The 144,179-nt window shown below is 31.3% G+C and overlaps 3 protein-coding genes and 1 long non-coding RNA gene across 13 annotated transcripts; 1 reads left to right on the forward strand and 3 right to left on the reverse strand.

Moving 5' to 3' along the window:
• Window positions 1-11,304: 11,304 nt before the first annotated feature.
• Window positions 11,305-52,154, reverse strand: gcl (germ cell-less). 2 transcript variants are annotated; one of them, XR_013018473.1, is made up of 15 exons: window positions 51,799-52,154; window positions 41,448-41,571; window positions 38,292-38,388; window positions 36,698-36,795; window positions 36,371-36,417; window positions 29,510-29,647; window positions 27,951-28,035; window positions 26,656-26,743; window positions 24,212-24,340; window positions 22,973-23,042; window positions 22,048-22,123; window positions 19,799-19,860; window positions 18,073-18,250; window positions 16,559-16,754; window positions 11,305-12,544 (listed from the first exon to the last, which is right to left on the reverse strand). XR_013018473.1 is itself a non-coding variant. In XM_076471023.1 (14 exons), exons 1-14 carry the CDS (start codon window positions 51,948-51,950, stop codon window positions 16,623-16,625), a joined length of 1,476 nt encoding a protein of 491 aa, XP_076327138.1. In that variant the 5' UTR covers window positions 51,951-52,153; the 3' UTR covers window positions 11,305-16,622. The 2 variants fall into 2 exon arrangements, 1 of the variants encoding a protein (XP_076327138.1); XM_076471023.1 differs by having other exon boundaries at window positions 11,305-16,754; window positions 51,799-52,153.
• Window positions 52,155-61,559: 9,405 nt separating this feature from the next.
• Window positions 61,560-92,450, forward strand: LOC143234009 (uncharacterized). Of its 8 annotated transcripts, none has more exons than XM_076471003.1 (8): window positions 61,560-61,661; window positions 66,414-67,196; window positions 70,942-71,090; window positions 75,516-75,689; window positions 78,601-78,636; window positions 83,808-83,903; window positions 87,967-88,084; window positions 89,613-92,450. In XM_076471003.1, exons 2-8 carry the CDS (start codon window positions 66,470-66,472, stop codon window positions 90,017-90,019), a joined length of 1,707 nt encoding a protein of 568 aa, XP_076327118.1. In that variant the 5' UTR covers window positions 61,560-61,661; window positions 66,414-66,469; the 3' UTR covers window positions 90,020-92,450. The 8 variants fall into 8 exon arrangements, with proteins under 8 accessions (XP_076327118.1, XP_076327115.1, XP_076327121.1 ...); XM_076471000.1 differs by lacking the exon at window positions 61,560-61,661 and adding an exon at window positions 61,799-61,937; XM_076471006.1 differs by lacking the exon at window positions 61,560-61,661 and adding an exon at window positions 61,799-61,928.
• Window positions 89,962-97,945, reverse strand: LOC143234011 (uncharacterized). Its single transcript, XR_013018471.1, has 3 exons — window positions 97,710-97,945; window positions 95,033-95,136; window positions 89,962-94,905 (listed from the first exon to the last, which is right to left on the reverse strand). It is a non-coding gene; the product is annotated as an uncharacterized LOC143234011 (long non-coding RNA).
• A 7,130-nt stretch (window positions 97,946-105,075) lies between these two features.
• On the reverse strand, window positions 105,076-134,800 carry LOC143234020 (uncharacterized). Of its 2 annotated transcripts, XM_076471024.1 has the most exons (11): window positions 134,479-134,797; window positions 124,937-125,052; window positions 122,922-123,041; window positions 119,390-119,476; window positions 116,300-116,363; window positions 115,714-115,776; window positions 114,065-114,105; window positions 109,255-109,341; window positions 108,334-108,419; window positions 107,126-107,235; window positions 105,076-105,312 (listed from the first exon to the last, which is right to left on the reverse strand). In XM_076471024.1, the coding sequence occupies exons 1-11, from the start codon at window positions 134,657-134,659 to the stop codon at window positions 105,281-105,283; spliced, it is 987 nt and encodes a 328-aa protein (XP_076327139.1). In that variant the 5' UTR covers window positions 134,660-134,797; the 3' UTR covers window positions 105,076-105,280. The 2 variants fall into 2 exon arrangements, with proteins under 2 accessions (XP_076327139.1, XP_076327140.1); XM_076471025.1 differs by lacking the exon at window positions 109,255-109,341 and having other exon boundaries at window positions 134,479-134,800.
• Between the last annotated feature and the right edge of the window lie 9,379 nt (window positions 134,801-144,179).

Below are 144,179 nucleotides of genomic sequence, written 5' to 3' on the forward strand. Positions count from 1 at the left end.
TATGTATGTATGTATGATTTAAACAAATGCTTTACATACCTGTGTACGTATGTATGATTTAAACAAATGCTTTACGTACCTATGTATGTATGTATGATTTAAACAAATGCTTTACATACCCATGTATGTATGAGTTAAACAAATGCTTTACATACCTATGTATGTATTATTTAAACAAATGCTTTACATACCTAAGTATGTATGATTTAAACAAATGCTTTACATACCTATGTATGTATGCATGATTTAAACAAATGCTTTACATACCTAAGTATGTATGATTTAAACAAATGCTTTACATACCTATGTATGTATGCATGATTTAAACAAACGCTTTACATACCTATGTATGTATTATTTAAACAAATGCTTTACATACCTAAGTATGTATGATTTAAACAAATGCTTTACATACCTATGTATGTATGCATGATTTACACAAATGCTTTACATACCTGTGTACGTATGTGTGATTTAAACAAATGCTTTACATAGCTATGTATGTATGTATGATTTAAACAAATGCTTTACATACCTGTGTACATATGTATGATTTAAACAAATGCTTTACATACCTGTGTACGTATGTATGATTTAAACAAATGCTTTACATACCCATGTATGTATGATTTAAACAAATGCTTTACATACCTATGTAGATATGTATGATTTACTCAAATGCTTTACATACCTGTGTACGTATGTGTGATTTAAACAAATGCTTTACATACTTATGCATGTATGCATGATTTAAACAAATGCTTTACATACCTATGTATGTATGTATGATTTAAACAAATGCTTTACATACCTATGTATGTATGTATGATTTAAACAAATGCTTTACATACATATGTATGTATGATTTAAACAAATGCTTTACATAGCTATGTATGTATGTATGATTTAAGCAAATGCTTTACATACCTATGTACGTATGTGTGATTTAAACAAATGCTTTACATACCTGTGTACGTATGTATGATTTAAACAAATGCTTTACATAGCTATGTATGTATGTATGATTTAAACAAATGCTTTACATACCTGTGTACGTATGTGTGATTTAAACAAATGCTTTACATACCTATGTATGTATGTATGATTTAAACAAATGCTTTACATACCTGTGTACGTATGTGTGATTTAAACAAATGCTTTACATAGCTATGTATGTATGTATGATTTAAACAAATGCTTTACCTAAGTATCATTTATTTATTATTTATGTATCATCATATGACGATGACTGTAATATTGAAGTTCATCCTATAACTGCCAAATCTCATCGAGATAATGCTGGCCACAGATGATGACATATTTTTACCTAACAGTCACTACAGAAAATGGTGAAAAGAGACTCATCCAATCACGTAACACTTCTAATCGTTATCTCTTCACATTTTCCACTCTACACACCAGTGAAACCACAAGTTTGTATTTTGGATAAGAAGTTTCTAGACTCATCTGCCTTAGGACTGTTTTTGTACATTTCTTTTGGTTGATTGGGTTAGAGACAATCAAAACTTGATAAATAGTGAAGGGATTACACAAATGAAATATGTCTGGTGCTCTAAAAATGTCTATCACGTCGTTTCTTTTCTTGATTACTCAGTATCCATGTCTTTCTTGAATTCCAACCACTTATGTTGATGAAATAACGACACGAGTGTTTGAATATCCGGTAAAAGAAACAGTTCTTGGTAACAGTATTCCTAATATGCAGGTAACTAGAATCCTTCTTCGTCACAGTTGCTCAACGGTGAATATCAAGGTTTATGAGGCTGTAAATAGGTTTCAATACCCGCTGCGAGACGAACACAGATAGCACATTGTGTAGCTTTGTGCTTAACACCGACGAAACCGTAAAACTATCATTTCTCTTAGCAGTGAGAGATATCTTCGTTCTTACACATTTTCTTATAGACTAATCAGGATGTAACTATGCCTTTCATTATAAGGCTCAGGCAATCGCTTACATATCATGTAATCAATATATTCTTAATACATTATTTTGTCAGCGTTTAGAAAACATGATCTTATTACTTCTTAATTTTGTTGTTTTTATTAATTGCTACATGTAATAATCATAACAATGGTGTACCTAGTTGTCCACTTGAAGCATGGGGAATAATCAAGGAATTTCTAAATTCGATTTAATATTGCGAAAAATGACAGTGAGATGTTTATCGGGCTAAGTCAGTTGCAGTAAAGTATTCAAAACCTTAACAAGTTTCTCTCTAACTTATACAGACTAAAATCCATATCATACTGTTGTAAGTAGTACTGTATGGTGTAGTTTTACAGTGCCATCTATATGCAGTCCTAAATATTAATACTGATATATTTCACGGCCTTTTAGGTTTAAAAAAAGTGATTTTCCGAATCTTGTTTTTTTTTCGGGCACTATAAAAAAATGAAAATTAAATTTCTTGCATCATAAATAAAAAAATCAACATGAAAGCAAATAAAAAATAGCTCCAATAACAGAAGGAATGAATTGAAATATGTTACAATCATTACGTTTAGAATGCATAGAAACAGAAATATCAGTATCTGTATTTTGAATTTCGCGCAAAGCTACACGAGGGCTATCTGCGATAGCCGTCCCTACTTTAGCAGTGTAAGACTAAAGGGAAGGCAGTTAGTCATCACCACCCACCGCAAACTTTTAGACTACTCTTTTACCAACGAATAGTGGGATTGACCGTCACATTATAACGTCCCCACGGCTGAAAGGGCGAACACGTTTGGTGTGACGGGGATTCGAACCCGCGATTCTCAGATTACGAGTCAAGCGCCTTAACCATCTACCCATGCCGGGCCGAACATAACGGAAAGCAGAATAATTTAACAAACAAAACAAAATCGTTCATACCGAATGGCCCCGGTATGGCCAGGTATTTTAAGACATTTGACTCGTAATTAAAGGTCACGGTTTCGAATGCCCGTTGCACCAAACATTGTTCGTTCTTTTAGCAGTGGGGCGTTATAATGCAACGGTCAATCCCACTATTAGTTGGTAAAAGAGTAGCCCAAGAGTTGGCGGTGAGTGATGATAACTAGCTGCCTTCCCTCTAGCCTTACACTGCTAAATTAGGGATGGCTAGCGCAGATAGTCCTCGTGTAGCTTTGCGCGAAATTCAAAACAAGCCAAACCTTATTGATCATCGTTTCAGACTTTGATAACTGCGTCCATGCGGGTATTATTGTTATTTTTTTGCGATTAAATAACCTCAAGCAATATCAAAAAAGCAATTTCAGTTTGTCAACCAATAATTCATTAATTCTGCAATTTAATGTCATCATATAATTATACAACATGTAGAAGTGAAGATGACGTCAAAAATAATAAATATAAACTCTCCAACACGGATGTAACTAGCCTTGAGGACCATAAGATTGTTTTTTGACCTCCGTCACTCACTCACAACACTAGAGTCGTAGAAAAAGTCACCAAAACGTCGTTCTGGTACGTTATGGAACATTTTTGATAATAAATGAAAATAAGTTTCAAAGCAAACTACGTTCAAAATTCGTCATCCACATATAAAAATATGTCGACGAATACCGCCATCGCAGCGCCGCCTCGTTCTTGAACGTTGTGTCAGCAAAGTCACTTTGCAAAAGCATAAAACGGAATGATACAATAGATAATTTTGTGATTTATACAGTTTCTACAGATGTTATTCCATTCGTATTTCCCTTTACGCTCAATCAAAACCGAATGTGAAAGCGAAAAATAAATAAACAATCATATTGTTTTAAATGAACTAATACACGCCATTCGTGAAGCAAACACTAATTAGACACTGCATATTCTTCCCTTTTTTGCTTTGTTACATCCTAAGTTCATTTTGTTAATATCATTTATACACAGCTACAGAACCGTATGATCAGACTACAGTAGTAACAATGGACAAAAATATAGAAAAGATGTCTTCCTAACAGAAGCTATAATTTTTCATTGTTACTAATTGTAAAATAGTTTTTAGGTTTAGTTCCAATGTCGTTAATTTATTTTCTTAATTTTTCGTTTCGGTCGTTTTCTTTTCAGTTTCTAATAACTAAAGCAAACACTGGTAGAATACGTTGTTTTTTAGTTAAAGTTTAACTGTTGTTAAAATAATTTAAAAGATTCTAACACTTTTTTAACTCTGAGCATTTCTCACATATATATATAATTTGAAATTAAAGTTCGAAACTTTGGTTGCTATGAAGCTCCTCAAAAAACAATTTCTGGCTTTCTCTGGAAAGTCAAATTGTAAATAATCGACACATTATTAAAACATCATTAAAAATATTTCTATTAATAAAAAAAATAAAATAAACTGATGTGAATTCACCCTGAATTTCTTGTAGGTAAATATGTAAGGTCGAACAAAATGTTCTCTAAAAGAGTAATGTCCAAAATCGGTTAAGTTATTTTTATATAAAAACTTACTAGTTGTTCAAAATAGTAGGTATCTATAACCATACCTAATAATTAAACGTAAAATTATAGGTCTAAGTTTCTATGAATTACAGAAATTACTAAAATACTTCTTGTTATGTATTAGAAATTAATGTGATACTGTTTTATTAATATAATTAACATTTTATTAAATAACTTCTTAGACAAAAGCCAATGGCTGATTGTTAATGAAGCATTGCCACAAATAGTCCATTATATCTTATTTTTAAGCTAGTTTAAATAAAGATTTTTTTTTTTTGATAATCCTCCTGGTGGGTTTCACAAGACCTCTATGTTTCTAGAATCATGCAAAATATGTTCTTATTCATATTTTTCATGAAAACATACAGAAATAATACAGTTGACAGTTATGGTTACAGGAACAGAAGAATAGAAACAGAGATGTTGGGAATGTACAGATGCGTCGCTAGGTGCTTAAAGATTCGTGGCTCAGTCTCAAAGGCTCGGAAATGTTCGGCGTTTCAATATGATATGTATCATGATTTTTTGTTCTGATTCTTCAAGACGCTAACAGAAGATAGGGGCATTGACCCCACGTGCCATTGCCTAGCGACGCCTGTGAAGATGCTACAGCTGTGAATAAAGGGAATCGATAATATATATATATATAGAGAGAGAGAGAGAAAGCAAAGAAGGTAACAGAACGAGATTGGTGAACCAAGCCAGATAATTACGATATTTTGTTTAGTTTGGTTATTTTTAATTTCGCGCAGAGCTACATAAAGGCTATCTGCGCTAGCCGTCCCTAATTTTGCAGTGTAAGACTAGATGGAAGGCAACTTGTCATCACCACCCACCGTCAACTCTTGGGCTGCTCCTTTACCAACGAATAGTGGGATAGATTGTGACATTATAAAGCCCCCACGGCTGAAAGGGCGAGCACATTGGTGCGCCGGAGATGCGAATCCGCGACCGTCAGATTGTGAGTCGAACGCCTTAACCCGCCTGGCCATGCTGGGCTTTTAAATAAATAAAGCCTTATATAAATAAACAGCACAAAAAACTAGTTCTGGAAGAAATGTTTCTAAAAGATAAATGACTGATCCTGCGATTTATCAATTTTGGTAACAAAGATAAATAATTTAATGGTGAAGGGATAATGCGTGAAAAGTACAACTTTTCAAAATATATGTGAATACACATTCTTTTACTAATTAAAAAAATCTCTTACTGAAGGTGAAAAACATCAATAATATTGGTCTGAAAATATATTAAGTTGTTTACAACTTATACAGTAACTCGTATTTATTATGAAATAAGATATAATATTTTATTTAACCTACAATATGATTTGTATTTTTCTGTGTGTTCAAAGAATGTGTTGTAGATATGACAATAAACAGACTAAATAATAAATATAGTCAAAACGTTAACATAAAATCTTGATTTACTGCGACGTGAAAGCAAGAATTGCAGACGACAGTCAACCACCACAACTTCTGCCACACCAAGGCTTTGTAACCACATCCTGACAAACATTTCGAATCCCTAAGACAAAATATCATGTTATTTTCGTTTTTCTAACATTTTAATATCTTTTTCTAGATGTGATTAGTTAATAATTTAGAAGTTATAAAAAATCTTCATTCGACTAGTATTTTAACTGGAGATTCTTGCTTGAGACAATCTACTGAATTAATTTGAACGCTACCAACAGAGGGTCGAGCGCTACCGGCAAGGGTAGCATTACAAACAGAGAGAGGGTTATACGTATATACATATGTAACCTATTTTGCATACGCAATTTGAATTTTAAATGTAAATAACACAATAATCATTTTCGCGGTGAGTGAGTTTGGTTAGTCTCCCGCTGGTACAGCGGTAAGTCTACGGATTTACAAAGCTAAAATCAGGGGTTCATTTCCCCTTGGTGAACACAGTAGACAACCGAGTGTGGCTTTGCTATAAGAAAACACGCACAAGTTTGATTAGAAAAAGAATTCTCGAAGTTCGCTCACGAAAAAAATTATTTCATATTATTATTTGCTCAAACATATATACGAGAATTTCTTGTCATAAAAGTTAACAATGTGATTTATCTTAATTTTTAAAATAAGATTTGGAGCAATTCATATCCATTTTATTACCTTGAGAGAAATTTCCATTTTACTTGTTTGTTAGTTCGCCAATTCTTAGGCTACTCTTTTACCAACGAATAGTGGCATTGATCGTACGTTATAACGCCCTGCATGTTTAGTGTGGCAGGGATTCGAATCTGCGACCCTCGGATCACGAGTCGAGCACCATAACCACCTGGTCCTCCACGTATTTGGTTTCTAAATGTAAACGAATATAAACTTGTAGCACAGGGAGTTCTATACGTGTTAGTCAGTCTGTAATATTATGCCTATATATCGTGCGTGTGCGTGTTGTTTGTCCAACCATGGTTACTAATCGAATAAAAGTGATTGTTGTAGTGCATCGTTTTTTCGTAAATTGTTGGATTTTTCATTTTGATTAAAATAAATTTCACACATATTGAATTTTTAAAACCAAATAGAAATAATCATATTTTATTAACATATTTAAAAAAAACTTATCCTTTTTACTCTATAGTGTTAGATGAAAGAAAAAGATTGGTACTCTTACATTTTGAAAAGCGATCTACGATCTGATGTTTCTTCCCTACATTCGAATTTAGCAAATAATTGTTTTTCTAAAAAAAATAATTCTATAGGAAATAAAAATAAAGTGCAAACAACATAACAGTAGCTCTAGAAAGTTCATGTGTTTTAATAAAATGTTTCTGCAAAATTAAAACATACATACACAACGACAGATGTACACTATTTATCAGAACCCCTACTGAAATGAATAAGTTTTTGATTAGTGACGCATGTAGATGCTCAAGGCCAAGTGAAACCAAGCCCACAAGTAAATTATCACTCATCACCTGTAGCCACTAGCAAATGTATAAAGGTATTCTTTAATAATAATAAATTAATATTATAATGTAAGCTTACAGAGTTCACACGCAAAAATCTTGGAATTTGATGCCTAGTGATGGATGGAGTGGTGATAGCCTACTGTGTAGCTTTATGATAAAACAAATACACAAACTATTAGAATGGCATCATCAGTTTCTAAATGTACGAGATTACATAAAATCTGTAGTAGACTTTTTGCAAGTTTAAATGATAATTCATATCATGAAACGTCTAGGAACAAAGGGGAAATTGAATATTATCTTTTTTAGTAGAAAAGATGTTGTTATGAAGCCATGGTACTAGATTAAAATATACTATGTAACTTACTCCAGACATGGAAAACTGCTGTTCCACAATGCGTTCTCTAACGGATTTACTGTTATACATTTATTTTAATATCTGTGTTTGTTTCAGTTTGATGCATACAACGTATATTGCAAAATGCGTATTGGGAAAGTCCCACCTGTTCTCTAAATATGTAGATATTCTCGAGCATAAGAATCAACAATGTACGATGTTTGTGAAATACTAGTAATTACCAGTATTGTTGGACTAACTGAATCTTCGAGAATCTCACCTAATGAATACAAAAGGTAGCCATCGTAACAATGCGAGGAGACAGAAGAGAATATGGTTGGGTCGCTACAGTGAGTGTACTATTAGCCTCGGAAGCTATAATTGTGATTAACGTTTATCAATAGGAAAACTAGAGAATTTGACCACAAATGTTTAGAGATTTCGAACATTATAAACCGCTAAACTTAAGAGAACTAACTCAGACGTTAACATTTCTACGATTCCATTAGATGTCTATCTTCCTCTGTGAAAAGTAAGCTTGTAATCCACGTTAGGCCAAACAAGAATAGAGCTACCTAACATTCCCTTCAAGTGAGATATACCTGTGTATCAAAATAAAATTATATCGCTCGTCGTGGACCTAGACAGTCGGTAAAATATTCAGTTCCAGACCAGATAAAAGACTGATTATTGTTTGTTTGTAAAACTTTTGTATATAAATCATTATTTGTAATGACTACTTGTAATAATTATTATAAATTCTATTGTTGTTTGTCTATTAAAATAAACTTATGTTAAGAAGGAATAGTGTGTGTATCAATCTTGTTAGCTAATAACATAACTTTTATACATACTAACATTCAATTAACTTCTAACTTAAAATTTCCGGCTAATTGAATTTGTAATATTTAACGTTCATAACATAACAAATCGGAGACTCGACCGAGATAAGTTGTAATTCGTAAAGGTTCTCAAATTAAATTAGATACTGTGTACAATTTCTTTATCTTAATGTTTGAAAAGTCTAAAACTTAGCCAAGGTTGATTACATATATATGTATTAGTTTGTTATAACTTAAAAAAGCAAACAGAAACAAAATAAATTAAACAGAAAACGCTCAGTAATTGAAAATATCCCAGGTTACAAACTATAATGTGGGATTATAAAATGCACCCTAAGTTTTGGAGGTGATTGAAAAAGTAGGACCTGCATTGCGGTGGGAATTCATCGTTTGTCAGTCTTAACCTACATTCGCCAGTCTCACATAAGAAATAAAAGAGTAGCAATAGATATAGAAATTAGGAGAGCGAGATGTGGGTGCTTAAACCCACAACGTCCCACATCTATACCACCCTTCACTGCCTGCAGACAGCTGTGGGAAGGTGACTGTTCTTCAAAGTAACGAAGAAAAAATAATTGAAATAAAACTAAGGATAAGAACAAGAAAATAAGATGCATACCATCTTGGATAAGCAAGTTGAAAACATACCTCTTGAAGTTAGTATTCCAGCCCCAGTATGGTTGAAAGGCACTGACAGCACAGCAAACGAACTATAACAGCATGAACCATCTCAACCAGCTATCCAAACAATATAATGCGTTTTACAGTTTCTGTGATTGTAGTAAAAAAAAACAACAGATGTTACCTGGAAGCTAAATGTGAAACAGAATGGTGAAGGAAATGAAAGTGGTAGAAGTAAAGCTGCAAGTTGAACTATTTGTATTTTACTAGCCAACTCGAAAAATAATAGTTACCAAGCACTTAAGACACCATTAATAAGAACAAGATGTTGACAAAGAGAAATACTTTAATTTTTTTAAGTTACTAATTGTTTCGTATTATAATGATTTATATACAAAAGTTTTAGAAATTACAAACAATACTGAGTCTTCTACCTGGTCTGGAACTGAATATTTTATTCATGGTTCACGATAAGACAATTAATTCTAAGTTGATATTGTTACATTTCACTTAGAAGTTAGTTATTCTTGGCTGGCCTCATGCAGTTCACAAGATGAAGCTTACCTTTTTCCAAAAAAGGTATCTAACATACTCGTAGAATATTAATGTCCGAAGTTAACTCACTGAAATTAAATGGTCTATAATGTTCAAAATTTATAAACGTTTCTGTTAAAGCATCTATAGTTTTCTGACTGATAAACGTCAACCACAGTTATAACTTCCAAGTTTTATGGTATGCTAATTGTAGCTAAACCAACAAAATTATCTCTTGGCGCGTCGATTTATAAATATTTAGGGGGAGGTTCTCGAAAGTTCATTTGGAAACAATATTAGAAGATACGCTTGTGCTTTCGTAAAACACATATTGTTGATTCTTACACTCAAGAATCTTTTACAAATTTAGAGTGTGTTTTCTTATAGCTAAGCAGCACCGGGCTGTCTGCTGTGTCCAACGACTAGAATCAAACCCTTAATTTTAGCTTTATAGGTCCATATACTTATCGCTGTCTCAACGGAGGACAAATTTTGAGAATAAGTGAGACTTTAGTAATACACATTTAAAAATATGTTATATGCGTTTTTAAATATATATTTAACTTACACAAATGTCTTTATTAAAGTTAATATTTATTAATAAACCCGTTACATTAAGAACCGCGTGTTTAGCCATAAGGTGTGAACAGTGGCGATTTTTGAAGTGAAATTATCACATATTTTATTGTAATATCAGAAAAGGGAGAATAATTTGTCTTGTCAAACTGTGTTTTGAAGTAATTGAACCAAACTGTGTGGACTTTGATGAAAAAAAAGAATTATTTAAAGCTCTAGATACAACAGTGATACCCATCAGTGTAACAAACATTTATATATCTGTAACTTGTTGTTAAGAAATATTTTATTTTAAAACAAGTGGCTTTTGCTATTTATTTGCTGATTGTTGAAATTTATTGCCAACAAGTTACAGACACCCACTGTAAAAGAAACTAACCAATAATTTTTTTTTGGGGGGAATTCGCACAAAGCTACTCGAGGGCTATCTGTGCTAGCCGTCCCTAATTTAGCAGTGTAAGACTAGAGGGAAGGCAGCTAGTCATCACCACCCACTCTTGAGCTACTATTTTACCAACGAATACTGGGATTTACCATACATTATAACGCCCCTACGGTTGAAAGGGCGAGCTTGTTTGGCGCGACGGGAATGCGAACTCGCGACCGTCAAATTACGAGTCGCACGCCTTAACACACTTGGCCATGCCGGGCCATAACCAATAAATAAACAAACAAAAACTAACAAAGCATTTGACTCTGTTGAGATCACAGTGAAGTTTAGATCTCAAACTGGTTAAATAATAAATGAAAGGCAATTTAAAAGTATTTTCTTCAAACAAGTCAAATTCTTGACATTTTAATATTTCAAAAATTGTGGGGAGGAACAAGGACAAGTTTTGTTGAAAATGTTTATTAATAGACATGCATAAACTATTTCAAAAGATAGTTAATTTTGTTTGCAAAATGGTAAAATCAAAATTATAGAATTTACAAAACATGGAGGTGCTATATAAACAAGTAACGAAGAATTCGTTCTAAATAATTGAACTTAGCTATGGTGTATATTTGTACAAGTAGAATACAATTCGTATAATATGAAACATAGGTACTTTTATTATCTTATAAAAACATTAAACTCCACATGTAATCTAAAACTTATATTAGTGAGAATACTAAAGAAATTATGACTTTCTTTTATCTCAAATATTATTTGAATGTACACAAAAAATACTTGAATAACATGTGTGTGGGTCCAAGCTCATGTTCATGAAACACACTAACTTCAAACCATTAAGTACCTTCATAAAGCCATTTTCAATGAGCTTCAAATACAAAGTTCTATCTCATAAAAATAAATACAAACATTTCTGAAAACCTTAAGATTGACCACAATGTGACAACTACATTTCTTAAAACAAATAATCATATTAGCTTGTTAATACTTACCATACAAACACCATATCTTTATTACGGTCAAATGCACAAGCATTTACAATATTTTTCATTCACATTTAGAACACAAGAATGCACTCAAAACTCATCTGATTATACTAGGCATGACTGATAACATTTTAAATAAGTTTTTCTTTACTTTGTTGGTAAAATCAATATGATATCTTTTATAATAACATCAAAAACATTAAACTAAATAAATACAAATCAATCTACTAACTAAATAAATCCCCAAGATCTTAAACACTTCATATTTGTATTACACTTCACATATTCAGGTAAACTGTAATAATTTAGAACCAGAATAATATTTTAAAATCAGTTTAAAATAATACCTTAAGTATATTGTCCTCTGCATTAAATTAATAGCTAAAATAGCTTGATAAACTAAGATTATTTTAATATCTTTTTTTATAGAGTACATTTTGTTTTTGTCCAAGTTTTAAGATATCTTATACTTCTGTAACTAGATCAAAGTAATTTTCTTAATTTATTTCAGACTTAGTTTCACTCAGACTCCTACAAATTTTACTCAATTAATGATCTACCATTTCTATTTACTTTAAAATAACTATTACATTCCATTTCAAAAACTTTAACAGCACTGTTTATATTAATTACATCAAACAGGTTTTATTCCATTTTGTTTTCTTTACACAAACTGATATACCATATACTGAAATAAACAGCATTCTGACTGTTCTCAGCCTTACTAAGGTACGCGCTTGCACTGTATTAAAAAATTATCAAATAAAACATCTGTCCCAAAATTATAAAGATTCAGTGAATTAAAGATGTTAAAAATGCTATTTTAGAAAGTTCTAGGTAGCAGAAGATAACACAGAACAGCTTTCTTGAGAGTTACAGATACTCACACAAACCTAAAGAAAAAGAAATTGTTGAACAGTGCACAAATTACAACACAAAATAAAAATAACCTTTATAAATATTAAACACTAACTTTTGTACTTTCTTAAATATACATTCTTCTTCTGTTTAATGTGTCTATAACCTTCTACCACATGGGTTGTCAAAGAGCTATACTTACTAATCACCAAACAAATTTACTTGTAAAATAATTAAGGAACAGTCAATAAAGATTCAAGTATAGTTTATCATGACTTTCCAAATACATTCCTTATAATTAGATATGCAAAGTAGAAAGATTATAATACTTCAAGCTAAATTATCATTTAAAACTACCTAAACCAAATAATTTAAGGTTTTAAAACTTATGCATGGACAAGAATAAATAAAGAATAATAACAAATATAAACAAAGAATAATTAATCATTAAATAAAAAAATAGTTTATTTTGTGACTTCACTGAAAGAAATCAATTGGTTTGACACAATAATATAATACTATGATAATAATAAGTTGTCTGACATGAGAAAAAGTATTCAAGAGCACACCACAAAAGGTCATAAGAATATGCTAGAACATACGTGGACAAGGATAAATACACCATACAAATTAAATTATTGGGCAATGTTTCATGCAACAGCCTTTGTTTGTTCTAAAGCTGTAACAGGAATTTGGTACTGTAACAACATATGCATTAGAGAGAGAATTTGCAGGTAACTATGTTTTATTGAACACAAGTAAAGTTACCTCAATTACTTCAGGATAAGTTATGTATTTAAAGGACCTCAAAGTTGTGACTAGAAGGCTATAGAATACAATTGTTTCTACTACTAGCCCTGATAAAGTTATAATGACAAAACAATGACTGAAATGAATTTTTTTTTTATTATTATTTGGAGAACCTCATTTCCAAAATGTCTAAATTCCCTAGTATTTACTGCAAATTTTGAAAAAAGAAAATATTTTCATCAGTTTCATCTGGCATGAACCTTAAGATGTATTTAGTTTCACAATGATAGGAAGACCTGAACTGTCAAAAGAATGCGAGAACAATGGACTTTTAGACCTTTAACTACACAATATAACTACTAGCCCTGATAAAGTTATAATGACAAAACAATGACTGAAATGAATTTTTTTTTTATTATTATTATTTGGAGAACCTCATTTCCAAAATGTCCCTAGTATTTACTGCAAATTTTGAAAAAAGAAAATATTTTCATCAGTTTCATCTGGCATGAACCTTAAGATGTATTTAGTTTCACAATGATAGGAAGACCTGAACTGTCAAAAGAATGCGAGAACAATGGACTTTTAGACCTTTAACTACACAATATAACAAAATTTTTAATTTTCTTGTTCCTGGGTAGAAAGTGTTATTTTCCAATTGCTTATGCCTAAAGCAAATGGAAAAAGACCTATTTTTCTCTTCAAACTTTGCTTTTGTGACCTGGAAGCATATAACAAAAATATGATAGGAGACTATACTGGGGGCTGATACATGAAAGTGATTTAAATAACAGTCGCAAATCTCGAAAAACTACTCGCTTCTAAACATTTTTGTATAGCTTTTGTATAAATACATGTAAATTTTCATTCATATGTTGTTTTATCCAGACTTTATGTCAATGAAAATGTACAAATTTGCCCATTTTTACACAGAAAATATGATAATTTCTCAATTTCATTATCCAGATCACAAAAACAAAGTTTGAAGGGAATAATGGTCATTTTCTGTTCTTTTACAACATAAGCAATTAAGAAATAACACATACTATCCACAAACAAATGTTGGATTACATAGTGTTATGTAATTGTCGTATATGTAGCTTTGTTTCTCCAACAAAAATACAATAGAGCAATAGTTGCAATATAAACTAAAATTTAAGATTTGGAATTCTCTAGCAAGTAACAACCTTATGACATGTATGTTCATGCTCATGGATGTTGCCCAAAGAAACTTTATAAACCTACTTCAACATGTACATCTTCTTATATGACATGGTACATATATATAATACTTCAAGTCAGTATATCTTCTATGTCTAGTGATTAACATATTTTAATGATAACCAAACTTACAAGTTAGAATGTAAAACATGGAATGAATTTTGCTGAATTAGAGGAAAAAGCATTAGCAAAGTTGACACTCTCTTCACAAAACTATAAAAATCTGTCCTAAACCTAATTTGTTTCTTTTTTAAATTTTAAAAAATGCTGGATGATAGCTTCTCTCTCACACACAATAATTTTTCTCTTTGGAAGAATAGTAGTTACGTTTTTGATACTTTAAAGAGTAAATTCATTTGAAGATTACAAGTTTGTTTAGTGAACAATAATGAATGTAATGCTTATCATTAAAACCAATTTTCAAATATCAACAATAATAAATACTTTAATTACAAATTAAGTTACCAACAAATGGAAGGATCATGGCACCAACTAAATGATGTTTGCATTTAGGTCAATTGCTCTGATACAATCTATAGTTATAACGAACATATGAAGTAAACCATATATTCAACTTCTCATAAACAATGTTATAAACATATGTGTCAAGCTGTTACAGGCTTCAGGTTTCTTACCAGGAACTGTACCACTTGGGGCAAATCAGCCTTTGTGTTTTAAAATATCAAATAAAATAAACCACTGGAATCTACTAAACATCTTAAATGTGTGAAATGAAATGCAAATAACAGCAAATAGTAATGTCTACTTATGAAATAATAAATCCAGAAAACTGAAAATTTGTTTTCTTTGTTGTTAAGCACAAAGCAAAACAATGAGCTACCTGTGATATGCCAACCAAGGGTATCAAAACCCAATTTTTAGCATTAAGAGCTTTCATACTTAACACTGAGTTACTGGGAGCTAAAAACCTAAAAAAATGCACAGATTTTGAAAAAATTGAACTTAGTTTTAAACTAACATAATTCATAATCAAAACTTATTTTTATTTGCAATAAAATGTTTAGTTACAATACTTCCAAAGTATTCTAAACTGCAGTACTTATGATAATTCAAACTTGTCAGGGTTTCGAAGTGCAAGCATCAGCAATTCCCACCCACTTTATCTGTAGAGTCTGGAGTTACTATGTATAGTAATGTCATAAGGCAAGAATTTAATAGGGTTAAGGCTTAACCTTGTTCTTGTATGCTTGTGTTTCAAAGCAAACTAATGTTTCAAAATTACAAGCAGTTCTTAATTTATTATACCATACTACAGTTGTAAATTCTCAAATACACCGTTTCAGCTACAAAGCAGCATCAATACTAATACTGCTAAATCTCATGACTCTTGTTCATGCAAGATAACACAGAATCAGGTGTTAAACAAAGATTACAAATTTTCTTCTATCCATGTTTTCTTTTTCTTTTATATGCAGTTGGTATAAACCTACTCACTAAAATATAATGGAAAGTTATATAACTTTTAATATAATGAATACTTCTAATTCTTTATGAACAGGATGAGGTTTCTCTAGAAAAGTCAAACCAAATTCTTTTTATTCACTTTTTTGTTAAAGAACATTAACTAACCATGCTTATTTTGACATATTTTTGGTACGTTTACCCAAATATGTGGGAACACAAAACTACAGAAACAATCTTTTTGCCACTCATGTTAAGTTGCTTTAAGTGATGTTACAAAAACAGATTAGTTTAGAAAATCAACTTAAGACAAAAGTGCAAAACCCTGTAACTTGAGCACATTTGAAAGGTCGACTTTTCTTCATTGGGAGCAAACTGAAGATAAGAACATTTTCAGGTTGCTCCTGATGAAAAACTGTCAACCTTTCAAGTGTCCAGAACTTTGTATTTTTGGTTTTACCATAGAATGCTGCACTATATTTTTCTAATTATATTTCAATATCCAAATCTAAAGTTTCATTCATTTTTATTGTTTTTATAATGAATAGTAAGGATATTTTACAAATAGTACAGTAATATGTTTATTAATTTTTATATGCAAGGCTTAAAACAATGCATTTTTTTTAAAGTATGAATTTTACAAAAAGGATTATCACTTGGTCAATAAAAGCTGCTTCATGTGATTGAAATTCACTTTAATCCCTAAGTGGATGTGATGTGTCATGACATGGCTGGAGATTGACCACTGTCCACTCCTGGCTTACTGAAATGAAGTGGTGTTGTCACCAGAAAGCTGGCACTAACAAACAAAGGAAACTTGGCTTCTCTATCTAAACTCAGCACTTTAACTTCCTGTTTCAAAAATCACATACAGAAAAGAAGTACAATTGAGTTAGTCTTCATTTCATATTAACATCCAATATATACTATTTGGTGTTAAATTAATATATTAACTCCTGTTTAATAATACTTACAAAAACTATATGTCATTCTCAGAGTACTATATAATTACATAAATGATCCATGTTAGTATCCAGTTTTAAACATAAAAGTATTATCTTTCTATGCTAACAAAGTGCCATCAATATATAATCACAAATAATTAAAAAAATTCCTTTACTAATATTCTACATTTCAGCATGTACTCTATTCAAAGTTTAAAACATCTAACATTATAGTATACTTTAACAACTTCAGAAAAGAACATTTGGTAAATCATTTGGCAATAATGATTTACTTTCACCTTCATATTGTGTAGCTTACACTTTAAAGTTTATTTCTAAATTCAAGTTACTAATTGAAAATTGAGTCAAAAGAATTTTTTTTTTACACAGATTCTTATCCAATTCATGCATTTTGTCAAAAAAAAAGAGCATATTTTTTAAATCTTTTTAATTTCAGATACAGAAATACTGTAGGGGAATTTTTATTAAGTATGTAAAAAAAATGTAGAACTTAGTTATTATTTAAGTTTATAATTGGTAATATGTTGTCATCACAGAGAACACTGCTAGAAAATTGTTAACACTATTACAATGATATTTCCAAATTTTGTCTGGAATAAGCACACCTCCTGATTATACAGACCCTTCTCTGGAATTAAAATTATTTGTAGAAAAAACATTCTCTAATCAGTTTGTCTTGTCAAATTCTTTTTCCTTAGTGATTTTAATAAGAAAGTCAAGATGAAAAAGTTTTTCTTTTATTTACTAACAGAGTTTTTAAGAATACAACTTCAGAAAAGTAATGTCCAATTTGTGTTTTACTTAAAATTTTTCCTTAAACATACACTGAATGGATGCAATTTTACAAAAGAGCATATGAACTGAAAAAAGCATAATATTGTGTGTCAAGTATGTTGATGGTAAATTAGATGTGAAATACAAACCAAACAAAGTTTTAGACCAATAATCATGAGGAAGTGGGAGAAACCTTTGATTTAATAAAGAAATCAATGTACTGAGATATGTTTATAAATTCATATGACAGTTACGAAGCAAAAATGAATCTTAAACTAAATTTTATTCATAAAATATGCATGTTGAACAAGATCATATGTGCCTCCTTAAAATTTTCAACCTCTAGTCATATTTAATTTAGGTTCAACCACGGCTGACCACAGCAAGATCACTATTTCCATGAACAAATACTAAACCAACTGTATTCTTGCCTCTTTCTTCCCAAGGGATACATTTTTTAGGCCTGTAGTTGTGCTGTAGATTTGTTGTCCCTGCTCATCTTGAGAAAATACTGTTAGTTTGTACATAAGGTGACGTTTATTTGGTTGAGATGCAGAATGAAGATGGTGTGGGTCACTATTATGTTGATTACGCTTAAACCGGAGAGACCTGCAATATGTATTACAAATAAACTTAAGATAATAAAACACATTACAGTTTAGTCAGTTAACAACTTTGGGAAGTACAATCTAATAAGGTAATTTTAAACAAAATATTGAATCTGAGAATACCTAAAATATTTATTTAGGATACACCAGGCAATAAAACAAGCTAAAATTAAGAGTATCAAACATATCTAAGTTTAATGAGAGTATTTAGCATAAGAAAAAGAAAACTCATTAACAGTACAAAAATGACAACACATACTGAAACACATTTTATAACAAAAAGAAATGAAATTATATTATTTGAAGAGTAACTCAAATGTCTATTAAAGCATTATAAACAAAATTTTGTATAAATGTATTTAATTTTTAATTATATTTTAACATTTTCTTCACACAGTGGTAAATTGATACCCTTAATTACTAACAATTTGAATAAAGTGCAATACAAGTGTAGTTCTGTACCATTCAAAATCAAAGGAATCTATTTGTAACACTTTCATATTGCAAAATACAAGTTCAGAATTCTTTATTAATTGTTCTTTGTGTATTTACACAATTAATGGAAGAGAAAACAGTATGAAAACAATAATTCATATATAAAAATTGCGCAAACTGAATGCGATAGATGATTTTAATTTTTTCCAAATCTACTTCTAAATAGCTTTTTTTTTTAAAAACAAATCAATATACTTATTCATCTATATAAAACCATAAACATACACCAAATAAATAACCTAATGGATGTCATTACATAAAAGACGTTGAAATCATTACGACGTTTGGTTTTAGATTTACAGCAGAGATAATTTTAAAATACAAATAGTAAACTTATTAAATGTATTTTTATATACACTTTTTTGTTTTTGTCCTCTATTAGTACTGAACCTCTGATTAACTAGAAATAATTGCAAACAAACCTTTTACAATACTGTTCACAATAGATGACATTAAGTAATCACATAATATTAAATGAGTGTTGACCAACTTATAGTGTTGTATAACAGAATAAAACATCATAAATGTCAAAAATAATTCAGAAATGATTTATAAATACAGCTGCTTTGCATTATGCAATTTTATTCTTTCTATTTTTTACTCCTGTTCATTTCATTCTAGTTAATAGACTAAAAATAACTTAAATTTGTTTGGAATCAATATTTTGACATAACACTGTAAAAAAGTCTAAATACGGTCTAAAAAGCATTATAACAATTACACTGTTACATTACAATGAAAACATTTCACTACATTTAAATGTAGTGAACACACATCAAGACATGTATGTAGAGCATGATATCAATTAGTTTCAATTTTGATTTAACAGAAATCCATTACAATGTCAGTAATTCTTAGCTTCTTTTTTTAGCATAAACATACAACAAAAATATGCAAAGAAAGAAGCTTTTAACCAAACTTTAATTTCTCCCCCTTTTGTAACCTCTTGTCTGCAGTAAACATGCAAATAAATTTTAAAATTTAAAAAGCAAAACTTAGTGAATTAAAAATAAGGTTATATCTTCTCTTTGTAAAAACAAAATATTGTTTATACCTGCCAATGTAACTAACAACAATGTCCAGTCCAAAGTTAAAGCCAGTCCATCGCCAGATATGCTGAAAAAAAATCCAAACAATTATAATTTATTTTATAAAAAAGGAGAAAAAATATCTATAGCACTAGATAGTAATGACTCCATTTTATTTGAAATAATTTGTTGTTTGCCCATATAGTAACCACGTAATTTAAAATATAATTATTAATTAACTAAAAGAACATTCATTATAAAAGGTAAAAATATCTGCTAGTGTAATACATCTATCAAATGCAAGTTTACGATTCATTAACACCATAAAAAGTATTGTGATTGTTTATTATTACAGCTGATTTGGACTGAAGAAATTAAAGAAATATCTGAAATAAAATGTAGTTTCACCTCACACAAGAACATAGCTGTAATTAGCCTGGAGTTCCTTTCCATAGCAAAAACATTAAATGAAAGACCATAACAAATATTAAGTTCATTATTTAATGGTTTACTCAGTCATATTAGAAGCATATGTAGTGTTAGAAACAAATATCTGTGGGATCATAGATTTATTTCAGTACAATGTTTTGTCTCTAACACTGAGACATAATTATGTACAACATTCAAATTACAAATAAAGCCAATCAAATAACTGTGTTTATGGCAAATAGCTCTATTTGATTTTAATGTATATAACTTAATAAAAAATGAAGATATCTTGACATTTTCATTATGTAAGATCTTAATTACTTGAATTTTAGTGCTTTCTTTTGTTGGAGCTTTTCTCTGTATTCTAGCCAATAATTTTACATTTTAAAATTTGTTTTCTGCCCATTTTTAATCATACATTCATTCATATTTGACTCTAGTTTTCATGTTTCTTGTACAGTTACTATTTTCCTGTTTGTTTTATACATGGTACCTTTATCATATTTTTCATTATTACATAACTTTGATAGAAAAACTTATTATTAGATCATAGTTAAAATTTGCTTTCAGTTTTTATGTTCAATTTGTGTTTTTTAAATTCATTTGTAACACAAGCTAATTAATTTTTCACTAACAATACCCAAAATTAAATTGATTCATTACTACAGAAACCAATATTAAAAGTTTCCTACTGATGTTACCATAATAATTACAAATATAGTAATGTCACAGTGTATAAAATAGTATATCAGACTGCAAGATGTTACATATAGGAGAACAAATAAAAACTAGCTACAAAGAATATTAAACAATAATGAGAGACAAATGTAAAGGAACATATCACTGAGAAACAGTTCTAAAATTGTAAAAGTATTGTACAAATGGGACAAAATACTGGAGCACTAAAAATCAAAGAATTAGGACCTAGTAATAAAGTCACCATAACACCTGAATCTTCATTCCATTCATATTAATTTATTTAAACTAAAAAACAGATGAAATTGGTATTATCATAAACACTTGTTTGATTGGAAGTATTTGTAATTTATATGTTTTATTTAATCAGGTCTCATTATTAAAGATAAAATAAAATTGATATAAGCAAATGACCCCATAAGCAGCTGGTTCAAAAGCTTTATATATTTGATAGTTAAGTGGGTATTTAAAAAGTAAGTAGTGATACAGTAGTAATTTTATTGATGTAGTATTTAGAAATGTTAAAAAAAACATACCTATTGCAATTGTGTGTGTGTTCTTATAGCACAGCCACGTCAGGCTATCAACTGAGCCCACCATGAGAAATCGAACCCCTGATTTTAGTGTTGTAAATGTGTAAACTTACCGCTATACTAGCAGGGGAGGGCTTCAACTGTGAGTTTTACATCTTTTAAGTTAAGTTTATTACCAGTCTATATTAGTTTTGAAATTTTACAACTATAAAATTATGTTGCTAATCATGTTGATAAGTGTCATTTCTATAAAATACAGGACTAAAATCACTTCAGAAGCCATTCTGTAAAATGAATTGTCAAAGAAATTTAGAATTTTTACTTCTAAAATGTAAACATCAATGCCTTAATGTTATCAGTTTTAAAATAACAAAAGTAGACATAGTATCTAGTTTTACCTATTTAGAAGTAACCAGCTTTTATAGTTCTTGAAATCATTTACAGAGATCATATTCGATGTGAACTGTTATTAGCAACCCATTCTACAAAACATACCTTCCAGACGAATAATACCAAATTTAAACAAACATCTGAAAATAGATTCTCTAAAGATGAAAATGATATTTTATTGATAATAATTATTAATAAAACCAACTTCATTAATATTTCCATCATACCTGTCCTTCTGCCACAAGAATGCGTCCACATCTTAAACACTGGCTATTAAATTCATCCTCCGATAACTGTTTGGGTCTAAAAAATATATAGTATAAAACTCTTAAAATACTGAAACAAAACATCTTACTGAAGTATAAAATATGTTAAAATTGTACATGAAATGAATTTCTGAACAGAGAAAACACTTTGTAAATTATACAAAACTATTTTTTCTTTTAAATTAATAACAGTACTTAACCCTTAAACAGCAGCCATTATCAATTAATGCTACTACCTACAACATTCCTGCTGTTTAAGGGTAAAAAAAAAAATCAGATATAATGTTTCATAATACAAAAGAAAAGATCCTAACAGCAACATGGACATCAAGTCTCCTTATAACAATACTTTAAGAAAAGTTAATTGGCAAATTCAAATTTGCTCTTAAATATACTTTTTACCAATGATTTTTGGTAACTGTAGTCATTTCTTATATTTTTCTGTACTTAACAAACTTGAAACACCAAACAAAGATATAGAATATTACATAATATATTTTCATATTAAACAAAAAATACCAATATAAAAACTAAGCTTATTTCATCAGATTCACTGCAAATGTTTAAAAATTGTATAAACATGATTGTATTACATGTGTAAGTGCTGAAAAGCTGAGATAACTATAATTACTTGTTAAAAGTGGTTTAATAAAAAATTTGTAATTGTTCAAAGTGTTTTCATACATATTTAAATCACACATTTCTTTAATGTGGAATTATTATAAATATTTTTCTAGATTGACTTAAAAACTTGTATCTTTAGAGAGAGAATTTGAAGAATTATGCATTGATAAATTATTACAAAAATGGTCATTTACAAACATAAAATTAAGTTAGTCATTCTTAAAGGTTTAAGTTTTCACATGTGCAGAACACTAAACCTTACCCTCTGTCTACTCCCTGATCAATACGTAACATTTGATACCACTGGTTTTTGAACACTGGATAAAACCACTCTGAAATATTTTATGAAATAATACTTACAAAGAAAAATACATTTAAGGATCAATCAATAATGAAACAAATTACGTTAAAATTTTTACATTTCAGCAAAACAGATACATCTTCAAAATTAAAATTATTCTTCATTAAAGAAAAAAAATAACAAAAAATCCTTTTAAACCATATTTGCCCATCAAATGACTTACACTCAAAACTTTGTTTTTATCTATTTAATATAATTTTTCATCAAATTCATCAAAATCATGGATTCATATCTCCGTACTAACTATTGCTTCTGAAAGAAATGTCTTTATAAGGAAACACACACATCTAAAACAACCCATTATGAGAAACATGACTTAACTGGAAAGGTCAGACATATTAGTAATGGTCTACTAAATAATAAGAATTTAAACAAGGTAAAAATATATATTTATAACATGGCTTATCATTTGGAAATAGTGAGAAATTAGAAAAATGAAAATATGTTATAACTTTACCAATTAAACATTTTTCATTATTCTCCACACAACTTAGAGAAACAAAACTATTAAAAATTACCATTTTGTTCTGTACAATAAAAATGAAAAAAATATTGAAAATTGCATATGAAAACATATCAAAAAGTTCCAAAGAAAAGTTTAAATGTGTAAGTGATTTACCAGAAGTTAAAGTTAATGCCAGCCTTAGCATATGTTGAAATACCCCTCCAGATTTACATTCAGGATTAACTTCCTGAAAATATAATTATACATTAAAAATGATATTACACTATCATCAAGTATAATTCATGGTCTTTTAATTATCTGAAATTTCAGGTTTTTGACAGAATGATAATCATTCAGTAAATGTGTTAATTTTAAAATACCACATCTTCCCATATATGTGGTTCTATATGGAAATGAGATTTGACAATTTTTTCAATGTTTGTCCCCAGAGTGTCATTTCAATACTAGACCAAATGTTGGAATATGTTGTACAATTTCAAATAATAGAATGTTAGAACAGCATTTTATTGTGAACATAATTATGTAAAGTGAGAAAAACAATTCAACAACTCGCTTTGTTTAAAATAAATTACATCTATTTTTTGCACTAATTTATTTACTTGGGATAACGTGCAACAAAATCTTGTATCTAATTACCTCACTTTCATGACATTAACAGAACAGAAAGTACCTACCAATTGGCACAATATGATCAGCTTCTAATAATTCCACATCTAAATGGTGGTTCACCAGATGCTGCAAACGGAGAGCTTTAAAAGGAGGAAGATACTGACTCCCTCGTTTAGTATCTAGGAAGTACCTGTCTGTTAAATACAAAATAAATCATACAATTTTTCACAAATAGAATATAAAAAAAAAAAAACTGAAGTGATTTGGAAAAGAAACATCTGACAAATGAACATGTTTTATGGTTAAGCCAGACTGACATTTTCCTCCAACAGTTTTTAAGTCCAGTTTGGATGACACTTTCCAAAATTTCATTACAGTTGAATCTCATATAGAATGTTTTTTGTTGCATGTGTCCACTTTTTTTTTTTTAATTTCAAGAAATAAGTCAATAACAGCTTTAAATACTACCAAAATGAAAAATGTAAAACAGATCCATGATAAAATTTAAAAAATAATAGGAGCTCATTTTATAACATTGTTTTCCTAAACACTCTTCTTTAATATAGAAATAGTCTTTTTTTCCCATTTTAATATACATTAATTTTGTAAATTATTATTATTATCAATGAAATTAGTTTTTCAATAAAGATTCTAAAATTGTTGTAAAGTTAATTTAATGAAAAATTTCAAACTGGGTCTTCCTTGTGGAGAAAAATTGTAATAATTAAAAAAAAAAGTGAATTTATCTGCTGAAGAATCCAAACATATACTATAAATGGAATTGTTATGTGAACAAAGAAATCACAAGTACTTTGTATGAAATTTATTGCAGACAAATTTGCATTTATTTATTTTTTCCTTACATATGAGCAAAAGGGATCAAAACATTGCCATATGGAAAAGTGACTTATCACAGAGAAAGCTGAGTCTTTGAGAAAGAAAATGAAACATTAGGATGGAAGTCAAAGAAAGAAAGAGAGAGATAGGCTTGTTCATTATGTTATGAGGAAAGATTCAGTGAGAAAAAGCCAGGAACAGACCGGAAATACAGAAGTGCATCAAACTGCTCAACATGATTCAGTTAGAAGTCAGGAGCAATTTCATCATGGAAAAGCACACCACCCAGCTCACCAAGATACTGACCAAACAGAGTAGTGTTGCTACTAGTACATCATATCTATATAATAATATGCTTGTTCATATGTCTGTTGTGGAAGTCATGTGTGCACACATGCATATTCACATAGTAAGGTGCATTATCATAGCAAACAAAAACTGCAAATTACAATAAGCACCAGATGCTATAAAACACTTAACTTTATGTTTATGTATAATTGCCATAGATATAAATACATGTAGGTTATAAATTTTAGCCTGACATGTTGTCAAAAGCTAAGGTATTTTCATCAATCTTACTATAAGATAGCAGCCATGACCCATAAAACATTTGCAGTAGTGTTTATGCCCTTCATTTTAATTTCTATCATCTATCATTTCCTTACACATCTTAAAATATGCTTTCTTCCAAGCATAAGGTGCTAAAACGACAAATCCTGGTCTACTTGAAAACATTTTACACCCTTAGTCAATCAAACACAAGTAGATGTACTTTATTTGGTAAAACTACACACACATAACTTTATTTAATAAGACTACAAGTAGAATAATGACATGTACAACAGCATACAGATCATGAAACAATTATGAGCATTCAGTTTATAACACAGTTTTAAACGTTCAAACAAAGAAATTCACAAAACAGAGAATAAAACCCATAGTAAAGAAAAATGTAGCTAAAACATGTTTATGGCAGTCTATGAAATGAATTGAAGTTAAGTTATTGCAAAATTGTAATGAAGGCAAACTTAGCTGAATATGCAGAAATATCTGAATGCATGTTCTTACAGTGATAAGTAAATGTTTTTTAAATGAACTGCTCATGTTTATTTGAGACCTATTTCAGTTAAGAAAGTCCATAAACATTTTATATTGTGTAACACTTTTTTTTTTAGAATATTACATGTGGATTAACCATTGTTTGTCCAAAATACTGTGTAAATTGAAAAAAGCAGAAGCTGAAATTGAAGCCAGTCTTCACATCATGACAATTATATTGTTCCATCACATAGCATACTTACTGCATTAAAAAAATTGACTAATCAAAGAACATGGAAGGTGATTTTGAATGGAAAAGCCAGTATGCAATATGGACTCCTCACACAAAGGCAAAATACTCAACATTTTTGCTATAACATTAAAGATTTTACACAACAAACGTAGAGCATTTTAATAATTATTGCTGCCATGAAATTGAAATGTTTTCTTCTAAAAGCAGAAGCTGAAATTGAAGCCAGTCTTCACATCATGACAATTACATGATTAAAATCCTTCAGGTACAGGTTAATTTTGATAATGTAAGAACATTTATCTTTTCATTTTATTCTAAATAGCAACACAAAATAAAAAGCTACCTTAATTTCTGTCAATGTTATTATTCACAATGTGTTACCTGAATGACTCTGAAAGAACTTGTGAGCTTCTAAGACACATTCTTTCAGATCACCTTCCCAGATGATATTTTCGTGAAGAAAAGTCCACTACAGGAAGAAATTTCAAGAAAATAACATTGAGGATTGAAATATATTACAACACTCAACAAACAACATTGTATAATATGCACTTAAAACTATATGTAAAAGGGAATCAACAGTCATACAAAAGGCACTTTTTTGTGTTCCAAGATCGTTTGTATCATTCAAGAGCCTGAAGAACAAATGCTGTTTAAGATATAAATATAAAATAGCCATTGCCAAGTGATTACTACTTTATAAATTTAAAAGTGATCATGCCATCTACTTACCTTCTAATTTTCTAACCCTTCTTCCCAATTTAAGATGAAATTAATTTTACTTTGCTTCGTTATTTATTTGGTTTCTCTAATATTTGTAGTTGTCACATTATTTTGGTTCAACTTAATATGACTGCTAGAAATATTAGAGAAACCAAAGAAATAATGAGGCACAATAAAACCACTTTAATCTTAAACTAGGATGAAGGGTTTATTTGTTTGCACAAAGCTACACAATGAGGTATCTGTGTTCTTCCCACCACAGAAACTGAAACATAGTTTCTAGTATTGTAAGTCCACAACTATACCACTGTGCCACTTAGAAGCTGGATGAAGGGTTAGAAAATCAGAAAGTAGATGGCGTGAGCATTTTTAAATATTTAAACTACCTACCTTCGAACTAAAGTTATTTTAAGCAGGATTAAAATAAATTAATCTAAAAGGTTTTAGATATACTCAAACATGTCATTTGAAAGGGTCTGACCTCTTGAGTCCAAAATTGTAATTAAATCTCAAATCAGTCAATTCTAAAATGACAGAGCTAAAAATTTGTACTTGAGAAACTCTGAGCCATTCTATGAATTGTTATGCAGTGGTTAAAAAAACAGTACAGTTACATGTGTTACTTCATTCATTACACAAGTAAAAATGCAAATTTCAAGGTAATAGATCTCAAAAATTATCAATTTAATGATCTGACACAAATTATACATTCCCATAAGTGTCTAAATATATCAATTATTAAAATGGACAAAACAGAAAACATTAAACTTCAAATATAAACTGTGTTTACATAAATATTTTCCAATGAAAGACCAATATATAAAATAGAAAGAAAATAGTTGATTTATAGAAACATACTATTTTCTTCATTTCTGTTTTTTTATGATTTCAGGAATCAGAGAGTTTAAGTTAAAGTAACCATGATTTTCAGTGAAAATAACTGTTGTACTTACAGTTTTCAGTAAGATATAAACAGAGAATTCTGTCTGCATCACTACAAGATCAGGTGAAGCTACCAGTTCTTCCATTAAAGAACAGCTAAAATGAAATGTTAGCACAGCTTTCAAAATAGTATTTCTATGACCATCAAAAACATTTAAAATGAGCTGATTTAATTCATAACATCGTGAATATAAAACAACAAATAAGTTCAAATTTAAACAATCACAGCCAGCATCTGGATTGTATAGCATATAATACAAGAATTTAAAAATTAAGTGAAATAACAAACAAGTAACAGAGGTAACAGAATTTAACTGGTTAACAAATTAAATATCAAACAAGATAATTTACATTTCAAAATTTACCTTTTAAGCAAGGTTTTACTGATTTTATGATTCCTATATCAAATTGTTTTTATTCTTTACACTAATATAAGCTTTAGAACTTAATTTTTAGGATTTAGCTTAATCTATAACAAATAAGTATCGACAATTATTTTTAAGACATCATAATACAAGAATACTCAAATTTTCTTACACAAGCCTTACAGGTAAATTTCTCCTTTAGAGAATCATAGAAAAAAAACAAGGAGCTTTAACTTAAAAAATAATTAAATCACTAGGATCAACTTTTTAATTGGCTAGTTATGTCTTTTACAGTATTTTTAAGCATATTGCTATAAAGAAAGACCAATATAATCAGAAAAGAGTTTATATGAAAAATTATCATCAGAAAAAAATCATAAAAAGGCATATTTTTTCCTAAAAACAATAAAAATGTCCAAAACTCTCTCTTTTTTAAAAATTATTTAAAAGTTCTCATCAATAATTAGTCTTAAATATATTATTAACCAGTTGCCATTAATTGAACTATGATATAGTTTATTTTGTTAACAGCAAAGCAATTTAACATATCTACTGTCATCCCTAATTCTGAAATATCAATTATAGAGTAGAAAACCAGTTAGCAAGACCCACTGCCAACTCTAGGGATACTATTTTACCATGGAATAGTGGCAATGTAACATCCCACAGCTGAAATGGTAAGCATGTTCAGTGGCAAAAAATGCAACAGTAAAGTGTTTATGTAAACAATCACCTTACTGAAAATAAAGGAATATTATGCACATACATATTTTCACTATTATTATTTTACTAATCTTTAAAAGTTATACAACTACCTGTAAACCACAGAGAAACATTTACCATACTCCCTATCAATAATAGTAAATTAATACTAACTTATAAAGGTTTGTTTTTAGGCTTGTGGATTTGATACACTTGTACTGATAAAATCTGTTGTATTCATAAGCCAGTCAAGTTGAGAAATCAGAAAACATTTCCTACTCAAAATTGGTAAGGTACTTTTTAAACATAAACAATACAAATGTTGTGTGTGTTTTTTAAGATTTTAAGTTATTCCACAATTTGCAATGTCACTGTGTTTATTTTTGTTTGTGCTGTTTTTACTTTTTATGAAAATAAGACTATTGATAACTGCTGGCTTATTCTGTTTCTAATTTGGATACTCATATTAGGGTTACTATAAACAGAGTTATTTCTGTACTCACTTAATTTGTTGAAGATGATGAGTACTTTCTTGAACAGAAGACATTAGGTTTCTGAGAAGCCATCCCTTCGTCTTCTCTTGAACAGAAGCAAGACCATATTGAAGAGCAGCTTCATGGTATTTTAATACAGAGTGAATACTGTGAAAGGATAGAATTATACTCACTAGTTAGAAACTTTGTATAAGAGCCCATATACATAAAAATATAAAGACCTAAACTGTTATTCTAATTATCCCACAAATATAAGACTTATCCTAGTTGTTCTCAAACTACATATGTTATTTCCTTAACTGACAATAATCAACATATACAATATAGTGTATATAAATATACCATTTGTTTATCTTCTTTTTGTATTATTATATTTATTACAAATTCAGTTTTTGTTCTGAGTACATACTAGTTTCACATATCACATAGTCAAGAAACTCATTAAGTTGGTCAAGTTACTTCATTCCAGGAAAAACATAATTTAACAATGGTTGTTTGGATGATATATAGAGGTTATACATCTCCATCTATGTTGTAATGACAATGCCAACCATGTAAATATGTTATGTTGCTCATACTAAAGACAAGATTTCTTGTGAAACAGGAAAGCTTACACTTAAACAGTCTGGTCTGTGGTTTTAACATAAATGGTTGAACAAGAATAGCCAATAAAATTATATCAAATTATCTAGTGTCAATTAAACTAAGTACACACAAGTTTACTTTTAATAAACATTATACATTTTGTTTTACACATTGTATCCAATCTCATTACTTCACTCTACATTAACCCAACAAGAGATTTAGTACTACTCCAAAACTGATATCTTGGGCAAATCTCCTGTTATGTACTGAATTTAAACAAACAAAGTTTTACCTGCATTTCCATAATATCACATTTCAAGTACATGCAGTCACTTCCCAATTTTACTGTTTACAGCATTATACATTCTTAAGTTCTGGTATCAACTGGTGGGTGTATGCATAAGGAGAAAATAATATTTTCCATGTAATACCAGTTACGTCACAACCATTCCTAATATCACTGTTTACAGCATTATACATTCTTAAGTTCTGGTATCAACTGGTGGGTGTATGCATAAGGAGAAAATAATATTTTCCATGTAATACCAGTTACGTCACAACCATTCCTAATATCACTGTTTACAGCACTATACATTCTTAAATTCTGGTATCAACTGGTGGGTGTATGCATAAGGAGAAAATAATATTTTTCATGTAATACCAGTTACAAGTTACATCACAACTGGTCATAATTTCCTCTCACACCATCACTAATAAGTGGACATTTGAGCAGATGCTGTTATGAAGAAATGCTAAATAAAAAAATTTTAATAAGATAACTTTAATTTCAATTGTTAACTTCTATAATAAATCATGCTCTTTCCTCCATAAATAACTAAAATATTACATCAACTAAATCTTGTTGAGACATGACATGAGAACACTAACACTCAACATGAAATTTTACTGAATAGTATCACCTCAAGAAGTAGCAATTCCACTGTAACAAAAATACTTGAAAAACAATGTTACTAGAACATAGCTACTAAAATAGATATTATTCCATTGTACTTGAGGAAAGGCTTAATTAAAACATACAAAAGCTTTAAAGATTTGTTGTCAGCAAATATATGTTGGGAAAACAGAAAACGTGTTTAAGGATAAATTTACATAAATCTCATGTTAAAAATGCATAATCCACAATTCAGTGTCCGTATACCAGTAACGCTATCTTACAAGTATTTCTATTGCAGTGGATCGTTACTTCTTGAGGTGAAACTATTTAGTAAAATTTAATTAAACACATAAATGAATTGTGGAATTAATTAATTAATTGTGTGGGAAAATATCTTTAAAAGAGCTCCTTTCTCCAAATTTTTCCATTCTGATATTTTTTGCAAAAAGATATTTTGTAAAAATTATATTAATAAATTTAAAAGCATATTAAATGTAACATAGTTTACACACAGAGGAAGCTTAAACATATATATATATATAAAGCTTTAAAGCACAACAAAATGTAGCAACTTCCAGATTGTTAAGTAGGTCTTGTTAAAATATCCTAGATGATATGAAACCAGCATTTATGCTTTTATGTATTTTTTTTATGTTTTAAATTAACAGTAATAAAGATTTTTCAAAACATTCCTATGTTATTTCATTTTTATTAATAACTTCTATAAGCAATATATATTTGATCTCGTGTGGGTGTGTTTTTGGGTGTCCCAAAAAATGTCATGCATTATAATGTTACTTAGAAAAGTACAAAACCTATCGATTACCATATAATGAATGCAATTACTTAGAAACTAATGATGAATTTTATGTTCCCATAATCCCTTTTCAACCACATATTAAACATAGGCTACACATTAACTGATAACAGCCTACATTTGGATTATCATATTGTTCATCACTTCTGGAATGTTTGTAATGAGGTGTTTCAAATCTCCTGAAGGGTATTAACCCTTGAGCTTATTAACAGTCCAAAGTATTGACATAAATTCTATCACTTAGAAGAACATAAAAAGAAATCTGAATGTGACAAACCAGGTGAATATTGGGGCCATTTCACATCCTCATAGAGAAATTAGTCACTGCTAACCAGGTTAACTATTATCAAATAATTGTGAAATCTTATCTTCCCAAACTGTGCAAATAGATTTGGTGAATAAAATAAGGTATCTGCTTGAGAACACAGTGATTCCAGCAGGATAGACCAGCTCCTCACACAACCAAGGAAACAAGGTGTTACCTTCATAAAAAATTCTCAGACCAACTTATTTCTCTTTATGAGGATGTTGAAGAGCTTCCATACTCACCTGATATGCCACTCTTAGACATCTTTAATGGGATTATCTAAAAAACAGAACTTATGCTAACCACAAACCTTAAATGTTATAATTTTCCTATAATGAAAAGGTATTTTCAATAGTTACTTACCTCCACTCACATGAATATCTATTCTCATTCAGAACTCGACTATAGAAAAAATTATGCATGCCACAAGCCTTTATCCCCACTCAATTGAAACTGATCAATTATAATGCATCTGTCAGACAAATCATCATGTAAAAACCTTCCACCAATAAGACTGCAACATACTCTCATGATGCATGTGACTTCTTCTGTTCTATTCTACCAAACTATCACTTCAAGGTTTGGCAGAAGATAAAAGCACTAGTTTTCAATGGAGAGGAAGGGTGGGAAGTGTGAGCAAGTGTAAGTACTTATCAAAAATGCACTTTTAGTACAGGAAAATCTTTAACTTCCAATATGGTACTTTACCTCACTCACATAGAGAGCTAGAATCCTATTTAAATAGGTGGAAGGATTGGTTGAGAGAAAGAAAGAAGCATCCAAAGGACACTCCCTAAGATGAAACAGTCAGATTCTAAGATCTGATGTGGGGGACCACACCACTTCTGAATCAGGTATACTCTGCCCATCACAGAAAGATGTCACACATGAGCAGAAAACAGAGGAGTAATCCAAGTGAGAGAAAAACTAAGATCAGATAGTGCTCCAAATCATGTATTTATGAAACTCTTATTCCAGAAAATGTAAAACTGGGAAAAATAAAAGGATGTGTCTGAGACGTAGAGTGGCTAAGGTGCAACACACTGTATACAGCAAGTCAAATATATACAAAACCCATGCTGCTAAAAACCAACATCCACATGGAAGTAGGGCTTGGATCGTTCCATCAATAAGTCAAGTACAATAAATAATTCAGCTACTGAGTCCCATCAGCCATGTGCAGGTAGTAAAGAGAATCATACCTCCTGGAGGATGATTACAATCCAAAATTCAGTCCACCAGGAACCTGACACCCATGTGGAGACAGGAAAGAGGATCATACTAGTAGTAAATCAACTATAATCCACCACCCAGTCATCTGGTGGGGGTAGGAAAGAGGATCATGACATTTTCACCTCAAGTTCATGAAGCCAGAAAGAAGCAAAATCCCTAAACCCATGAATGGTGTGCACGTTAATATAGGAAACTGATAGATCAACCCAGAAATTTAACATTTGGCATTGAAAAGACATATGCATAATGTAAGCCACATCCCTCACAATGAAATTGACCAAGGTTGTCATAAGCACAGCAATATCCTCAGAATAATAAGCATTAAAAGATAGGAAATGGGGAAGAACTATAATAATCTTCAAATACCTCCACTATGACCCAAGATATAAATAAAATACAAAGAGTATAACTGAGCAAGGAATATAAACATCTGTAATACCTGTCTGAAGACTTATGTTGATTAGTTTAACTCTAAATTCAAAACCCAGCCACTGAGAAATAACATCAATATGGGAGTAGAATGAGGAATTCCAACTGAAGAGGTGAACTAAAATTTTGTGACTCACTCTCATTTATATTTGTTTCATATTGGAGGATATTGTATCATCTACACTAGCAGCACACCACCTCCCTATTCTCAACTAACTTATTTTATAATCATTTCTATATTTAGTTTGTATTTTGTATTTCATTAACCCATTCGGGAGGATACCTTCATAGTTCACCACATCAGTAGCTTGATAATGGTAAAGACTCTTAAACTCTACTAGAAGAAAAACAAGGAATAAAATGTTGTAGAGAGCCCACAGGAATGACAACACTGAGACAATGTATTGGGTGATCAGGAAAACCCCTGATCTAACAGCCAAGTGAGGAAATCTGAATTACAAGCAACAGTGGATTGATCAGAGTAAAATCCTGGACCCAAAATCCAATGGCAGAAAATGTTCCATTTGTACAGAGAAATTTTCATGAAGGAAGGGCAAATGAAACAAGCCAAAAACAAGCTAACCATCAGGACTAGATGAAAACCAAGCATGAAGACAGATGACAAAGGGTCAGGTAAAGTGCCAGTATTCAATAGTGATGAAAAAGAGCTGTAATCTGAGGAAAGGATAACAGAGGAGGAAGTTGAAACTGGAAAAACTATGAAAACCACAGTTGAGATGGCTAGTAATGATCAGAATAACTGAAGACACAGTAGCAATGATGATTAAAATTGCTTAGAGAATAAGGAGAAAATAAAGATAGACATATTTGTTGGTCCAATCCTGGCTGAAAGCATCAACAGCCAGAGCAATAAAATGAGGGACCAGAGACCAGAACAGAGGCAATTTATGGTTGAGGGACACAGGAAAAGCTACTGGAGAACTTCACAGAGGTTTGTTTGTGTTTCACTGAGTGAACTACAAAATTAGTTAGCTATGGATACTGTAATTAAAATGGTCACTTCCACTTCACACTCTAAAACACTTCTGAACAAGTTATATAATATTAATTTGATGTTTCCAAAGTACAGAAAAAATAGAGGCATTAATACTACATCTGACAAATTAGCAACATCAGTGACAGTTCCCTCAAAAACAGACATAACTGCCTTTGTAAAAACTGGTATCCTGCATCAAGAATATTTTGAGCCACAAAAAGAAATACCTACACATGCAAGGATTGGTTTTTTTTTTAATTTTGATCAAAACTATATGAGGGATATCTGCACTAGCCATCCCTAATTTAGTTGTGCAAGACCAGAGGGAAGGCAATTAGTCAGCACCACCCACTGCGAACTCTTGGGCTACTCTTTCAGCAATGAATAGTTGGACTGACTGCCACATTATAACATCCCCATGGCTGAAAGGGCGAGCATGTTTGGTGTAACGGGGATTCAAACCAGTAACCCTTGGATTACGAGTCAAATGCCTTAACCACCTAGCCATTCTGGACCCATATGCAAGTAACACCACTCAAATGACCAAAACATTCATGTGCATTTCTTTTGGATTTTATCAGATAACATTATCAAATAGTTCCAGATAAGAGATATATTAATGAAGAACTTCATCTCAAAACAAATGCGCTGCTATCAAACAAAATGAATGAGATATTTCAAGCATAAAAATCAATGTCATTAATTCCCTTCTGCAAACAGTAAAGATTTGGGAATTGCCAGCTACATTGCAGAGAAGTGTGACATATTGAAAACTAAGAAAAATTATGATTTAATAACAGAAATACTCACTGGGAAGAATTTAAAGGAAAGTACAGCAGCCATTCATTACCAAAGTCTACTGAAGCAAGTTTGTTTTTTTTTATAAATATTTTTTTCTACTTAAATCATGATTTGTTTAACTTTTACATATTCATATAGGATTGAACTATAATAAGAGTTACTGCCTTACAGTAAGACTGGTTAAATTCCCTACATAATTTCTGTATGAAAACATTTAAAATAAAAGGAACAAACAAATACCATTTAGTAACACTTTTCATGGCCTATAAGCTTTTGAGGTTATCATTCCAAAGCCTCATTGCTTTCCTGTATAAAATGCAACCCTATTAGAATTTTCTTCCTCTTTAGAAAAATAGCAAACAAATCATTGGTTACTCATGATGATGAGAAACACACTTTATGTTAAAATGCATCTCAGGACAGCTGGCATGCATATTAACACTTTTACAAAAATAAAGCAGAGAACAACGTTTCGACCTGAAAATGACCTAAGAAAGTTGAAACATTGTTCTCTGCTTTATTTTGGTAAAAGTGTTAATACTCATACCAGCTGTCCTGAGATACAAATTATTGATTATATTCAAGGTGCATATAAATGGAGAATAAAATAACTTTTACTTGCACTAAAATTTATTATCACTGTAGTTCTACTTAATACATTCTATTCTTTGTGTAGAAATGTTCTTACTGATATGAGCTTCAGATTTATTATTTTTTATTCCAATTTTACCACAAACGTGATTATGATCACATGAAGCACATCTAATGGTATTTTAACCATAAATAAATATATCTTATCTACTCACTTGATGGTTTCTGCCATAATCTCAGTACACTGTTGTATAAGACTACCCTATAAAAAAAAATACACACATATATATACACACACACATACATTTTCAAGCCAAAACAAAACACATTAAAATTAGACAAAACATGCTGAATTTTTTTTTAAAAGATCCTAGAGTACAAACTACAATGTGGGATTTATGTAACAGCATAAACAAAAAACAGAAATGCTCAATATTTTTATTAATTTAAACAAATGACCAGTTGCCCTCAATATTATACAAGCAAATACATTTCTTTTTCTGTTGAATTTTTATCAAGCTTAAATTATTAAAACAACTCACCAACTGAAACAGTGTAGCAGCTGCCACAACTGGAATAACTTCAACTGGTTCAATAACAATTTCATCTTGGTAGAATGATCCAAAAACAATTTGCAAGGCTATAAAAAATTTATTTGTCTTACACTGTTTTATTAAATGAATGTAGAAATAAATGAATCATCCTATGTATGAAAGACATTACTTTCCATTTACTACATAATGCCAACTAACTTAAACTCAAAAAAATAACTTACGTAATTCAATATATGTCAATTAATGGAACCCATAATGTGATTCTAAAATCAAGACAGACAGAGAGCATGAAGATATAAATTTGATGGTATTTGGTTAATTTATATAAAATAGTTTTAACATTGAATTGTTATTAACCTTTACAGAACAATCTTCTTTGTGAATAAATGTATACGGAAAGCTCAATACAGACAATTTATGTATTGTGGTATTTGATTTCTTTTATCACCATCATCCAAAATTCAGCATGCCTTCTGAATTCATTAACAATTCCAGGACTTCTGGATAAATGCTTTCTAGATTTCTAATGAGCCAATAAATTTCTTGTAGGTGAATATGATAAGTGTGCAACAAAAGCATGTTGGGTGTCAGGGGGGGAAATCTTTTTCTGTTAAATATGAAATGAGAATGATGTATATTTGTTTCAGTCTGAAAATGTTTATTTTTATAACCAAGTTTTCAAAATGCAATCTGTTGTGCTCTTTAAGTTTAATTTTTATAGTTTATTTCATTTTGGCCTCTAACTTACTTATGTCTAAATTAAAAGTGGGTTCTTTTATGGAACTTAAAGAACAGTATGAAATATTTTGCTTTCTGCCTGAAAGTTTTATTTCTTTAAAACTACATGTATAATTTGAGACTATACGATGCAATCTTACCTTCTCCATAAAATCAACAGTTATAGTGATTCTTTTTCTTTTCTTATTTCAAATTTTTATCCCAATATTTAAATCTGAATTTATTTAATGTTATAGTAATTGAGTAAGAATTGTTCTTATTTCAAGTTATATAGTTCATTTCACACTTGTTGGATTCCTTTGCTAAACAATGATTTTGATTTTGCTATTAAGATTAGAAACTTCTTTTTGTATTAGCTTAATTACACATAAATTAGTCCCATCATGTTTAGTTTGTTTAATTTATTACAGTGAACAAAGGAAGACTTATTTGGTCAGACCTAGATCTACTTTATTTTATTATATATTTATGATATAATGGCATACTAGGTGCTCTCTTTTAATAATTATAAACAAGTTTTTATTCTACTGTACTCAGTCACTGAATATTTCTGTTTCTCAAACAATTTATGCATTTTAGTACTAAATATAATTTGGCAGAGTAATTTTCAAAACAGGAATGTTACAGTATGACACAATACCTGTAGTGTTCTATAATAGGTAATACCATACAATGTTTTATATTTTAGGTTTGGCAACTTTGTCAACATAAATGTAGTGTAATTTGTTTTCCAAGAAAGAAATTATACATAATAAAGGGAGTAGAGGTTTTTAATATTATTACTAATTGTACAAGTCTTTTCATAATTCAAAACTAAAGCAAAATGAATAATACTCTCACTTACCATCAATGGTAATATTAGGATCTTCAATGCCAACACTAATAATTCCTTCCTCAGCTTCTCTCCATGAACCACCAAACATACTGGAGAAATAGGGAGACTGAAATATATGCATCAGTGTTTCATAAAATAATACACATCTCAAAATTCAAGTGCATTAAATGTTACATATAAATAATGATAATATTTTGTTTAGATTAACATTTAATAAATGTTTAACAAAACAAAATCATGTTTTAGATTGTGAAGGATATATTTAGAACTCCATAAACCTGAGCAGATGCCATGAGCACTCAGCTGAAATCCCAATTTATGCATCTGAAGGTGACAGCATCTAATAACATTTATGTCTCTTTGGTTGAAAACTAAACCAAACAAAGTTATTATCCACCTTATATAAACAGATTGGAAGTTCTATGAAGCACTGTTGTTTGTTCTCAAAAAATTCCAGATAAAAAAGATGTGTTTGAGACCATTTTTTTTTTCAGGTCTTGCTTGTGAAGTCTATCAATTTGTTTACATCAACTGTAAAACAAAGATGATGAGTGGAAAGAAGCCACCGAAACATTTTACTGCTGAGCAAACAAGTTCAATTAGTTTCATGAAGAAGAAAGTAATGACGATGGTGATTCCGATTCTGAATTTGATTTTTGAAGAAACTTAAGTGATGAAAATGACTCATAACAATCATCAAGACCCAGTTCCAGTGCTTCTCAATGAGCTGATTAAAGGGGATCATTGTCCCAAGTAGGAACCAGTAGTACAAAAAGGCCAAAAAAATCAAGCCCAGCTAGACTTGATCTGCCTCTTAGATCTATTTCCATTACCAGAGCCAGAGATAAGGAATGGGATAAAGTGAATCTGCAAGATAGGTCAGCCACAAGTAATGATTCTGAGATTTTGCTCAAGAACAGGCATTGTCATGATGTACACACTGACATCATTGATAACACCCTTCAGCTTTTTAAGAACTCAGTTTACTGAATATGTAAGTAATACTCTCATTGCTGTTATCAACAAAAATGTCAAAGCACAAACTGCAATGAAAACATCTGCTCAGAAATGGTCAAGGTATTTCAACCGGACACTTTTTACTCACCATGAGCTTCTAAAGTTTGTCGAGATGACATCAGTGAGAATAGACAAATGACATAGTATTGAGACTAATTCACCACCCATCAGTCTCTGTACATACCATTCTATCATCAAATGTTCAAAAGAAAGAGCTTTGAGGCTCTTTATTAAACAATACTTCACTTGGGTACCTCTGGTACTGAAGGGGAAAAAAATAAGAATATTAAAATTCTCTAAAAGTTATGATAATAACTACTTGGAAATCATGAAATTAATTCCAGCAGATTGCACAAACAATTATGGTTTCAAAAAGATTACTGCCCACTTCTGCCCTAGATTAGATTAGATTTATTACCAATTAAACCAGTAATGTTCATTCTAGTGTTTCGTGTAAAGCGGGCTGGTCTTTTGAACAATGAACAAAATTCATCATTCAAGTTTTAAGGTTTTTACATTTTTTGTGCTCACCAATCAGTCACTAGAAAGATTCTCAGTTACAAACGGATTGGCATTGACGTTATAAGTAGCTAGATTCAACGTATCTTAAAATCCAAAACTCTTGAATTGGAATTCTTAAGTAAAACTAAAGTTATATGGCCTTTAAGTCATTTCTAAGTTTAAATAGTAGGAGCTGTATGGCATGTATGAAAAGACAGAAGGGACAGTTAGAAGTCAGATTAACAACAGAGAAGGAGAGCACAGAAAAAATGGAAACATGACTTTATATGTCAGAAATTGCTCAAGGCATTCAACACATTAGATTCACCACAATCACCAACAGTACCTAAGAAAGAAGTGTATAAAATACACTGTACAACTCAGCCAGCAGATTAAGTAATAGCCTTAATGATTACAATATGAAGTACAATTTGATTATATGTAAGCGTAGCATTGGGTTTAACAACTAGTTTTGTTCAAGCTGATTTTGTAATTTGTCATTCTCTTGAGATAACACCTGGTCCATCCATAGAAATGTATGGCTATAATTCTGTACGTCATGCAACAATGTTAAAAGCTGTGTTCTCAAGTAGTAGGTCAAGAGAATCCTCGAGGTTACAAACTCCCTTAAGTTTGAATGAGATTGACCATTTGGGTAGCTCTAATCACTGGATAAATCTGATATTGCCTTCAGAAGATGCCACAGCAGCAAAGAAACTAAAACCATCTACTTCAAAGATTATCACCTAACCAGAACATCAGAACCTAAGACACCTGTTCATCAAATGGAACTTCATACTGATGTTCTATTGCTTTTTTTAATAGCAAACTTTTTTTACTTAATTTGTATTAAACAACAATCTGTAGAATGAATGTGATAAGATCGATACATTATGTTTCTAAATAGATTAAAAGAATATTATGGATCAGCACAAAATGATAACAGGTTATAAGAATCAAAATAAATATAGAATTGGTGACATTTGAGACATTTGTAATAAAAAGCCCTTCATTATTAAAAACATTCTTGAGAATTATTTTTATACCTTATCTGCTCCCTTCAATTTTCAATAAATCATATCTACATTTGTCAACTTAAGTTCCATCTGAATTATTTCACACATAAAAAATCCCATTGAAAGAAAAAAGGTCTATGTTGTTCTAAGTAAACAGGCTAAAAACACAAATCATTAAGGTTGTCAGCAAAAGATATGAAGGCTTTCTTTATGCTGAGCATTTTAAATCATTTGCCACTGTACTTTAACAAGTTTGTGCATTTGATAAGGAAGTCCAACACCTTTGACTTACAAAGGTGTTTCTCAACTGATCAATTGTCTGTCAGTAAGCGAGATAAATCCTGCAACAAAACAGACAAGGCTGTCTCATATCAAGCCTACTTCATTTTTCAATATTTATCTCATATTTAAGTAAATTTGGTGAACGGCCAAAACGATAATAGATATGGTAGTAATATGCCAAATGGTGGACAATTTTTAATCCTTTGTAAGTATTCTGTTGCTGTTGGTTTTGTGCATTTGTATATGTTTCTGGTGGCCTGAGTTTTAAAAAGCTAACTTTCTGATTATTATATGTATCTACACTTATATAAAAAATATATTGTCTATCACCACAAACATGCAAGCTTACCTGGCAGAGATACACCTTATGAAGTTTCCATTCTCTCCCCAATGCCATTATAGTTACATCACTATTAAGGCCTTCTTGAAACAAAGTTTTGTAGATGTACTGTGATGTAGTCATAAGTTTTCTTCTGTAAAAAATTAATGATCATAAATTCCTCCTGTATGAATATTTTCTCTAATGTAAGTACATTACAAGTAGTCTGTGAAAGGAATATTTACACAAGCTCCATATTGGTGATTTATATTAGTTATGAAAGTTTGAACAATGAAAAACTATAAAATGTACACAAAATGACAATCTACAAATTGTAAGAAAATAGATATGAATAAGTTAGTATGACCAAGTACAACAAGTAACATTCATAGCCTATATTTTCTATATTTTTAGAGTTAAAATCAATTTGAAACAGGTTATTACTTTAGGAAATAGTTGTTCAGTCACTTCCATTCTGTCAAAAACCATATAGCTTTTAGTTATTGATGCATTAACTCTCCTATCTTCCATGTGACTAACTGTGACAGTACCAAGAAAAAATTGTATAAGCCTTACTCTACTGCCAGAGGCCAGATTTATTCCTTTGCAGCCATGATAAATAATATTTAGCACCTGGTTGTAGACAGGTGAGTGAGAATATTTTTCAGAGGTAAAGGTCCATTTCAAATTCACTTTGATTCAGAAAATATCAAATTCAAATAATGTGGACTTACTTCTGTACTACTGTAAGCTAGAATACCCACGCTAAGATGGAAGAGAGAACTAAAGAAGGTCATAACAAAAGAAAACCAGCTCCAGGACAGGAACAAGTAACTTACCTATACTATAACTTAGAGTGCTTGAACAGAATCCAGATCCAAAGTCATACACATTGGACTGTATTCATCTTCAAAAATATGGAGGATACCAGAAATGCCGAAACTCAGAATATAAAGCACTTTTCTTGTTAGAGTACCTTTCATTTTAGACATTCTTTATTTAAAAATATAGAGGAGCAGGGCAATATAAATATAGAATATACTTAGGTTGTAAAGCACATTCTTAGATGTATTTCCATATGTTGGTTCAGAACACAGTGTTGTCTTGTACTTGTTTCTTATACCTCAAAATATTATGTAAGTACACATACATAGATGTTGGAAAAGATACCCTCAGGGTCAATATTATTTGTCTTGGATTTTGACTAGAGGAATACATCTACACATGGTCAATTGTCACATGAGAAAGAGAGAGATTATGAAAATTTTTGTTAAGTTAATGAGTTTACATGTTACAGACTCTACCACAATGTTGTCTAGAATGGGCTAACATTTGAGTCACTCTGAAAGAGAATTCAACTTCACTGACAAAAGACAGAATAACATCTATTCATGCAGCTATAGACATTGTGTAAAAACAGATGTCCAGGGCTGGAGTTGGAAGTTTTCATGGTGGTAACAGGATCAGTTCCAAATAACAAGAAAAAAGAGCAACAAAGCAAAACAAAGGTTGTGAGAATGAATATTGTCCTGAATGATTATGTCACCATGTATGAGCCAACACAGTATCATGATTCATAAAGGGGAAGAAACTCTTAAAAAGCCACTGTGAACATTTCCAATGAGTTGAAGAAGCAAGATCACTGAGATGGCCACAATTTTCATAAAAGTGCATTTCCCTTTTGGAAAATGGGGGTGCACTAGAAGTTGTAAACTCTGAATTCAACCAAAGTAGAAGAAACTCAGAATACACACATTTATGTATATGTGTTAACCAAATAGGCAACAAAATTATCAAATTTAAAGAATACACTATTATTTCAAGAGGAAAGGTTTTGATCTAGCTCAAAACTTTATCCTCTTCAAATAAAAAAAAAATTGCAAATTGTATAACCTATTCTTTAATAATGAATCTGTAGTCCAATTCCACTGAGAAGCCAGATCTCATTAAAGGTTGTACATATAAGCATAATGCAAGTGAATAACTTAGTGAAATAAAATCATATAAGAAGTCTTTAGCAATATAAATACAGCTAAAGTAAGCACACGCATAAAACACCAAGGCTTGAAGTGCCATAAGAAGCAACTGAGGAATCTTCTGAGCTATAATGATTCAAAATCCCAGATTGATCAAATAACGAGTAGCACTAACTGAGATTCAGCTTTGTGAATGATTCACTTAAAAGATGTATCTAATTCAGTGTATGCTAGAGACTGAGTAAACAGACCAAGTCAATTGTTTGTATAAAATAGGAAGTTGATGTCAAGGCTTAAAATGTTAGAATAAAAAGAGAGGCAAATGATTCACAATCTTCCTCACAATGGTAAAAACACAGAAAGCAGTAAGTTGGATGATTGATCAGGATATGAAGATAAGCATCCTGGATATCCATCTTTCCAATGAAATGTTCATAACATTTGAAAATAAAAAATCTTCAAAGTCAACACAAAATTTTTAAAAATATGTGGGAGTGAAAATGTGGAAAAAGACTGCTGAATGATTTCAACAGTTTGTAAAAAAGTCCACTGTTTCTGATCCAAAACTTGTAGGCACAGGATCAGAAAAAAGTAGAAAAAATACTGGGAGAAGAGAAAGAAGAAGACAATGACAATGTAGGCAAAAGGAAAAGGGAAATGATGAATGTCTTAAAGCCAAGAGTCTCACAGACGAGAAAAAGATCATAGACAATCCTCTACAGTTTGAATTTATGATACATCAGGAACTAAAGAAAATCATTTAGCAATTCAAAACGAACAATCAAACTTGCTTCTTTGCTTGGCAACCAAAAAGGTGCAAAAGAAAGGAGTAGAAAACTGAAAACTGTAAAATATCAAAAAAAAAAAAGGCAAGTTTGGGGGACAATCACTGCCTGTTCAACTTCTAAAAGGGAGATGACAACCATAAAAAAAAATGAATCTAGAACCTAAATCAGCATCTTCTGGCATGATTCTCCTAAACATGAACCTAAATCAGGTGAAATTCCTTCAAAAAAGAAAAATACAATAAAGAAGCCTGTTGATAACAAACTAAATCTGTGAGAGTTGTAGACAATGAAGAAAGCATTTTTTAACTAGAAAACTAATCCTGATTAAAAATGCCAGGTCAATAAGAATAGCTAATAGCTGTGATGAAAAAGAAACTCTTAGAAGAAGGAAAAATCATAGCATGATGGAGTGAAAACTGGTGATCAGACAAGAAAAAAGATCTTGTGAAAGATATTCCACACCCAAGAAGAATTTGTTGGGAATGATTTGTTGTAGCAGATGATCCTACTAAAAGACCAACCACATGAAGAACATGAAAAATGCTTACATCCTGCTGTATTCTGAAAACATCAAAAGTAACACAAATATCAAGAGAGGGGAAAAGATGCTAAAAGTCAAGAACAGAAACAACTACCTTAATACTAGCATCCTCAGGTATATCAGAAACCTGATCAAAATATAAAATACTTGTTGTAGTAAAAACAATTCTACAAAACTGATAAAACAAGTTTTAAAAAAATCATTTAATGAAATATATTACAACTGAAAGTCAACATGGATTCATCTTGCTTTAGGAATCTGTTACCTATTTATGGGGATGTTACTTATCCAGATAAGGGAAATAGCATACACTTAGTATATGTAAAAGTTCTAAAAGTTTGCAATATGGTAGAACATAAAATATTAGATAAGACAGTTTTGTTTCTTTTGCTTTATTGCTTTTATAAATACTAGCTAGCTGCCTTCCCTCTTGTCCAGCCATTCAAAATTAGGGGTAGTAAGCACAGAAAACCCATTTGCAGCTTTGTGTATACTAACAGAATTACTTGCCATCTGAGTAAGTATAACTGCTAGTTCCTTAGGATTTCTATTAGATCTGTGGTCTCTTCCGAGATTGTCCGACAATTATGCAGCAATATACAAACACTTGACATTCAATAATGCTCACCATCCATGAGAAAAAGAATTTTATTGTGATTTTTGTTTAAAAATCAGCTATCATCACAGTATTACACCACATAGTAGATTTTGTTGAAGCATTTCTTTGTAGATGCAGTTATCAATAAAAGTGCCTTGCTTTTCTCTTACAACACTCATATTTTCACTAAGTGGAAACAAATAATTTTTCTTATTTTGTTTTTTGTTTGTTTTATATTTGAAACTTACCCTTTTTAGTATTTTTTTTTCCTTTTTCTTTGTAATTCTTATTAGTTAAATCTAAATATAACACTTTTGTGGAGATTTCAGTCATTTTCTTTATTGATCAGCTATAAAAATAATGCCTGGTTATAAAATATTACCCAGTTATGACTGGTGATGATAAGTGTGGTAGTTTCCAAGATCTGTGTTTTGGATGTATATATCATAAACTCCATTATAATAAGACAGTGTTTATATATCTTGTGGAGTTTTGATTTCTTTTGACTTGGTGCTTTTATAAATATGGTGTTTCTATACTTTGTGACAATTATTTTTTTCAAAGAGAAACTATATTTCCACATTTGAAATCTTGACCTTGAGTTTTGAACTTTTAACCACTAAATCAACAGGGTTCTTTCTCAGCACCAAGGGAAGTAATTTGTGTAATTTAATTAAAAATCTAATGTTTACAACTCTAAGTTATTTTGTAACTTTGCTTATTGAAATGGTGAATTTGAGCTTTTAACACCAGAATCAATAATACTCTTTGCACAGAAGGTAGAAAAACAGATAAGACACAACATTGCTAATATCCTCCCCAAAATCTTTTCAGCTGAAAAGATGTGAGGATGTTACTTATATAGACAAGGAAAAGTGTGTATACTTTAAGTGTAATTAAATGTTCTAAAATGTTTGAGAGATTGTACAACATGAGAGATTAGATAATAAAATTACATCTGTAACAGTTACAAAAATACCAATTAATTGGATTATAGGATTGTTGGGTGTCAGAAAGATAAAGGTTTTCACTGTTGAAGTCCAAACAAAACAAGGGTCAGTGCTTGTACTTTTGCTCTTTATGCTTGTTAATGATATTTATCAGTACACAAATACTAAATTAGCAAAGTTTTTTTGATGACATTTACTATTGAATAGTTCTAGCTGTGATGAGCATAATGAGTAATGGACGTATATTAATATACCATAAGTTTACACCTTCTTGTAGTATTACAATACTTATTCTGAATTAACTCTTTGTTTTGAACATGTGCAGATTTCACATGACAAATGGCTTAGAACACCATTAAGATAATCTTGTTTGAAGATAATTTTGTTACTTCTTTGGATAATGCCTGTTAACACATGGAGAGAACATTACTTGATATATGACATGCTGTACAAGTGTGTCTTCAGTAGTGTCCTACAACCATTCTTCATGTTATATCTAGAGATTATGGCCCCACCTGTGTTGTAACAAGTATGACCAGTCACATGGGTAAATGTAAGGTTTCTCACAAACTAAAGAATGTTGTATTTAAACAATCTAGTGCACAGTTTCAATTTGTGCAGAGAAGAGCCAGTAAAATTGATTGTTCCACATAAATAAACAGCAAGTACACAAAATGTTCTTACTTCACTACAAAAATAAAACTTGTGTGCTTTCTTTCACACTTTTTTATCCAGTCTCTCTATTTCATTTTACATCAATTATACCAGTGAGAGATCTAATATTATTCTGTAAGCAATATCTTGATTGAATCTCATCATTTAGCAAATCTAGTTCAAGTAAAGTTAATTCAATTTCATTATATCAAATGTCTCAAACCAATTGGTACAGTTATGTCAGAAAGTGTTTGTACCCGAGTTGTGAGTAGTTTTTCCTCATAACTTAAAAAGTATTATGATTAGGATAATAAAAATATAGTATATTATAAATATTATATTAACACACATCTACATAAGTTTTTTATGTAAATTGAACAACACATAAACTGTTTATAAACAAATAACCAAACATAGGAGGGGCAGAAAGTGTTTGTGCATCTACTTTAATGGCCAGTTGTGTAGCCTTTCAGGTGAATTACTTGGTGCAATATCTCCTCATAGCCCTCTGTGATTGTTTGACAGTACTCAACTGGTATTTTCTTCCATTCTTCTTTACAGAAGGCCTCCAACTCTTGCAAGTTTTTCAGATGATGCTGATGAATCCTGGTCTTCAACTCATGCCAAACGTTTTCAATTGGGTTGAGATCGAGTGACTGCAATGGCCGCTCCAGAACGCTTATATGGTTCCTCTGCAACCAGGATTGCACATACTCGATGTGTGCTTAGGGTCATTGTCGGGTAGAAGATCCAACGATGCCCAATACTCAAGTTTCAAGGATCATTCTTGATATAAGTGCCTAATATATCAAAGTACTCTTCTTTTTTCATAGTTACGTTGACGTGGTGAAGGCTGCCTACACCAGAAAAGCTGAAAGAACCTCATAGCATGATCAAGCCACCTCCATGTTTAACTGTAGGGATGGTGTTCTTTGGAAGATGCGTGCGTTCCCCCTTCTTACAGAAAATATAGCGAACATCATTGTGGCCGAAAAACTTGATTTTAGTCTCATCTGACCAAAGAATACTCTTCCAATAGGTAAAGGGTTTATCTACATGTTTTCTTGCATATCTCAATCATGCTTCTAAATGAACAGGTTTTAAATATGGAGTTTGACAAGGACGGCATGCTTTGAACCCAGAAGAGCGTAACATGTTCATAACTGTAGAGGTGCTTACCTCAAGCCCAGTTTCCCTTCTGTTTCTGTATGTCATTACGTGTTAAATGAGGGTTCCTACTAACTTCTCTGAGAACCTTCCTCTTGGTTCTCCCTGGAATTTTGGTGGGGCATCTGGAATGAGGAAGGTTAGTAGTTGATCCTGTAAGCTTAAACTTGGCAATTATGCTTTGAACAGTAGATTTTGGCACATTAAGTTGTGTAGAAATATTGGAAAGAGACACACAAGACTTGTATTTTATAATAATTCAGTTTTTTAAATCACTGGACAGTTGTTTCCTGTTCACCATGATGACCAAGCAGACAATGACAGAGACGGTGCCAAATTGCCGGAAGTACATTTTATGCTGGCTAAATTCCAATAATTATGAAGCCAGTGTCTAGTTCTGGAATGGTATAATGCAGTTTATTCGCTAAACTAAACAAAATTTTTACGGGAATATCAGATTTTTCACACATTCTGAACTGTACGAACACTTTCTGATCCTCCTATTTTTGGTTGTTCATAAACAGTTTATTTGTCATTTAATTTACATAAAATTTATGCAGATGTGTGTTAGTATAATATTTATAATATATTATACTTCTATTAGCCTACTCATGATACTTTTAAGTTATGAGCAAAAACCACTCTGGACGCAGAGATACGAACACTTTCTGTTGTAACTGTAAATATTTGGCAAATGGCCTTGAATTATAATTTGTGTAAGGTAATGCAAATATATTATCATATTTTGATCACACATTAACAGTCACATGACCAGGCCCATCTTTAAGCTAGTCCCCTATTTGCTTTTTATTGATATATAATATTTGTATGAATAGAGTATGCCTAACCATTTTTTTTTTTTTTAGTTAACTAGGTATTAAGCTTAAATCCATCCCAGAATTTTAGACTGTATTTATAGACACATCAATAACTCAAAGAAAAAAGGTAGTTATATCTATGCAAATCACTTGTTAGGCCTCACTTGAAATATTGTGTACAGTTTTGATCTCTTTATCTAACAAAATATTTTCAAGTACTCGAAAGGGTTCAGAGGAAGGTTAGTATAAGATTACACTACAGGGATAGGTTTTTCTTTGGCAAAAGGTTATGAGGTGATATCCTTAGAGCTTATAAAATTATCCAGGTGGATTAACAGGTCAAAGGCCTCTTGTTTATTTGTAATATGTTTCAAAGATAAGAGGACACACGTTTAAAGCAGAGAAAAGACAAGCTACTCTTCAGTTAAGATAATTTTATTCTTCTAACAGAATAAGCTGCTGTCAGTAGTAATAGAGGCCAGCACTTGATAGCAATTGAAGAAGAGAAACAATGACTTCCTGAAAACTAAAAGATAGGTTTTTAATTTTTACTTTTTCCAAGAGTTGATGCACAAAGAGAGCCTTTAGGATCAAAATGTTCCTTTGCAGCCCTTAGATTACATTATACTATAACAAGAATAAATGTACAAAGTCATAATCTAATTACAGATAAATAATATAAACAATAAAACAAAAGTAAAATGACTTTCAACTCTATAAACTTAATGCAAAACATTTTAACTACTTTTATCAATAAGTTTATCAAATGCAGTTTTAAGAGATAAAACAATCAGCAAAATTACACAGTCTGGAAATCTTATTTCAAAATTTAATAACTTTCAAGAAATAGTAACTGAACAAAAAAAAAACAAGTTTTACAAATCTATTACTTGTGGTGTCTAACATAATGCATACTATTACATTAAAATTAATATTCTTACACAAAATATTTACAACTGATGTCAAAGCATGTGCCTCTCAAGTACAGTACAACTACTACTTCTTGTTGATTTGTCATGTTACGTTTTCATAAATATCCTTCCCAAGCTCAGGGAATACTCTCTCAACTAGACTCAAGGGCTTAAAATTACTTTAAAACAGTGTTTCTCAAATTTTTTCAATACCAGGGATTAGTTCACTGCCTCCCTAACCTATTTCAGACTGCTAAAATATATGTACAATATAAAAGTTTTATAACTTACATTTAACTGTTCTAACAATTTTTGTTTCAGTGAAATTCCATGAACCAGCAAGGTATTTTTAAATAACCATCACTTGTCCCTGGAATGGATGTTGAGAAACTGCTTTATACTTACAGACTTCTCTTCTTAATGGTGAAATGTGGGATGTTTTCAATATTTGTATCATAAATGATGGGTGACTTTAACAATTGGGCTAAAACTTCAGCATGAAATAGAATAATATAAAAATATTAAGACTGATAAGTCTCAGACTATTTCAAAACTTTGCACTGCACTGCTTACCTAAGTTTAGATTCATCTGAAGTTTTCATATCTTTGCACATAATAATTCAGAGTCTTTTGTATAAAGTTTTTTCTAAATAAACTTAACTATTTAAATGATTCTTTCAGCTGGGTTTTACATAATTCATTATTGTTTTGTTTTCTTAACAAACCAGGTATTAAACATAAAATCATACTCCAACCTTCAAGTCAAATGTTATTACTTTCAGAAGTATATAAAAACATTGACCATTCCATAAATTACCAGAATTTACATGGAATTGGGTCTTAATGCCATAGTATAAGAAATAGTAATTGCCAGATAAGCAAACTCCAACCACTTTTATGTTAAAGCAATTACTAATTCTTAACAATGTAGAATGACAAAAATTAACATTAAAAATAGACCTTTATATTGCAAACTTAAATAATTTGTGCATGATTTATGAAGACTTAATTTGAAAATATAAATTAAATTATATTGATTCCATCATGCAACACATAACACCAGAGTACAGAGTTTGAATACATTAAGTCCCCCAGTGGGACAGTGGTAACTCTTCACATTTAAAATGCCAAAACCAGGGGTTTTATTCCCCTTGGTAGACATAACAGATAGCTCAGTATGGCTTTGTTATAAGAAAATACACACAAACATTATGTTAAAATAATTTTGGAGCAACACTAAATTGTTACAGTCCATACTAGAATGTACTTTATCTGACAACCATGCACCTAAACAATAGTACTATAATGTAGTTTCCACTGCAAAAGGCTTTATTGTAAGACTGTTATGTCCTTAATACACCATTCCTTTCTGCATGCTTTCAAATAATCCATTTAAAGTACATGAATTATGGTTTACAAGTGACTGTTTAAACAGTCAGATGGTAAAGAAATCCATATACAGCACAGCATCTTTATACAGAATAACATCTTTACAATATTGGTGTATGAAAAACGTGTTACAGGATGGTTTGTTACATATCATTCCCAAAAGTGGTCAATTTTGAAAACACCAAACTACCAAAGAAACGCTAAGCAATGTCAAAATCAAGTAGTTCTGATACATTCTATTTAATCGTGACTTTATATCAGTGTCCTATTCCTTATTTATCTACATATCCAAAATTGTTTGAATAAAACGTGCTGAGCCCTCTATACAATCAAAGAATTTTTGCTTAACTTCAAAACCCCAAATACTTTAAAACAGGAGGAACGTTTCGGTTTCGGCTATAATCAAGATAAGGCCACTGTACTACAGTGTTGTATTACTGTAAATGTTGAACCCCACAATAAATGGTAGAGACACTGCGTGATACTTTCTTCACTTTCAAATTTCCCGAATATTAAGTTAGAGATAAATTATACTTACAGCAAGGGTCACTGTCGAAGCAACAAATAATCATAAATTTATATCGCATACCTTTTGGGCGTGTGCATGGTTTTATCATATTCATCGTCTGAATCTGACAAACTACTGGAAGACTCCACCCGTTTTCTCTTCCAACGTTGATTCAATTTCAAACCCATCCAACTTGAACTATTGTCCAAAATATAACTTAGCGAATTTCCCATGCTTACGTTATCAAAATAAAACAAGTTACTTTGTTACGTAAATTCGTTGGCACTCATTGCGTCTCCAAATCACAGTACTATTTACAAATTTGTTTATAAGTAAACGTCATAATCACATTGCACTTCCTCAAATTAGACCAGACCAATACCGAATAACGATGCAATAACAGTTCCCGAACTATAACTTTGTCAGCTAAAATACAATTTGTATTTAAATTTATAATTAAAGTAACTCTAATAAACAATTATTTTTGTCTGTTGCAAAGGCGTTTTCATGAACATTTCAAACACAAGATTTAATTTTTAATATTTTTTAATTTAAGTTTTTATTTGAAATTAATAATTCATTTATTTTGTACTAACTGATTAGTTATCTAGTGAAAGAACTAAATATGAATTTCTTTTATCATAGTTCCACAGATAAATAGTAAAGTTTTGCAGTATGGTAAAATATCATTGGCAAATATTAATATTGCTTTTTAATACTGTTCATATTAATCAATGTCCAAGAAGAGCTATTTTTCCAAAATTCCTCACAAAGCTATACAAAATTTATTTACAGTTAGTCATTCCTACTTTTGAACTCATAGGCTTTACTAAAAGGGGCTAAACAATAGCACCCGCTACTTCTCTTGAGTAATGCAAAATGTAGAGCAAAGTATTTGCCAAAGATATGCGAACAATAAGCCTTTGGATTCACATTTATGGCATTTATATTTCTAGGTCTACACACACCGAAAACTACTTTGCATGCGATCCATGTCATTTACTAAATTTAATATATGATGTTATGGCATGTAAGTACCAGTACCATATAAGTTACTCTGCTGCAGTATATACTTAATATTATGCCATTTTAAATTTTTTTTTCTAAAATTCGGTTTTGTTATACATGTATATGAATGAATCCACTTGATGACGTGTACTAAATCAACTTTAGTTATAGAAAGGCTGCATAACAGTCATAGCCAGCTTTGATGTTGAATCTCTCTATGCTAATAAATGAATATTCCTCTTAATAAGCAAAAACAAAAGATATTATTGTCACTAAATCAGACGTATTATCATTTTGATTACCGATTATTTTTTTTTACTTCTGAAATATTTAAAATTCTCGAGGCTACATGATGTTTCTTGGGATCGTTGTATGGATAATATTGTATCTTACATTACCTAGTATATGGCTCTACAACTGTCGTGTGTATCAGAGTTACTATCGAATCGTGAGAACAGTTTAGATAATTGAAAATAAATAATTTACTACAGCGAGAGCAAGAACTCGCAGAAGAAGCTTTGACATATTTTTAGTCTTAAACTTACCATCATTTTCAATCTTCTGATCATATGTTTGTGTTTGGTTTGAATTTCGCGCAAAGCTACACAAAGGCTATCTGCGCTAGTCGTCCCGAATTTAGAAATGTAAGACAAGAGGGAATGCAGCTAGTCATCACTACCCAGCGCCAACTCTTGGGCTACTCTTTTACCAACGAATAGTGAGATTGACCGTCAAATTATAACGCCCCCCACGGCTGAAAGGGCGAGCATGTTTTGTGTGACGTGAATTCGAACCCTCGACCCTCGTATTACGGGTCGAGTGCCTTAACCACCTGGCCATACCGGGCCATATGTCTGTGTACTCTTCTTAAGCGCCAGAGTTGGTAGACCGGGTAGCAGGCGGACCAACATTTTGTTACACTAACTATAGATCTTCGGATTTACAACGCTAAAACCAGAGGTTCGAATCTCCTCGATGGACACAGCGGATAGCCTGATGTGGCTCTGATATGAGAAAAATACACTAATTATAGTGTAACTTCAACTTACACTTTAAATATCGCTTTTAGGTAAATAGTCAGTATGTGTAAAAAAGTATAACAACGCATTTAAAATCACTTGTGTAATCTACAAATCACTAATAAATCATTTGTGTACTCTGTGTCAGTGTTTTAATCAAAGCAATTTTGTATCCTGATCTTATAAACTTTGAAGTCTCTAAAGCAAACTTTATTATATATCTAGTAACTTACAGCTGCTTCAAGTGTAGAATGACTTGAGGAAAAATCAAGTAATATCATACATAGTTTCCTCACGTGACTCTTCGTTTCAAGGATGAACTTAGCACAGATGTATTTTATCTCTGCAATTACAATATAGTAGAGAACATATTATGTGGAATGACATATAGGTGTAGCAATTTGTAGTGTATGAATGAAACAGACAACACTTGTGTTGAAACTGATCTAAAAAATAAATACCTTATTTAAAATACACAAAAGAATAGCCACTTGTACAGATAAGAAAACACTAATTTATTATGATATCTTAGTTTTGTAAATAAACTGAACTCACGTGATCAGCAAAAACATGGAAAAGGTAAAAATTAAAATACAGATAAAATATCAATAGTATGTCTTAGCCCCCCTCTAGTACAGCGGTAAGTCGACGGACTCATAACGCTAAAATCCGGGGTTCGATTCCCCTCGGTGGGCTTAGCAGATAGCTCGGTGTGGCTTTGTTATAAGAAAAACACACAGACTCCTTCAAGAAAAAAGGAATCTACTATTACTGCTAGCAGAAAAAGATATACTTAAAACATTATTAACTGGGGAAATTTTTCTCAATAGCCAGCTAATCAGAAAAGGAAATCACAAGAATCTGGGGAAATCTCTTTTCCGAGTCAGTGGACTAAGCTATCATAAAATAAACTAGTCTAATTTAACCAGAATCAAGTTGCTGTCACTCTACAGTCACATACATCAATCAAGCCCAGTCTCTATGCTCCACCAGAATTTCATTCACTGTCTTGTTGTAAACTATCTCGTGATGCTTTATCATGTAGTTTTCATAACATTTTATATGCACCAGTCAATCTGGACCTTATCCATTTCAAATATCCCTGCAGAAATTGTGGAATGTCTTTGCTTAGTCGTGGATCAAACATAACATCTACAGGCAACAATATTTCGCAATCAGTCATTAAGAGAATAACAAATACATTGTTGTTTTGTTACTCTGTACGTAGATATACACTACGCATTGTTTTAGGGTTATGATTTTTACCAATAAATTTGCATGGCACTCCCATGTTACCCATATTTATTCCTGACACAACTTAACTTAGAGTACTAAAGTTTACCCACTGATCCATATAGATTGCTCCAGTTGACTTAAAGTGCTGGTTCTAAAAGATCCTTTAGTTCCTGTATTGTATGTTTGTTGGGGAAGGGGATCCTTTAGCAAATACATACTATTATAAAAATATTCAGTATTTATGTGAGTAATGATCTGAAGGTAGGAGTCTTTTCCTAAAATGTTTGGGAACACAAGATCTAAATTATGAGGTCCACTACTTAGTAAAATAACTTATGAGTGATAATTAATGGATATTTCCTGGATTAATTCGTAGAAAATTTGATAATGACTGTTAAATGTTTCTGGGAGGTGTCCATTGATATCAAAGTTATTCACTGTAATGAAGACCCTACAATTTACAACTCTCTGACTGAGTTTACTCAGGTGAGAACGGCTAAATCTTTTAGGCCGCGACATACACACATTGCAAAACTTATACTATCTTTCAACATCTTGACTGTAATCTTGTTAAAAGAGTCCATCCAATCTGATTAACTGTACTCACTTACCTGCATTGCATTATAACCTAATAAAGACAAATGATGGGCTAAATATTGGTAACAAAATTGTTTTTTGTTGTTGTTTTTTAATCGTATATTACTTTAAACTAGGAATTATTTGCTTCTTACCGTTTTTGGCTGTATCCATCATGAGTAACTAAATTTAATTTTTAACATTTTAAGCCCACGGACTTTGAACCTGCTGAGGCGCTGTTTTTTGTAATTCTTTTCACAGCTTTGTTAATTATTTTCTTTATTATATTTTAGTTTTCAGTGCTGACTGAACGATGTAAACTATTTTCAGTAAAGACAACATACTTCAGATAAATTTTGTTGTTGTTTTTTAATTCTACCTGATGTTTCGGCTTATGACTTTTCTAAAGATTTTTGAAGTCACAGGTCACAAAATTTATTTTAAAAAACAGTAACCAAAAACAATTCAAAAATACATAAACATAATAAAAAGGTGCATGGTGGTACGTACTAAAGTGTTGTTGAATAAATTAAAGTCGTTAATCTTAAAATTGAATGTTGAAAGACAAACAATAAATAAAATATTTAAAAAATCTTACATTATATAAAAATAGTTTTATAGGTACCAGATGTTTTATATCTTTTAACGGAATGGCGTTTTGATTAAATCAGAAGTGATTCTTTAAATTTATTTCCAGGAAAGTTGTCAAAACTCTCTCAAAATTGGATCCATTAAAGTGTTTCGTTGATAAAATGTTCAGCTGTGCCTTCTTTGTTGTCAATATTTACAAGATCATGAACGTATTTTTGAAACATTTATATGTTGGATAACTGATTCACCAATGTATTTGACTAAATACTGTTTTCGTACCGATTCATAGAAGATGTTCCTAAATGTGAAGGATTTCTCTAAGCCATTAGGAAAGCACTTTTTAGATTTGTATGGATTGTTGTTATTGAAGGTTAAACTAGTAAATACATCTTATACTTTTTTACTGGGTTTTTATTATGTGAATATTCAAACCATATCTTTTAATCTTGCTGAAGATGAGTAATTACTCGCTTATCCATGAAACAGTGTTTTGATATTGTGGTTTCTTTCCTTGTTGCCGTCACTTGTTAAAATATTGTGATTAAAACTGGAACGTCCTAACAATGTAAGTATGTGAATAGCCATTGAGCAAAAGTAGCTTTTGAAGTTTTGTCCTTTCGTATGTCTTATCTTCCATAGTGTTACAAAATTTTCCACTTTTACTAACTTGACCCATAATGACACCTTGCTTGACAGCTGATAAATGATGCGAATTATATTGTAAAATAATGGGTTTAACACATGGTTTGTAACATATGGTAGTAATATTGTTCGCTGTTTTTCAATAGTGACCAGGGTATCAAGAAAGGGTACAAACTTCTGAACATTATCAGAACGAGTAAGTGTGATCCTTATCGTTGAATAATTCAACGAATTCGAAAACAAAAGGGAGTTTATGATACCATATATCGAAAATATCGTCAGTATACCTGTACCACCAAAATGTGTCAAAATTATTTTGAAAATTCCAGTGAGTAAGAGCTGATAATTCAAATAAATACATAAAAACAGAGGTCAAAATGGCAGCAATACTGTCGCCCATAGTGATGCCTTAAGCTTGTTTAGAGAGATCTGAACTGAATTTAACGTAACTATTGTTGAGAATAAACCTGAGAGAATTTTCAATGAGGGGTATCGCCGATAACTAAAAGAGTAGTTTTAATTAACTAAGCAGTTGAGTAGGTGTCTGTGATTTATTGGCAATGAATGTCAACCATAAATGGACAGCACACAATCCACTTATTTTTAAATTACTTATTCCAAAGAAATCAAACGTACGTACAAAAATTGGTTATCAAATTTGTATCTAAAGCTTTAAATAATCCTCTTTTTGTGTTAAACGTCCACAGAGGCTAGTTCAGTTACATTGGAACACAACTGACAAGACTAATTATTTTTCTCTACTCTGTTTATTACCACACAATTTGTAATAGATTAATTTATGTTATTCCGTAAGTTAAAATAATTGTCTTCTTTTCATCAACACAGGTGAATTCAATTAGTTTAGAACACTATTTGACAAGACAAATTATTCTTCTTTATTCCTGTTGAACTGTGAAACTTATTTGAAATATTGCATATCATGGCTTAACTAACAATCATAAGTCTAACTTCATTTTCACTAATTTGGCATTTTCTGACTTAATTTCTTTGGAAGTTTTCCATCACTGTTAAACTGCCAATAACTCAGTTTATATCTCTCAATTAGCTCTCACTTAACTTGCTTACTTCACTTTCTATTTGTATCTACATGTATTTATAACACGTGAAAAAAAATCTAGAAATATCTAGCCTTCTAGTGACAACGATATTACACACAGGTTATTAAATTTTGCTGATACTGCATGAGAGTTATCATAATTTGAATGCGAAAGTTTAGAGTATACCCTCAGTAGCACAGCAGCAAGTCTGTGGACTTGTACTGCCAGAAACCGAGTTTTGACACCCTTGGTAGGCGGAGCACAGATAGCCCTATCTGTAACTTCGTGCTTAATAACAAATAACAACAGCTTCAAGTAACATGACGTCAACAATATTACGAAAGCCCAGTACAACAATTAAACTGCATATATGACGCACGACTCGTATAGAGTTACCTAACGAAACTTGTCACAACTATCGCTTTTAGAATAATTAGTTTTTAACACTTGTTATGAAAATCTGAATAATCATTGAATATCAGCTCACTAAACGTACTGAATAATAGCTTTTAACCTAAGTAGTACTGTATATCCAACAACGGGGTTCGTTCACTCGCGGTGAACACAGCTGATAACCTCATGTGGTTTTGTTCTAAATCAAAGATATAACTTCATTTTGAGTTTACTAACTGATTTTAAGTATTTCTTTATTACAAATTACAGCTTTTACAGTGGAAGAATATTTGTAAAACACCAGAATGATTGCACCAGTGTTATAAACATGAACATGTTTTAAAATTATTCTTTGTTATTGTAAAATATAAATACGTAAATCAGTTATTACACACTTTTTAATTTAATAATACTTAGAAGGATGTATGAAAAATGTCTTAAACAGGAGGAATTAACAAGAAACTAAAATAAATTACAATCATTATGTTTAGGAAAAATCGAAACAGAATTATTAGTACCTGTGTTTTAAATTTCACGCAAACATACAACAGAAGTGCTATTCGTGCTAGTTATCCCTAATTTAGTAGTGTAAGACTAGACAGAACACAGCTGGTAATTCCTACCTACCACCAACTCAAAGGCTACTGTTTTATAAACGTACAGTGAGATTTACCTCTTCATTATTATGACCCCAAGGCTTAAAAGGCGAGCATGTTTTGTGTGACGGAGATTCTAAATCTGCAGTTCTGATATTATACAAGTGTCCTAACAAACCTGGCCATATCAGAACAGGTTATTAAAATTTGCTGATACTGCATGAGGGTTATCATAATTTGAATTATAAGTATAATTTGGATGGGAATACTCTTAACAGTGTCAAAGAGAAAAAAATAATTTTGACGTAATAATTGACCAATCTGTTAAGTCATCCAAGCAGTGTGTTGTTGCTAGGACAAATAGGATTTTACGTTGTATCTAAAGAAATATTGAATACAAGTCTAGAAAGATTGTAACTTCATGTATAGATCACTGGTTAGAACACATTTGGGATATCGTGTTCAATCTTGGACTTCTTTGGATTTTGCACAAAGGCACATGAGAGCTATCTGCGTCAGCTGTCCCTAATTTAACGGTTTAAGATTAAAGGGAAGGCAGTTAGTCATCACCACCCATTGCCAACTCTTGGGCTACTATTTTACCAAAGAATGGTGGGATTGACCGTAAATTATAATGCTCCTACGGCTGATAGGGCGACCATGTTTGGTGTGACTAGGAATCGAAACCATGACCCTCAGATTACGAGTCGAGTGCCCTAATTACCTGGCCTTGCTGGGCCCCTTACCTTAGGAAAGATATTGTATTGTTGGAGTGGGTTCAGAGGAGAGTTACCCAAATTGTATTTGGGAAAAGAAGTTGTCATCTGAGGAGAGATTAAGATCCTTAAAATTGTTTTCTTTTTTTTTTAAAAAAAAGAAGAGTTAGAAGAGATGTGATTGAAGTGTTTAAGATTGTAAAAGAAATTGATAATGTTGATGCATCAACATTGTTGATACTTAATGGCAAGAATTATAGAACTAGGGGACATAAATATAGATTTATTTTAGCTGAAACAATTTTATTTTTGAAATAGGGCGGTTGGCCTATGCAATGGGTTACATTCCGATGTTACGGAAACCATAAATTTGAGTGAGTTTAAAAGAAAGCTTTATATATATATGAATGATGAGAGCTAGTTTTAAATAATTTTATTTAGTTTGGTTTAGAAGATGGGGAAGCCAAGATAAACCAATAGGACCCTTGTTGTCTTTAAACATTATATTATGGTAAAATATACTCTTCAAAAAAAGAAACGCAAAAGGCAAAATTTGAAACATATTGTTAACAAGTTTATTCTGGGTAGTTCTGTATGACATGTGTGAAACTTTGCACATTCACTGCTGAACATCCAAAGTCTGCAAAGGTGAAGTCCACGCTCACTAGGTGAAGTTTAACGTCACTCAACGTCAATAACGAGTATGCCCCCCGTGAGCATCAATAACTGCTTGGCATCTCCTGCCCATGGAAGCGATGAGATGACGAATCACATCCTGTGGAATGGCTGTCCACTCAGCCTGCAAAGCTGCTGCAAGCTGAGGTAGAGTCTAAGGTTGAGGTTGTCGCCGTCGCAGACGTCGGTCCAACTCGTCCCAAAGATGTTCGATGGGGTTTAAATCTGGTGATCTGGAGGGCCAGGGAAGAACGTTGATGTTGTGGTGTCTCAAGAAGACAGTGGTGAGTCGGGCTGTGTGAGGACGGGCGTTGTCATGTTGAAAAACGTCGTTGACGTTCGCCATGATGGGTTGCACATGGGCCTAAGAATCTCGTAGACGGTTGCGTACGGTCTGATCGGAAATCCTACGTAGCCCTGGTATGGTTGAGGCAGTAGACGTCACAGTGGTGGTCCTATCCCGAAGGTGACGTAACTGGATGTTGCGATCTTGTGCGGGCGTGGTCACATGAGGTCTGCCAGATCGTGGACGGTCACGAGTTGATCCATGTTGTTTGTGACGATTCCATAGCCTTGCGATGGTGCTTGGGTGGACATTCACAGCTCTGGCAACATCTGATCGAGATTCGCCTGCTTCCAAGCGACCAATGGCGTTGTTGCATTGTGCTTCAGACAGTCTTGGCGTAACTGTATTGCGTGTCGGTGGCTTAACACTGAGCTATGGAAACCGAGAACCCGTCACTTTTATAGGGATTTTGCACATGTTGCACTTGCAGAACATGCAGATCTCTCAAACAAATTTATTGGACACGCATGCGTTTTGGCGAAAACTCCGATGTTTTCCTCCGTTTTCAAAGTGCAGAACTTTTGTTGTCATTTAGATCTGACAATCAGTGCCTTAACACGTGTAACATCACATACTCTGAGCTTGTAACGTTATTACATATATTTCTCTTAAAATAACAAAAATATCCCTTTTGCGTTTCTTGTTTTGAAGAGTATATTACTGACGATTTTCTGTCATTATATTTTCAAGATATAAATGCAGTTTTATCTTTTTGTGAAATTTAAACAATGAACCTAACTCGTAATAATTTCATGCTCCGATATCTTCCTTGTACTAATATTTTTATTATATCATACATATGTTATACCGGTAATAACATGATTAGTTTATGAGTTTATAATACAACTTTGCTGATACTAATGCTAAATATGTCGTAATGAAAACGTAGTATATATTTAACTTGTATATTTTGGCTGAAATATATTTTAGTGTTAAAATTGCTCGTGGTAAGCATTTTGTTGAGTACTTGTATTTTATATTTTATTATTTGATATTGCTTTTCATATTTTCATCCATGTGCCGGGCTATATTTGGCAAATACATAATTTTAACTTACGTTTCACAACAGTGATAAATTACGGTGTTTGGTAATGTATTAGTGTTTAACATGTATAATAAATATGTAAATAAATAGTAAATATGTTTAATTTTATTTTTAATTACTAAACAATAAAGGTTTAAATCATTCATTTATTTTACACGATTCATTACGTTCTTTATGTTAATGGTTAAGACGGACAAAGCTGCATCATTTTTTTTTTAACTTATGGTCATTGGGCTATAGAGTTCGAAGTTTAGAGTGACGTCACTACAAACTAAACTTATTCTATTTAAGTGTTTCTGAAATATAAAGCGTGGCCCGCGTAAGTGAAATAGTTAAAATTGTTTGTTGTGGTAGGAAGTTGGGACTTTGCATATAATTTATTTCTTACAATTTGAAGTACATATGTGTTATTATTATGGTATGTAGGCCTACGTACAGTAGTCACCTCACCACGTGCTCATTTTCTATGTTCTATTAAGTTTTTGTACTAGCTTTATGTTAGTGTTACTGTTAGTAAGGTAATATTGGGATGTACTTGAGTATATGTAGGAAAATAAGCTACGTTTAAGATTTCACATAACAGATGAGTACATCTACTATTAGTAACTAATCTAGTAAGCAGTATTAGTGTTAAAGTATTAGTCTTAGTACTAGTATTAAAAAAATATTTTAATACTAATTATTACCTTTACTTTTTGAGAATTAAGAGAGTTATATCTGATTTTATCTTCAATGAGTGGGTCTCTAGCTCATATTATTGTACAATAAAATTAGGTTTACAATTTAAATATTTAAAAATCGGAGGGAAAATTGAGTGAGTAATTTACCACGAAAAAAACGTTCTTAGGGAAAAGTCGTCTATTCCTTTGTGAAAAAAATAAATAAATACAAATATTCCAATGGATTAAAAGGTCAAAGTAAAAAAAAGTATTTGTAAATATTTCTAGTACAGTGGAATATACTTGAGTTTAAATTATCATAAAGTTCACTGAAGTTATTAGTAAGGCTCAAAGAGATTACTAAAGTAATACAGTGTAAGAATGTTATTTATTGGTTTATGGTATTTATAAGTTATCCAGTTGAATAATTTAAGGAAGCAGTAGGGACAGGGAAACAGTGATTTATTCAAGTGATAAAAAATTTAGAATTATACTCTTTCTAGCCATATTTAGTGTTTTAAATCTTTGAGACATTTAAAGAACTTACAGTCACCACCTTCTATGTTGCACACTACGGGGAGTTTGTTCTGTAATATCTGTTTTCTAAAAGTTCAGTTGTACCTCAAATTATGCAATGTCCAAACACCACATAGTCTTTTGTGTCGCTTGAAATATACAAAATGATGGCAGAAATAATGAACATTTTTCATATGTAAACAGTAACAAACATTTAATGCTTGAACATTTTGAAATGTACATTTTCTGTCTTCAGCAAGTTGTATTGAATAGGGCAGAAAAGGAATAATTACAATAAGCAGTTTCATAGTAAAATCACAAATTTTAATAATTAAAACATTTTATCCACAAGTGTAACTACAAATGATATATAAATCACCTTTCAAAATACAAAATTTATTCAGATCTAAAACCTATTACCTATCCTTGTATGTTCCAAAATTGTATATAAATATATATACATGTGGTGCCAGTAATGCCACTTAATTAGTGTAACTGTATACCAGTTACACCTATGAGTCTGCAAAGATATGGAAGTATCAAGTGGAACTGGTAGAAATTATCATGTCTGTTGGACTCTATCATCTGCATACATAGTTAAAAACATCAACCATCCTGTCTTGAATACAAATTTTAAAGTCATCTCACCTAAGTCATCCAGTATTGAACTTTTAATTAAAGAAAGTTTATCTACTACAAATGAACTTCCAACTTTAAATAACTCATATTTGCTGCAATTGTGTTCTTGATACTTCTATAATTTTGTAGTATTAGGCTGCTTATCCATTGTTTAATTGGTTGCCTTTTAATTTCTTTTTATTTTTTATTTTAATTACTTTTTATGAAATGTTTAAACCTTAAATATTCATACCTAATAACATACCTTGTTCATTATATCTTGCTGAAGATGGAATATGTAGTTAAAATGTTTATGAATAAAATGTTTGTTACTGTATACACACCTGTTGAATGTTCATTGTTTTGTTTTTTATCATTAAACTTTTATTTTTGTCAATTGAATCTGTTGCTTGTTGAAATCCATCTCTGACTTTCAGAAATTTGTTAAGAAATTAAAATAGTCATTATACATACAAGGCATGTGAAGGATTGCATCATTCTTCAGTTTATATTTAATGGTATTACAGTAGTTGAACAACTCACTCGTGGAGAAAGAAAAATAGCATATCTTGCAATATTTGAAATGGCATGTAATTTTTTTATCACTGATAAAAACAAAACTAAGTAACAGTCAAAATACTTTTTGTCTTGATGAAAGTTTGAAGAGTTAAGTGTAAAGAAGTAGAGAAATTCCATAATGAGAATTGTGTCCATACAAGATACTTGACATTCCACTTCATTAGTCACCATAACCTGAAAAGATTTATGAAATATAAACTGTGTGTGGGGGAGGTGTTTGGGTTTTTGTAATCTTGTGAAATTCTCCATAGAGAGCGTATTGTTAACTGCAAGTTCTATTTGGTGATGTAAGAAAATGTTGAAAAAGGAATTAGAACATGTTTAATTCAGAGATCTGTGGCTTACCTGTACTGCACAATTCAGTCAGAGCTGGGTGTTTATTGGTATATTTAGAAATTGAGTTCCACTTATTTTCTATGGATATCTGCAGACACAGATGGTTTGAAAATGTTGAGGTTGCTTAGTGCATCCTTCAGAGTGTGCTTTATGTTGAACAGTATGTCAGTGCAACAAAAGCTGTACAAGTAAGAGAGCAAAGCAATGGATCATTTATACATGTACAGATAGTTATTTAAGATATATTTTTTAAAAAGCCAAGCTAAATCTTTTTTTGATGACTGTTAGAGAAGTCACACCATTCTAGAAACTATGAAACAACACTACCATTTCTCTTTGGTGATGTGACATATATAATCAAGGTGCTGATGGAAAGGTTTGCCAAATCTGAACTGATGAAAAATGCCCTATTTGTGTGTGTTTTCTTGTAGCAAAGCCACATGGGACTATCTGCTGAATCCACTGATGGGAATCGAACTCGTGATTTTAGTGTTGTAAATTCACAGACATACCACTGTACTAGTGGGGGGTGCCTTATTTGTTTAGAAACTTTGCTTCAAACCACATGGATGTGTCTAAACTGAGGGCTTTATTACAATAGAAAGAATTTTGACAGAACTCAAATGAAAGTAGCAAACAGTTTTGTAATTCTGGTGGAACTACAAATAATTTTTTCTGAAAATGATCTCTAAACTGATAGAGAAATCCTAGTTGCTGTACTTTCTGCTAAGAAACATAAACTTCTTTAATCCTTGGGTCCTTTGTCACTTCAATTAAAGAAACATGCAGCAGAAAACTGACATGTGTTGTGCAGCTGTTGGATAAGTCAGGGCATTATCCAAGAAAGCAACTGTGTTAAAATTCTGAGTTTTAACTTTATGGAGATTTATTTCCCTTTCGTAACTTCAGACCAGTGTGATAAGTTTGACACACTTTTCCATGACTAACAAAGTAGACTTCTGGGAGAATCTGAAGTTTGTACTTATCCTTCACATGGACAAGTAACATTAGAGCATGGGTTTCCAGAAAGAAATAATTGTGAAAATCTTGTTGAGCAGTTCCTGATGGCCAGTGGTGTTAATAAAGACAAAAGTAAAAAAAGATAATGGGGAAAAAAAAAGATAAAATTACACAAACAGGTAAAATGGAAAAAAAAAAGAGCTCTATATTTTAGGAATAGTATAAAATGACAAATTCCAAAATAAGCATATTTTGTTTTTACTTTCTTGATTTTAACTGTTGTTTAATTTTCTTTATGTGTTTCTTTTACCTTTTCGAATTGACTTTGTTGTCTTTTTAACCTGGACTTTCTAGTAACACAACATATTAACTTTCATGCTTGTACTATGGGAAGTGTGTTTAACATGAGTTATATTAAAGAGCTGCTTCTTTCAGCAGTAAGTGTTAACAGAAGTATCAGATGTATGTGGAAGACTGTTGCAGAGGAAAGAATGCTCAGAAGAAAGTTTTTCAGAAAAGATCATTGATGGAGGGCTTGCAAACATCAAGACAAAAATGTGTTTTAGTCCTCTTAAAATTAACTGAGAAAAATGCAGAAAATGTTTAAGCAACTGAAAAAATTAGTTTCATTTCAAAATTAAAGAGTTTTAGAACTATCAAACAAAAGTAGGAAAAATTAACATTGATAAAAATGAAGGAACTAAAGGATTTGGTATAGTTGCTAGTATAACTTAGTGTGATATCTAAGTTAGAACAAACAAGTTTTTATGTGAAAAGTGGACTATATTTTGATTTTTTTGTTTAATAAAAATTGCAATATCTTGTTTCTTTCTAAAACAAAAGCCCCGAGTTTAACATTGATTATTAGACTTCATTAACTTTGCAAGGTATTAAATGGGGTAAATAAAATTGCAATAAGTATTGTGAATATCATGTTTTCTGTGTCCGTCAGAAAATAAATCTTTGGAAAACTACTGCTTCTATTTGATCCCTTCTGATAATACTACCTATGTGTATTATATATACTTTAAGATGATAATGTTCATGTTTTGGTAAGATGTGTAGTACTTTTATGTATTATCTATTTAGTGTTTAACGTACAATTTGATTTAATTTACTTTTTGTAGGTTGTGATGAACATGAGTAATGCCATTTCTCCACATTAATTTTCTCAAGAACAAAAATGTGGGATTCACTCAATGAAGAGGGCTGCTGGTATAGTGACAGAATATCTGACATTAGTCAGAGTGAATACGATGAAGACTATATTGACAGTGATGTAGAAGCAATCCTGTATGGACAGATACACCATGAGAATAATCCAGACTGTAATAACACTGTTGAAATAAATGGACAGATATTAAAACCTAATGTCCTTCATTCGACTGTCACTGTAGAGGAAGAAAAAATCAGTACAACTTGTGAAGTAGAAGGTCTAGCTAAAACTGAACATTGCGTGTCTGACCGTTATGAAAGAGTAACTTCATTAAACAAAAAAACAAATTCTTGCACTGCTGCATCACCAAATAAGCTTAAAAACAAAAGGAAAAACCTGTCAGAAACAACCAACCACCCTGTTGGCTTTTGTAGAGAAAAGGATAATTCTTCAACTAATATGAACTCGACTGCAAAAGTTTTGAATTCCAAAAAGTTAAAAGAATTTGAATTGCTTGTTAATGAAAAAAATTCTGACAAACTACAGTGCTTACCTGACAAACAAAGAACTTTCAAAGTTAAAAGAAAATGTTCAAGTAGTTCTTCGAGTGAAAGTGATTTTCGTGGAAATAAAAATTTTAAAACAGATATTCAAATTAATTTAAATAATATGACAACAGAAATAAAGATGAAGAAATTTTATGATTCAGACTGTGATGATTTCGACATAAAAAAGGAGCTAGAAAAAATGTCTGGTAAGTTGTATTCAAGAAACCTGCAAGATTGTTGTCATGGGTTATAGTAGCCTGTGTAATCAGTTAAGTCTTTTTATCAAATAACTACCATATACTAATTACTATCTACTTTTTATCCTATATTTCAGCTGTTAAACTTTTGCTGTCTTCAGGGAAGTTGTAACCAGCATCAAATCCTAGATCTTTCTAGCTGTTGTACTGTTTACTTGTGTGGGGTCTATCCCACGAGAACTTTCAAGTAATTTGTATTAATGCTTTCAGGACTTTTGAAAGTACAGAATTTTCTTTCTCATGTAGGTGTTAAGTTTCTTCAGTTAGTAGAAATGGGTCCTGTCATGGAGGATTTTATTATTTTAGTGAAATATTCAGAATGATTCATAATTGCAACAAAGCAGCTTGTATTTACTTTTAACAAAACTGTTATCTCATTTTAGGAGTTCATGAGATTTCAAATTCAGTTCAATTTTGTAATGTTTGTTGATTATGATTTATTTTACTTTAATGTGTAAAAAAAACTGCACTATTGTTTTTTAGAAAATTTGGTATTTCAATTAAACTAAACAGAGGCAAGGAGTTATATGGTTTGACTCATAAGAGATAAGTGGATAAATATTGGTTTTAAATTTATCATGGATTGTAATTATTCTAGCAAGATCTTTCAAAACAGCTGTTAAATATGAAAGCAAAGCCTTTGAAGTAGCAGTAAACTTAAACCTTTTTTCTTACAGTTCAAATTCATCACGAAAACATTCATGTTTCAAAACATTAAAAACTTGTTTTTGTACTCAAGTTCTGTTGGGATTAATATACTGAGGATCAGAATTTTTGGATTTTTTTTTGTCATAATAACAAATTTTTCCCATGACTTACGGTGATAGTATGATTTAAGTCATCTATTCAATGACATGAGGTTATACTGTTGAAGTTTACAGGTGACAAGGTTGACTACAGAGTTGAATTCAGTTGTGATGCGACCTGCATCACTCTTTAGAGGGTATTATATTTGATATGGATGTGTTCACATAATAAATTGAATTGTATGAAGTTAATATTTCTGTAAGAATGGTTGTTTGGAGAAGTTAATCAGAAATTTGGGAACTGTAGGACTAGATTATAATCATGAAATTCCTTAATAAATTTTATGACTACTTTTGTCTTTTCTATATTTAGTTGAGCTTACAGTATCTTATATGTCTGTTTTAATTCTGAATTTTAACAAAATGGTCTTTTATGTTTGTCTAATGTATAAGATTAGATTCCACATTCACAAGGTATACTGCATGACCAAAAGTATGTGGACACCCCTTCAGATTAGTGGGTTTGGCTATTTCAGCCACACCCATTGCTAGCAGGTTCATAAAATCAAGCATACAGCCATGCAATCTCCATATCAAACACTGGCAGAAGAATGGGTTGTATTGAAGAGCTCAGTGATTTTCAATGTGGCTGTCACAGGATACCACCTTTCTAACAAGTCAGTTTGTCAAATTTATGCCCTGCTAGAGCTGCCCTCATCAGCTGTAAGTGCTGTCATTGTGAAGTGGAAACGTCTAGAAGCAATAACAGCTCAGCCATGAAGTGATAGGCCACACAAGCTCTCAGAATGATACCATCAAGTGGTGAAGCACGTAAAAATCATCTGCACACAGTTACAACACTCACTGCTGAGTTCTAAACTGCTTCTGGGGAGTTGGGAGTTTTGCAAAATGGGTTTCCATGGCTGAGCTTAAGATCACCAGGTGCAATGCCAAGTGTCAGCTGGGGTGATGTAAAGCACACCTTCATTGGACTCTGGAGCAGTGGAAACACATTCTCTTGAGTGGTGAATCAGCTTCACTATCTGGCAGTCTAACCATTGAATCTGGATTTGGCAGATGCCAGGAGAACGCTACCTGCCTGAATGTGTAGTGCCAACTGTAAAGTTTTGTGGAGGAGGAATAATGTTCTGGGACTGTTTTTCACAGTTTTGGCTAGGCTCTTTAGTTCCAGTAAAGGAAAATCTTTATGCTACAGCATACAATGATACTCTTGAGAATTGTGTGCTTCCAACTTTGTGGCAACAGTTTGGGGAAGGCCGTTTTTTGTTTCAGCATGACAGTGCCCCCGTGCACAAAGCAAGGTCCATAAAGACATGATTTGTCAGAGTTGGTGTGGAAAAGCTTGACTGGCCTGCACAGATCCCTTACCTCAACCTCATCAAACACCTTTGGGATGAATTGGGACACCAACTGTGAGCCAGACCATTTCACCCAATCTCACTAAGGCTGAATAGGAGTGAATGCCTGCAGCAATGTTCTAAAATCTAGTGAGAAACCTTCCCAGAAGAGTGGAGGCTCTTATAGCAGCAAAGGGAGTACCAACTCCATATTAATGTCCATGGTTTTGAAATGAGATGTTCAACAAGCACATATGGGTATGATGGTCAGGTGTCCACATATTTTTGGCCATGTAGTGTATGTTGTAACAAGCAATTGATCCAGTAATGAGCAATAAGACAGACCAGTTTCATCTATATTGAAAATGTTGTATTTCTGGTAGCATTCAATCAAAGATGGAAGAAGTTGGCACCATTTAACAGTGGTGTCTGGGTTGATGCTTAATTTCTCTCCTGAAAGAACTGCAGTGCTGATATTACGTGCCCATTTTTAAAGTTTTTCGAGCCAATCATTCAGTGCTGTGAATTAGTGACATCAAAATCTGTTGCAAAAATACTTTTAACTATATTATATATACATATAATGTGTTTAGTATTGTAGAACATAAAGATTGTGATATATAAAAATAACTGCTTAAAAAGTGTATTATTTTGTTGAAATCTCAGTAAACATTAACATTTCAGTTATAATTAGAGAAAAAAAAATGGTAAGGTAACCACTTATGGATTGCTATACAAATTAATATTAGCAATGACTTATCTGATAAGTTGAGACAGGACAATGTCATATATGTATAAGTAATTAATAAGTTTAGTATTCAAGAAATTGTTTAATCTCAAAGTTTCTATTGTGCAGCTATATTGTGCGAAGAACCTAACAGTGGCCACTGACACTTTCTTCATTTTACGTATCAAGTGTATAGGTTTTTCTCACAGTGATTACAAAGCATGTTTATGCCAACAGTATATTTGATACTTTTCACTGTGATATAGGTCCAACTTATCTCTTTTTGGCTAATTTGAGTTTAAGTTACTGATGAGGAGTGGAATTCTCACACGTTGATCAAAGTTTAGGTTGAATTGGGTCTTCCTTGAACATGGATTTCAGTAGTAAATAATTTACTGAATACTAGGTTTATTTATTTTATCTGCTTTTGTGTGGCTATAATGTGAACTGAATAGTGGCTTAGAATGCTTTTTCCTAACCTATCTGTTGTATAGTTTTTTCTAATACTGACTACAATGCACATTCACACCAACAGCACATTTAATGATACATATATATATATATAATTTCAAAACTTGTTTGTAGGTATTAAGAGTATATTTATATGGTTTAGTTGTTTTTTGTTTTTCTACTCATTGCTAAATATGCTCATAAAAAGACGTGTTTGAGACTGTCTTATTCACAACCTTTCAATTATGAATGGTTTTAGTTCCTTTGAATCAGAAAATGTCATTTCTTAAATGAATTCATGATACTGTTTAGTTGCTTTTGATGCTAAATAATACTGAATTTTATAGTGTATGTATGTGTGTATATATACATACGTTAAAATAATTAATTCCTTGACTTAATGATGCACTTAGAGGATACCTGGCACATTGATGAGCAAGATGCACATATGCACGTCTTTAAAAAGAGTCAACAATATCGTTACCACAATTACCTGATGCGAGTGATGTGTAACAACTGTCAAGAGCAAGGCCATCTATCTAAAGTCTGTACTAAGCCAAAGGTAGGTGTAATTTTTAGAATACACTTTCATGCAAGTCTGTTATGGTTTTCATATTGTTTTAAAGTTTATTTTAGTTTAGTATTTAAACATGTTATTTGGTGTAACATTTTGGCTTAAATGTTTGTTAATGTACTGTGAAATAACTTTGACTAGTTGACTAGTTTTTTTTTGTTAGTTATGTTAGACATTTAATGTGTGAGGCACAATTATATATATTAAGATTGAATTAGAAAGTTATTTCAAAAACTGCCTCTTTTTTTGATGGATTTTTGCATTTCAAAAAAACATTTACAGATTAAATCTTGTAAAGTGGATTGTAACCCAGTTAAGTAAAGGTGTTTCAAAATCGGAACAGTGTTTAGAAGAGAAGTAGATATTAAGTAAATAACACATATATATACATATTAATCTGTTTTGTGTTGTTTGTTTCACAATAGAATGAAATATTCTTGATAACTTAGTATTCATCTCTGTGGGTCTCCTTTTAAAAAAAAAAACACTAAAGTTTGTATTAGGATTTATTTTCAGCACAGTTGAAATGCAAGGCATGATAATTGTTGAACTTGGCCTATTGTTGGAAATGAATCAAAAAATCCTTTTTGGTGTGTGATTACTGGGATAATGACATACATATATTTAAGTTGGTTGGGTAATATTCTGTAAGTCCAGCAAACATAATCCACTTAAATCAAAAGCAGTGTACTGGCATTTTAAAGTATGCCATCAGTATGACACAAAGATCACTACTCCATTAGACATAGTACAGAAAATGTAGGTCACCTACACAGGCCACTCATAAGCAGCATAAGAATGTCTTCTCCTACTGCCACACTCATTACCAATGTAGCCACATTTAATAGAGGAGTATTTGTTGCACCAAATAAACATGGATGCAAGATGTTAGTTATTATCATTGTGTGTAAACTATGATAGTAGAGTAATGTGATTGTTATTTAGTACTAATTTGTCAAGAATTGTTATGTGGAAAAGTCCTAAAGCTTAATTGTTTATACCAAATTAACTGTGTCTGGTTTGATTCTGAACACTATGATCTAGTACTCCATCTGTCACAAAAAAAAACGTTATCACAAAAATAATGAATTAATTAAAATTAAACAGTTTCGTGTGATTACTGTTTTTATTTGTTCCATGAAATACTTTCTATGAAAGTATTGACATCAGATTTGTTTGCCTTGTTTTTATTTATAAACAGAAACTGCTACTAGGACTATCTGCTGCTGTTACAAGTTTTTAACTGTTGACTAAAAGGAAAGATGCTCTCTGGTGGTACCTGCTACCAGTATTTATTTATATATTTTTTTTGCATTTGGATATAGCTTGATTTTGAGGAACATTGTGATAATCAATTAATGATGGTATCAGTTAATCAAGTAGCAAATACCATTAATCAACCAGCTCTAGTTGTGATTATCTTATCTTACCAGTCTTTATTGAGCAAATAAAGTGAACAAACCTCTTAGTAATAAGGCAAAAAGCTCTTGATAAATAACAGAACTTTGTAAAAATGTAATGTTCAGTTCCCAATATAAGCATTGATAAATAAGCTGAAACTTGCAATAAAACACCATTGTAAATGTCTGTATTCAGCTTTTAAATGAAGGTTCTGATACAAAGGCTGAACCTGATAGTAAAGGACAAGTAGTAAATGTTGGTGTAGTTTATTTAAGGAAAACTTGAAAAAATATACATCACATTATTTAAAATGAAACAGCACATCTTAATCAAACCATTATTGTATTTCTTTGAAACAGGCATAACATCTAATTGTTTTTAAACAGAGAATTTGCACAAAATGTAATAATTTAACTATGCTTAATACCATTCATATACATTCAATTTTTATTTTGTTGTTGTTAATAAGCCAACAACAATAAATAACAATTATGGGTATTTGCAGTTTTGAGCCAGAACATGTTATGCAGCACATTAATTAAACAACTAGGTTCAGGTATACATATACTCATGCCTAGTTAGTGCCTAGAGGGAAAGGAGCCAGTAAGCAGCACCTGCTGTCTGTGAAGTGTGTTCAGCACTAGCATGTCAATGCATAAACCTGAGATCTTCTGATTCATAGTCAGGCACACCAACTGTTAGATTATGCTTAGACTGAAATGCAAAAAAAAAGCCATTGCAATAACCTCTCACAAACTTGTATATTACGTGTATCTGTTCAGAAATGCTTGGGACAGCAAAGGAAATATTGAAACTACTTAAAACAAACTGGATCATATATTACAGTTATTACATAATAATGTAATTAAACAATGGTTATTTAATTTTATGCAGACAAAAGTTAGTTTAGAAAAAAATTCTAATAGAAAACTGCTACCAGAATAATAGAATCAAATACTTTTTAGGTACTCTAACCAATGAAAATGCAATAATGTAAGAAAGTTTGAAACACAACTGTCAAGAATAGAACAATGTTGTGTATTCATTAAATTCCAGTATTCAATAACTACTAACCTAATTAACTGTACATGTTGGCATTCCTTAGTTTTATGTACAGTTCTTTTAGGTTTTATTTGAAATTATTTTGAAAATAAATTTATGATTTTGCATTTTTTAAAATATTGACAAGACTTTCACTTTTCAGTCCATTTTGTAGTTTTCTGTATTAACTTAAATATATAAGATAGGTTACATACCTGTAGTAAGAATAGCTTTTGATGATGTTTTTTTTTTTTCCAAATTGATAAATTAATCCAAAAACTATGAAACATACCACAAACAAAAACAGAATGAAGGAAAAAATTTACGAGATTTTTAAGCTATGTAAGTATCAGAATGCAAACTTGTAACAAGTTACATTGACATTTTATGGAAATGTTTACATTACATAGTACTCTAATTATGCAGTGATTGGTTTTATGGGTATACTATACTCCATTCCAGCATATAGTTTTTATCAATTTTTCAGCATATGCCATAAATATTTTGTTTAAATTTTGCAGTTTTTTAACAATGATCTTTGTTTAGTTATTTGTCAGTTGATGATAAGCATTTTAAATGGAAAGATGAGTAGAACAGAGTAATATTTTTCTGATCCCTAATGATTGTAAAATAGACCTTGGAAGAATTACAATCTATGACTTCTGATGTTGAAATGCTTCTTGTAAATTCATAAAATATTTTTATATTTAATTTTTGTGGGATCCTGTGTTTGGACTATCTAGAGTTATTCTCCCTTATGTTCTTGGCAATGGGACTACTCATAATCAAAAGTTTAGTCATTTGAATAAGTACTGTGGTGGTATTAATCATCAGCTTGCTTGTATATAGGGAAGTGTGAAAAATATTATATCTATATAATATATATTATCATTTTGTTTAAACTAGGTATTAAGAACTGATAAAAGTAAACAATTCATATCTGGGTTTAGCAATAGAAAAAAAAACCTATTCTTAATGACAAAACTTAGGTGAATGGACAGCCACTGTCTATTGTAGAAACACAAGTATAGAGGATGATGTTTCATAAGTCATCCATGTTTCCTCTGTTAAAAAGATAGTTAAGATTCTTAGTAGTTAAAGAATATTGTGCAATATTTAAATATTTCATAACTTATCATTACCATTCAGCCTCCCAGTGGCACAGCAGTATGTCTGAGGATTTACAATGCTAAAAACTGGGGTTTGATACTTATGGTGGACTGAGCACACATGGCATATTGTGTAGCTTTGTGCTTAACTACAAACCATTCAAGTTTGGTGACCACCAAGGTTAAATTAAAACTGTTATATTTTTGAATGCAGAAAATTGAATGAAAGAATTAAAATTATGTGACAGTGTATACAAAAGTGTGTATTGGTGCTTAATAGTCACTATTCTTGAACTTTGATTTTGTATCGGTGTTTATTAGTCACTATTCTTAAACTTTGATTTTGTATTGGTGCTTAATAGTCACTATTCTTAAACTTTGATTTTGTATTGGTGCTTAATAGTCACTATTCTTGAACTTTGATTTTGTATTGGTGCTTAATAGTCACTATTCTTAAACTCTGAATTTGTATTGGTGCTTATTAGTCACTGTTCTTGAACTTTGATTTATGTGTAGTTGATTGGTGCTACAGTTAGAACTTCTGACAAAATTTTTATTAAGACTATCAGCACCTCATAATATTTATATAAAATAATTATTTCAGGGTTTGTGAAAAGTAAATATGGTCAAACTGTTCTACAAGTAACAAAGTAAGGGAATTAATAATAAATGTGAAGTGTGATTTGAATGGTGTATGAATATAACTTACCAATGTTAATGTAAATGTTGTAACAGTCAAGACAAGAAACCACAAGAAGATCTAAATATGCATGTGAGTTAAACTGGCTTCTGAACTGAAATATAATCTAAATGTTATTGTTGTCAAAACATGGAAGTTTTGAAATTTGTTTTTCTTTGGCAGAAATATGTCACCTGTTATTTATGTGGGAAAATTGGTCACTTGGGAGATAATTGTGTAGATGCGGCCTGCTCTAAGTGTTTAGCTGTTGGTCATCGTGTAGAACAGTGTAAGTGGAGAGTGCAGTATGTTAGAAGAAAATGTCCAATATGTTCAATGCGTGGGCATTTGAGAAATGTAAGTATAATTTGGAACAATATTGGTTACTAACAACAATAAACTAACAACAATAAATTATGTTTGAACTGCACTTGTTGCTCACATGTTTTAGAAATAGAAAATAAATAAAAGACAGTGTTAATAAAATGTATCACACCATGAAAGTTAATTTTTAGAGGATTGAGAAGTATTTAAAAATATTTAGGCAGGTTCAGAGTGTTGCTAAACATGGTGGTGCTTATTATGTAGGGAGGAGCTAGTAAAAAAGAATGTTTGCTGTGTCAAGTGTCCACAGCTTATGTAACAGTAATATTAGTCTGTTCTTCTCTCACACATATTTTTGTTTAGAAATAATAATAAAGAAAACTACAACATAGCAGTAAATTAAGTTTGTAAGCATATGTTATTTCCACGTTTCATAAGTGTTTTATTTCTGGTCGCTAGGTGGTAGCACACATTCTCCTGACAGTTTTATGTACACCTTATTGATAACTGAGTGTAAAAATACCAGGTTTTTAAAATCAAAATCATACATCTTATAGTTCTCTGCTTTTATTCAAATTTTTCATGGGGCTCAGCCTGGCAGCTGTATGTGTGTGTGCACATAGTATCATACTTCATGTTTTAATGTTTATTTTGTCCCCCTATTGGATGACCACGGAATGTAGTTTAGAGTTGATTGTATGCATATGCAATGAGTTAAAATGATGTTGAAGGTATTAGTTCTGTAAATAGCCCCTTAATGTATGTCCAGTGCTACAGGATACATGTACTAACTTGAAGGGACCATTCCAGCTTCATTGGTCTTCAGTGTTATCCAAAATTAGAAAAAAAACAGTCCAAAAACTGATGTTAGCAATATATATCACCAGTGAATTATAAGAATAAAACAGATATTCATTCATCAACCTACTTTAATGGAATTGTTTTAAAAAAGGGGTGGGGTTTTTTAAAGCAAAGATTAAGTATCATGTAGAGATGGTAATGTAAAAAAAGTACAAAAACAAGGTAGCAATGAATACATAAAACACACAAAACTTCCTACATAACTAGCCAGTAAGTAGTGAGTTAATCTTACAAGCTTAAGGCTACGATCCACTGTAAGACTACATAGAGCTGTTCAGTATAAATTATTTAATTCAAATTTGAATTAATGCACCTGGCAGTGTTGTAGTTGTAGATAAAATTTATTCTTCTAAGACCATCCCAAACACTAAATACTGGGCTATTATTTACAGTGGTTGTGAACAGGTGCATGAGTCTTAAGGTTTTATCAGTATGCACATTTTACACAGCATATCCTTGCACTTGCATATTCTTGTAAATATTTCACATACTATATGATTTGACTCTACCCTTGCTACACTGTATATGGTCTGCCAACCCATTTTAACATATAGGACTGTTGAGCAGTCTTCACATTCCACTGACGTTGGTGACATTTCAACACCACGCAGAAAGTCTCTTTGTGACTGAACGTTTTTGTACTACTTCTTGTATTGGGAAAAGAGTATTCTATATTTGAAATGGTTTTGGTCTTCCACTTGAATGATGCTCTACTTTGCCTGTATGCAGAACCACTCACCTACCTCCCCATTTCCAGTACATCTCAATTGAGATTTTTGCATATATAAAGTGTGTATGGGTGTACTACATGTGGAGGATATGTCACCCTACTACTTGTGGAAGGACATAGTCTAATGCTGATTACATTGTAGTCTGCCACTGTGCATGTGATTACTTGTAGGGAAGGAAGATTCATTCAAATGCTTGGCATATTTACAAAAAGAGGGGTGTAGTATTACCTATGCATTTTATGGAAAATTGTGTATTTAAAATGCATTTTTAGGTAAGGAGAATATTAGCATTTATATAAAATAATTATTTTAAGGTTTGTGAAAAATAAATATGATCAAACTGTTTCACAAGTGACAAACAAGTGTAAGAGAAAAATAATTATGTCGTCAGTGAAGTAGGTCGATTGCCCCCCACTAGTACAGCGGTATGTCTTCGGATTTACAACGCAAAATCAGGGGTTTGATTCCCCTCAGTGGGCTCAGCAGATAGCCCGATGTGGCTTTGCTATAAGAAAAACACACAAACACACAAAGTAGGTCAATTAATAAATTCAATGGAACACGTAACAATCACAATTATTTATTTCCTCACATCAATTAAAGACAATTCTTTATATTCAAATCTCTTACACAAGAGATTTGTGTCACACTATGTAACACAAATTTTATTCCTGGATAGTATGTGTTATTTCTTAATTGCTTATGTTGTAAAAGTACAGAAAATGGCCATTATTCCCTTCAAACTTTGCTTTTGTATCCTGGATAATGAAATTTAGAAATTAATCTATTTTCTGTGTAAAAACGGGCAAATTTGCAGATTTTCATTTACATAAGGTCTGAATAAAACAACATATGAACCAAGATTTACATGTACTTATAAGTTCTACAAAAAAGTAAAAATTTTGTAACATAGTATAATAGAAATTGCAAATTTTATGCTTTGTAAAAAAATGACAACATATTCATGGTAGTTTTTTAAAAGTGTGTAAGGTTGATTTTTCTGAGTTTTTTTCTAGATTCTTTTGCAGATCTATATTAATGTAATTTTCTTTTTCAGCAAGATAAGTTTATGATTGTTATAAATTCAGTATTGAGGAGAACAAAGACAATTGTATTTCACAAATCTTTCATTTATTATCATCATGGTGTTACAGTTGTGTATTATTTTCTCAATTCTATAATTATAGAGGTTTTGTAAGCACCAACTGCTTCAAGTGTTACTTATAACTTGAGCTTGTTTTAAGGAAGATTATAACTGTTGAAGCTCATCTGTGTTTAATGTTTATAGTGTATAATAGTTGCTAAACTATAAAGCTTATCAAATTTAAATATATATTTTTTTTCTTTGTTAGGAATGCCCTGATTTATGGAGAAGGTTCCATGCTACAGTAAGTTATTACCCCCTCTCCAATCATGCACCATTTATATGTGATACATATGTGTAATGTAGGAAAAGCAACTGATAGTAGTGGATTTTGTAATGCAATTTATTTATAGATCTAAAATTAATGCAAATAAGTATTTACCACTGAAATAATAAGCAAATTTCTTTGCTAAGTTGCTTATTACTGCTAACAATAAGGTATACTTGAAATGGTACAATAGTGAACTTACCCAAAGTTCTCCGATTTCCAACATTCTGCATCATTTAATGCTCTTTCATAGGGAGAATACATAAGCCATACTTTCCTGATATAATCCATATTTATTTGTTGCAGTCGTGATGGAAAACCAATTGTGTGTGAAAGTATATTTCACAGGAAAGTATCCAGAATTACTTTTGTTTCTAAAATGTAAAATTCATATTAGTTGTTCTTATATCCGATATATTAAATCCAGAATACTCACACTGAGATGGAGTCTGGAACTTGAAAGTGTCATGTGGATCACTAGTTCACCAGTAGTTAGGCTTGTAGGCAGGGAGGTAATCTACACAACAATGCCAAACATGATCAAACAATTTCAGTACAAGTCCAGGAGCTGAGTAAAAGTTATTGGACTGAATTTATAAGAAAATTGAGTGATAATGACCAACTTCACAATATAATGAAGGACCAAGATGGGACACTTATAAAGAAAAGCATTCTTCTAGACAGGCTTGTAGCCTTAAATGTCTTTTAGATAGCAGTAGATTACACAGCATGTACATTCTCAGATGTGATCACTGCTGATGACATATCAGGTATTCAGTCAGAGAATTTAAAAAGCCCATGCAAACCTAAGGATGGGTTCAGTAACATTAGAACAATGCAGTGGTAACACTATATAAGGCTAATAAAAGACAAACATCTGTAAGGTGTTTCCTGTCTTAAATGGAGCTATGTGAAAATATTATATGGAAAACTATTGTCTTGACTCAAGTGCTACCCAAAAATATTCTGGTAAAAGTAGGAAAAATTATCTCTTGAAACATCATTAGTTACTTTATGATATCTGTTGCTCATTTCAAGAGGACATCATTGTATCAAGGAACACCAATGCAGAGGATGAGTTTTGTCTAGAGATGTATGTGCAATGCAAAAGAGTTCTTGGGAAACGGTCTTTCCAATGCAGAGCTTGATATATTTGTCCATGTGCTGTCCTGCAGAATATTCTCTAAAGAGTACTGCAGCTGATATCCCAAAGACATTACCCAATGGCAAATCTTGAGAGATGTCATCTGAACTTCACTTTCAGTGTATTTGTAAGTATCATGGTTAAAAAGATGGATCAGTTGCATAACCCAAGATTCTACCCTCTTGTATGCAGGTGATGACTTTTACTGAGTTATATTAAAAATTAATTAAACCACTGTATTACAAATATATAATAATAAATTTGGCATGAAAATGTAGTTAATAACTTAGAGTTTCATGTCATATCAGTTTTAAGTCCTTCATTTGATAAGGAAATATTTCAACATATCCTCAATCTCATGTAATATGAAAATTGTGGTATTTGTTCTATAGGTCTTCTCTCTTCCATTATTCATTAACCACCTTTTTCTGAAGAATGGATTTTACCATAAATTACTCATTATAATATTGCTAAGACAGTTTCTAATTTTTATAACCTTCAATATTCTTTAATTATAGAGATATAAACTAGAAAGTCAAACTCATTTGCCTTGGCCACCTATCAAAATAATTTTTTCCCAAATTGTCAACAATTTTCCCTGACATTTTACATCATATATAACCAATAGAAGGACAAAGTTTTAATCTATCAAATGCTATTATTACCTCTGCCTCAGAAGTTGAGAAAGGTTGTTTTCATACCTATGTGTGTATTTGTCAACAAGAAATCTCGAAAGTGGCTGAATGAATTTGGGCGCAAGTTGGTATACAATTGGACTATGTACCAACATAAAAGTTTATAATGTTTGGAGGGTCAAAGTTACAGCAGTGCTATAAAAATCCAAAATATCTCTATCTGTTAACATAGTGTATGATTTTTCACTATTTTTGCTCTATCAAAAATGATAAAATTAGGGATAATACATAAATTATTATTCCTCATTATCCTGTCAAAAATAGTCTTGCTACACTGATAACAGCCGATATATGGACACATTTCCATATTTTTTAGTGCCGAATATGATCAACACTGCATGGTAGAGGTAAGCACTCCACTGAGTGCTCTTCTAATACTACATTGTTTTGTCTGCTTTGTTTGAGTTTGAAAGTTTCTCTTGTTGTATTCAAATAAAGAATGTTAGGAAATTAATTTAAGGCTTTTATAAGATAGTTAGAAAGCCAGTTAAGTTCCGATAGTTACAGGACATTGTTCACCTTCTGTGTCTTTAGGTGAATTATTTATGTAAATAAAAATTAAGTGTACTATTACTGTTTCATTAAAAAAAAACCTTGTAGGCTTAAATTTCATGTGCAAACTGACATCAGAAAAACAAGAGACTAAACATAAATACTATATTTCTTGTTTTTCATGTATATTCTTTATCTATTGTTATAAAAGCAACTACAATGTAAAAATTAGAAAGTTATAATAGAGAGGCACCCCAATTTCTTGAATTCCAACAAATACGTCCCCAAGTATGAATCTCACATGGTGTTCAGGACATATCTATTGTCTTTGAAAATAAGTATCTATTACTCCCCAATAATTTGTCCTTCAAATGAGGTGTAGATTTTATATAAAAAGCCCTGATAAAAACCATTTACAAATTAAGCTTGGGAGTTCCCTGGATATGAAATTATCCATGATAGACAGTTTGGGGATGAGAATCTCCAGACGGACAACCCCCTAAAATGGATCTAGATTAAAAATGGTCTTAGATGAAGCATGTACATGCCCTGAATATAAAATGACCCATAAGGGACATCTTTTGGGGTGGTAATTTTTAGGCAGATACTTCCCAATAGATCATTGAATTGGGGTCTAGATTCAACATATGAGGAAACACTCAAAACTTATCAAGATGAAACATTTGGGTCCTTAAATGACCTATGGCAGACATTTAAGAGAATGGCAAGTAGTCCAATAGATGCCCTATAATATACATTCAGTATAATTCCCAGTGGGTTACAATGTACTCAAATATGAATGAAAAGTCTAAATATATGCAGAATTCTGGTAATTTTCTGGGTTCTATCAGCACCAATGAAATATGAAAATTTTCAGATGAAGAAAATTATTTTTAATCTTAACATAAAAATAGTTTTGCAATTGGAGTAACTAGCATCTTTAGTAAAAATATTTAATTTAAAAATATTATTTCTTGTGTACAAAAGACTTGTAATGTTTGTTGATAGTTTGCTTAATTTCATGAAAGTTACAGTATAGAAACAGTGAATAGTAGTTGGGTGTTACAAGGCCAGTGTAATCTACAGACCCCATGTGGAAAGAGTTAATTTATTTGCTACAAAATGCAAGGAATTAGATTTGTTATAAGTAACTTTTTGTAAGACCCCTTGAGTGATTCAGTACATGTGAGGTAACAACAAAATGCTATGAGATGACATAAAACACATTCATCTGAATGAGAACCAAGATTACCAAGGGCAGGCAGCACAATTTGTAAGAAACAATTTTTACCATTTTTCACTCACTGTGTATACAAGTATGAAGATTTCCAATTAATTAAAATACAAGAAGCATTGAATGTGCAGGTAGCAGGTAATACAAGAAAATATGATTTGAGGAAAGGATGATAGAGCAAATACATCACAAAGGGTTCAAAAAGGAGAAATGCTATGAAATGTGAGATTAAGTGTCAAGTTCAATTTTGTACCAGAAGATCTTTCTGTGATAGCTATGGAACTAGTTCCCCATAAGAAAGAAGGAGGAAAGTAGGCATATAGGATGAGGTTTTTCCAAGATTGATTTATGGCAGTGCAACCACAAGATGTTCCAACATTTTAGAAGCTGTACTGTATAAGTTTTTTATGTTAGTAGAAGCATTTGCATTTATGTTTAATTCAAAGTGAATAATATTAGCAACACAACTACAAACAAAACAATCCGAATTATAATGGGAGAGCAGAGCTTATGGATGTTCTGCTGATGCTGTAACTCGTGTGGAACATGGGAGAGTGATGAACTCTTGAATACATTGATAAATGCTCTGCATTGTGTCTGGGAAATTTAGAATCCAAAAGTCATACAGTTGGGGGCAGCATTAGAGCAACTAAAGAAGAAAAGGCTTTTAGTATTTTAGGGTTAAGACTACCTAGCATAGATTTTGTTCACTTACTGAGGTTTGATGAAGTCCTGCTCTAACATTAGCACTACTATAAGTTATTACAAATTAGGACAACTTGATGTGTTACTTAACTATGTCTTTATCATTTACAAAGCTACTTTTTAAAAAAATGTATTATCATTAAAATTGCTTTCAACATGTACCTGCTATTCTTGATCTGTTTTAGGACAAGATGTATATTACAAGGTAACTTTCCTATTTTTAAGTGTGGTGTACATTCAGTAGCACATTTTTGTGGGGGTCTTGTAAGAGCTAATTAGGTCCTGATGTACTGTAAGAAAATTTAACTGTTAATTTAATATTAAGTTATGTAATTTCATAGTTCAGTCATGTATATTTAAAACAATAATAAGACTGTAAACACTTTTAGCAATAATCTTAACTTCAATTATGCATTGTACTGTACAAGAATTTAGTTGTTATTGCTACACATTTTAGTCTTATCATGAAGATTTGCACCACAGTAGCACAGTGATATGTCTGTGGACGTAAAAAATTGTCTCAACCCAAATGAGCCGTTTTTACATATATATTTTTCTCTACAAGTGGGTTTTCTCAACATCACATAAAAAACTTGGTTTAAATACCCATGGTTAGAAGAGCACAGATAGTCCTTTGTGCTTAATACAAACAACATTGTCTTGTAGATTTAATGGATACTCATTGCCTATTATATAAATGTGTACATGTAGTATTTATTATTTGTTTTTATGGGAGTTGTTGTTTACATTATTACTCTAGACTACTGTGATCACAAATTGCTTCGCTGAAGAAAACAAACTTCTTTTTATATTTATATATGTATAGAATGAGATTTATTGAAAGTGTGTTTTTTTGTGTTTTTTTTTGCAAACACAGATTACAGCAGGTGCTCCAGTTAAAGGCACATGTAAAATAAAGAATAGAAAAAAAGTATATTGTTACAACTGTGCAAAGAAAGGACATTATGGGCATGTAAGTTTTGCTTTTGTTATATAATTACAAGTTTAGGCATCTATCCTGTGTATGTCTGGGCTTTACCTAAAATCAAGAACTTGTATTTATGTGTGTTATTTATTTCACACATACTTTACTTTATAACTACTGTATTTCATGTGCTATTACAATTACTTTTCTGATCCCTCTCATATAAAAAAACAACACAACAAAACACTCAAAGTTATTTTTCACTTTTTCTTTAGAAAAGGATAAAATTGGTACAAGACTGTTGAGTTATTAGCTAAACTAATATATTGTTGCTGCTGGCATTTACCGGTTCAGTGGGGTTGGGTAATAACCACCCTGTGGCATGTGCCTTGGTCCAAGATATTCTTCTATGTTGATTTAGATTGCTATAAAAACAACAAGGTGATTCACAGATAAACATTTTTTTTACTCTTGTAAGTTTAGGTAAACAGTATTTTAATTCTGCATTTATATTTTAGGATATAGTCTTTCAGGTGGTTTATGTGAAATAATGTTTACTGCAAAAATTATATATGCACAAAATTATAGGTATTTTTTAATTCTAGGATATTTGTAGCTATTGTGCTGGCTTGTACGTGTTTAATTGTGAAGAAACAAACAAAATGAAACTTGGGCAGTAAGTACCAGTTCTCCAAAAGCTTGTGTGAAAAGTCAGGAACAAGTATATTTATTTGGACAGTTTGTGAATAAATAAATTAATTAACCTGTTTGCAACAGGTCAAGGGTTATAGGCCATGTCATCATGTTTGTTGATTCACATTCAAAAAAGTTTATTAAATTACTATTTTATGAATTTATGGCAGTCAGATTGGTATCAAATTGTATAATATAATTTAAGCTATAATATTATGTCAGAGTTAATTTCTTAATTTAAAAGTAAATATTAAAATAACTCATCTAAATATTGATTTTCGTGACTCAAATGGTATGTGGAATGCAACTCTGGTTAAAATTAGATGTCTGTGATGTCAAAATACTAAGTCTATAGTTTTGTATGAATGAGGAACTCAAAGTTATCACTATTGACAAGCTAGAATATAAAATAAAAACCTTGTATCTTTGTATTTTGCTAAGATAAGTCTTATTTATTGAATCAAACATGGTGGCCTGCTCACCTTTTTCCATTTTTTAAACAGTCCCTTATATACACTTACTCCAATATACGACTTGTGAATAACCAATCAACAGCTTAGAATATACCCCTGGTTTTCTCAGGCATTTTAATTTGTTAAAAGGCTACAACATTCTTTTGAACTGAGATTTTAAGGAGGAAGGTTGTGTCTTTAGTGTGCTCCAAGTTTCATATTTTTTTAGACCTAAATCCAACTTTGTTACTAAGCTTGATAAGTTATAATGCAGTTCTATTGGTATTAATATAGTAATTTATGATTTTATGGTTATAAAACTGTGTGTTTAAAAAGGAAAAAAAAATTGTTTCTTATCCTACACATGCAAAATTTTAAAATTCTTAGCAGTCTATGTCCAGTAGCAACCAGGTTCAAAGAAAAGCTGCAAAATATAATTGTTTGCTTTACATTTTTATTTATTGTTCTGTACTTTAAGAAGAATAAGTTTAATAACTTATATATATATAATATTTAGAAATATATATTTATTGTATAATAATTGAAATGTGAGTATATATATATTTTACAAAATATGAGTGAACTACAGTAACAAGAGTGCACTGTGTCAATGCAAGTTATGTAATGACAGAACACCACTGGAAGGTCAGTATAATAAAAAATAATAAATATATAATTTTATGAAACTGAAGCTACTCAGACTAAACATTTATATATTGATGTTATAATTTGTAGTCATTCTGACACAAAAAAAAACAATTTATATTTATTTCATTTTTTTTTATGGTTACAAGGTTGGTCAAAGTGACAGATTCCATATAGGGTAGAGAAAATAACAGACAAAATATAATGTCTTGCTAAGAAATAAATTTTGAAATGTATTTAGGATATTTTAGAGATTACAAAAATAATATTTGAGATTTTTGGGGATGAAGAATAGTTTTTAAATCATAAGATAAAAATCACTTCACACTTGGAAAGAGACTCTGTATCTTCACAAACAAATATTTAGTCAAAATACTGCATTGAAACATCTGATTTTTTGTGGACAAAGAACTTGTAACCTTTACTAAAAGTCTACCAAATGTTTTGAACATATGCTTACTGCATCAAAAGTTGTAGTATAAATACTTAACGTGTAAATGTGTATGCGAACTTGTATGCATTATGCTGAACCTGTTGCAAAAGGGTTAAAAAAGAGATCTTCAATATATAATATGTACACTTTATTTACTGTTATTTTAGGACAGGTACCTGTACAAATTTTGTAATGTTGATGAAATACTCTTAAAAGTGCTTGCTGTTTTGGTTCAACCATGTGAATAAACTGAAGACAAACTTGAGATCTTTTAGTTTCATGAAAGCTTCCAATACTATAGATGTGTTTGCTTTGTTTTATGTTAAGTATTTTAATATTAAGGTAAAATTTGAGTTAAAAAAACAAGTACTGTAGCAGTAAAGTAATAAAACCTCATCCATGAGTGAAAAATTTGGAAACAAAAGAGGTTGTTACAGTCATAGGAAAGTCAACTAAAGTCATACTTAAATACAGATATTAAGCCTAAACAATAAACAACAACAACTAAGATCAGATTTTATTTATTTTTGCAGCTGGGTGGATATTTTAATATACTAAGTCATAGTGAATACCAGAGTGAAATTGTTCTTTTAAATTTCAATGGAAAAACCTTTTGGAAATAGTAGGCTATTGAAGATCAAATTTCAGAATCACTGTACAGCAGTTGTTTTTAGGAAGTGAAATTTGGCTGTAAAGTTCAGGCCCCAAATTTCTACTGAGCTTATGATTTACCCATCTAAACATTGAGAATAAAGTGTAAAAGTGATTTATGATACAATGCTTAACAAATATACATCAAGTAGTTTAAAAAAATGCAAATTTCAAGTACAGCAAAGTTTTAGTGTTTTTCTGTAATAGAATATTAGTAAACACTGTCTATCCGTTTTTGCGTGTTTTTTCTTTCTTTTGGTCTCTTGGGAGAAAGAGTTCATAGGCTTATTTTGAATTGTCCAATGGCATTAGGTATGTATAAATGCATACATATATACAATATCTAACTTGTTATTTTTTTATTGAACTTGCAATAAAAACAAAGCAGTCTGTTTGATTAAGTTGGCATTTTAGACAGTAATTAGCATGTCCATATAGAGTAACTGTATAAATAATTATATTTTAATGTGCATTGTATACATCCATAACTACTTTTAGTTCATTTTTATGTTTTTGTATTGCACACTTGGATCTTGTAAAATGAGATAATGCATTTGAGAACATTTTATTAGTAGCACAGATATTGTAGATACTTTAAAAAAAATGGTAACTGGTTTAGATTTGTATGTAGCAGCAAAGAAACTTGCATTATTTAGTACCTTGCAAATGAGGTTATCTTAACAAAACTAATTTTATATATTGGTTCATGGTGATGCTTGGTACTTTTATAGCAAAGAACATATGACAAGAACATCTTGCAGAACCAACACTGTTTACTTTTAAGCTGTACGTCCTCATACCTTGTGCAATACTTTCATGTGCTTTACAAATTTTGGATGTAATACTAAAGTAAAGCCATGTAATAATCATTGCTAAATATTATATTACATATGTATACTCAGTACGCTTTGGATACAATCACCTTCTTATCATTGATTTTCATCATTTAATTATCCTATTTAAATGATAGATTTAAAAAAAATTAGGTTTTGTGTATGATAAGTTCATTAAATCTCTGAATGGTTGTACATTTTACATTTCAGAAAATTAGAGTTAACATAAGTTCTTAGTGGTCATAAATTCCTTCTAAGGTATTAAAATAGTTCATAAGTTTTGAGTTATTTTGTTTTGCTGAAAGATATCCAGCTCAGTACAGAAAGTGTTTGATATGGTAAATTAAGTTTAGTATTTCTGTTTCAGAAGTGTAATGAACATATTCTGATTTCTACCTGAACAGGAATGCCAACAACAACAGTTTAATCCATACAATTTCCCTACATGGCCTTTCGTTATCAGTTATTTGGACCCAGTTTTATCACTCGCTGATGAATCTAAGAAGAAAAATGGAAATAATGGTAATAAAATATAATTTGAACTGAAAACATAGAAGTGTACTGTTTCATAAAATTATAATATAGATTTTGAAATCAAGAAAATTGGAGTTACAAGTAGCAGTTGGCAACAAAATAACAAAAAAAATTAAATTGGAGAAATTTTTTTTTAGTTTTCTTTACATATTTGGAATTTTAATTTTGAAGCAAGATCACTACTGTGTTGTAGATTTACACTGTTGATTGCCTTTGATTTCATTACAGTATAATTCTTAAAACATAACTCTGTTTTATTTACTTTGTGACAAAAGTGCTAAAAATATTTTGAATAATCAGTTTGTTATTGAATATTATTTTATGTTTATTGTATTCAAACAAGCCCCACTTGGAGAGCAGTAAGTCTACAGCTTTTTAGTGCTAAAATCAGGGATTTGATTCTTCTCGGTGGACACAGCAGATAGTCCAGCGTGGATTTGCTATAAGAAAGTACACACTTATTCAAACAATGCATGCAAATAAATTGGCTCTAAATGGCTACTTATTTCTAAATGCAATTTTGATATCTTAAAAATATTATTAATTATTATTATTACCTTATGGGTGATAATAGTTAAAGAGAAAAAAATATGATTTCATGAAATGTTCGGGTGGTGACCTTCAGAAGCATTTAAATAAACAATGAAAAAAATACAAAGATTAATATTAAGTTTGAATAATGCAGTGGTGTAGAATTTTTATATTTTATTTTATATTTATGATGGCAACATTAATTAATTGATTAATGGATCCATCAGTTAAGTGCTTAGCAAATACTACTAACTGCCCAGCTTTTGTGTTTATTTCTTGTGTGGAACGTATTTTTTTCTTTTTGTAATTTTGTTATAATGATGCAGTTTTTACTAAATAGTTTCAATCCATTAAAACTGGTTATTAATGGTTTCATAATAAAATCCTTTCGTTTATAATGCCACATTCATTATCTTTACATAAGCACTCAAACATTGCTTCCAGGCCAACTCTGAGTTTGGTTAGCTTTCTTCATATTTGTGTGAATAATGAACACTTTACAAGTTAGAGACATCCAAGTTTCAACATGTATTTAATATAAACATCAGTTTTCTTTAGGATTCAATAATTTGATTTTTCTACAATGATAAGAAAGAAAATTTCTGGTTTAAGTGAAAACTTTATGGACTTCGACCTAGCTTTTTATATTAAATTATGTCTAAACAGTGATATACAGTTGTAGAGATAAGGCAGTAGATGTCACAGAACATCTGGAATTTATCAGAGAATTTTGTAAAAGCTTATTCTGCTGAAGATAATAGATACATGTTGTGACAACCATCTAAGAAATGTAGGGTTCTGAATATATTATATTTGTATCTTGGCAACTACTAAAGGGGAAGAATAATAAATTCTACAACACAAACCAATATCAAGTTTATGGGCCTTTTTGCAACAATACAGAAAAAAGGGTTAACTGTGTAAATAATATAAGCTTCAATTATTCATAAAAAATCAAAATTAAATTTTTTTTTGTGTCTTACAGATGATGGAAACTATGAACTGTATTTGAAACAACTAGAAAAGAAAAAACAAAGCATTATAAAAAAGTCTAAGAGATCATTCCTACGTTTCATTCAAAAGAAAAGGAATCAAGTTACTAATACTGGAATGAAAAGAGGCTTGGAATCAGTAAGACACACAATTAAAAATAAAAATAACAGACGTGGAAAAAATCCAGTGAGAGTAAATAAATTTAATAATAAAATAGAATCTGCTTTTCCTCGGACTCCCATTTCAAGATTGAAACAGCAAGAGAAAATGTCATCAGAACTTGCCAGTTTGTTAGAACTTCACAAGGAAATTATTAAAAACAAGAAAAATAATAAGAAGAAAAAACAGCAGATGAAGCTCAAAAGAAAGAAACAAATACAAAATGAAAATTATAAATAATGTATTTGATCATTGTTCAGGAAAGAAAAGGTTTTGTCTTACAAAATTAAGCCACTGTATGTATGTAACTAAATTAATTCAGGTATTAACATGAACAGGTTACTATAGTGATTTAGTTTAGTTTCTTATACATACATAACTCTACCTTAATTTTCTATTATTTTCATTCACAATTGAATAGTTATTTTGAAATGGTTATCACTTGCTAAAAAGCCAGCAAGTGTAGGTGAAATTTATTTTCTCTTTGTATTTTATGTAATATTCAACAGCTAAACAAGAGTAAAGCAAAATTACCATCTGATACTTAAAATGTTGGTGGAAAAGAATTTCAGCTTTTATTTTACATTGAAACATCTGAAATAAAATATTCATTTTAATTGTATGTTTCATGAGGCAACTAATATTTTGCAAATGCTTACATCAGTTTTAGAATCTGATTATAAAAATGAATCATCATTAGGTAAAATTTCAGTTGAAATTGATTCAGCTGTGCGCTTATATGTATTTGATGTCATTATTTCAGTGGCAAAACCTGCTAAATTATACCACCAGTACATAGCCATGCAATCAACACAAATTGTAAACAACATAAAACAGCTATAAAAGAAGAAATAATTGCTCAGAAGAAATAAAATGGCCTCATAACATCAACATGAGTTAAGTGGTTAAATTTGTAAAAATTAGTATTCTGACCATAAGACTTTTTCCTGCAATAAGTCAGTTTTTGTTGTTTTTTAACAAATGTATGATAGGTACTGCTTCATATTATCAACATACATTGCAACTTGCAAAATCAAAATTAACTAAAGATTTACTATGAAAGAAAGAAGTTCTTTGAGCATCTTAAAATCTGTTATCAAAGTATCAGACACAGACCCTAAAATATAAATATATTTACTTTAAATGACCATTACTCCAAACAGACATACCATTTTCCTAATTGTAAAAGCAGTTTACTAGCTGTGACACTAACAGTCTCAGGATTTGGTTTGTGATTGATGAAGTTGTTTATTTATTCATCACTGACTCTTTGCTAAGGTTTTAAACTTATTAAAATGGTCAACAGTCACTTGACTTAGGTTAGCCTGTTCTTATCACTTGCATTAATAGTTTTCCCTTATGTGACTTTGTTGACAGGAAGTCAAGTAAATTTGCAAACTATAAATGCCAAATGATGTACTATGAAACTGGGTTAATAAAACCTCTTAATCATTCAATCTTAGCTTACAGTTTGGTATACCCTACAGGATAATTTACCATTACAATGGTATGTGCATCAAATGTGGTAGATGCAATAACTGTAAAGGAAAGCTTAAATGATTAGAACTGAATTTGTTTTTCTTTTTTTTAAAGAGTATTGGGAAGTCTCAATAAATCAATATGCTTCTCTTATCCTTAAACACTGTTTAGTGAGTTTAGGAATCTAAGTTTTTTTCATCTACGTATTTAGCTTCATGTTATTTGTAAAAACTGAGGATATAAAAAATATGAATTTTTTTTCGAAAACAGAGCTGTGCTGAAAGTCATACAGATAAGTAGATGTACACAACTTTTAACAAGTACCTGTGAATGATTATCTTGCATTTCTTTAATGTTACAAATTAAATTAGTACCTCAAAATTGCAGATTTGTAAGGATCAGATACCAATTTATTAGATTTATCCATGAAATTATTACATATATTTCATTTTTTTTTTCGACCAAAGCAACAGCATTTCTTACAACAACTTTTTATAAATAGTTTTAATCTCAACCAACTTATTTGCTGCTTATAGTTTAGTTATGGCTAAATATAGTTAATGATAAAGTGGAAGATAAAAAACATGAACGTTTTCAGTTGAAAATGACTAAATACATTAAGACTAAAATAGCATTGATGAAAAAGAAAATGAAGAAATGTCTATGATAATTTATTTAAAGTTCCATTTATTTTTTAATACTTTGTAAGATTAAGTGCCAGCTGGTATATATAGGTAGTTTAATTTTATTTCTTGACTTGCACAACTGAATTGAAGTGCTGCTTAAGTAATAAGTGGTACAAATTTATAAGCTATTAAATGGCATACTTTCTTTAAATTTTGTTGCAACATGCTATTTTGAGAAAACTGACAGTAAAATTTGGTTCCGTAATGCAATATCTCTTAACTAGATTACAGGTTGATGGCACAATGTATATCTCTAAAATTGTCATATGTCAGAGATATACATTGTTATATTGATATATATAAAATTTATATTTCTAAAATTGTCAGAGATATTTTGACATATCAAGCTGTACCAGTAATGCACCTCAGTTCAGTAATGATAACAAGTGTTCTAGTACAAGTTCCTTTCAATTAGATAAATTTGGCTGGGATAGATTTATCCTTGAAAAACTAACAAAGTTTGTAATATTTTTAATATAAATAACTGTGTGATTTAATGTAATGAGCATCCAAAGTTGTTTTTTTCTCTTGCTCTCTCATGTTTATTATATTTTTCATTTTCTCACCAAAATGAGGCTCAATGAAGAAAAGATGTACAAGCCTAACCTATTTTTTTAATTTTTTACTAGTTCAGCTGATTTCACAGCTCACTACTATTTGAAAGAGCAAGCAAATAAGCAAATTAGGCCTAGTATAGTGGTGGAATGCAAGGAGTTTGGCTTTTGTGTATGGTCAGTTCTTTAGTCATCACAATAACCTAACATACTGGTCATGGTATGTCACTTTATCCAAACACCTTAAGTATTTTGAGTTGTTAGTGGTGAGTAAAAGACTAAATCAAAATTACACATATTCACATGTTAATTTTATGTAAAAAAATGATTTGAGTGAAAGACTTGACACAGAATATGTGGCTAACACCAAAGAACTTAGCTAACAAGGTACAAGTTCCAATCAAACTGTTCAACCTTGAAGTATGACACAAAACAACCTTATACAACATATTAGTCCATTTGTTGAGTGAAACATATATGCAGGTGGGTTGATTCACCTTCTGATTATATCTAATTACCCTTTGGTATGATAATCATAATATTAAGAAATCTGTCTAGTTTGAAGGACAGTTTTATAGAAATTGAGTGAACTACACTCCATATAATAATTATGTATATGTATACACACACACACACACACATATAAAGCTCTTTGATGTAAGATTACCAAGTATTTCTTATTTAGATCTATACATGATATTTTCCTATGATAGAAGCTTCTGCAACTGCAGATAAATCATCAGGTATCAACTTATTGATAGCTTGTACTCCAATATTTTAGTATGATTGTGAATTTTTATCTAGCTTATATAGTTCTACGCTGAGACTAGTTTTAGAAATATCATTTACAAAATATCCTGTCGAATTACGAAAGATCTTTTTATTAGCTGGTATACTGTAATTACATCTGTATTTTTTTTTAAGTTACTTTTCTTATGTAGCTATGGTCATTTTATTTTTGAAGGTTGAGAACAAAGATGTTACCAATGTAAGATTTCTCACCTTCATCTTTACTAAAGGTTCCTTAATGTTAAGTGAATAGGAGGTACCTGTATAGCTTTGGAAATGAATTTGTAGTCAGAGAAAGACTTGCAGTGTATAACCCTTTTCACAATTATGAAGTTACCAGTGTGAGTTTATGTAGAAATGATCCTTATGTTCCTTTAAAATATAGAACTTAAGGAATTAGAACTTAGTCTGGATGAATACTTTAATGTTCGTTTTGTAACTGTGATGGTTTCTGAACATGGTCATTTGATTAAGACATGATACAGTTCTGTTGCTGAAACTTTCAGTCACAGTTTTCTTTAGTGTCAATATTGCTTAATAGAAAGTTGTAGGGGAAATTAGAGTTACATATGCTAGTTGTTTATAACTGGATAGGCTTTGTTTTCTTTTTGTTTACCTGGTTCTTTAATTTGAAGGCTTGAAGTATTTTTGAGTAATCATTGTTCCAAAATAAAATGACATTGTGGTCATAAAAGTTGATTTACATTGACTAGGTCCTTCATCAACTTATACAGAAGTTGTGAATTCTGGTTAAATTATTTTGACTACTCACGGAAATAATATGGTTAAAAATAAGTTGAATGTTTATATAACACAACATTCTAAACACGTGAGAGAACAGTATTTTGTTTTTATCAACCATTATTGGTGCAATACAGAAGCAATAAAAACAGTTGATATTTACAACAATTTCAAGAATATCTTGTTCTCTTTGGTTTGTGGTAGTAATAAGTTCATTTATTAAAAGTATATTAAGAGTTAGTTTTTAGTTTGAAATTTTATATGATTGTTTTTTTCATTTACTGATTTTTGTTATTTATTCCACATGTTTACAATATTCTTATTGTAGGATTGAAAAGCAATTAATTGTTACTAGGTTTAGTAGTCTGTATGGCCATTAAAGTTTAATTATTAATGAGTATTTTATATGTAACGTTTTCATCCTGTGTCTTAGCTGCTAAATTCTTACCATCATGAGCTGGTATGATATATGGTATTCTTAAGGTTCGTAAGCAAAATTGTCCATTACACCCTATGCTTTAAGCAATGAGAATTGAATGCACAGTTATAGCCAAACTTCCTTGTACCTATTTTTAAAGCATTAATGAATTTACTGTCCTGGACTCATTCACATTTGTTGAAGAGTTAAAAGATCTATTATACCCTTCCAATGAATGTGTTATGGTTAAATTTAATACAAGTTCTTCATACACAAAAATTCCATTGGTTGAGACCACTGATATTTATTTTGGAAAAAAACTTTGAAAAAGAACCTCTTATTTATGGCTTAACAGGAAACAGTTTAGATTTTTAATTATCCACTTTGTAAAAAAAATCAAGGACCAACTCGGGCAACATTCTTCTGATGCATTGCGAACAATCTTGGTTGAGTAACTGCCTACAAAAATTCAAACCAATATATTATAAACACTATACTGATGAAACTCTTCATTTTTTATTCAAAAGATGAAATTCAACAGTTTCATTAAAATCTACCCATGCAATTGAAAGAAAGAATACATTGCCTTTCTAGTTGTGTTAATTACATGAGAGACTCGAAGTGTTTTTGTGTCAATATACTGAAAGAAAATGTTCACTGGACAGCTTATCTAGTTTGATAGTTTCATTCCTGTGGGATATAAGAAAACTTACTAACACATATTTAAGATCTTTTATTGTGTTTCATTTTATACTTTGAGATTGTTTTTCTTCATGTAATATTATTGTATAATGGGTACTCTAAGGAAATTATTGAAAAGCCTAATTAGGATATTTCTGAACAAAATATTTAAATCTCCCATAAAATTGTTCACAGATGATAAATGCCCAGTTTAATTGACCCTCCTTTATCTTAGAAAAGTGTCCTACTTTCTAACAATTTCAGTCTTTAATAAGAATATTCTACCCACAGGTTAAACTGAAAATCATTTTTAAACTATCCTTTAGAGCAGTGGTTCTTAACCTTTTTCAGTGTTTGCACCCCTTTCAAATCAGTAATCATTTCTCGCACCCCCTGGAAACTTAAATATAAAAAAAGCTAAAAATACAAAGTTGATGTAATCAAAAATTTTTTTTAATCTTCATACATACAGCATACCTTTTTTCAAGACAAAAATTCAGGGTACATAATGAAAAATTAATTTCAATGTTTCTTCTTAGGAGAAATATAAAGCATACTCTTATGTAAAAATATAGATTTGCTTTAATTATTCATGGGCATCCTCGCACCCCTTGGGAATCATCTTCGCTAACCCTAGGGGTGCAGGCACCCCTGGTTAAGAACCCCTGCTTTAGAGTAAACATCTCTTTATTACAAGAGTATCTACTTATCTATTTTTCTGGATTTTTTTAAACAAAAGAAATAAAAGAAGGGAATTTAAATATTTCTATAATATGGATTGTGGAAACAAAAAAGTAAACAAGGCTGGAGATACTACAGATGTTATTTACTGTAACTACAAACCCTTATTTTGACTCCATGACCTTTACTTAATATGAGACTTGTTTGACATACCTTTATGGATAATGAAACCAAACTTTGTTTATTAAATTAGAACTTAATATAGTCTCTTTTTATATCTTTAAATGGGAGAATTAATGTATTTTTTCTACCTTTTAGTATAAAAAACTAACAGTCTCAACCTAACGTTTTCTCTACTCATTGAGTATAACATTTCTGTGGTATTTGCTAATGTGAGGTTTCTTTTTATATGTTAATAGCTGTTATAAATTGCGAAGTTGAAGTTTTTGCATTCTTATTGAAATTTCTTGATAGGGAGTAAAGAATGCATTTGTGATCATATTAAGGTGTAAAACTTAAATTTAGGATATAGATTGATTTGTGCACTTCTTTTTCTTTAGATTTGCTTATTTTATATACTTCAGTAGTTTTGTTATATAAGCATTGCAGTATAGTGAGAGAAAACCTAAAGGATATATTAAATTATTAATTCCATTAATAAATCAACATCTTAAGTATACTTTACTTCCTGTCTAAGAAAAGAACAAAAAAGTTTAACTTTAGGAATTTAAAACAATATTTAAAAAATAATATTCAGTAAAAAGAAACAAAAAAACTATTTACAGCAAACAGTAATGGTAGTATTTCATAAAGTATGTTCATCTTTAATTAGTAATTTACAAGAAGTTACTGGATTTGATTTTAATCACACAAGAATATATCCTTTTAATATCTTTACCATCACGTAAGAGCTATGATAATAAAAACACACAATCGAAAAAGTGTGTGTGTGTGTGTGTATATATATATATATATATTTATTTGTGTTACAACTACTTTTATTATAATACAGCCAGTGGCGCAACTGTGCCATTGCAGTTGCACTGAGGCCCAAACAGAGGTGTCGATAATTTAAAAATATATAAAAAGTTACCCAGTTGCGTGACATTGTTTTAGGTGTGAATAACTGCCGAAAGATGGCAGAAAACAATTGTAGCGCTTCTGTCTTTCGAAGTAGTTGCATATTAAAAGTTCTTATTGTATATTTTATATTAATTGAAAATAAAATGTAGGCGTTTGTACTATTACGCATAAAACTTAAAATATATTAATAGATAAAGAATATGTAAAAATGAGACTTAGCTTTAGGCCCGCAAGAATTGTTTTAAGCTATATTTTGGAGGCCTGGCGGTGCTAATTTTTTTTTTTTTGCAGTGTTTGGGATTAGAATAGATGCATTTTGAATATATATATGTAGTTGGAGAATGGAGTGTCTTGAATGATTTTTGTGTGTTTATGACATTGTGTACATGTCTGGTATACCGACATTAATTTAGTTAATATTTAGTGTATATACACTGCTGGCCAAAATCTTTAGGTCAATGAACATAAAGAAAAAATATGCATTTTGCGTTGTTAGACCCAACTACTTATTTGAGTAGAGCTTCGAAAGACGAAAATAAGAAAATAAAAATAACTTTTTTAGCATATTATATTTATATTGTATATTTTTTCTTTATGTTCATTGGCCTTAAGATTTTGGTCAGCAGTGTACATTACAAGTTACACTCTCGAATTACCTTACACAACAACACCTTGCTAATGTATCTCGTAAAAAAATGTTCTATTATTATTTATTTTATCTAATCAAACCTTACCTAACTTTTAACATTTCACATTTTTATTACTTATAAAGTAATAAGTAAAGAATACACACGAAAAACAAGAAATAAAGTACTTACCCGAGTTTTTTTTTTTTCTGTTGACGACATCCAACCCTACATTTTTTTATACTAATGGTACTATTGCACGAAATAATTTGTTGTCCAATTAAATAGTAATCCAAAAAACATAGAATAATAATAATCAGAAAGCTAAATATCTTCCATAAATATCACAGTTTTTCTAGTTTTCTAACCACGCGACAAAAGTCGTTTGAAATTCACAACATTTTATCCACGTTTTACATGAGAATAAAAGGTGAATTGGGAGAGAAACTGAATATTCTTTACAGACAGAACGACGTAAAATAATACGTCATTTAATAAAATATGCTTTGCCTGATCGATCACAGTATTATAGCAAGTAATTTATGTTAAGTTTTGTACTCTTTTTTTTTTTTGGAAGAGTGGTAAGTAAATTAGAGAAAAAGTGGATGTTTAGAATGAAAATGTCAGAATTTTGAAATTTTTATTAGAAAGATTTAAACTTGCAACACGAATACTCTTAAAATATGAATAATTAGCTGTATTTATTGGTATACCATAATAAAAATGGAGATCAATTAAACATTGAATGTTAAGTCACTAAAGGTGGTGATATGTGCACAAAAAGATGCCCATGGGGATAGTGGTAAGTAGCTTAAAATTATTATTATTATTTATATCTTAGTTCTCTGAAGTGGTTGTGGAATACAGCCGTAAGGTTTAGTTCTTGAACATTAAAACTTCCTCTCCATAAAAATAAATATCTGCCAAAATGGTTTAAAGAAAGAACAACAAGTACTCTTACCAATGAAAGTAAATAAAATTACGGCCTATATCTCCAGAATGTAACTTTATTATCTAAATATTTCACTATTACAGCTTCATCGAGAGCTGTCGATATTTTACAAGTTTATTAATTTAAATTGTTAAAGTGAAATAAGGCTCTTAAAATTATTAATGATTAATAAAACTGCCTTTAATAAATGTATCTGACTATAAGTAGCCATTTTTATCTTTTGATATGAACTTTGTTCTAATGACTTGATAATTATATTAAATTATGTAGTCATTACTTGTTTTTTGGTTTGTTTTGAATTACGCGCAAAGCTACACGAGGGCTATCTGCGGTAGCCGTCCTTAATTAGGTGGTGAAAGACTAAAAGGGAACACAGCTAGTAATCGTCCCACAACGCAAATTCTTAGGCTACTTTTTTCCCAACCAATAGTGGGGTTTACCGTCACATTATAGTATACCCACGCCTGTTTGTTTGTTTTGAATTACGCGCAAAACTACACGAGGGATATCTGCGCCAGCCGTCCCTAATTTCGCAGTGTAAGACGAGAGGAAAGGCAACTACTGATAACCTCCCACCACAAACTCTTTTACTAACAAATAGTGGGATTGATTGTGATTTTATGACGGCTCCATGGGTGAAAGGGCAAACATGTTTGGTAGGACAGGCATACGAATTTTTGACCGCCAGAATGCGAGTCTAGTGTCCAAGATACATGGCTCTGCCAGGGTCGGAGTCATTACTAACTGGTGTTATATAACGATGTTGTTGATTATTTTAATTATACTTTCGTCTTTTTTTTTTTAACAAATAAAGTAAAATTGCTTGGATATATTTTTTAGCATATCTGGCAATGGACTATCTTTAACTTTGGAGTGGACATTGTAGTCAGCTACATTAGAAAGTATAGACAATATTTCAGTTTCACCAAGAGTGGATATTATTTTTAATTTACTTTAAGGCGTGCCTTATTAATTTCTATATTCAGTGCATGTTTACTGTGGAGAAAAGATTACGATCTACACGTTTCAGTAAATAAATGGGGAGAAATTAAAGTTTGGATGAAAAAATGTTTGTATGTATGTGCTAAAACAGAATTATTGAATTACCAGCTTTGCAATGGACTTCTATCAAACCAAAACTATAGTTGATATTATGTTCCATATATGCAGCTTGAAGTGTGTTCACTAAATCTTAATAATATAAAAGGTGAAATGTTTTGTTTCTAATCCAACGGTGTAATTATCATAACACTTTCTTAGTCATCATCCAGACACTTTTACAAAAGTGTGTAAAAATATTGTAATTCCACACTAACATTTAGTTTAGCCTACAACCTGAAATGAACAATGTTTACATTGATAAACCATTTGAATAAATAAGAGATAAACTAATGTTTACCAATACTACTTTTATTCCAATAATTGTATAAATACACAAAGAATAATTAACAAGTAACTTTGAACTTGTATTTTGCAACATGAAAATGTATTTCAAAAGGATTTCTTTGATTTTGAATGGAACAGAACTACTATTCAAGTGGGTAGTAGTTAAGTAAAGGATATAAATTTACTATCCTATGAAGAAAATGTTAAAATATAATTCAAAATTCTGTATATATATAAACGTTGCACAAGTTTATTTTACACCTCATTTATAATATTTTACTAGTCATTCTATTAATTCGTAAAATAATATGGCTTCATTATTTTTAATAAACATATTTTAAATTTTACGTTTTCTCATGTTGGAAACTTATTATTCTTAGATTACATAAGTATCTGATGCATCCTAAATTAAAATTTTAGTAGTTTTTCTCAGACTTAGGATATAAGGTGTTACGTGTATCTATACCTTGCAATTTGCTAACAGAATAAACCAACTTTTTTTTTATCTTCAATATATACGAAATTTATCCAACAGATATACAGCACAATTTCAGACCTAAAGAATCCATCCTTTAGGAAGGAAGAGACAAGTACATCAACTGATTTAATATTTATTCATTGAAACAGCAATCTTACTTTTGTCAGAGACAGTTGAACCTTAAGTAGAATTAGACCAGAGACTGAAAAGTTTTGAGGAGTTACACCAATAAGTTACATGTACGATACTGTTTAACAGTACATTGATTTCTTTATTAAATCAAAGGTTTCCTCCATTCTACATGGTTATTGGTCTAGAACTTTGTGTGGTTTGAATTTCACAGCTGCTTTACCAACAACATACTTCACACTTAATATACTTTAACTTCTGATGCTCTTTAATAACATTTCACCCTTTCAGTGTGTTTAGAGGAAAAAACGTGTAAAACAAAAACTGGACATTGGGTTACATTTGTGAAGTTATATTCTTCAAAACTTATTTATTAGATAAAACAACTTTTTTCGTTATAACTTTTATATCAAAATCACTAAAGACGAAGATATTGACAAGACATTGATTACAGAACGTCTTTGTGCAACTAGATTAAGAGCAGGGCTATACTAAAATAATTAGGTTTGTAAAAGTTATTTCATACAAAATTTGGAAATATTTTGACAGTATTTTCTATTAATAGTAAAGATTTACATTTTTATTTTTACATATTTGTAAAAATTCCTCCATAGATTTATATGTTAGTATACAGGTACTTGAGTAATGGCACTAAATAAAAGTTGATATATTAATTGAAGGCCAAGGGGTGCAGATTGGCTGTTAATATGAAATCGAGATATTAAGATTAAATTGTGTTTCGTTTCTTATGTGATTTTAAAACAGGAAGCTTAAGTGCTAAGGTTAGATAGACAAGTCAAGTTTCCACTGTTTCTTTAGTGCTATATTCAGTGGTCACTTTATTAGGTACACCTATCTAGTACTGGGTAGGACACCCTCCAAAACAGTCTAAATTCTTTGCAGCATGCATTCAACAAAGTCCTGGAAACATTCTTTAGGGATTTTGGTCTATACTGACTCAATAGCATCATGTAGTTCCTGCAGATTTGCCAGCCACACAATCATGCTGTGAATCTCCTGTTCCACCTCATTCCAATAGTGCTGTATTGGATCATGTTCTGGGGGCTGTGCATGCCATTGAAGCATAGTGGAGTCACCGTCATGTCTGTAGAACCACCACGAGATGATGAGTGCTTTGTGACATGGTGCATAATCCTGCCAGAAGTAGCCATTGGAAAACCCATAAAGGGATACACATGCACATTCAACAACAATGCTCATGCATGCTGTGGTATTCAAATGATGCTCACTTGGTATTGAGTGGCTTTATACATGACAAGAAAAAGAAAACATTCCTCATGCCATTGCGTCACCAGCTTGTACTGTTGACACAAGGCATGATGGATCCATTGATTAAGGCTGTTTACACCAAGTTCTGACCCTACCATCTGTATGTTGCAGCAGAAATAGATTCATCAGACCAGGTGACATTTTTCCAATCTTCTATCGTCCAGCTTTGGTGATCCTGTTCTTAGCTGACAGAAGTGGAATGCAGTGTGGTCTTCTGTTTGAAGGTTCAACACATTGTGCCTGCAGAGATGTCATTCTGCACATCCCTATTGTAAAGAGTGGTGATTTGAGTACTTGTGGCCTTCCTGTCAGCTTGAATGAGTCTGGGCATTTTCCTCTGACCTATCTCATTAACAAGGTGTTTTCACCTACAGAACTGTTGCTCACTGGATCATTTTTGTACCATTCTCTGTAAACTCTAAAGACTAGTGCTTGAAAATCCCAGGAAGTCATCAGTTTCTGGACCTGCCCTGGCTGAAACCAACAATCATTGCATGATCAAAGTAGTTTAGGTCATGCATCTTCCGCATTCGAATGTTTGATCAAAAAAACAAATGAACCTCTTTACCATGTCCAGATGCTTTATATATTGAATTGCAGTTACCCAATTTGCCGTTTGGCTGTTTATGTTAAAGAGGAGGTGTACCTCAAAGCGTCTACTGAAGGTATGTTGCTGATAATAACACCACTTTGTTTCAGTAAGCCAGGTGTGGACAGTGGTTAGTCATATCAAGACATATTACATGAAACAGCTTTTATTCACCGAGTGATAATTGTTTTTGTAAAGTTTATAGTTTTAAAAAAAATCATTGTTAAAAGAATCTCATTTTAAGTTTTATAAAATTAACAATGTACTTTTTGTAAAATATCTGTACTATTTATTATATAAATTATACAAATTAATGAAAGTTTAGTTATGGGTATTTAAATTATTTGAGAAAATGTAGTACAGTAGTATGAAAACCAGCAAGCTAAGTATTTGTAAGACATAAGTAACAGAATTATATACCACTGGTACAATAAACTAAATATAAATTTAAAATGGTATCAGTTAAAAGAATAACAAGACCACCATTTTGACTGTCCCCACAATTCATTCAAGGGTCTAACAGACTGTGACAGTTATAATGATAGATACATTTAAATAGTGCTGACTGTCTGTCTTAAATGGTAATAAAGGTGTACACTTGAGCAAGATAGTATCAGCCATTAAGCTAAAGAGTTTAATTCTGGTACTTACAAATTATGACATACATATAACATTGTATGCTACCCCACATAGGAAAATGTAAGAGTCCAACTTGGCCCTTGCAACAGATCTTAAAAAAGGCTGCCAACACCTGAAGAATCTATTCAAGAGCATGAAGAGTTATGTCTATTGTTACAAAGCATACTTAATTGCAAAAATGTAACTTGACAAGATATAATTAAAAGTAATGGAAATTGCCTTTTCCAAGCTATGTCATACAGTTGTGTGACCAAATTAGGACACCCTATGAAAGCCTGTGTATTTTTGTAACATTTTTGGAAAAATAGATATTTAATCTTAATTTTAACAATGCTGAGAGATTATAGGAATATTACTAAACAATTGAAACTGAAGGAACTACTTTAAGATCTTCTATAAATGTAATTCTACAAAAATGCATATTCTAACTGAGGAAAAATTAGGACACCCTACCCCCTAATAGCTAGTGTTACCCCCTTTGGCTGAAATAACTGCAGCGAGATGTTTCTTGTAGCCATCTACCAGTCTCTGACATTGGTCTTAAGAAAGTTTGCCCCACTCCTCAATGCAGAATTCTTTCAGCTGTAAGATGATCGAGGCGTTTCTTGCATGTACAGCCCATTTCAAGTCACCCCACATCATCTACATGGGATTAAGATCTGGGCTTTGACTCAGCCATTCCAGGACTCTCCATTTCTTAGTTTTCAGCCAGTCCTTGGTGGATTTACTGGTATGTTTTGGGTCATTGTCATATTGCAGGGTCCAGTTCTGCTTCAGCTTTAATTTTCTTACAGATGGTCTCACATGTTCCTCAAGCACCCTCTGATATACAGTAAAATTCATGGTGGATTCTATGATTGTGAGCTGTCCAGGTCTTGCTGCAGCATAGCAGCCCCAAACCATGACACTTCCACCTCCATGCTTCACAGTTGGTATGAGGTACTTTTCCTGGAATGCTGTATTTGGTTTATGCCAACATGTCCTCTGTTCTGGTGTCTAAATAATTCAATTTTGGACTCATCTGTCCAAAGAACATTATTCCAGAAGTCCTGGTCTTTGTCTACATTCTCTCTGCCAAACTTCAGTCTGGCCTTGAAGTTCTCTTAGAGAGCAAAGGTTTCCTCCTTGCACACCTCCCATGCAAGTTAAACTTGTGCAGTCTCTTTCTGACTGTAGAGGCATGCACTTTCACATCAACAGTAGCCAGAGCCTGCTGTAAGTCCTGTGATGACATTTTAAGGTTTTCGGAGACCTCTTTTAGCATCTTGTGGTCTGCTCTCGGAGTGAACTTGCTTGGACGACCAGACCTGGGCATGTTGGCAGTTGTTTTGAAAGCCCTCCACTTGTTGACTATTTTCCGGACAGTGGAATGGCTGATTCCAAAATCTTTTTAATCCCTTACCAGACTCATAAGCTGCTACAATTTTCTTTCTGAAGGCCTCAGACAGCTCTTTTGCTCTCACCATGGTGCTCACTCTCATTTCAACAGTTAGAAGCACACTAAACTGAATGCCTGAGGTTTAAATAGGGCAAGCCTCATTCACAATGCCGAGTAACGATCTTCTAATCACGTGCACCTGGTGTGATACACCTGTGTGTGAATTGAACCATTTTAAGTGGGAATAAATGTGAGAGTGTCCTAACCTTTTCCTCAGAATATGCATTTTTGTAGAATTACATTTACAGAAGATCTTGAAAAGTCTTTTCTTCAGTTTGTTTCGTTATATTACTTTAATCTCTCAGTATTGTTACAAAAATACACAGGCTTTCATAGGGTGTCCTAATTTTTTCACATGACTGTATATACTAACTGGCTCTGGGGAGCACAATTTTAAAGTTAAAAGTGCAATAGATGGTTACATGACGAGGTGGCAACGAGGCCAATGGTCATCTAAACTATTTAAATTTATACATGCAGAAAGTCAGGAATGTGCATGTTTTAAGACTGTTCTTATGTAATCACTGTAAAGGAGTATTTACTAAGTACTTGGTAGATGTACACTACATAAGTATTACTTGTACGTTGTCTTATCTAGTTAAATTAAAAACATACATATTTATAAAAAATCTTTTATACGAGTGAAACAAAATGGTGTAACAATAATTCTAATATTTTATTCATTTTGACTATAAAACAACAAATATCCAGTGAACTAAAAGATAGTTATTAAATAGATATAGAACAGTTTTATTCCTGTATAACAACAATGTAATAAGATTAAAACTTTATTAAAATAAGAGGCTTCTGAATGAATATCCACTCGTTCTTTTGACGGTAGAGCTTGATATAGAAGCGGGTTTCACTTCAGCTGGATAAAATGCCATTTGTTGACTGAAAAATAGAAAAAACAAACATCTATTTTCCAAGTTTAACAAGAAAAAAGGATTTTGAAGTTATTTTCTTTGTTACTTTCTTAACCTGCAAGGCAGTATTATAGTTTTGTATGTGTCAAGATTTTACACACACACACACACACACACACACACACACACACCACTGTACAGGAAACATAGCCAATGGTTTATGCCCGTTTAATAATTTTTATATAACTACATCAGATGCATGACATAAGCCTATACGTACACATAACCCATTATATGCAATTAACAGAGCATTTCAAAGTCTCTATAAAAAGTAACATACATAAAACTTTTCACTCTATCATCAAATGTATCTTATTTTATCAAAAACCTTAATGCACTTTTATCTTATTCAAACTTTTCAGTGTCTTTACTAATTTATTAATGGTAAAAAAAAAGATAACTTATTTTAAAGCTTTTGTCCTGAAACAACTGTATTCCTTTAAAAGATAGTTTTAAGCAAGTTTTGGAAAATGTCAACAGTTATACAATTAATCTTCAGGATGCCATAACATAGAGAGATTTTATAGAACTAGTATGTTTAATAATTATAAACCTACTAAACTTAGACATCCACAAGAGAAAAATCATAAAATATAGTAGTGATTTCAATTCAATCAATTTGTCAGTTCCAAAAAATTAATTTTCAATTTTCGTAATTCAACTTACTGACATTTTTTTAAATGCATACTTCCAGAAAAGTCTTGATATCTTTTATAGCTCACAAATTAGTTACCAGACAATGTGTATCATATTAAAATAAAAATATGAAAAAAAAGTACATGAATAGTTCAACCAGCTATAACTAGAGGAAATTATATTTCATTTATATTGCACTATTACATTCATGTTGTAAACTTGTCAAAAACTTAAAAGATTCAAATTTTAACAAAGAAGATTCATAAGAAGCAGGATTAGAGCTTCAGTATCAACTATCACACAAACATATTCTTATTTTCTTTTAGTTATACAGCATTTTTCACAAAGATTTGAATGTAAAAGATACTATGCTTAATATTTCAAGTTTCTATGTCCAGGTACTTAAGAAAATTATGATATTTACAAAAGCAAAGGATAACTTGTTTTTCATTAAAAAATAAACTTTCAAAATATAAACTATGTAACTTTAACTACCTCCACCTTTATATGTTATACAAATCTTGATGGTGAGTTAGAACAAAGATTTCCAATATTATTTCAGTTTTGTAACAAGACTGTTCTACAATGTCACTAACAGATGCCATCTTTAATTAGTATTGTTTCATACACCTGTACTGATAGAAAACTCTACAAGGTTCCTCAGTTCTTTGTTATACTTTTTTTTTCATAGAAAAATTACCAAATTGGACACAGTTGCACTGTATTCAAAATGCTAGTGCAACATTTCACAGTTTATCTGATTTCTTTTCCACATATTAACTAATTTTGAAAAATTACTGAGTTTTGGAAAATGACAAGTCATTTTTGGCTTGTAATCTAGATAACATATTTCATGTCCTTTACAGTACTTACTTTGAAAGTAACAATGTAATTTAATTCATAAAATACAAAATTATAAAAGCTACAAATAATATTTTCAATTATCAGTATAAGTAAATAACCTGTCAACAGTTTTTGTGTTTGATTTTTTCTTTCTCTCTTACATAAGTAAATTTTGGTACATGACCTACGATAATTAAAATGTAATTAAGTTATTTTTCAAATGCATAAATGGTTTTGGTGGAAGCAAAGGTTGATACTTTGGTAAGAAGACAAATTAAAGGAAATTCTTAACATGTGCTTACCAGTTTGATTATATGGCATTGCAGGTCCTGATTCATGGCTTTGTTTAATAAAGTTTTCAGCCTCTTCAATATTGATTTTGTAGGGACTATCATTTAGACATACAGTTGAACTATTAAAAGAAAATCTATAAATGTTATCTCCATTGCATACTATTTTATGATAAAAAGTAGTAGTAAAGCAAAATTTATATATAAATATTTCTTCTGTAGACACACCTGTACTTAATCTAACACAAGCTGCTATTAAACTACAAAAACAAAGTTAAAAAGAAAAAATAATTTTTCAAAAAGGTTTTTCAAGTACAAGTTCAAGTTCTATAAACATTGTTTGTTTAAAAACATGTAGGAAGAAATACACACACACACACACACACACAAAACAATAATTTGTAGCACTCATTGTGCATTATACCTCATTTGCACTTTAGTGAAAATCACAGCTGTTCTTCTGCACATTTCCGAGTTTCACAAATTTTTGACATTCAAAAAACACACACAAAATCAGTTACTACAAATGAATGTCCTAAAACTAAAGTAATCTATCAGGTTTTATAAGTAAGCTATAAACATTTCAATAAAGTTTTAATAAATAGTTGAAGTAGGAATATAATATTCCTACCCAAAGAAACCATGGCAGTGTGTTAAGCTTTATATAGAAAAGAATATGCTTTTCCTACTGGTTATAATCATGTCCATCAATCATGTAACATTGATTAGTATATAAATCTTGAATATCTACCAGGTTTGACAAATGTAATCAAACCTCAGAAAATTCAGGAGGAGCCAGTTTCAGATTGTTGTAATTAAGTTTATATTTATAATTTTTTTGGAAAATGTAGCAGTATTTTCCATGTTAGAAGATTCCAAAACCAAGAAATTAGAGTTCTTGCACCTAATACTATGCAAAAAAACAGAGAATGTTTTAAATGTTTCTTACTGAAATTACAAACTTAAAATTTAGATCATATAAAAACTTGAATTGTAAGCTAGTTTTCATGTCAGGTTTATTGAAATACATAGTATAACTCACCCAAAGCAAAGATCATAATACTTAATATTCAGAAGATGTGAAACAAAAAAGAAGTTACCTTGGGAATTCTGTGCTTTGTTTATCAATACAATAAGTTACAGTTCAAAACATTACAACCATTTCCATGCATTTTGTATACACATGCATAGTAAAGTTACAGAAATTCACATTTCCATACCATGATAATCTTCCTTTGTCTACTTTGTTCTGAATCAAATCTTGCCAGTAGTGATAAGCTTCTGCTATCACTTTTTCAGCAAATTCCTGATTTAAAAAAAAATGGAGAAAAAAAAATAACTTTTCTTATAAACATTATAATAATTATCAAATATTAATATCACAGAAAATTAAACTGATAATATTTGAGTTATTTGTTGTGTTAAAATTAAATACACTAGTGTTTAATATTATACTGGTAAAAGCAGTTAATAAAATGTTTAACTTAAAGTAACAGTGAATTAACAATTTTATGTTGATTTTCATATTTACACAATTCACAAATCTTGTAGCAACTAATAGCAAAATGTACTAAAACTGCAAATATATATTAGAATTTTAGTGCAATTCTACAAAAGTTCAATTTTTTTTAATGCATAGATATTTTTTTAAAACAACCATTTTTAAACAATACTGTATCTTCTTAATATTCAGTTTTTTAAAACTTTCCTGAAAGGGTGGTAGATGTGGATAGCCCTCGTCTAGCTTTGTGCGAAATTCAAAACAAACAAAGGATAGTAGCTGCTTAAATACACTATCTTCATACAATTATTGCTTGATAATTTCCTGTTAACAAAATTACGTTACAGTAACGTTTTTTGGATAATTTGTAAATATTGGAAAGAAACTGATAAAAGTGTTTCAATTCACATAAGTGCCATAAAACAAAACATTTTATAAGTTTTAAATGTACTTATGAGAATTAAAGGGAAGAAAAAATGGTTTCAACAGTGTTGAAGAAACTTCTACAAGTTCTGTATGCTTGCTCTGAAACAGTTAATACACTAATTAGGTATAGCTACAAAGCTTTATACACTTACTAACCCATTTCTTCAGGTTTTTCAATATAATTTTTTTCGTGTATATCAACATTTCATCTAACCTTATTCTTTGATTTTCCATTAAAAGCATATTGATTTAATAGCTTTCCATCTGGAGTCTTGTAAACTTTGAACCAATCATGCATTGCCTAGAATACAGAAAAACATATTGAGAAAATATACACATTCACACTGCAAACAAGCTAATTTAACTCTATTACAGAAAGAATATACATATTTCATCTTACAATTTCATTTGTTGGCAACATAACCTCTAGGACCTAATATTGCTAATTTCTTTCCATTAAAACTGTTTTCTATAACTTGACATTAAACGTGATGAAATCAACATCGTGAAAAGTTAAAAAACAAAGTGGGGAATAAAAATATCACTCACTATATTACATTGTACAGAAACTAATTTACCTGGGGTTTTTAATCAACCTATAAAGAGGTTGAAAATTTATTACTTCTTGAAGCACCTTCTTCAGTGCAAACACATCAAGCTGCGATGGAAAATTATCACCTTTCACCATTCTACAAAACACATACTTAGGTGGTTTATGCAGTGAACAGTTTCTTCTTTTTAGTGGTTATGTACACGCCCAACAGTAATGCTAAGAAGACTTACAGACATTTATTTAAACAAAACAACAACAAAAAAACACCTATGGGAAGAGCCATGTCAGTGAGGATTGAACACACAATGATATCTGTATTACATAAGAGGTTGAAAATTTATATTAGTTTTTCAGTATCTATAACATGTTTATATTGAACAATATGAAATGCTTGTGAAGGAAAAAAAATAATTTTGAATTCAAATGTGAAAGGTCATAACAGGTACTCTATCATAATTTGAAAATCCAATCCATATAATAATAAAAAATAGCTTTTTTTTTATTTAATACAACACAGATTATGATGTGTGATGTGGGGACATTATTGAAAGTGTTTTTCAATTGAAAGTAGCCTCCAATTTATCCTTACTTCTACTTGTTAAAGTAATTAAGAAGGGAAACTTATTTTTCCTCAATTTTGTACGAAAATACAACAGAATCAATGTTATTGGGATAAACATAAATTTTAACAAGCAAAATTTCAACATAAGAAATTTAAAGAATAAAATGAACAAATGTTCATGAACAAAAACAATAAAGTTTTTTAATTTATAAGCAAAGAAATATAAAAGAATAGTATTACACAAGCACATTATAAATAAAACCATAAGGTGATGAACGATTACACTTGGCAAAAAAAAAAATAAAAAATATAAATACTAAAAACAATGCAACCATTTCAGAGTAATTTAATGATGCTGATTCTACAAGGAGGCCTAGACAAATCCTGGGTATTTTCTCTTATTATATTTGTGTATAGGGCTCTGCTTATCAGAACTCAAACCTAGAAAAGTTCTGAACTCTTGGAAATTGGGATCTATTTTCACATTACTTGAGTCATAAATTTAACCTTTTTCTAAGATTGTAATAGTGATTTTACCACTTTGTTTTTTTTCAGGAACAAACTCTGCCATTGTACAATGTTATTAACCTTTTTCTTCTTTCACTCAAGTCAACCAATCAGTGAGCATGTTTGAACTCAGATGAGATCAAAAGGCAGTTAGTTATGGCAATACTATTAAGTGACTGTTGACAGTTCATGATTGTTAGCATGCTCTCACTTGCAGTGAAAGTAAATATACATTGGTACATTGATCTTCCATGCTGGTTTGAGGAAAGCAAAAAATTGCAGATAATCAAGGGACAAGTGTATGCCACTAGTTAGTCCATTGTTTAATCTAAATCAATTTAACATATTTTCTTGTTTTAACTTGCTCTTTTTACTGTTACCTAATCACATTATTAAGGAAAATTAGAAAAAGTTGTCACAATCATAAGAGCCCAGGTTTCGGTCAATTAATCATTTGATTACCCAGAATTTCATGAGTTACTAAAGTCCAATTCCACTTTCACTTATAATACTTCCTATTTTGATTATCTATTCTCATTTTAGGAGTATTTGATCCTAATATAGGTGTAAATAACTTAAATTTTGGCACTTTTTCTGTTACAGACACAAAAGTGCATTCATAGCCCATCAATGCCTATGAAAAGTCAAAAATTAGCAAAAATCTATGCTTGGAAATTATTACAAAAGCTTTTGTTAAAACAGAGTGAAAATACCAATCATTTGTAGGGAAGAGAAGAATGTATAATTGGGCAGCACCCAAAAACAACCTGGGCATGTATCTGTGGTTAATGAATATCCACCTTGCAGCATTGGAGAAAGGACAACTGAAACTGACTGAAATCTTTAAGAAATTTCAATGTGTATTGTATGTGTTTTTTTTTTAAATGTTTTCAATCAATAACCAAATAAAGTTAACCAAACTACATATTTTGTATTCTTGTCTTAATGGCTAAAAAATAACAGGGAAGGCTAAGCTTGACCTGGATGACACAGAATTCTAATGCACACCAGGCTCCCAAGTTTTTGGGCTGACAATATTTGTCACGGCCTGTCCTAAAGATCATGTTGAAAATTACAGACTCTTGAGTTTGAGTTATGGTAGTTTGATTCAAAATATTCTTGTATATCAGGAATATTTCTTCAATAACCACCTTTTCATTGTAAATTGCATTTAAGAATGCATAGTTTGTATGTTTGGATAAGTTTCTTTCATGTTCACAGCAAAAGAAACATTAATTGATGACTTAGTGTTTAAACTGAAAGCTGTACAGCTTTACAGACTAACTACAGATGAGTTCTCCATTTTTGATGATGATTTTCAGGTATCAGTTCTTCCATCAGTACATCAATGTCTGTATATAAAAAAAGCATTTTGCATGCTGTAATGAGAAGCAAAACTTTGATGCCAATTTTGGTGAACTGAAACCTTTTGTTTTTTTCTAGAGCTAATAAATGTCACTGCTGTAAATGAGAAACAGTAAGTTCCCCATGCTGTTTTGATAAAGGCAAGTCATGAATCAGTTAGCTCTTTTTGTATGATCAGATGAGAGTTAATGTTGAGGTGCCATTGGAGTAGAATTATTAGATGAAAATGATTCAGTCTTCTTTGCACAATAACTGTTCTGTTTTCCAATTCACTTGTGGATTTGACACTGGAAGACTATTCCTATGAAAACTAGTTTCATTAGAGAAATAATATCTGGATACTTAGCATGTTGTTTAATTTTGCCCAAATATACAGAAGCACCAGCCATGCAAAATGTAACAGGTTGTCTTTGGGTTCATGTCATATCGTGAAAACTGCAAATGGTATACTTGCTTTTTTCCAAATTTAGTTAATGTGTCAAGCCATATGTTTTTCTTCTCTTTCAAAATTTGTAGTGCATACTAGAGGAATTCACACACTTTGATAAAAGTTAAGAAAAAACAAAACAAATTTTACACTTCAGATAAATATAGAATATCTTTTTATTTAAACTGAAGTTTCGACTCTGCTGCTTCTTAGTTTTTTCTTAACTTTCATCGAGGTGTTTTGCTTGACCAACAATTTTACATCCAAAATAGTGTTAGTTCTACCTTATGTGTCTGTATTTCCTTCCTCAAATGTAGCACAAACTGTTTGGGTGAGTTTTGCACTTTAGGACTTTACTTCAACTGGAAGCAGCCAGCATTTCAAATGATTTCCTAAAAAAATATAAAATATTTTATATTTAAAGAACTAAAAATTTTTCAAAATTTGCTTATAACGCATTTATGATATGAATGAAAAAAGAACAACCTTTTTTGACAGTGCATGGAGCAAAATGAAGTGACCAACTACAAGGTATCTAACTCTGTCCCCTTCATGCTCTGTCAAGGGATTTTTCAAATGTTTTAGCACACTGACATGCAATGGTTTTTGATTCCCAGGTGCAGCAGGCAAGTGTAGGAATGAAGCAAAGCTGGTGCAATGCACTACAGTTATATCATGAACAAATATCATATATAAACAGTGGAAGTATACTCCAAATATAATGCAGTCACTATTTTAAGTTATTGAATATGTATGCCTTTTATCCATTAAAATGTCCAAGTAAACTAAATTTTAGAGTATAAATCTATTATACTGGGCCCCTATTTTATCAGCACTAAATCAAAATCTACATGTGACAAATTCTGATTGCATTTTTTAAAATCAGCAGCATCAAATTACCCAAACAATTTGTGCTTTTTGTTATCCAGCATTATTAATAGATTTTCTAATTTCTTAAAGTTTTATGATGTTGAAGTGGTACAAAAAAGAAAGAAAAAAAGTTTATTTAAGCCTTTTGCATAATTGAAAATTAAAAAAAAAAATGATGAAAAGCAACTTTTAAAGAAATGTTTCATACACATTCTGGTTTGGTTTGGAATTTCGCACAAAGCTACTAGAGGGCTATCTGTGCTAGCCGTCCCTAATTTAGCAGTGTAAGACTAGAGGGAAGGCAGCTAGTCATCACCACCCATCACCAACTCTTGGGCTACTCTTTTACCAATGAATAGTGAGATTGACCGTCACATTATACGCCCCCACGGCTGGGAGGGCAAGCATGTTTAGCGCTACGCAGGCTCTAACCCACGACCCTCGGATTATGAGTCGCACGCCTTACGCGCTTGCCCATGCCAGGCCGATACACATTCTGAGAAAAAAATATATAAACCCATAACCCAAAAAATGTTTAGTGGTATATAGAAAAGCATATAATTTAGTTTTGATTTATTCAGTGTCCTATAACACAAAAAATAATGGGTTCAAATAGCATTGACAAATGATATTAGCAGGCATGTGACACACAGCTTAACAAAAGCTTAGGAACTTAGAATAAAACCTCAACAAGTTGACTTGTAATATAAAGGTTAACTTGCAGTTACAAGATTGCTTACCTGTAAAAACCCAGGCATGTGTTTGTCAACATCTTCAACGTCTGTAGTTAGAAATACAAAATTACTTAATTTTAATATACTTTGAATTTGTTTGAAATAATGAATATCAAATATTACTTTTTTTCCAAGCAACTCTGGTTCAATTTTTCATAAATAAACAGAAACAATTACATCTGTATTTTAATAAATATATATCATTTTAGAATACCCTAACCATAAATTCTCTCATAATAATGTTTCTTAAATACCATTTGTTAGGAGGACTACTATGTAACATCTTTTGTGACTTGTACTAATTCTTCCACTTTATGGTAAAAGATGCTAAACCAGGGCTGGGCCTAATCTGGATGGTCTAACATTTCTGTCCTGCCCACAAATCTTCTTAATAACTATGGAAGGAATATAATGGGGTCTTTACGTAATTAACATTGAGGTAATTTAACTAATATAGTAGAAACATAAAGCCCACGACAACTTACCAAAATTTGTGGAGTTTCAAACCTAGGAATAGTTTTTTGCCCACCCTTGTGCTAGACCAGTGTCATTCAAATTTAAATTTCTTAGTCTGCTAATATTTATTTATACGAAAATATATTCAGACTTACTGTACATGAAGCTTATTGATAAAGTTCCAAAAAAACATCATTTCAAGTTTGTAAAGCTAAACAAAAAACATTATGTTCCATTAGAGTCAAAGTAAATGAGCAGACTAGAGGTTGAGCCCTTTGGCACTATTTCATATATATATATATATTTTATGAGCATTGTATTACTGGCAAGTTGATATATTAAAATAAACACAATGCATATAAAATAAAGGACAGTAAAATGGTTTTAATTCTTAGTTTATTTCTAAGGTAAGGGTTAATTTTAATGTAGTTTTATAACTTTAATATTGTGTCCAGTATCGCCAGGTGGTCAGGGAGCTGCTTGTAATCTGAGAGCTGTGGGTTGAATCCACCCTCACACCAAACACATTTGCCCTTTCAAACATGGGGGAATTATAATGTGACTATTAATCCCACTATTTATTGGTAAAAGAGTATCCCAAAAGTTTGCAGTGTGTGGTGATGACTAGCTGCCTTCCCTCTAGTCTTATACTGCTAAAAGAGGGGTGGCTAATGCAGATAACCCTTTTGTAGCTTTCTGTGAAAACAAACAAATAAAACTTTAATATTAAAATTTATTTTAAATAGTAACATGTACAGTTAGAAAATGCATAACTGAGACTTAAAGAGTGAAAGTAAACTAATGTTTAGGTAATATTTTTACTATTCATGTTAACACTTAATGGATAAAAAAAAATTGTACTGATATAATGTCAGTATGATTATAGGTCTCATTTAAAACTAATTATAATTACTAAATTCTGATCAGATTTATTTACCAATAAAGTTACAATTTAATTTTTTGTTTATCTATTTGTGATGATACAAATGGTTGTACGGTAATTTTAATATTTAAAATTTTAAAATAATATTCATTAGGTATTCATAATTAAAAATTTTAAATTAGACCTATAACAGTAGTTGCAAATTAATCCTGCTGACACATATCAGTAAAATGATTTTTTTTTTTTTTTTTTAAATTGGATCAAAATTTTGGTCCAAAATTCTTTTGTTCTACAACTTCTGAAGGATTTAACTTACCATTTAACTTGTCTGCTAAAGGGTCATTAATATCTATAGCAATAATTTTCCAGTCAGTTTTTCCTGAAAGAACATTTCACTGAAATGTATTTTGAGAAGTTTATTCATTTGTACACAATTTTATAATTTTAAATTTATCATTTCTTTTTTCTTGCACACATTTAATCAATTTTGACAATGAAACTGAACTATCTATAATAGAGTACTTCTACCTTTTAGAAAACAACTTATGGTGGATAATGTTCATTTATTTTTCAGCATTTTGTCAGATAAGATAGTAATTCATTTTTATGATAAAAAACATTAAAAAAGTATGAAACTTTTCACCTCCTTCCGTTTAGTATGAATTAATTTAATTAATTAAGCCTGTGGTATCTCTGTACTAAAATGTGACTAAATATTTTTTCTTAACATACTTTCATAACATGCATTATAAATGTTTTCACTCTTAACTTAATCTGCATTTAAGATTTGCATTCAAGTGTGAATGAAAAAGAGATTTTGTACACTTATTTGGAGGGCTGCATCTTTGTTGATAATGTTTCTCACTTATAATGAGACAAAAATAAACTAGATAATTTCTTACCTTCATCGATGAGTGCCAAGGTCCCAAGAACCTTAATTTGTAAAACTTGTCCCAGGCTGGCAACCTGTTGTACAACACACAATCAGTAAAAATACAAGTATTTGTCCATTAACCCTTTTGGAATAGACACAGTTTAATATACACGAGTTTGTACCACATCTACAGAGATTACTTATTTATACAATAACTTTTGATGCAGTATGTTATCTTAACAAAATTTGGTAGAATTTTAATAAATATTTCAAGTTTTTTTTTGCACATTTTTTGTGAAGTATTTTTAATAAAGGTTTCTTTGTGAAAATATTAAGTCTGTTTCATTACTACTCCGAGTCGAAGAGATTTTGCTGTTATGATCAAAATACTATTTTTGTCCCAAAATCTCAAATATTATTTGTATAATCTCTTAAACCTCCTAAATACGTTTGAAATGTTTGTTTTTAGTAAGACTTTATATTTTATCTAATTTTTACTACCTGAACTATGTAGGATCTGTCAATTTGTAACTATAATAAAATTTAAGAAATAAAAAGTTCCCTAGTTCTCATTCTATAAAGACCACCAATAACATGAAAATACAAATGTTTAGTACAAGTAGCTTAAGTCTCATAACATTATATATTTATATATAGATACTTATTTTTATTATATTAACCTTTTACTTGTGCCTGGCCAACATTACATAACTTGCATTGATGTAGTGGATGTGCACTGATCTTACCATATCCAATAATACAAAACTGTCCTTTACATAGTGACCCATCTTGGTTGTGTTTTAACGAACTAGTATTTTGTAATATAAAGTCACATTTCAATTATTATACATATGTATATAGGTTATTATTCAAAGATAATAACCAAAAAATAATAAAGTACTATATAAATACCATACAATTCCACTATAATTTATCAAGTTCAGTAGCTAAGCTGTATTTAGGTTCAAAGAAAACATGAAACTTCTAGCAGGCTAAAGACAACCTACCTCCTTGACATTTTTGTTATTCAACCTAACCTAACCTTTGTAGTATGTGGTAACCTGTTAACAGATTAAAATGGCTGAGAAAACACCAGGGGGCATTCAAAGCTATTGATTTGTTGTTCACGTCATAAAGTCAGTGTATATAAGGGACAGTTTCCAAAAAATGGAAATTGGTGAATGAGGCCACCATGTTTGATTCAATATACAAACCATATTTCTGCAAAATAAAAAGACAAGGTTCTTATTTTATATTCTAGCTTGTCAATATTGTTAAATTAAGTTCATAATTCATACAAAAACTAGAAACTTAGTATTTTGACATTGCAAATATTTAATTTTAAACAATGCTGCATTCAACATGTCATGTGACTCGTAAAAGTCTATAGTTAGGTTTGTTCTTTTAATATTTACTCTTAAATTGAGAGGTTAACTCACAAACATAACAACAGACAGAATTATAATCTACAATTTGATACCAAACATATTAACATAAATTTATAAAATAGTAGTTCAATAAAATTTTGAATGCAAGACAATAAACATGATAGCATGGCCTTTGATCTGTGACCCATCATGAAAGTGTTAATAAAGCACAAAGATAACAGGCATCTTCTATTTACAATAAAGAAATTATTGAAACTTCAGAAATATACAAGTTGTCTTTGGGTATTAACAAAGACTATATAAGACATTCATTACAAAGCACAAGACATTAAATGTTAATGAAATTCAAGTTGGTCTGATGAATCTGAATTTTCTCAGTCTTATTAAAAAAATTCCACTTTTAAAAAATAAAGGTTTCAGAAACTTGTGTGTTAAGTCCTGAAACTATTTCCAAGCAGTAAATAATATAATTATTTTGGAAGAACTTGAGGATTTTTTTAATTTATGAGTACTTAGTGATTAAAATGGGCTGACAGATAAATGGATATAACATTAGTATTAAATATATACACACACACAACTATTTTATACACTATTTTGTCTTTCTAGTTAGGCTAATATATTAAATTGGAATCGTAGACAAACTTTATTAATTCAAAATGTATGAAAATAAAGTTCGTTTTTTTTTAGTTTTTACAGATATACAGCTTCAGTAAGAATAGAGAAGTTGCAAGTCCGTATATGCGTGTAAATTCAAAGACTTACTGCTAAACCAGTGGGGGATGCAAGTCCTTGTCATTAGTAATAGTGTTACTTAACAATGAACCAGTTACTTAAGTTTCTATAATAGCTAAGCAACTTCATATATGAACCTGATCCAAAAACAGATTCCTGAAGAGACTAAGAGTTACAATCATTAAACACATATGCAAGGAAATATGTTAAGAAATTACTGACAAGCAAGATATATCCTGGATGCTAAAACTCAAGAAGGTAGTCCAAATAGTTTGATAGATAGCATGGAAGAACTTGAGGATGAATAATCTCATAATTCATTATCTTAAATGTTTACTTTTTTTTATACCTGGTTTCATATCCAAATTAATACATGGCAAAATTCTACTTTGATGCACAGTTTATCTAACTTTGACTGATGTAGGTTACTTCATGAAAGTTTATTTTCTTCGTTTTCTCCCAAAGCTATTCAAATGCTATTTGCACTACCCATCTCTAATTACGAAGCAAATGATTACAGAGAAGGCAAATAGTCAATACCATCTACCACTAAGAACTGGGTCGTTCCTCTTACAAATAAATGCAACTGAGTTGCATATTATAATTTCTCCATGCCCAAAAGGTCAAACATTTTTCGTAATGAGTTTCAATCACACAACCCAATTTCATGAAAGGTAAACATATGTTTTAATATGCATATTCAAACATAAAAGAGGAAAAAAATATATGAAGGAAAAAAAAAAAGAAAAACTAACTGAGCTGTCAAGTAATCATTGGGCAGTCAAGACGATTTAAATTATTCTATAAAACTTGAAGTGTATTTCATATAATTAAATTACATAATTTAAGTTCTATATATACATGTCCCTTGTTTACAATTATTCTTAAAAAATAAGTCAATGTTTGCAATTAAACTAATTATTTGAAGATATTAAGTCCTGATGTACTGCATTTAGTTACTTAAATATTATTTGTACAGTACTGTAGAAACTTACTTTGTAACCAATTTCACAAACATCAATTGGGTCATTGTCTCCTTTACAGCCTGTTGATGTATCAACTTCATAAGGATTCTCCCATGTCTATGTCAATACAAAAAACCCTTAAAAATCATTCATCTGCTTGAGTGCACTAAGACAAGGAATTCCAGTAAATAACATGTATGTTGTAACAGTCACAAAAATGTTACCATAATCAGGTTTTTCATCAGTTTAATAACAAAGCTGAAATACCAAATATACTGTATTATAATAACAACAACACACAACAAGTACGAAAAAATTCAATACTTGTAATATCAAAAAAGTTTCAAATAGAGATCAATAAATTACAAATTCAAATGAGAATAAATTCAATTTAAAATAACTTTATGAAAGAATGCTGTAATACAAGAAAACAAACAAATGAATGAACACAATCTTAATTTCTCAGCTCTAAGCCATTTTTACACTTGATATTTTAAGCTTCTTGCAAAAATTCAATTTGATGTACACATTTTAGAGTAGTTTAACTCCTGCTTAATTTTTTCAACTTAAAAAGTGGGACCATAAGATAATAAAAATATATTAAAAAGTCTTGGTGTACATTTAACTTGAGAGTTTATTTAAAAGAAAAGGAAGGCATCTGGCAATAATTGAACAAAATAATTTGTAATTTTATTAGATGAACTTTTGTTTTGATGATCAAAGCAAAAATATTTTGTTTATACATCAGGACCTTATATGTAAGTAGCAGCAGTTTAACAAAGATTGAAATAAATTAGATTAAAATGCAATAAACTACTCATATCACTGCACAACAAAGTTTTTGCTTCTTGAACACTGTTGGGTGTTCCTTATAGATTTTTGGCTGCTGATCACGAAAATCACATCCAAATTTGCCCATCATGTACCGTTTCATCAAAATCTTCAGCTTTGTCATTTTTTCTTATATTTGTGTCCAAAAATGTTTGTCTCTGTAAGAGACCTATGAACAATGTTTTGTGCAGTCTGGGCATGTCCAGGCATGAAATCAGGTCAAGATGGAAGCTGTTCTGTGGAAGTATGCAGTCCAGACATGCCTGGGCAGGCCAGAGCCAGCTTGACACTGTCTCAGCAGGCTATAAAAGTGGCTTGCATACACAGATGCTGCTCATTGGATTAACATAGACCTTATAGTGTGTACGTATTGTTTCAGAATATAGTATTGCCTCAGTAGCACTGTAACAAGTAAGTTAGATGTTATAGATGTTTTACAGGATGATTGGTGTCGGTCAACATGTCTCGTCAAGGTCGTAACAGCCACAATACATTCTGCTATATTTGTGGCGAGTATACGCTTGTTCATCAAAGATGCTCGATGACTGCTCTTGTGAAGAAAGCATATTATCTGTATTTCAGCTATAAAATTGGTGATTAAGACCAGGAATGGGCACCTCACATTTGTTATGCGACATGTGCTGTCCGCCTGAGAGCTTGGCTCAGAGGCACTTGAAAGACAATGCCATTTGCTGTCCCGATGATATGGCGAGAACAGAAAGACCATGTGATGGACTGTTACTTCTGTTTGACTATTGTGTCTGGTTTCTCTGCCAAAAACAAGAAGTCAATTGAATACCCTTATCTGCATTCAGCAATGAGACCTGTGCCACATGACGGCAGTCTTCCAATTCCGAAACTACCAGAGGAATGGACCTCAGATGAACCAAATGAAGAAACTGCAATGCAGAGAACTGGAAGTGACATTGATCCAGATTTTGAACAGTGCTCCTCAGGCAATCAACATCTCATAACACAGTCAGAATTAAACGATCTGGTTAGAGATTTGGGTCTGTCAAAAGCAAAAGCCGAATTGCTTGGTTCAATAATGCAGAAATGGTGTTTGCTGTCACCAGGTATGAAAAATTTGTTTTTCGAAGCCTTCAAGATGATATAACCAAATTCTTTGCACAAGTTGACAATCTCTGTTTCTGTGTTGACATTGAAGGATTGTTCTCTGCTTTGGGTTGTGACCATGACCTGCAAGAGTGGCATCTCTTTATTGATTCATCAATGTTAAGCCTCATAGCTGTTCTGTTACACAATGACAATGTTCACCCTTCAATACCTGTTGACTATACAGCACACACATGAAAGAAACCTACAAAAACATGGAAATGTTGCTGAAGCACATCCAGTATAGCAAGTACAACTGGAATATCTGTGAAGATCTGAAAGTCGTTGCTGGGATTGCAGCTCGGCTATACAAAGTACTGTTGTTTCATCTGCAAATGGGACAGTCGTGCCAAAGAGTCACATTATTCTAGACAGAGCTGGCCACTCCATAAAAGGTTAGTTCCAGGACAGAAAAATGTGGCACATGAACTGCTTGTTAACCTGGCAAAGATTTTTTTGCCTCCTCTTTACATAAAATTGGGATTTATGAATAATTTTGTGAAAGCAATGAACAAAGAAGGCAAAGGTTTTAATTATTTAAGATAGATGTTCCCAAGAATAGCTGAGGCCAAGATCAAAGAGGGCTTTTTTGTTGACCCTCAGATCAGGCATATATGAGTGACAAGCAGTTTGAAGATCTGTTAGTTGGGCTGGAAAAGATTGTGTGGAAAGCCTTCAAAGACGTTGTTGACAATTTTCTTGGCAATTACAGAGCCCCACATTACATTCAGCTGGTAGGCAAACTTCTCAAAGAATATAAAACAATGAAGTGCAACATGTCACTCAAGATTCATTTCCTCCACTCACATTTGGACTTCTTCCATGCAAATCGCAGTGCTGTCAGTGATGAACACAATGAAAGGTTTCACCAGGACATTGCTACAATGGAAAAACGATATCAAGGCAACTGGAATCTGTCAATGCTTGCTGACTATTGTTGGACACTGCAACGTGATGCACCGGACATTGAATACAAACGAAAATCAGGAGCAAGACACTTTTAATTATGTTGAACTTAATAGCATATTAAAAATGTAAATGCAATTAAATAGGTTATTGCCAGTAAACAGTTAACTGTCTATTTTTCCTACATAATGAAGCAAAACCAAAACTATATTTGTACATACCCACCAGGTGCCTGTCATAATCAGCAAAAACTTTTCAGGAAGCAAAACTTTTCAAAAAAAATTGTTGTGCAGTGTATTCAGAGAAACAGACTAATATAAGGATTTTTTTCCACACACAATTTTTAAAAAGTTAAACATCTCAACCAAAAATTTACTTCAAATAAAAACCAAATCAATACCTTGTTCAAAGGAGTAAAATAGCATTTATCTTTAAAATATATTAAGCATAATGCTGTGATATTTACCTTGCAGAGAGTTATTTTAAATAGCACTGAAAATGCTAAAATTTAAACAATCAAAATATCATACTGTCAAACTTGTCACTGTCTATGAATTAAATCACTTTCTGGTATTTGACTCAAGCATTATGGATTGGGGCTCAATGGTATTATGAAGGTACAAAAGCATGTGAAAGTTACAATTTAGTATTTTTACACTTACACAAAAAACTTATTTGTTTATCAAGTGTAAAAAACTCATTGACTTACCTGTGGTATGGCTCCATAGTTACATAGATAGCCATGATAAGGAAAGCAATTGGCAACAAAACGAAGTTTTCCTTTCAGCACATCTTGATAAATTGGGTTCAGTGGCTCTTTAGTATTGATCTGTTGTGAAAGACAAAAAATGGACAGCTACATTGAAAAATCCCAAGCAAATGACAAAGCATCATTTGATATTTAAAACTAAATGAGATTTTCATATACATTAATAGTTCTGATAATATTCTAAAATATAAAATATTCATTATCAGAAAAATTACGATAATCATAATCATAACTGTCAGTTACTTGAAAGCATTTACTTTTATTTGCAGTTTAGAATTTGTGGTTTGTTTCATTTTCCACAATAACTACAACTTGTCGTAATGGTTAGAGACAGAGACCGAGTGATTGTAGTAGAAATATATCGGATCATTTTAAAATCAAGTAATTTCAAGCCCTCAGATAATATTTAACAAAATCCAACACACATCTGAACAAATGTTAATACATATGCTCATATTTAAATAATTGATAGAATTTTTTTTTAAAACAGTGCTAAGACACATTGGTTATCCAGCTTGGAACACTAGAACCCTTCATGTAATTAATATTCAGTTTCATTTTTGTAAAACTTACTGAAAAATTTACTGAAGATTTATTTCTCATGTTTGTTGCAAGTCAATCTTGCCAACTGCTGTATCAACTTTATAGTATTCTTATATGTACTTATTTAAATATATTGTTAATAAGCATTACATGTACTTGTTGTCTTCAATACTGCTATCAAATTACCCTAAAAGTTCAGAACCATTTACCATATTTTACACACATCATACAGATTAATTCAAAATACCAATTTAACCAGGAATTTATCAGCTTATTGTCATTCCTTCATATTTTTATTTTTGTAATCTCTAATCGTTCTGTTTCATATTAATATTAACCAACTAAAATATTAACTTTATTCTTGGCAATAAACAAGAAATTTACTACATTTGAAATAGTTCAAAGTTCAACTGTATGCAGCTACCTGTTCTCTGCAAAACAAGAGGTTTATGGATCTAACTTGTATAAGGAAATGTCCAATGATTTGAAACAGGTAGAATATGAAATGAAACTGAAAATAAAATACAGCAAGTTGTTTTCTGTATTGAAAAAAGAAATAATTATGAATTTAAGTTGTTGTTAAAGTGGCAAAAAATTAAAATAACCAATTTAACATATAAATAGTTTGCACAGAACTAAAAAGGAGTTTTGTCCCTCTATAAAATAAGAAGCTCACTTCTTCAAAAGTCAAACTGATTCTTTTCAAAAAAGGCATAAACTGCACATGATAAAGTAGTTTCCCTACAATTCACCAATCAGAAAAAGGTACCATGGTATAGAAATCTGTTCTATGCAATAGCTAAAAAGTATTTCCCAAAATCAAGAAAAAAAAAAAAAAGCACACTACAATTATCCCATGAAATAGTAATAATGTTTCTTACCAAATTAAACCACAAAAACCTAGCACATCTGGTTGAACTTTTGACATGATCCATACTGGATTTAGTGCATACCAAAAGTGAACCCCAGATTTTAGCACAGTAATCCATAACCTTACTTTTGATCTGCCAAACTAGAAAATGTATAATATGGGAGAAGAGGATATGTATAATTCAATCTGATTAGTATATATTCAAATGGTATTTACAAACATAATTGCCTGATGAAGGACATTTGTTTATGGCATCAAAGTAACTTGTTGAATTAATAACACTTTACTTAGAATACTGATGCATGAAAATAGAAACTGTAAACTGGATATTTGTTAAAGTTTTATTTCCAGTTTCATATTTGCAAAAGCAAATGAAGCTTTCACTTAAGGTTATCTCTGCTGTACTTGGAAACTGATGCAAGAGAAAGATTTCAATAACACGAGGTCTTTCCTCTCATTGAATTATGTACAATATAAACATGCACATCAATACAAACCCTTCCATCATAAAGATTATGCAGATAACAAAGGTCAAACATACCTCTGTTTTAGCATTAGTCCATCTCGGTATCTCAACCACCATATTATATACTTTGTTTTTCTTTTCAGCAAAAATAGGAATGTCATGGAATGGTGAAATTGGACCATTTTCATTTCCTGTAGAGAAAATTCTGATATTAGGAAGAACCAATATTATTTACATTAAGCCAAGTTCACTCTAAAATAATCATGATACAGTGAATCACAAACCTTACACAGTAAATAAGAAACTTTATATCAAAACATGTATTATCCTACAGATAATTATATTAAATACAATGAAACACATTGTTTTACATGTATAGTCATATTATTGCATGCAGTTTAAATAGAAACCAAAAACTGATTGGTTTTCAGAAATAGAAACTTACTCATAGTTGAAATAAGTGTGTATTTTCGAATAAATAATTTATTAGAGTTAACTTTTACTTTTCTTACATAAACAGATAGAATATAACATGTAAGCAGTACAAATGTCACACATTTTAATAAATGCAGTTTATATAAGTTAAATCAAGTATCAGTCTGAACTTAACATATAACATTACATTTTGGAACAAAATGAGACCTATTGGTCCACATAAGCTGTTCCATCCTCTGAACAAAACTATTGATATATAATGATACAAATCTTAAAGCTAGCCCTTATGATTCATATATATTTAAAGCTTTTAGTTGTTTTTCTTTTCAAACACATTTAAATTTACTGCTTCCACAACATACAATGGCAACTCATTCCCAAGGCCAATCACCCTGTTGGAAAATACAACTGTCTTAGCTGAAGACGATTCCTATCTTGTTAGAATTTATTTGTGTCTCCTAGTTCTACCACTCTCACTGTTAAGTAGATAAAAGATGCATCAGCATTATTAATTTAACCTTTAACACCCCAATCAGAAACCCCCAACTCTGTTCTTCATGAGAAATTGCAATGTTGCTTAATATGACAACTCCACCTTGCCAGGCACCATTGTAGTAACTCTTTTCTGAACTTTTCAAACAGTTCAATGGCTTTCCTAAAGTAAGGAGCCCAAAACTGAGCATAATAATCCAAGTGTGGCTTAACTAGTGACCTGTACAATGAAATGATTACCTCTTTACACTTGTATTCAATAAATTCAAGTTAAATGATTCAACCCAATGAAAATTTGTACTTATAATGAAACAAGTTGAAATACCCATCAACTGATGAAGAATGTTTAAACTTAAAACTGCAAGTTTAACAACAATAATATATTTCAAAGTAATAACTTCAACATAGACTTTATCTATACATTTTAAAAATGTAGCAATGTTTTTCATAAACAATATTTGCAGTTTCCTCTCTAGCTACCAACAAATATTTTGATGTGATCCCACCCTTACATCCAAGTGAACATGAGAAAGGGATGGTTATTTGAGAAGCAAAACAAAAATTTTATACTTTGACCTTGAATACCTTTAGAATATTCAAAACTATCTAGAGCAACCTGACAAGATTATCTGAAACTAACTTAATAGACTGGGAGTGATAAATAAACTTTTCAAAACAGAAGTTTTAAGGGTTAAGTTCATTGTTGACCCCTTAGGACATTTCCCATAGTTCATAGTGTATTTATTTATATAATTGTACAAGCTATATTACTTAGTTATATAATGAACTTATTCCTTATGTAACAAATCAATCTGGCAAAATAGTTGCACATCAGACTATGAACAACAAATAACACAATGAAACCTTTTAAGTCTAAATTTAGGTGTACATGCTATATGCAAGGTATACAATTTAAAAGAAAAGTACGTAAAGACAAAACAATCAAGACTTGATCTATCAATTCCTATAGGAGGATATAAAAATAACAGAAGTTCAAATTAATTATTCTTCAGCCTAGAATTAATACAGACAGTAAATTTAAGAACACTGAACCTGCAAATTAATAACCAATTTCTAAATGTCATTAAATTTAATGTAAACAAACATACAAATGAATCATTACTCAAATTTAAGTATGATGAACTTGTGATAAAGAAATCCTAAAGCTGCATACTTGTACTCCTGACAGATTAACATACAAGACCAGTCATTAAAAACAGAGTATTTGCATACAGTATATCCTAGACTGTAGTCAAAATTGTATACATCAGTTACACAACACTTTATAGTGAAAAATAAAATTATGTCACATCCAGTATTAGTCACTGTGACACATTCCACTTGGTTACTACAGAACTAAAGTGTGCTACCACAAATTCAACTGTTTATTATGGTTATCAAGTTGGAGTATTCATAATGGAGAAAATACCATAAACACACAATCACAATGTAAAAACACACTATTCAGTACTTCAGACAGTGCTAAAATTGGGTGGGAGAGGAAACAGTTGACAATTATATACAAACAGAAAAAAACCCAAAAGAGTAAGCTGAAAGACAAGATGTATCTAAAAAATCCATTTAATATACATAAAACATAGTTAAAACAGTTCATTATATAATGTAATTATGCATAGCTACCATGATTCACTTAATGCATTATACAAGATGGAACAAGGATAAAACAGTTCACGCATGTGACTCAGAGCAAAATGAAGTGAAAATAACCTGAGTCAGTCACAAGTAACATATAGGTAGGTAGGGGTGGGTGTGTGTGCATACAAATGTAAATGGATCCTCACCATTATAGTGAATATGTACATAGGCAAATACAGAGATCCTTTATTGCATCTTGCTTATCCACAGACTCATTTTAGTGCAGAGTATTTCTTTGTTGGTTGCACTTCCTAATATGTTAAACTTATTAGGCATTAATTATACATTCTATGGGTTCAACATATATTGAAATGATGCCAACAAAGAAATGTTCTGCACAAAAGTTAATAATAATAATAATAAAAATTTCAACATTTAAACTTTTTATGTGATTGGATATTACTAGAATGTTGAACATGCAGTGTACCACAACATGTCAAAACACCTTATTGGTGTTCTTGATAATAGGTGCTTAATGTTAATGTTACTTGTTACCTTGTAATAAAACTATCAATTTGAAACTTATTCCTTTAACCATGCTCAAGATTATCACAATGTCTCCTCTAATTTATATGATCCATCTTTACTAATATACATTTTCACAGTTTTAAAATTATCAGTTCTTATCATCATGAGTTACTGTATACATGTGTAAGTAGGTTCAAAAGTTAAAATCAAATCCAGTGTTAGGTTACAAAATTTATAATATTTTGACTGCATTTATCAATAAATGGTACTAATAGTTGATACTAGAATTAATATTGAACTGCTTAATGGATGAAAATAGTCAATGAGAATAAATTTCCTAATTCAATAGAAATTTTCCACAAACATTTAAAAGCTTTTAGCACATTCCAATATATTTCAAAAAGCTTATTTACCTGTACAGTGCAGAATTAACATAAATGTATCAGTATAAAAGAATTACTGAGATATACTACTGGTGTACAAATATATTTCTCTAATAATTACTTGTACCTGCTCATTATTCAAAATAGTTTTGTTGTCCACTTTATAAATTATTACTGTAAATGAAAGGAAAATTGCTTTATGTTTTTTACCACTGCTCTTTGAAAATGGGGAATAATTTAATTTAGATTATGCTCAGTAATATGTCACCACATCAGTGACCATTTTTCCTTATTGCCCTAATATTTTAAGTTAGTTTTTACTTCCATTCATTAATACAATATTTCCTATCAAATACTTCTTCCAGTAAAGATATGCAAGGTGAGCACAAGTTTTTTTTTTCCCATAGGAACAAAATCTATTTTAAAAACAGTTCATGTTCTGGACAGTCAAATAAAAAAAAAAAATGCGAGACTAGTCTACAACATTGGTGCCCCCCGCTAGTACAGCGGTATGTCTCCGGAGTTACAATGCTAAAATCAGGGGTTCGATTCCCCTCGGTGGGCTGAGCAGATAGCCCTATGTGGCTTTGCTATAAGAAAAACACACTCTACAACACTGGTAAGTGAATATGATGTTTTTACCTCCAGTTTTTTCCAAATCATTCTCTGTTTCTTAGAAGAATTCTCCCTTAGAGTACTATTGCCTCTTACCATCAAGTAAACAAATTTCTCTTAACCAGAACATGAAAACATTACAACTATCTTCAAAAATGAAAAGTAAAGAACATGAACTTTGATAATTGAATACAAGATGAGCTTAAACCTTCGTATATAAAAGTGTAGCCATGTTTTTACACACTAACTAACTCTTACTGTAAATTCAGTCAACATGAAATTATGAAAAGTCATCATAATCATAAAAGCCAAGTGTCAGTTGGCCAGGCACATCTGGCTCCTATCTTGGAAAATATTTATGAAGGCACAGATTAGTAAAAGGTCAAGTGACAGAAAAACTGCATTTCGAAATAGAAAAATTTAATGTAAACCATTTCTAATGCTTATCATTACATTTAAGATATCACAACATTTGCTTGTTGTACAAGACAAGCTATAGTGCTGCACAGAAATGGAATAACAATGTGATTTTGACAATGGCTAGAAGTAATAACTAATGTGTCTGGCTGCAAATACTAGATTAACTAAATTCTGGAATTTATGTACACAGGTTATAGGTTTAGGAGTTAGAACACTAACTGCCTTGTTTTAACCTAGTTATGATTACATTAAGAAAATAAAAATGGTGAGAAAAAAAGACACCCAAGTTGATACCTGGTTTCAAAAATAGAAAAGAAGCCAAACAGCAGCATTTTGTTTTTAGCTGAACATAAAAAATGAAAATTAGCAAAAAATCACAGAATGTTATTTCACCAAAGGTCAGTTATTTCAAACAAGCAAGACTAATGCTCTTACATTTCACATACACAAGAATTTAAGACAGAAAACTCAGCAGTGAGATCAAGTCATTTAATCCATTGATATGTACATAAGCTTTGGAAACTTTTAAGTACAACCACATTCTTAGGCTAGGTACAATTCATTTTTAGTTTCCATAATATGATGTTTACCTATTGTCTAAATGATCTTTAGGTTTTCACTGCATACAGTGTAAACATGCAATGTAAATCTTGCATGAATTTAAAACTTTGTAGTTCGAAAATTAATACACAACCTTGTAGATTCAACTGGCAATTGTCATTTTGCTTTCTGCATTCTACAAGGGATATTTAATGTTCAATATATAAAAATTTGAAGGCTAAATATATCAATGGTCTCCTGTCATTTTGCTTATTGTTATGTTCCAATACTCATTAAAAGTGCATAAACAGAACAGTAGAGAAACAAAAGTTAGGCAAACTTCAATAACATTTCAAATAAAATAAAAATAACAACTCACACAAACACAAGTTTTACGTTTGGTTTCAATTTACTTTTAATAAATGCTGCCTGAATTTCATTCTTGATTGGATACATAAGAGTTACACATAAGAACCTGAAAAAAAAAAGCCTTTGACTCTTTGGAATGCACCTTATAAATTCACATCTGTAATCTAGTAGGTAAAATGAAAGCCCATTTTTGTTGAAAGGTAGGATGCAATCTAAAATAATTCCCTTCCTTATTACTCACATTTCAGCTTGTTAAAGATTTAAAGCATTAATACCTAAATGTACAATGTATCCATTAACTGTGATACACATTTTACAAACATACATGGCAAATAGACAAGATTGAATAATGCTGAGAATTAACATTACAATATTAATCTACAGAAATAGTAGATACACTTACTTTACTTTTGAACTATCTGTTAGTTTCTGTTTTTATTAGCTAGTCATTACTATAACAAGGGTGAATCCTTAATAACCCAACATTTAAAATTCCTTTAGGCAGAATAACAGCAAATTAAATGTACGATTGTTTTCCTTTTTGTCATATACATTTTTGTGCACCAGTGATATCAAGCATAGGGTGTATGCATACCCAGTCTGATTTGATTACTCAATCAGGATTTCTACCAGCCTACCCCCAAACTGAAATTATTTCAAGTAGGATTAGAGTAAATTAATGTATGGAACTATCACATGGTAAAATACATATATAAAAAAGGTTGGACCTCTTAAGTCCAAAACTGTAATTTGATCTCAAAATCAGAAAAGAGATGATGGAGCTATGAGCTAAAACTTTGTACTTGAAAAAACTCAGCCATTCTATGAGCCACTATACCATGGTTAAAAAAATAAGATAAATATTTATTTATTTGTAAAAGCAAATTCCTGTACATGTAAAATGTCTGATTTACTCTCAAACTTCAATTTCACTTTTAGTTCACTGGTATGCCATGTCACTTCATATAATTCTTCACAAATGGTTCATCATGCTCACCTTGCATTTTGGATTACCTATTACAAGGCAAATTGTTCCAAGTAAGAAGTTTATTCAAAAGTAACACTCCATATAAAACCACATGGACAGATTTGTAATTGCAACTTTGCAAGTCAGTGTACAAGAAACGTGACTTTCACGATGATACAGCTAACCACTTTTAATTTACCATTATATTATATTGTTATTTGAATGGCTATGTTTCACACACAACATCATTCAATTTAACTTTGTTTTCTTGAAAATAAATAAGAAACAAGCATTTTAGGAAGAGAAATGCAGTTCATAATTTTAATGTTTTAAGAACATAAAGAGCTTCAGTGATGACAATTTAAAATTTCAATTTCTTAATTACCAATAATATTTCACCAAAGGTTTGAAGGAAGTTAAGGATTTGGTATGCAAGTCACTAACATTTTCTTTTCCAATATGCAAACAAAGGGCAAATGCAAGAAAATTGGAAGTTGCCTAATATTACTACTCTTTTACACAGAGGTGATCAAAATATGCCTGTTAATCTTATTTCTGTGACAGAAGAGTTTTTGAAAGTTTTATAAAAGATGTGTTGCAAAGTCATTCAAAAAAGGTTAAAAATTGTCAAATAGTCAATTAATCTTTATACTCCCTTTGAAGAAGTTGCTGCTCATGAAGATGAAGGTAAGCAAATGGGATTCAATTCCAAATTTTTCTGAAAATCCAGATACAAGTTACTGTAAGTGGCTTGTTCAAAACATTTTGTACAGTTACAGATAATAAGATGGTTTGTTTGACTGAAAATAAATGGCTGGAAAGAAAAAAGCAGAAATTGTTTTAAACAGATTTCAGTGAAGCTTGAATAATGCAATAAGTGGAGTACTTTAGCACTGTGTTAAGTGTGTTGAATATATTAAGGTTTAGGGTATTGCTGGCTGTTATGAGGATGCTGTTGCTTTATGAAAGGATTTGGATTATTTGGAGTTGGGCCTATACATGGCAGATTGATTTTAATTATAACAAATAAAAGGTAATGCATGTGGATCAAAATAACTTGAATTATAAATATCTTGATGAAAATAAACTTAACAGAGTAGGAGAAAAAAATCTTGGAGTTTTGGTTGATCAATGTCTTAAGTCATCCAAGCAGTGTGCTGGGCAAATAGTACGCTATAGATTGCATTTACAGAAGTCCTGAATAAAGCTACAAATCTAGAGATATTATAATTTCACTGTATAACTGATTGGTTTAGCTTCATTTACAATATCGTGTTTAGTTGTAAGCTACTTTAACAAGGACACTGAATTGTTGGAAACAGTACAAAGGAAGAATGGAAAATTCATCACACAAGGGTAAGTTAAGATCTCTGAAATTGTTTCCTCTCAAAGTGTATCAATCTTAATTTAAAAAGGGATTGCTGAAGTGCATGCATAATTTTTTTCTTAATGGTGAGAACTGCAAGACAAAGGAACACAAACTTAAATTTTGCTAGGATAGGTCTCAACTTCAGCTAAAACAGTTTTATTTTTCTAACAGTGGCTGGTCTTTGGAATGCACTGTTTCACATGTGGTGGATGCAGTTAATTTAACTTTAAAGGAAGACTCGACAAATACTTGAACGATAAGAGCTGGTTTCAATATTTCATTTTTTAAAGTTCAGTTTAGTGGATGGGACAGCCTCAATGAATAAACAGGCACCTACGTGTCCTTAAATGTTTTATGTTACATACCGTGCATGGGTAGACTTGAAGGATCAAATGGCTCTACGCTGTCTACGTTATGTCAAGGAAGGATTGTGTTATTGTAAATGGCTTATAAGACTAAGATATCCCTTAAAATATTCTAATAACACTATTTTGTTCATAGTAAAGGTTATCAAAAGCCATTGGATCTTATATTTGGTTAAAGCTTGTGCTACAACTATAAGCATACAGATAAATGTTAAAATATTTCTACAATCAAAAGATACATTGAAAAAGAAACAAAAAAAAAGATGTGATTCATGAAAGGTTATCTAAAAGTTCACAAGATCATTTGCGATTTTGATAGGCCAAAGCTTCTATTAAATGAAAAATCAGACTATGACACACTTTCTTCCCAGTCTCAAAAACCATCTTTAAGTTTGTTTGCCATTCAATAATTTTGCTGATTTTAAGCAAAAATATATGGCACTTCCTCTCAAGGCATTAATAATTGTTTTGTTGTTAGTATTAGCAAATTACATCCATATTAATAACACTGAATATTTTAATATGCATCACTTTTAAACAAAAAATGCTCATTTACTGAAAAACTTCATGGTAGGTGTAGGTTTAGTTGGTAATCAATATCTTAAATGTATCAACAAATGTCCAATATTAAAAAACACCAGATAAGTAATACTACTAATATTTGTTTCTTTCATTAATACTTTGAAAAAGTGAAGTTACAATGAGTCACTTTTTTAAACTTAGTCTACTGAAATATCATTATTCACTTCAGTTTTAAGTTAATGCTTCCAAAACTTAAACATTTTGGGCAGTTGTGTTATTATTTTCAAAAGCTTCAACTTCAAGATCGTTTAGAGGTACTTGACATTTGAACATGACCTTGGAGGAAATAAATACTTCATATACTGAAATAGGCCCTTGGTATCCATATGCTATATTATGGAAGTAATATGTCATCTCAACATCCTAACTAAACCAGAATGCAGGTCAGCTAAATAACTTACTCCTGTAACAATAATGCTAGTACCTTACCAAAACTTAACTTGAGTAGCTTGACAATATTCAGATCAGATTAGTACAGCAAACTGTTGAATTGGCATTCAATTTCTGTAATTCTTTTACTTTTAGTTCCAGCTACAACAGTACAACTTAAATTACCCGTGTCTCAATAACGTCTTCAAAGGGTGAAAGTTTTGGAGAAAGTGAAACTGTGTGAAAAAGTAGTCTTTGAAGATCAACCTAACAAACCTCACACATGAATATAGTCGAGATGGCCAACTGTTTATACTGTTTTACGTATAGTATTAAACAAAATTAATACTCTATAATAGCATTAATAAAACAATTACTAGTATTAATTGAGGTACTGATAACACTGCTAGTGCTACACTAACAAAACGTTTTTATTATATAATATTACAAGTATTACTATTAACAAACTTTTCGTATTACTACTAGTAACAATTACTTGTACGGTTGAAACTGTAAAGTATAACTTAGTTCATGTTAGTTTCAACTTCAAACTAACTTACAAACACAAAATTACATTTACAACTTACGAAAATAAACCCTGTATTCGAAGCTATTCTGGCATCCTCTTTCAACAACTGAGTAAGGCATTTTATGTCGAATGTTATTATACCGTGCAAAAACACACAAAATATTTGTAGAAATATAACTCTTCGTCTTACATCCGTTCGTTCTCAAGAACAACAATGCCGCATAACGTAAAGCCCACATTTTAAGTTCATCCCCTGTATTTTATACTGCTACCATATACAGGTTCTCACAGGTGCTAAACTTATTGACAAGCGACTGTTATATATGTAACATTTTCCAAACACCAGATACGGTTTTTAACATTTATTCAACGTAAGACACCGTGTTAGAAACAGTTGTATTCAAGAGATATTTGCAAACTATTTTTACATGTTTTTTACATTTTCCCCCTTAGTTTTATCATTTTCACCATTAAGCTCGGGAAAAAGATGTGTCGTTTACACCAGGTTCATACGCAGAATGGTTGAAACACAGTTCTTTGTGAGATCAAAAGAAAACTCATATTCTACGAAACACAATCAGCAAGGCATGTTAATTATACGGAGATATGGAAGAATGTCCACCAGAAAGTTTGTAAAAATATAGATGTTATGAGATTAAATTTAGGAGATGTTTTGCGTGAAATACAGCTTAAACAATTGCAATTACATAAAATCCACAAGCAGTAGACGAAAACACAACAAACATTTGTTTATACATTTAACTTGCTTTAATATATTATTGTAAAGCAATCATACTGTTTTGCTGGTTATTTATTGTTGAAATTTGTCACCAACAAGTCACAGACACTTGCTGCAGACTATGAAAACCTTTTCATTCCAAGTATCAACTTAGTAATCCTAATCTGAATTCTTTTCAACAATTCAATATATTTTCTAAGGTTAAACACAATAATCCAAATGTTATAAGTACATTGAAATGAGCGGCAATTACCTGTTGCAGAAAACACAGAAGTGTAGAGAACGACGTTTCGAAATGCCGTCCTCTGAATTTGTATTTCTTTTACAGCAGGTGGTTGCCGATCATTCTAGTGTACCCCTCATAAATACCTGTCTAAACAATCTACTAAAGAATCCAAATGTGGTCTCGCATTTAACCTATACAATGAAATTATAATCTTTTAAATCTTATGTTAGGGTCCAAAATACCAAGTTTTTAGTATACTCCAAAAATATTAGTTCAATTTTATCAATTGCAGATGGATTTTTTAAAGAAAAACATATTTGCAAATACATGTATATATATATATGTACGCATAAGTGTAACCTTAATGTTTATTAAAAACATCAATTTTGATTATATAACTCTCAGAATAAACGTAATCTTTATATTAATCCAGTAAGCATAAAACTTAATATGACTTCATATTACTTTTTAATACCAACCGTTTGTTTGTTTTGGAATTTCGCACAAAGCTACTCGTGGGCTATCTGTGCTAGCCGTCCCTAATTTAGCAGTGTAAGACTAGAGGGAAGGCAGCTAGTCATCACCACCCACCGCCAACTATTGGGCTACTCTTTTACCAACGAATAGTGGGATTGACCGTCACATTATACACTCCCACGGCTGGGAGGGCGAGCATGTTTAGCGCGACGCGGGCGCGAACCCGCGACCCTCGGATTACGAGTCGCACGCCTTACGCGCTTGGCCATGCCAATACCAACCGAAATATTATTTAAACCACACTACTGGCCAAAATCTTAAGGCCAATGAACATAAAGAAAAAAATATGCATTTTGCGTTGTTAGACTCAGCCACATATTTGAGTAGGGCTTCGAAAGATGAAAATAAGAAAAGAGAAAAAAAAAAAAAATTTAGCATTAAATAGGGAAAATTTTAACGCTATGAAATTTGCCTAAATACTAGCTGGTCAAAAGTTTAAGGCCATACCAAAAAGAAGTCCTAAACATGGTAGGAAATGCTCAACAAGAGATCTCACTAGTGAGTTGCACGGCCGTCGTTGCGAATAATTTCAAACATTCACTTTGGTATGGTCGATATAAGCGTTTGCAGAAGGCTGGCTGGAATGTTATTCCAAGTAGTAAAGATGCCTTCACGAAGATCATGTACTGTTTGGAATTAACGTCCATTTCAAAAGACTTCCCTTGCCATCCACCTCCAAACATTTTCGATGGGGTTCAGTTCGGGCGAACACGCTGGATGATCCAAAAGAATCACGTTATTTGCCATGAAAAAGTCTTTTTTCCTGCGGGTGTTGTGGATTACAGCGTTGTCCTGCTGAAAGATCCAGGCATTTCCACACAAGCAAGGGCCTTAAGTCAATAAGGATGCTCTCTCCAACATGCCTATGTAGCCAGCTGCTGTTTGACGCCCCTGTATAACCTGAAGTTCCATTGTTCCACGGAAGGAAAAAGCACCCCAGATCATGATGGAACCTCCTCCACTGTGTCGTGTAGAAAATGTCTCCGGTAGAATATCCTTATCGTGCCAGTAACGTTGGAAGCCATCTAAACCATCCAGGTTAATTTTGTTCTCATGAGAGAACAAAACCTTCTTTCACTTTTCTACGTCCCATGTTTGGTGCTTCTCAGCAAAGTGTAACCGAGCTGTTTTGTGGTGTGGAAGGAGGCGTGGCCTTTGAAGACGTTTACGGTTTTTAAGGCCTTTCTCTCGTAGATGCCGTCTTATTGTTCTTGAGCTGCATTTTTTCTTTATGTTCATTGGCCTTAAGATTTTGACCCGCAGTGTATATGTATCACACATTCCATTGACATTCACACATTCCAAGAATATTCTTTTCATTTTAAACGTCATAGGGATTTCTCATAAAGTCTAAAAATTGATAAGTGATTCCCAGAAAGATAAAGGCCCTTTTGGAATACTGAAGAAGATATTCTTGCCAGATGAAAACGTAATTATGGCCTTAGAAAAGGAGTATAGAAATACTTGTTACAAAGTACAATAAGAAAAATGCTTAAGATTTTAACCGTTTCGATAAAATTGTTTTTTGTTATTGCTATTCTAGTCGGCTCAGGGTCCTCCTAGCTAGTCAGATCAACTAAACGATATGAATTTTGTGCCCTTTTGTATTTCAAGATTTGTAAACTCCTGTTAGCCTTGCCACTAACAACAGCATATTGCTCGAAAGGATTAAATACTTATAATTCAAATTAAAACATCCATATGTCTTGTCTTAAATTCATTATAATTAAAAGCCACCTGCTATTTATTTGTCCAACTTAACACCCTCCTTTTAGAAATACCTAGAACCTTAATATCATCAACAACTATAAGTAATTTATTGATCAATCCTTCGTCTGTGTTATTGAATGTAAATAACAAAAAAGGTAAAGGTCCTAACATTGGGTACTTAAGTTCCCCACTTGCTACATCTAGGTTGGCTGAACTCCATTTGTAACAACACTCTGCTTTCTTCCATCCAGCCACTCTTTTATCCAGTGATCCAACTTATCCTCCCACAACACATAGACAATTCTTGAAGAATCCTTTTGTGCTACACTTTGTTTTGTTTTACTTCAAAACCTAAATGTACTAATCTTAATATTTACATAAACAGTGATATCTTCAAAGAATGTCAAAAGTTTAGTAAAGGAAACGAAACGGTGGTGACAATTCAACAACGTTGTAAATGTTATTAAATTAATTTGAAAAAATCATCTTTTATCGGACCTTTAAAAACTTTTCTCACAGTTGACCTGAACATTGGTCAACTTCTAATCTGCTGGCACATACTCACTATTCAAGGACTAACAATAAATAGTAGCAAGTCATTTACATATTTAACTTCTAACCGCCTTCAAAACTTTAGGAGAAATTTTATATGGAGCAGGAGCTTTATCTTTCTTTAAACCTTCCCGTTTTTTCTTAAAAATCTCAAAATTAATGTAATAATCTTTTTCGATTTTGTTTCCATGTAACAACTGTGCAACTGTTTAGGATGAGGAGTATTGCTTGAGTCTTTCATTAATAAAAGTTAATGAAAAGGTGGGACTTTAAGAACCCACCCATCTCATAATCATCACATATGATCATTCCTTTATCATCCCTGAAATAAATCCTTATACTCAATTTTAACATTTTGGGCCAATCTTTTTTTCATTCAATTTTCTAATTCCCTCTTTGACCAACTTTTTGATCGTCTTTAATTCTCAAACTCTCCCGTGATAGCACTTAATATAAACTTCTTAAAACTGTAATGCTTTATACTGTTCAGTGCCGAAGATGAGATAACTTGTCCAAGCCGATCCGTAACACAGTGCCACGGACGAGTTAATTCGTTCTCAATAATACCTAACTTCAACGCTAGATGTCAGCAGCATACATGCATTTGACCAACTTACATATTATTTCACCTCCGATCCAAAATGGCGTTTCGAAAAAGGTTACAAAATGAAGAAGCATTAGAGTTGTATTTTGAACTTGGTTCGAAGTTGCCGTAGCAGCTGAAACACTTGGCAGTCAACAGGTTAACGTTCTCCACGTATCTTGTTCCATACCTTGAGGCCTGGCATGACTAGGTGATTAAGGCATTCGACTCGTAATTCGAGGGTCGCAGGTTCGAATGCCCGTCACACTAAACATGATCGCCCTTTCAGACGGGCGTTATAATGTGACGGTCAATCTTCCTATTCGTTGGTAAAAGGGTAGCCCAAGTGATGATGGTGGGTGATGATGACTAGCTGTATTCACTCTTGTCTTACATTGCTAAATTAGGGACGGCTAACGCAGATAACCCCTAGTATAGCTTTGCGCGAATTTCAAAACAAACAAACCATACCTTGAATAAAGAACTGGAGCAACCACAACTTTTTGTAATATATGCAGACAACAATTTATGACAGTGACAAGAGTTTAACCTTTTACAAACGTCAAAGAAAGAAATCATATACCTTATAATTGTTACATGAGGAAATCGAAGACATAAACGTCTATTAGACCTACAAGAGGGTCTTAACAAGGTATGTTGTTGATTGTACTTGCTTAAATTCGCGTTTCACTTTGACCATCATTCACATGAAAACAACCGTTCATTTCAAGATGTGACTCGAAGCTTTTGAGTTTTCTTCAACTTCAAATTCTTGTAATTATCTTGTTGACAGCAGCTAAAGGGGCGCAAAACTTTGTAATAATAGACTGTTAGGTGGTAGAATTTTCTTTCACAATCGTAGAGTTACTCTGCAGATAAAGGTACTGCTCTGAGTTGGTTGGGTGTGGTTTCAAAATCCGTAATTTTCGTTTATTTTTGGCTTTGCAAGTTTTTCCGCTTCCTTGTTGAATATTGGAAGCTCCGTTTCTCAAAAATATTGTGTCCTTTGGTCCATGTCGTCTGACAACTTCGTTAACGAATATTTTTTTTTTGAAAGAGCTATGACGTAATATTCCACCTACAACTTTTTACTCTATCTGTTTCGCTATCGAATAGTTGGCTTGATTTGTTGCTACAAACATTTGCACAAGGCTACACAAAAGCTATCTGCGCATAGGCGCCACTAATTTTGAACCAACAGACTAAAGGAAAGGGAACTGGCTAACAGCACCCATAGCCAACTTTTGGGCTGTATTCTTACCTGACCGAATACCACATTTACTACCTTAGAATATAGAGCGCGTTTTTTGTTTGTTTGTTTCTTGCTACAAGAGGGCACGAACTACGAATCCTTATATTCACAGATCGGAAAGTTAGCTACTAGCCTTCGCCCGAACCTCAAATTGTCGTTAATTCACTGTTAACCAGGTGGCACAACTCACAGTGTAAGCGACACACTGTTGCTTTAACAAATAAAATCGTATACAAAAGTGCTTTTAACCTGCTGTATAACCAAGTTGTTATTAAACACTAACATTTTACAAATTACTAAATACATAAGTAGCAAGCTACACGTTTTTAAAGAAAAGTTTTTGTTGTTGTTTTTTTTTTTGAATTTCGCACAAAGCTACTCGAGGGCTATCTGTGCTAGCCGTCTCTAATTTAGCAGTGTAAGACTAGAGGGAAGGTAACTAGTCATCACCACCCACCGCCAACTCTTGGGCTACTTTTTTACCAACGAATAGTGGGATTGACCGTCACATTATAACGCCCCCACGGCTGGGAGGGCGAGCATGTTTGGCGCGACTCGGGCGTGAACCCGCGACCCTCAGATTACGAAGCGCACGCCTTAACGCGCTAGGCCATGCCAGGCCTTAAAGAAGAGAGAATATATTTGAAAAACCACTGAAACGATAAATGTGTGTGATTTTTTTTTTTTTAGAGCAAAGCCACATCGGGCTATTTGCTGAGCCCACCGAGAGAAATTTTAGCGTTGTAAATCCGTAGACTTACCGCTGTACTGGCGGGGGGCAAAACGATAAATAAAAAAGATCTAACAATAATATTAGATGGTGAGCTATAATTTAAGCTCACTATAAATATAGAACTTTGAGTATCTGAGAATTTTTGTATCAACTCAAAAACAATAAATAATAACTGTAAACATACAAAATATTAGCTTCAACAACACTATGCTGTTTCTTACGTTTGAGTCAGAAACACGAACACCAAATTAAAAACAAACACACGAGTAAAGCATTATCAAATATAGAAAATAAACTTTGTAACCTCTCTGCTAGAAACAGTAATTAAATTTTCTTCTGTAGTTCCTTCACAATATCCTCTAGCTTTTGATTAATATATGAGAAAGTAGAGCCAAACAATATTGCTATGAAGCTTGTATGTCAACATGTGTATATTTACATAACGGTTAAAACCAGAGGAAATTGGTCCACTCTACTGTGGAATGCACTTTGGGATCGATGCAGTCTAATTATCCAATGCGATGAGAGAGACAGGAGAAATAGCCTCGTTGCTTACATACTGGGATAATTTTCACTTAGTAGATGTTGGTGCAAGCAGAAACAAGTTCGAGTAGTAAATCTACCGTACAGGACTTACACTAATTTCATTATTACATGACCATAAAAGTTACATAACTACGATCTACCAGTGACTTTGAATTTTTTTTTATATCGTAATTGATTCACTTATAGATAATTTAGAACAAAAATGTTATATAAAGACAAAAGTTTGCACTATTTCTTAATTTTGGTTAAGGACATTAAGCAGAGAGTCATTTTGTTTAGTTTGTTTGTTTGGGAATTTCGCACAAAGCTACACGAGGGCTATCTGTGCTAGCCGTCCCTAATTTAGCAGTGTAAGACTAGAGGGAAGGCAGCTAGTCATCACCACCCACCATCATCACTTGGGCTACCCTTTTACCAACGAATAGGAAGATTGACCGTCACATTATACACCCCCACGGCTGGGAGGGCGAGCATGTTTAGCGCGACGCGGGCACGAACCCGCGACCCTCGGATTACGAGTCGCACGCCTTACGCGCTAGGCCATGCCGGGCCTTATTTTGTTTAGACTTTACAAGTTCAAAATGTTCTCAAGATATTGTGTGTGTGTTTTCTCATATTCGTGTTGTCTGCTGAGTCCATCAAGGGGAGTCGAACCCTGATTATACGTTGTACTCAAGAGATTGTAGTAAAAAAATGTAGCCTATTATACTTGTTTTAGATGATGACTTAAATTATTGATCGCTAATTTTTTTTTCAAAATGTATATTATTTTTTTGGAATTACGTTCAACAGTACAAATGTCTCAACATGCTTTGATAAACTATGTAATCACTTGCATGATATTAAGACGTATCGAGGAAAACTATCATATACAGTGGAGCGCCATTAAGCCGCGGACCAGTAAACCGCGAAATCGCTTAAGCCGCTGTAGCAAGTCTTGTGAGCGAGGATTATCGCGGCTCACCGCTAATTTAAGAACGTGTAAAAACGCAGCTTACGAATTTAATCCCGGCTTTATAACTTCACGGGGATATTTAAAAAGGATTTGCTTTAATTTGGGAAATAAATAAAATATATTACAATAGAAATCGACCGTTAATCTACCTTATCCGCTCTCTTTGTCAGCTTTATGGAGGCCGCCATTGTTACCGAATCACACCTCTCCAGACATTTTAAAGTTAATCCGCGGTAAATCCGTGAAAAAAGTGATCAATAATTAAAGTATTATTTTTGATTCGATAATCCGATATTTTTATGGAATTGTATAAATATTGGCCACAAACCCAATAGATATCACTTCATTTTCTGAACTAATAGTGAGCATATCATATTGACAAATTCCTACCCCATGAGTACCAAACGTAAACATGCATCGTATGACGTTCAGCAAAAGCTGAATGTCATAGAAAGAATACGAAACGGCGAAACTCGCGCTAAAGTTAGTAGAGAGTTATGCATACCTAAGTCTACATTGCGTGGGTGGATTAAAGATGAGAATAAATTAAGAGCATTTCTTGATGAACTTGATGAGGGTGGTTTGAAACGCAAGAGAGCTAGAACAGCACAAGATCCTGAGTTAGACAAGGCAACGTTCAATGCATTTTGTGAAGCCAGAAACAATGGAATTCCCATATCTGGACCAGTTATTCAAGCACAAGCAGAGAAACTAAAACTAAAAAGTGTTAAAACGGCACTTGTCAATTGTATCTGAATAGTCTATACATTAATATTATAATGATTACGCAATGGCCCGGATGAGGCTTCTCGGAGGAGCTGTTGGCGACTTCGGCTTTTCAGTCACAAAGGTTTAAGCCGCGGTTAAGCAGGTTGACCGCCCAAATACCGTGGCTTAACGGCGCTCCACTGTATATATGTGTGTGTGTGTGTAAGAGACTAGCGAATTGGAAGTTAAGATTGATAGACGGTGTATCCCCACCACAATGTGGGTCCTATTTCCAGTCACCTTCACGACCTAGGATACATTTTATAATCCCAAGTTGTAGCTTGTACTCTAGGATTCTTTTCAAAAATATGTAGTGAATTTTTTACATATTAAGCTGTTTTGTTTATGGCCTAAAATTTATGGTTATAATATAATATAATATAGTTTATTTATTTGATTTGAGTATTAATGATCTTTTAACACTTGTGAACTTAAATTAGTTTACTAATAACTTAGAAGTTTATTGTCAAATTTGGACACTGCAATATAGACAAAAAATGTTTTGGTTTTCATTCTGACAAAGTAAAAGACATAATTTCTGTTGGTATAAGAACCTCAAGTTAAAAATATATTACTACCGTTGGTTTTGGTTTGTTTGCGCTTACCGTCCCTAATTTAGCAGTGAAAGACTAGAAGGAAGGCAGCTAGTCATCACCACCCATCTCCAACTCTTGGGTTACTCTTTTACCAACGACTAGTGGGATTAGCCAGAACATTATAATGCCCCCACGGCTGAAAGGGCGAGCATGTTTGGTATGATGGGAATTCAAACCCACGACACTCAGATTACGAGTTGAGTGTCTTAACTTCCTGGACATACCGGGAACTCCGTAGGTTTTACTGCAAGTGTGAAACTTTCTATCTCATTGCTAAAACAAAATGAAGTTTTCTCTCAAGCTATCATTGAAAGTTATCCACAGAGTTATCATTTATAAAGTATTCACATTATTGTTATTAAATAAATAGAAATAAAAGGTAATGCTACATAAGAGTTATAATTTAATTTTCGGAGTATGTCTAACTTCCTTCTTGCTATGGATATAATATTTGACAGAACATTACCGGTGGTACAGCGGTAAGTCCATGGAATTACAACGCTAAAATCAGGCGTTTGATTTCCCTCGGTGGACTCAGCAGATAGCCCAATGTGATTTTGCT

This window comes from Tachypleus tridentatus, chromosome 12 (assembly GCF_004210375.1).
Source record: "Tachypleus tridentatus isolate NWPU-2018 chromosome 12, ASM421037v1, whole genome shotgun sequence".
NCBI classification, from domain to species: Eukaryota; Metazoa; Arthropoda; class Merostomata; order Xiphosura; family Limulidae; genus Tachypleus; species Tachypleus tridentatus.

What these genes read in the sequence shown, in the direction of transcription:
- LOC143234020 (XM_076471024.1), bottom strand. Translation starts at nt 134,659, where the DNA reads ATGTGGGCTTTACGTTATGCGGCATTGTTGTTCTTGAGAACGAACGGA. An exon ending in TTTGTGAAATTGGTTACAAA is followed by an intron (nt 116,364 to 119,389) that starts GTAAGTTTCTAC and finishes GTTGTACAACAG; the next exon opens with GTTGCCAGCCTGGGACAAGT. An exon ending in ATGGAAAATCAAAGAATAAG is followed by an intron (nt 108,420 to 109,254) that starts GTTAGATGAAAT and finishes TTTTTAAATCAG; the next exon opens with GAATTTGCTGAAAAAGTGAT.
- gcl (XM_076471023.1), bottom strand. Translation starts at nt 51,950, where the DNA reads ATGGGAAATTCGCTAAGTTATATTTTGGACAATAGTTCAAGTTGGATG. An exon ending in ATTATGGCAGAAACCATCAA is followed by an intron (nt 29,648 to 36,370) that starts GTGAGTAGATAA and finishes ATCCTTTCACAG; the next exon opens with TATTCACTCTGTATTAAAAT. An exon ending in TATCCCTTGGGAAGAAAGAG is followed by an intron (nt 16,755 to 18,072) that starts GCAAGAATACAG and finishes TTTTTGAAACAG; the next exon opens with GAAGTTAAAGTGCTGAGTTT.
- LOC143234009 (XM_076471003.1), top strand. Translation starts at nt 66,470, where the DNA reads ATGTGGGATTCACTCAATGAAGAGGGCTGCTGGTATAGTGACAGAATA. An exon ending in GGAGAAGGTTCCATGCTACA is followed by an intron (nt 78,637 to 83,807) that starts GTAAGTTATTAC and finishes TTGCAAACACAG; the next exon opens with ATTACAGCAGGTGCTCCAGT. An exon ending in GAAGAAAAATGGAAATAATG is followed by an intron (nt 88,085 to 89,612) that starts GTAATAAAATAT and finishes TGTGTCTTACAG; the next exon opens with ATGATGGAAACTATGAACTG.